We start from the raw sequence: 144,179 nt of genomic DNA on the forward strand, positions 1-144,179 counted from the left end.
CTTGTGTTGCACTGTAAATAAGTACACGTGTTTAAGTCCTCGTGCTCGTCTATCTGCATTACCGTCAAGCTATATGGTGATCACCGTCAGTTTCGCTCTCTCATGCGTGTGGCATATCGGGCGTCTGTTTTAAAAAGAACATATCAGATTACATCGTTCTGCAAGTCTTGCTATGCTGCAGTCGAGTAACTAAATTGTATGGATAAATGGGAACTGAAGTTCCAGAGTGCGTTTGTGTGTGTCGGTCACTGCCGTGGATGCTGATATTGTTGATGAGACAACTGCACGTCGACATGTTCTATTCGCTCAGAGGATTAGTTAGGCATTTTTAGGGCTCTCTGGCTGCTCGAACCGAGCAAGAAGTATTAGGAAGTCACTGCAGAATGTAGATCAACAATCAGTAACTTCCACCGTAAAAGCTACGATATGCCACTGGTGTTGTTTCGTGACCCACACGGCATGGCAGATGGAGCTTATGGGATCATCGACATATGCTGCTGCACATTTAAAATATCCCCTATTGCTGGAGGGAGTCGTTCGTAAGACTGTTGATACAAAGTTTTTGTGCAATTTAGACTACCATTGCAGGTATATAATTCGACGCAGCATGAGTAGGACATAATTACACGGATAAAATCCAGGGATAAATATCCGAGGTCACTCGCTTGCCTGGCATTTAATGCATCACTCTAAATATTCGACCTCCTAGGTAAGCCGTGTCAGTCCTCTATACATAAGCCGTAGTGCACACATCCTGTCCTACGACATTAGGAAGGTTTAGAATACTGTTTCCAAGCGCTGCGGGCGTTGCAGGCGCCATAAGAGCTTTATAATAGCGTTTGCCCTGATGCGAACCGCAACGCACGATCGCAGCGACACTATAGCCTTGAAACCAGCGCTTTTGGGCCACATGCGGGACGCCATCACCGCCCGTAGCTTTGAAACCAGCGCTTGTGGGCCACGTGCGGGTGGCCATCACCGCATGCAATTTCGAATTTTCTGCGTGCGGTCCGTGAGCGCGAACGCCGACTCGCGTTACGACGCATGCGCAGTGGCAGCGACCGCACCGCAAGCGCTCGCAGTGCGCTACTCTTAAACTTTCTAGTATTGTAATTACTTATAAAAGGTTCTGGTTCACGTGGGTGAAGGCTGTTCGCAGCAAATTTTTCATTCTCGTAATTCTGTGATGAGACGACAGGAAAACGTTCCCGATATACAAACAGCACAAGTATTTCCGTACTCACGCTAGTATTCTTGAGGAAGAACGCCCACGTCCGTTTGACCCACCAGGCCTCTAGTGCACAAATGAAGGCAAGTCGAAACCTGGAAGCTTTTATAGCACGTCAAGTCTGAGCTATCGGGGTTAATCAAAGATAGCATGACTGAAAGAGCACATCTGAGCCAGTTTGTGTACATCGACGTAGGTATGTGTAGGGTGTAATATACCAAAACGCTTAGAGACACGCGTCTAAAGTGTATTTTTCTCTGCTTTGCTGATTTCGTAATCACTGTCTACGAATGTGGATACGACGCGGGAACTTTGTTGTTACTGTAGCTTGTATACCAAACTTAACCGATGAAATTCGAGGTAGATACCCGTACTACAGAGCACTAACTTTCAGAATGGAACACTCTCTTGTGTGCGTATGCTTCTTGTGTTCCACAGGGTCGTTTCGTTGCAAAAACTACGGGTAAGTTTCACCAACAAGCTCAGTCTTGGAACTTAGCGAGGTTCTCTTTTGGCTGCTGATAATGTTGACCTTTAGCACCTCTTAAAGGTGGTGCTGCGTGCAGTGTATGAATTGAAGCTTTACTAGATACACGTTATAAGAAAAAGAAAAGCTCTGTATTTGCTTCATTTTGTGCTGAACAGTCTAACCCAAATCTGAAAGAACTACATAAGGGTTCTTGACCGACAGACGTGGACAATGCAAGAGATGTTTAGAGGTCAGCCGGGACGACTCAGAAGGTTAGCTGTGGGAAGAGAGTGGGTTGCCGGCGTTCTGCCGGGAGTCACAAAATATTGCCCCGCGTATCGCCGGTTTTCAAGCCCTTATGTAAGGTGTGCCAAAACCAACATGGAGTGCTCTAAACATCGCGGAGAAACTGAAACGCCATGTCGACTGCCATGACGTCACTGGCAGTCTCGCTGGCCGTAGTGTGGCATATTGCTATCACAGCCGTTTGGGATTGATACTCATAGTAAACGTTTTCAACTCGTACTGAATGATTTTTGTATTTAAGCGTTTGTCACGGGGCAGTGACGTGGACAAAGGGAGCAGACTCGTTGATCAGATGAAACTGTTTATTCAGTCAAACTTGTGCCCAGAAAACTGAACGTCAAACTTCAACTACGCACGAGCACTGATAGCGGTGACCAGAGCGTCGGCCGGTGATAAACTGTCAAGCGACAAAGCGCCACGGCATTTATACATGTGTCGTCGGATATTCTAGCCTTATCGCTGGTCTTCACGCAATCTCTAGAAGAATCTCTAGTGTTCGTGTCTAGCGGGCAATAGTAACAGAACAATCTACAATAATTGCGGATATTCTCCAACAATGACGCGCAGTTTGCGTTGAGCATTTCTAACCGAGGCATTGTGGACGAAACCAAACCAAAGTGAAAATAAAAAACGTGCGTGGCGTTGCCCCCCTTTGAAAAAGCATCATCCCGATGTTTACATCAGATTATGTACTCTAAGTATAACAACAATAAGTACAGTGCAATAATAAACGAGTTCAAGCAATGAAGCAGAATAACAGAAAAATATCAACAAATTACAGAGTCCTTGAGTTGATGAAGGCGCATGAAATGGCTGGAGGCGTATGACATGAACAACTTCAGGTAGTTCACAGCACTATTCAGAGTTGGTGATGCCGTCGGAGACAACCTCATTGTCCGAGACGTGGAACTACCCTGTACTGCCCGAAGTATTCTAGCAGAAGGTTTTCACTGAGTTCAAGTCGATGTATCGGCGTCCATAGCGAAAGATTGCAACGGCGGCTGTCGACCGTCTGTTGGTTCTTAATGCGGAGACGGGTGAGTTGTGCGTCTCCGGCGCACTCAGGGTAGACAGTAACGTCGAAGTTTTCTTCATCAGCAACGTTGAGCAGCATGGCGTTGAGCGTCGTAAACGGGTTCCTTCCGTAGATCAACTTGTATGGCGACAACTTCGTCGTCTCCTGCAGCGCCGTGTTGTATGCGAAGGTCACGTGCAGAAAGATGGCGTCTCACGTCTAGTGTTCGACGTCAACGTACGTGACCAAAATGTCGGCAATTGTCTAATTTAGCAGGTTGTTAAGGCCGCCGGTCTGTGGATAGTACGCTGTCATCCATCGGTCGGTTTTCTGGCTGTATGCTAAGATAACCTAACTTATTACCGCAGTGAGGGCTGTACCTCTGTCGGTAAACAGGACCTCTGGGGCCCCATAAGGCAGGATGATGTTTTCGATGAATAAATTTGCTACCTCTGCGACGCGGCCTTTGGGCAGAACCATTGACTGCTTAAGGCGTTTTGCTGGCCGCGATGTATCCACGTCGAGCTTGCGTTGAGTTGCAGCAGGTTTGTAAGGCTTCATCGAGTCATCGTCCGCGGCGGTTTTTCGGTGGTTCGCTGTGCAGCAACAACACCTCGATCAATTGCTGCCCTTAACTTTCCTGATACGGGCTAGGCGACCGGCTATGGTTTGGGCCGATGTACTGCCGACGGTGCCACAAAATGTCACAGGTGGGTGAGGGTGAAGAGATTCTCGGGATCTTCTCTGCACTCCGCCCTAATAGTCGGTGACGTCACATGGTCTTTCAGCCCGCTTTGAACACGCCGCGTCGATTGCACAACTAGGTAGTCTTATCTGGTGACACTGGCAGCAGTGGTACGAGTGCCCGGCTTCACTACAGTGGTAATGCAGTGGGCGGTGGTGTGGGGTTACGCCAGACACCAGTCTCCTTAGAAGCGTAGTGCTGGGCGGCAGGTGGGCGGTATGGCGTCGGTGGTGGCGGCTGTGGTGTGTGGTGGTAGAACAGTGGTGGGGCAGTGGCCTGACGCGGGCGTGGACGAACGTTCCGGCACACTGCAGTGGCGTAACTCTTAGCTTCCGCTTCGTGCTGCGGTACTTCAGGGATTCCAACTGACTGCCGCATTTCTTCGTGGACAATTGAGGCTGCTTCGAATGCAACAGCTTGCATGGCTCCTCCCGTAAGATCACTTGCTGGTCCCGTGCACGTCGTTGGTGCTAAAAGCTATGGCCCAGTTGAATGACTTGCGGAAGCTGTACTGCGTTGTCCGCATCTCAAGCACCTTTGGCGTAGTCGTGGCCTCGGTAAGAATTGTATTGGCAGTTTTAGGCGGGTTCCGGACAAGCCCCACAAACAGGTCTTGCTTAACCCCTACCTAGCATAAGGAACAGAAACTTCTTCTCGACCTTGTTAGGCCCGGCGTGACAATAAAGCTGGCTAATATCTTCGACGAAGATATTCACGCTTTCGTAAGAAAATTCCACCTGTGTCTCCAGCAAGGTGGCGGCCCTTTCCTTGCAGACGGTGCTCGTGATTGTGCTAAGTAACGTAGTTCGAAAAAGATCCCAGGTTCTTAGCGTAAAATCGCAGTTGCATATCCACGCCTTCGCAACGTGTTCCAGGTAGAAGTAGACGGGGTATAGTTTTTCTTCATTGTCGCAACTGCAGGTCAAGCTTATTCATTATTATTTTATGTAAAAAAGACGGGTTACCTAATACATACAGAATCAGGAAGTCCAAAGTACAGGACTGTCAGGGGGAGCTTCTTTAATTAGTGGCGTACAATGAAATGTAACATCAATAAAAAGTGCAAAATGTAACAAACACGATCAAACTGATCTAGACATAAAATGTATTTACCATAACAATTATATACAATTTTTAAAATACCAATACAGAACGGTGAAATGACATTGAAAATAAATTTATTACAGATGAACGAAAGCTTACAATCACAATAGGTTTTGATGTTGTGTTGAAAACATTGCAGCACGTGACCTAATGATGATGTTGGTGCTTTGTGGCGCAATGGTCATTTGATGACCAAAGAGCGCCAGTTCATAAGGCAATAAACGTGAACAATGATTGTGATTAGCGTCTGTATAAGGTCCTTAAAATGCCTCATCCTAAGGCGGGTAAAAACATAGAAGTAATAAAATCATGAGCATGCCGTGAAAAGTGTGTGGTGCTAATAAATGACAAAAGTTTGTGATAATAAAAACCATGGTGGGCACGTATGGCATGAGCACTAGTGCCTCGATCGTTCCCAACCTTGCGTCCAAGGGCCGTGATACAAGTGCTTTGTTGAGTGCAGCCACCACAGCGGAGACATCTCTGGAGATGTCGTGCTACGGAATGCCCGGGTATAAGATATGGAAAGTACGAATTTCTTTTAAAGCCAACAACAATAATTTATGACTAAAAAGTGGTTCCCTACCGACGAGCATTGCAGGATGTATTGGTATCTGTTGTCGGTAGGGCAATGGAAAGTGTTGTCTTCGTAGCTTGTCTAATTCTTTGCTGTATATCAGAATGTGAAGTACGGTGAGTGATTTTCCACATCTGTCACACAAAGCTAGATCACCCCAGATAAAAGAAATGAATGTGTTGTGTGTGTATGGCCTTTTCTTAACCTTGTAAGAATTAATTCAGTGCGGCGTGATTTTGATACTGGCGGCCAATGACCAAGTTGCGGCATGATGACATGCAATTTATTCCCTGCGTCTGTGTCCCATGTGCTCTGCCAATAACCCCTGAGCTTTTGCTTTAGAACAGCTTTCAAGTCGAATGCAAGAATTGGTACCGAAGTGTTGATAGCGGTTTTGTTGGCGAATCTAGCTAGCTGGTCTTCCAGAAGATTGCCTTGTATTTCGCGGTGTCCTGGCACCCAGCCGTCTTTGACATGCTGCTTGAATGAGTATACTGTGCATAAAAGCGAATAAAGCGAGACAAGGACCGATTTTTTGTGCTTCTAAATTGTTTTCAGAGCTTTTTCTACGCTTAGGAAATATGTATATATTATTGCCTTCTGTAGTTTTATTTGTTTAATGTGTTTAACAGCCGCAAGTATCGCGAAAGCTTCGCCAGTAAAAATGATTGTATTAGAGTGCACAATGCCGGCTTCCGAAAAGGATGGACCGACGGCTACGTACGAGACAGAAGTGTTAGACTTAAAAGCATCCGTAAAGAACTCAGCACATGTGTATTTATGTTGTAGTTCAAGAAAGTATGTCTGGATGTGTGCAATTGGTGCATGCTTCGTAACCTCTAAGAAAGACACGTCGCAATCTATCACCTGCTACTGCCATGGTGGCAGGCATACTACGGGAGCCACCAAATCGTGTTCGAGTGGCACACCGGTTTCCTTCGCTAGGCCTCTTACACGGAGTGAGTAGGGCTGTCTCATGGAAGGCCGTTTATCAAACACAGCAAGGCTTGACATGTCATTATTTGTGGAATGTGATGGGTGATCTTTTTCTGCGTTTACATTAAAATATTATTTAAAAGACATGTAACATCTCTGTAGGAGGAGCGACCATTTGTTCGAATCCACGTACAGGCTCTCTACGGGGCTTGTGTGACTAGCCCCCGTAGAGAGGCGGATGCCTAGATGTTGAACAGGGTCAAGCATTTTGAGGGCAGTAGGTCGCGCAGACTGATATGCTATTGCCCCATAGTCTAGGTGGGTATGTACGAGGCTTTTATAAAAATTCATTAAAAACTTCTTGTCGCTTTCTCACGTAGTGCGTGACAACACTTTTAGAATGTTCATAGATTTTATGCACTTCTTTTTTATATTTTTCATGTGTGGTATGAAAGAGGTACGGGGCTCACGGGAGCGGCCGTGTCAGCAGCACGTGTAAGTGAGCTCTGCACATACCTGCCTATAACTTTAGCAATTTTAGTTCTAGGAGGGTCACAGTGGTGTCTATTTGTTCGTGAAGATACAAGGAGTTGAACTGCTACAATTACTGCTATTACGAACGAAAATTTCAAATTTTAGGAACGGAAAACAGTGTGAATTTGTGAAAACAACAACAGTCGGACCACGTGCTTTTTACGATCACTTGTAGCTTCGTTAATCTTCTTCCGGGAAACTTCTTATAAAGTTGAAAGTCCTTAGGGTAGACCTGACGCTACTGAAGTTTGATCAGGCTTGGTTTAATAGTTCCAGAGTTTTTCCGCAATCAAAATAAGCGTAATCACTAAAAAGAATAAATGTGTTACATCACCTCGCAAACGCATTTAAATTTTGTCCGCTTAATATAATAATAAACCGCGCCCCATAGGCTACCAGGAGGCCCCATTCCGTACACTCTAGGCCCTTAATTGAGGTGGTAATCAGCAAAAAGCTCATTTCAATAAAACAAAATTTCAAAAAAAGCTACAAACGCCACCAAAAAATAGCTAATATCTGCTTTTAGAACACAACAGTCCGGTTTTTTCCGTGTAAAAATAATTTTGATAGCTTAAGGTAACCAGAAGATACAGAGTTAGAAAGAATATAACGAAAACCGCTAATAAACGTGTGGCGCCCGCGTCTTCCCTCGCTCAGAGGAGGAGGGTGGCTCACTGCTCGGGAGAAAGGTACGCCCGTCAGATCAGTCTTGAACCACGTGTTTTTTTTTCTTTTTTTTCCTTACGATCGCTTTTAACTTTGCTAATAACCTACCGGGAAACTTCTAACTCATACAGTGCAAAGCCCTAATTGTAGACTTGTCGCCGTTCAGGTTTCATCAGGACAGGAGTAATAGTACAGGAACTATTTCGTGACCAAAATTAAGCCTAATCACTAAAAGATTAATTTGGTAACACCACCTCAAAAACGAATATAGATTTTGTCCGCTTAATATATTAATAAACAGCACCCCATAGGCTAATCGGAGGCCCAACTCTGTACTCTCTAGACACTTAATTAAGGGGGTAATCAGCAGAAATCTCATTTCATTAAAACATTTTTATAAAAATAACAACAAACTTGACTGATACACCACTGAAACCTACATTTAGAGCATAACAATCCGGGTGCGGCGATGGCGTAGTGGTTAGAGCATCCGCCTCGCATGCAAGAGGTCCGTGGTTCAAAACCCGGGCCGCGCAGTTCCCAACCGGAAAAAAAATCCGCGTGTTGATGGAACTGCATTAAGAGGCCTGGGGTGCGGCCTCACCGGTAACCACCACCGGGAACGCACTTCCTCACCAGAGAAGAATTGGCCACCCATGTGCAGTATCTGGCCACCATCTCCAACATGCATACGTCAAATAACTCACGGCCCTCAGTTCCCAGCAGCTGCAAAGCAACTGACCATGGCAGCGGTCAGATCTGCAACACAGCAGAGCGTGCTGAGAATCTCTGGACTACAGGCCGCCTTTGAAACCTGAACTTGACAACGTTTAACGCTAGAACCTTATCTAGTGAGGGAAGTCTAGCTTTACTATTCGTGGAGCTAGAGGGTGTTAAATGGGATATAATAGGGCTCAGTGAGGTTATGAGGACAGATGAGGCCTATACTGTGCTACAGAATGGGCACGTCCTTTGCTATCGGGGCTTGGCAGACAGAAGAGAACTGGGAGTGGGGTTCCTGATTCACAGAAACATAGCTGGCAACATAGAGGAATACTATAGCATAAATGAAAGGGTGGTAGGTATTGTAATTAAACTGAATAAAAGATACAAGGTGAAGGTAGTACAGGCTTACGCGCCTACATACAGCCATGATGACGCTTCAGTTGAAAGCTTCTATGAAGACGTGGAATCGGCAATGAGTAAGGTAAAAACACAGTATACTATAGTGATGGGCGACATTAATGCGAAGGTAGTGAAGAAGCAGGCTGCAGACCAGGCAGTAGGAGATTATGGCATCGGCACTAGAAAAGCCAGAGGAGAGCTACTAATAAAATTCGCAGAACGCAATAATTTGTGGATTTTGAATACTTTCTACCGAAAACGAGAAAACCGCAAGTGGACATGGAGGAGCCCTAATGGCGAAAATAAGAACGAAATAGAGTTTATAATGACTGCACACCCAGGAATTGTGTAGGATGTGGAAGTGGTTGGCAAGGTACGATGCAGTGACCATAGAATGGTACGGTCTTGAATTCGCCTAGACTTGAAGAAGCAACGACAGAAACTTATACGCAAGAAGCCAATCATTGAGCTATCACTGAGAGGGAAAGTACAGGAATTCAGAGTGTCGCTGTAGAACAGGTACTCGGCTCTTAGTGAGGAACCAACCTTAGCGTAGATACAAGAATGATATTCTAACGAGTATCATTACGGAGTGTGCAGTGGAAGTTGGAGGCAGGGTAGTTAGACAGGACACTGGCAAGCTTTCCCAGGAAACGAAGAACCTAATTAAGAAGCGTCAAAGCATGAAAGTGTCAAGTACAACAGACAAAATAGTACTGGCAGAGCTTTCAAATTGAAATAATAGGCGTGAAGTATGCGATGTAAGAAGGTATAACATGGAGAGAATTGAACACGCTCTGAAAAACGGAGGAAGCGTCAAAGCAGTGAAAAGGAAACTTAGGATAGGCAAAAGTTGGATGTATGCACTAAGGGACAAAGAAGGCAAAATATTTACCAATATGGATAGGATAGTTAAAATAGCGGAGGAGTTTTACAGAGATCTCTACAGTAGCCGAGACAACCACGGCCTTATTACTGGAAGAACTAGAAGTAACCCAAAAGACACCCCACCAGTAAGAATAGAAGAAGTCAGAAAAGCTTTGGAGAGCATGCAAGGAGGCAAAGCGGCTGGTGAGGGTCACTTAACATCGGATCTGCTGAAAGATGGAGGACAGATTCTGTTAGAAAGACTAGCCACCCTGTTTACGAGGTGTCTCCTGACGGGAAGGGTACCAGAGTCTTGGAAGAGCGCTAACATCATCTTAATACATAAGAAAGGAGATGACAAGGACTTGAAGAATTACAGGCCGATCAGCTTGCTCTCTGTAGTATAAAAGCTCAATTACAAAGGTAATTGCTAACAGAGTAAAGAAAACATTGGAATTCAATCAACCAAAGGAACAAGCAGAACTTCAAACAGGCTACTCAACAATTGACCACATTCATACTATCAATCAGGTAATCGAGAAATGCTCAGAGTATAACCAACCACTATACATAGCCTTCATAGATTACGAGAAGGCGTTTGATTCAGTAGAAATATCAGCCGTCATGCAGACACTGCGGAATCAGAGCGTAGATGAAGTTTATATAAACATTCTGGAAGAAATCTACAGGGGATCAACTGCTACCATAGTGTTTCATAAAGAAATGATGATGATATATTTTTTTTTTGGCGCAAGGGCCATTTGATGGCCAAAGAGCGCCAGTCATGGGTCAAGGAATGTGGACAATGATTGTGATTAGCGGCTGAATAAGGGCCATAAAATTCCTCGCAGTAAGACGTGTAAAAACATACAAGTAATAAAATCATGACCATGCCGTGAAAGGTGTGTGTGATGTGAATGGGTGACAAAAGTTGGTGATAATGAAAAACGATGGTGGACATGTATGGCATTAGCACAAGTACCCCACACGTTAGTAACCTTGCGTCCAAGGGCCGTGAGGCAAGTGCTTTCCTGTGTAGCCACCGCAGCAAAAACCTCTCTGGAGAGGTTGTGCTACGGAATGCCCGGGTATATGATATGAAAATTATGAATTTCTTTTAAAAACGCTATTAATGATTTATTACTAAAAAGCGGTTCCCTGCCAACGAACATTGCAGGGTGTAGAGGTATAGGTTGTCGGTAGGATAATAGAAAGTGTTGTCTTCTTAGAGTGTCTAACTGTTTACATTGAATTAAAACGTGAAGAACTGTTAATGCCTCACTACATTTATCAAACAATGGTGGATCACCACCGGACAAAAGATGTGTGTGTGTCGTGTATGTGTGTCCTATCCTGAGTCTTGTTAGTGTTACCTCTATTAGACGTGATTTTGATACTGGTGGCCAATGGCCAAGGTGTGACTTGATAACGCGTAGTTTGTTTTGTGTGTGTGTATCCCACTTGCTCTGCCAGTAGTCCCTGAGGCTTCGTTTGAGAGAAGGCTTGAGATCAAGGGCCGGGATTGATATGGATGTAATTGCGGTGCTCTCATGGACGGATGCAGCGAGCTGATCCGCCCTCACGTTGCCTTGAATCTCACGGTGCCCTGGCACCCAGCACACTACAACATGTTGTTTGAGTGTGTACAGTGTGTACAAAATGGAGTAAAGTGAGACAAAAACCGGGTATTTTTGTTTTTTAGGACTGTGCAGAGCCGTTACCACACTGAAAGAGTCTGTATAAATTACACATTTTGGTATTTGTAATTGTTTGATGTGTTTAGCTGCCACAAGTATCGCGTAAGCTTCCGCTGTGAAGGTACTTGTGCGTGGAAGTAGAGGGCCAGCATCCGAAAAGGATGGGCCGACATCAGCGTAGGACACAGAGGAGTTAGTCTTGGAGGCATCTGTGAAGAACTCAGGACGTGTGTATTTGTGTTGAAGTTCCAAAAAGTATGTTCGGATATGGGCAATAGGTGCATGTTTTGTAACTTCTAGGAAAGACACATCGCAGTCTATAGTCTGCCACTGCCACGGTGGCGGGTATGCTACAGGAGCCATTAAACTGTGTTCAAGTGACACTTCAGTTTCTTGAGCTAGACAGTTCAGGCGAACTGAGAAGGGCTGCCTCCTCGAAGGCCTGTTTTGAAACAGAGTTGAGCTCGACAAATCATTAATTGTAGAGTATGAGGGGTGCTTCTTGTCTGCTTTCACCTTAAGGAAATAAACAAAGGACATGTAAGTTCTCTGCAGATGAAGCGACCACTCATTTGACTCAAAATAAAGGCTGTCTACGGGGCTGGTGCGGAAAGCACCCGTAGAAAGGGGGATGCCCAAATGGTGCACGGGGTCCAGCATCTTCAAGGCACTTTGAGTAGCAGACTGATAGACAACGGCCCCATAATCTAAGCGGGTGCGAATGAGGCTTCTATAGAGGTTCATGAGGCATTGCCTATCACTACCCCACGAAGTACGTGACAACACTTTTATAACAATCATGGCTTTTAAACATTTTGTTTTTAAATACTTGATGTACGGTACGAAGGTCAACTTGTTGTCCAAGATCGAGCCTAAGAATTTATGTTCGCCTTTGACGGACAGACGTTGCCCGTTCAGTCGAATGTCAGGTTCCGAGTGCATGCCTCTCTTTCGAGAGAACAAGACACACGTGCTTTCTTGTGGGTCAAGTCGAAATCCATTTTCATCTGCCCATTTGGAGACCTTATTTAAACCCAGCTGAACCTGCCGCTCACACATGGCCAAGTTGCATGACTTGAAGCCAAGCTGAACGTCGTCGACATATGTACAATAGAACATATTGCGGGGAATGGACAAGTGCAAAGAATTCATTTTGATGAGAAAAAGTGTGCAGCTAAGTACACCACCTTGTGGCACGCCTGTTTCCAGGGCAAATGTGTGGGAAAGAACCGTGCCCACTCGGACACGGAATGTCCGGTTTGACAGGTAGCTTTCGATTATGTGAAACATTCTTCCGCACACACCAAGGTGGGACAGGTCTCTTAGATTTCCGAAATGCCATGTTGTATCATAAGCCTTTTCGATATCGAGGAACACAGAAAGAAAATTTTGTTTATGGACGAAGGCGTCTCTAATCTGTGCCTCGATACGAACAAGGTGGTCTGTGGTGGATCTACTTTCTCGAAAACCGCACTGAAATGGGTCGAGCAAATTGTTTGTTTCAAGGATATGTACAAGTCGGCAGTTTATCATTTTTTCGAAGACTTTGCACAAGCAGCTTGTAAGTGCAATAGGTCTATAGCTTGAAGCTAAAGAAGGGTCCTTACCCTCTTTCAAAATGGGAATAATAATAGCCTCTTTCCAGGAGATAGGGATAGTGCCAGAGAACCAAATAGCATTGTATAAACAAAGTAAAGTTTTTTGTGTTTCGGCTGGTAGGTTTTTAACAATTCATACACCGCACGGTCAGAACCTGGGGCAGAAGTACTGCAGGAGTTTAGAGATGTTCGGAGCTCAGCTATACTGAAAGCTTGGTTATACGCCTCGTAGCTAGTGGATTTGTGTTCGAGTTTCTGCTTTTCTATTCTTGTTCTGTATTTTTGGAAAGTGTCGGTATAGTGGGACGAGCTGGATATCCGTTCAAAGTGTGCACCGAGGAAGTTTGCCTGATCTTCCAAGGTATCACCCTGAGTGTTTACGAGTGCAAGTGTGTGTACTGGTTTTTCTGCTATCCTACGGACCATGTTCCAGACTTTAGCCTCCTGTGTGTATGAATTGATCTCTGACAAAAACTTCTGCCAGCTTTCTCTTCTGGCCTGCCGACGCGTTCTCCTGCCTTGAGACTTTATTTTTTTAAAGCTCTCAAGGTTTTCCGCTGTCGGCGAGCTTCGCAGTAACCTCCATGCCCTGTTCTGTTTCTTTCGCGCATTAGGACACTCTGTGTTCCACCATGGGATGTGTCGCTTGCCGGGCTGTCGAGATGTTTGTGGGATGCATTTGGCTGCTGCGTTAATAAGGAGTGCTGTAAAGTACTGCACAGCTTCATCTATGCTTAGCCCACATATGTCAGTCCAACGTAACTGAGCATTGTTATGAAACTGTTCCCAGTCGGCTTTGTGTATAAGCCATTTGGGAACTCGTGGAGGACACTCGTATGATGTTTGTGTACTCAAAACAACAGGAAAATGGTCACTTCCGTAGGGATTATTTAGAACTTTCCATTGGAGTAATGGTACAAGTGAAGGAGATGCGATGCTGAGATCTATGGAAGAGTAGGTTTTGTTGGCAAGGTTATAATATGTTGCCTCCTTCCTATTCAACAGACAGGCACCGGAGGAAAAAAGGAACTGTTCAATGAGACGACCTCGTGCATCGCAGCGAGAATCACCCCATATACTGCTATGAGCATTCAGGTAACCAAGGACCAGATAAAGTTCGGGTAGTTAATCTATTAAAGACTCCAATTGTAGTTTTCCAAGACGGTGGTGTGGTGGTATGTACAGAGAGCAGATGATGACGAGCTAGATGAAAAGAACTGCTCGAACAGCCACTGCCTCTAGTGTTGTTTGCAGTGGTAAATGTGTGCATGCTACTTTTTGATTAACAATAATGGCTACACCACCGGATGATGCCGCAGCATCATCTCTGTCCTTTCGGAAGAGAACATACCGACGCAAAAAATTCGTGTTTTTAGATATTTAATGAGTTTCCTGTACACACAGCACTTTCGGCGAATGTTTGCAAAAAAGCTCTTGAACATCATCGAGGTTTCTAAGAAGTCCTCTGACGTTCCTATGTATTATTTGTGTTGCCATATTGGAGGTAACGTAGTGCTGTGTGTAAGGAAAAATGGGTGTGCCTGGTTCTTAAGCTAAGCGTTAAGACTCAAAGGACAGGGCCGTCGCCGGGCCCCGTTATTGGCTTTTTATTTCTTTTGGCGCGCTCCAGGGAGCTACGCCGATCTTTCTGCACCAGGGGTACCGTGGTGCCCATTGCCTCCTCAGAGGCACTGCGTGCCCGCGTTTGCGAGCTGATGTTTTGGGCTTGGGACCTCGCCTGGTGAGACGAGGCCTTCATATCGGCTGACCTTGGGGTCTCCTTCACCTCGAGGGGCGAAACCTTCGGTTCTCTTGGGCTAGAGGTCGAAGGAACCTCCTTTGGTGCTGGGATACCCTGGCCGCTGCAAGAGCTTGCAGCGGCCATGGTTGTCGCCATGGGGAAGAGTGGCAGGGCAGCCTTGGCTGTACCCGCCGTGGGTGGGGGCATTGGCGACCGCCTGGGCACACTGTGCCTGGCATGGGCAGTTGCCGCAAGCCGTTGTAGTGCTGCCCCCTGTTGCACTACATCGGCGAATGATGGTTTGTTTGTGAAAAGACCAGATACTTGTTGACGGGCTTCTCGGAAAGTAATGTTTTGTGTGATTTTGATTGTAACAATTTTTTCCTTTTTCCATGTTGGACAGGTTCAGGTATGCGGGATGGGCACCATCGCAGTTTGCGCAGTGGGCCCCATCCTCCACCTTACACTCGTCCGTAGCGTGTCCTGTGGTGGCACACTTTCCACAAGTGAGTTGGCCGCGGCAACTCTGAGAGCCGTGACCAAAACGCTGGCATTTGAAGCAACGTCGTGGGTGGGGGATGTAGGGTCTCACATTCAACTTCAAGTATCCTGTTTCGAGATGTTCAGGCAGGGTACTGGAGCAAAATGTCACATTTATGTGTTTTGTTGGGATTTCCTTTTTATCACGCCTAATTTTGATTCTTTGTACTTGTGTCACCTACTGGTCCTTTCAGCCCTCGAGGAGCTCTCCTTCAGCCAGGTCAAGTAAGTCTTGATCAGATACAACGCCTCGGGAAGTGTTGAGTGAGCGGTGTGGTGTAATTGAGATAGGTATGTTTCCAAACGATTCTGGTTTTGAGAGGTTTTCATACTGGCTCTGAATTTTACCTCGAAGAGGAGATCCCCACTGGCCATTTTTGTAGCCTGGTAACCTGGTCCGAGTGTAGTGGTGAGGTATTTGGAAAGAACGAAAGGCAAAATAGTTCTGGCGTTCTTTTCAGCGGTTTCACAATGGATTACATGGTAGCGGGGAAAGGTTTCTTTCGGTTTGCTGAAATAACTGCAAAAGTCTTCGGTGCGCCCTCTCTTCGAGAGAGGACGATCGTGCAATGAAGGGAGAGAAGAAAAAGCCTTAAACTAAATATGAGTTCGGCAGCCATGCCAGCCGCCCACCATGGAGCCCAACACAGGGACATGACAAGACCTAAATTTATATGACGCATGTCAACGTTAGCTGTACACAGCCGCTATAACCAAATATATTGTGCCCAAGACAGAGCACATACACAAGGTTAACCCTTGCCGCCAGGAAAAATCGGAAGTAAATGGAAGAGAGAAGACAGGATAGATTTAAAGACGAGAAACGACTAAGATGTAGAAAGAGAGAGAAATAGGAAAAGGCGACTGCCGATTTTTCCTGGGTGGGTCAGCCCAGAGGTGCCGTCTACGTGAAGCCGGGGGCAAAGGGATGTGTTGCCTTTGCGGGGGGGCCTTAAAGGTCTAATCACCCAGCGTCAGCTCAACCCCCAGGATCCCCTTTTCCCCGGACACAGCAAAGCCACGCACGGCTAGGCGTGGGAAGGAGTAGAAACTCCCCCGTTAGCTCGGGTCCGTGGTGTCGCTACACACCAAACGCCTACTTGCGCAGGCGCCCCTGCGGGGCTTCATAAAGAAAGCAACAGAATACCAATCAAGAAGGGTGTAAGGCAGGGGGACACAATCTCCCCAATGCTATTTACCGCGTGCTTACAGGAGGTTTTCAGAAGCCTAGAATGGGAACAGTTAGAGATGAGAGTTAATGGAGAATGTCTTAGTAACCTGCGCTTCGCCGATGACATTGCATTCCTGAGTTACTCAGGGGACGAATTGCAACTCATGATTACGGAGTTAGACAAGGAGAGCAGAAAGGTGGGTCCTAAAATTATTCACAGAAAACGAGAGTAATGTACAACAACCTCGGAAAGGAGCAGCGCTTCGAGATAGGTAATAGTGCACTTGAAGTTGTAAAAGACTATGTCTACTCAGGGCAGGTAATAACCGCAGAGCCTAACCACGAGATTGAAGTAACTAGAAGAATAAGATTGGGGTGGAATTCATTCGGCAAGCACTCTCAAATTATGATAGGTAGATTGCCACTATCCCTCAAGAGGAAGGTATATAACAGCTGTATCTTGCCGGTACTTAGCTACGGAGCAGAAACCTGGAGACTTACAAAGAGGATTCAGCTTAAATGGAGGACGACGCAGCGAGCAATGGAAAGAAAAATGGTAGGTGTAACCTTAAGAGTCAAGAAGAGAGCAGGGGACAAACGGGACAAACGGGGATTAAGGATATCATAGTTGAAATAAAGAAGAGGAAATGGACATGGGCCGGGCATGTAGCGCATAGACAGGATAACCGCTGGTCATTAAGGGTAACTAACTGGATTCCCAAAGAAGGGAAGCGGGTTAGGGGGAGACAGAAGGTTAGGTGGGCAGACGAGAATAAGAAGTTTGCGGGTATAAATTGGCAGCAGCAAGCACATGACCGGGTTAACTGGCGGAATGTGCGAAAGGCCTTTGTCCTGCAGTGGACGTAGTCAGGCTGCTGCTGCTGATGATGATGATGATGATGATGATGAAAGTTAGCTTGGTGTACAAGGTTAGGCCTAAGAATTTGTGTTCAATATTCACAGAAACACGTTGCCCATGCAGCTGAATATCGGGTTCCGAGTGAATGCCTCTCTTTTTGGAGAACGAAACGCACGTGCTTTTCTGTGCATTCAGACGGAACCCATTTTCTTCAGCTCAATTGGAGACTGTTCAAACCAAGCTGAACCTGGCGCTCACACACGGCCAGATTGCAAAATCTAAAGGCAAGCTGGACGCCTTGGACATATGTACAATAAAACATATTGCGAGGAATGGAAGGCGCAAAGAATTCATTTTGATGAGAAAAAGTGTGCAGCAAAGTACACCACATTGCAGCACGCCTGTTTCCTGGACAAATGTTTAGGAAAGAACGCTGCCCACTCGAATACAAAATGTCCGGTTTGACAGGTAACTTTCGATGATGTTAAACATTCTTCCGCGCAAGCAATGGCCTCTCAGTACTCCAAAGCGCCATGTTGTATCGTAAGCCTTTTCGATATCGAGGAACACATAGAGAAAATATTGTTTATGGACAAAAATGTCTCTTATCTGTGCCTCGATACGAACAAGGTAGCCTGTGGTGGATCTACCCTCTCCAAACCCGTACAAAAATGGGTCAAGTAAGTTGTTTGTTTCAAGCAAATGTACAAGTCGGCAGTTTATCACTTTTTCGAAGACTTTGCACAAGCAGCTTCTAAGTGAAGTAGGCCTATAACTCGAAACTGAAGAAAGGTTCTTGCCCTCTTTCGAAATGAAAATAATAATACCCTCTTTCGAAAAACTACAAATAGCACCAGAAAACCAGAAAGCACTGTGCAAACAAAGTAAGGTTTTTTGTGTTTCGATTGGTAGGTTATTCAACATTTCGTAAACCACACAGTCAGAACCTGGGGCAGAATTGCTGCGCAAGTTTAAATATGTTTGAAGCTCAGCTAAGCTGAAAGCTTGGTTGTACGCCTCGTATGTAGTACACTTGTGTTTGAGTTTTTGCTTTTTTATTTTTGTTCTGTATTTCTTGTACAGTATAGTGTATAGTATTCTTGTTAAGTATAGTGTGACGAGCTGGACAGCCGTTCAAAGTGTGCACTGAGGAATTTCGCATGATCTTCCAAGGTGTCACCCTGTGTGTTTACGATTGAGACTGTGTGTGCTTGTCTTACTGCTACCCTACCAACCATGTTACAGAGTTTAGCCTTTGTGTGTATGAATTAATCCCTGACAAAAACGTCTTCAGGCTTTTCTGCTGGCCTCCCGACGCATCCTCCGGCCTTGAGACTTAATATTTTTAATGTTGTCAAGATTTTCTGCTGTTGGTGAGTTCCGAAGCAACCTCCATGCCTTGTTCTGCTCCTTTCATGCAGTTCGACACTCAGTGTTCCACCATGTTACACGTCGCTTGCCAGGCATTCCAGATGTTTGAGGTATGCACTTGGCAGCTGCATCCGTAAGAAAAGCTGTGAAGTAATGCACAGCTTCGTCTGTGTTCAACTACATATGTCTGTCCAATTTAAAGAAGTAGTGTTGTGGAATTGTTCCCTGTCTCCTTTGTTTATCAGCCATTTGGGAACTTGTAGAAGACAATCATATGTTGTTTGTGAACTCAACACTACAGGAAAGTGTTCACTTCCTATTGAATTATTTATGATTTTCCATTTCAGTAGGGGTAGGAGTGAAGGTGATACGATGCTGAGGTCTATAGATGAGTAAGTTTTGTTTGCGGCGTTATAGTATGTTGGCTCTTTCCTATTCAACAAACAGGCACCGGAAGAGAAGAGAAATTGTTCAATGAGACGACCTCGTGCATCACAGCGAGAATCGCCCCACAGTCTAATATGTGCATTTAGGTCCCCAAGAAGCAAATAAGGTTCAGGCAGTTCGCCTATTAAGGACTGGCATTCACGTCTTTCAAGATGATGGTGCGGAGGTACGTCAAAGAGCAGATAGTGACGAGTTTGTTTAAAACTACCGCTCGAACAGCCACCACTTCAAAGGTTGGCTTGAGTGGTAAATGTGTACACGCTACTCCTTGAACAATCATAATGGCTATACGCCATCGGAAGATACCACAGCATCATCTCGGTGCTTTCGGTATATGACGTAAGCACGTAAAAATTTGCATTTTGAGTACAGGTTTGTTTTCTGTACACACAGCACTTTATGTGAGCGTTTGTATAAGAGCTCTTGGACGTCGTCGCGGTTTCAAGCAGTCCTCGGACGTTCCAATGTATAATTAGTGTTTCCATATTTGAAATAAAGCAGTGCTGTGTGTACATTAATGGAGTGAGTTGTTCAAGCTGAATGTTCGAGCTCAAGTGGCAGGGCTATCATCAGGCCCTGTTATGAGCTTTTAGTTCTCTTGGCGCGCTCCGGAGAGTTGCACAGCTCTTACGGCACCAGCGGTGCCCCCGTATCCATTGCCTCCTCGGGGGCACTGGAGGCCCACACATGCGAGGTGGTTGTTCGAAGTTTGGGCCTCGCCTGGCGAGGTGAGGCCTTGACATCCGAGGACCCTGGAGTCTCTGGTTTCTGTTCAATAATAGGGGGAGTAGACTCAACTACTGCCGCCTTGGGGGCAGGCGCCACAGCCAATGGCTCGCTCTTTGCAGGCCGTAGGAGTGGTGAGGACTGATGCGACGCTGCCCCTGGCGTGCCGCACCAGCATATGTAGGGCCATAAAATGGCGAGACCCTCCTTCTTGCATCTTCAAATGTAATGTTTTGTTTTAGCTTTAATGGGATGATCTCTTTTCTTTTTTCCAGAAAGAACAGGAACGTGAGTATGCGGCATTATTACCGCCACAGCTCACACAGTGTGCCCCGCCGCAGTGGTCTAATGGCTAAGGTACTCGACTGCTGACCCGCAGGTCGCGGGTTCGATACCTGGCTGCGGCGACTGCATTCCCGATGGAGGCGGAAATGTTGTAGGCCCGTGTGCTCAGATTTGAGTGCACTTTATAGAACCCCAGGACGGTCGAAATTTCCGGAGTCCTCCACTGTGACGTCTCTTATAATCATATAGTGGTTTTGAGGCGTTACACCCCACATATCAATCATCAATCAGTTCACGCAGTGTGCAGGTGCTTTGCAGTTGTCAGACGCATGACACACGACTCCACACAGAGCCCAAGTGTTCTGGCCACGACAGCTTTGCGAGCCGTGGCCATATCTCTGTCATTAAAAGCAATGGCGGGGGTTGGGAATATATGGCCTCACGAATGTATTTGTATACCCAGTTTGAATGGTTTCCGACAAATCGCGCGAAGCAAAGGTCAGTATTAGGTGTTGTTACGACCGTCATAATAATTGAAGGTTTTCGACTTCTGCGAACGAGACAAAAATAATTCGACGCATTCTAAGGAAGGGTGTGCCGTCAAGACGGGTTGATTTCCTCTCGGCAAAACCTGAACGAGGGGTTCGGGACTGGTTCGTGCAAAAGAAACGCACAAGCCAAGAGAGGCCATTGTGAGCTTGACTCAAAAATGGGTATTGTGTTTGCTGCGAGCAAGGCTTTCAAGGCAGACAAGGAGGCAGCTGGGCCATTTTCAAGGTCACCGAGTATCTCGAAGTGTCAGAACCAGCAAAATATTTGCAGTTCAGTCAGAAAGCTAAAGCCAAACTGGTTGTGGCTGCATCTTACGAGGAGAAGTGGAGCCTTGGATATTCGCAACTAATTCCCTGCTTCTAGCAAACAACGAGGAATGGAATGTGGGGTTGAGGGGAAGGAAAAGGCACTATCTGCTGCAGCACTTGCGGGAACCCGCCTAGACGACGAGGGATTAGTCGACCACTCCTTCTTCCCCCCCTTTCTCCATAGGATCGGCTGAATGGGGTGGCATATTTTGACGATATGCTGGCCCACCACTACATTGTCCTACCCAAACAGTCAGGCAAGTTTGACACGTGTACTGGTAGCCAGTTTTTCAAACCTCACCCAGCTGCCAGAAGAATCTTGGAAACCAAAATCATCAGACGTGGCAGAAACTTGGTGACGTGTGCGAAAACGTCAGTGCAGTACTTTGGTGACCTTATTTGGGCATCGCGGGCACTGTGCCCTCTCCGCATGCATTGTGTGGTGTCTTTCCTCTCTTTCGTGGGTGGAGCACCTAGACCATGGAGTGCAACATTGGCGGTAGCCGCGGACAATGTGCACAGGGTTGGCAACGAGGTGCTATATAAGCCGAAGACTTTCGTGGATTTCAAGTTCTACCGTTCAACAGTTCTCATGTACAGTTCTTGACTTCTACTTGATCACTTGATCACCTCTTTTCTAATTCTCAGTTACTAACCATGTAAATAAATTGTTGTTTTTACGAGCGCCTCATCTGACTTGTTCGACGATGGGTCCTAGGACGGGGGCCCGCTTCCAAACTGAGACCCGCGGGACACAAAGTCGCAACAGTGTTTGGTTGGTGTTTCCTTTTTATCTCTTCTTATCTTATTACGATGTACGTTTGTCACGTTCTGGTTCTTCCATCTTTGCAGAAGTTCAGCTTCGGTCAGGTCAAGCAAATATGCGTCCGATACTACCCCGCGAGCAGAGTTCATGGAGCTGTGCGGCGTAATGCTGATAGGTGTGTCGCCAAAAGTTGTGAGAGTGTTCAGCTTTTTTAATTGGTCTTTGTCACGTATCTCAAAGAGTATATCTCTACTGGCGCTTTTGTTAACCTTGTACCCGGCACTGAGAGTTTCGGTTAAGCACTTAGCCACTACGAAGGGGTATACAGTTCTGGCTTGCTTGTTAGTTTTCTCGCAGTGTATAACGTGGAATCGACGAAAGATTTCTCTTGGCCGGTTTAAAAAATTGATATCTTCGGTGCGTACCCGCTTTGACGAGGCATGATCACTAAGCAAAGGGAATGCTTTATGCATGCTAATTGTATGCTGTTCAGCAGCGTTGGCGGCCATCCACCACGGAGCGCTACGAGGGGACACTGCAAGTTTGCGGATGCTGAAAGCTTGCAGACGTCAGCCTTACAACACTGCTATAACCCAATGCGCCTAGGCCAAGGTAGGCTATTTGCACAGGGTTAACCCTTCCCGCAGAGAAAATTGGAAATAAACGTAAGGAAGAAGTAGGCAGAAAAGCTAAAAAGTAAGACGAAGATGTGGGGAGAGAGAGATAGGAAAAGGCGACTGCCGATTTCACCTGGGAGGTCAGCGCAGGGGTGCCGTCTACGTGAAGGTGGGGCCAAAGGGGTGTGTTACCTCTGCTGGGGGGAGGGGAAACCAATGGAATGTACATAAGAAGAAAGAAAAGTGGATGAAAAAATTTACCAGCTGTGAGCAGGAATCGAACCCACGACCTTCGAATAACGCGTTCGATGCTCTAACCACTGAGCTATCACAGCGGCCGTCCCTCCATCCACTTTTTGGGGTTTATACGTGAATTTAGAAGTAGGAGTGACAGTCAGCGCCATCTATAAGCCAAACAACGAGTGTGAAAACACTCTTATTCACATGTTTGGCGTCACGTAGCACATGAACTTATTATGAGCGGGCAGCTGATTAATTGTCCCTCTTATACAACCTAAACACACCAAGTCTGCCAGTACGAGACCCTCGTTCAATGAAATAAGGGAGAGAAGTGTATACCTAAGGGCTCGTATTTCCGTGTTTTAACACAATATTAATGAGATATACCAGACAGTAATGCCAAGGAATGTACAGGGGAAGTTATTAGAACCAATGGAATGTAAATAGAAAGAAAGAAAAGTGGATGAAAAAATTACCAGCTGTGAGCAGGAATCGAACCCACGACCTTTGAATAACGCATTCGATGCTCTAACCACTGAGCAATCACAGCGGCCGGCCCTCCATCCAGTTTTTGGGGTTTATACGGGAATTTAGAAGTAGGAGTGACAGTCAGTGCCATCTATAAGCCAAACAATGAGTGTGAAAACACTCTTATTCGCATGTTTGGCGTCACGTAGCACGTGAACTTATGAGCGGGCAGCTGATTATTTGTCCCTCTTATACAACCTACACACACCAAGTCTGCCAGTACGAGACCCTCGTTCAATGAAATAAGGGAGAGAAGTGTATACCTAAGGGCTCGTATTTCCGTGTTTTAACACAATATTAATGAGATATAACAGGCAGTAAACCAAGGAATGTACAGGGGAAGCTATTAGAACCAATGGACTGTAAATAAGAAGAAAGAAAAGTGGATGAAAAAATTACCAGCTGTGAGCAGGAATCGAACCCACGACCTTTGAATAACGCGTTCGAAGCTCTAACCACTGAGCTATCACAGCGGCCGTCCCTCCATCCACTTTTTGGGGTTTATACGTGAATTGAGAAGTAGGAGTGAATGTCAGCGCCATCAATAAGCCAAACAACGAGTGCGAAAACACTCTTATTCGCATGTTTGGCGTCACGTAGCACGTGAACTTATTATGAGCGGGCCGCTGATTAATTGTCCCTCTTATACAACATAAACACACCAAGTCTGCCAGTACGAGACCCTCGTTCAATGAAATAAGGGAGAGAAGTGTATACCTAAGGGCTCGTATTTTCGTGTTTAACACAATATTATTGAGATATAACAGACAGTAATGCCAAGGAATGTACAGGGGAAGTTATTAGAACCAATGGAATGTAAATAAGAAGAAAGAAAAGTGGATGAAAAAATTACCAGCTTTGAGCAGGAATCAAACCCACGACCTTCCAATAACGCGTTCGATGCTCTAACCACTGAGCTAACACAGCGGCCGTCTCTCCATCCACTTTTTGGGGTTTATACGTGAATTTAGAAGTAGGAGTGACAGTCAGCGCCATCTATAAGCCAAACAACGAGTGTGAAAACACTCTTATTCGCATGTTTGGCGTCACGTAGCACGTCAACTTATTATGAGCGGGCAGCTGATTAATTGTCCCTCTTATAAAACCTAAACACACCAAGTCTGCAAGTACGAGACCCTCTTTCAATGAAATAAGGGAGAGAAGTGTATACCTAAGGGCTCGTATTTCCGTGTTTTAACACAATATTAATGAGATATAGCAGACAGTAATGCCAAGGAATGTACAGGGGAAGTTATTAGAACCAATGGAATGTAAATAAGAAGAAAGAAAAGTGGATGAAAAAATTTACCAGCTGTGAGCAGGAATCGAACCCACGACGCCAAACTTGCGAATAAGAGTGTTTTTATAGTGCTTCAATAGTAACATTGCTTCCGATTTACGTGTGTTCGTTTGACAGCTACGAAGTCATCGGACTGGTAGATACCGGCGCAGATTATTCAGTGATGAATAGCGGACTTTATAAAATTCTAAAGAAAGTGCTGACTCATTGGAAGGGACCAGAAGTTCGCACAGCAGGAGGGCACCTCATCGACCCTACTGGAATATGCACAGCAAGAATCGAAATACGGGGTTTCACGTACGTCACCAGTTTTATTGTGCTGCCAGAATGCTCTAGAGACTTGATTATTGGCATGAATTTCTTACGAGCTAATGGCGCTGTAATTAACTTGTGAGAATCTTCCGTCTCATTCTCAACTAGGCACGCGATTGCTACCTTTGAAACGGAAGGAAACGTATATGACCTTTGTATTGCAGATGATGGCGTCATGGTGCCGCCAAGATCGAGCATATCTGTCGCAGTAAACAACAAAGCATTCAGTGAATTCGAAGAATTTGCTGCCAACAACACTGCCTTACTACTCCAAAAAGGGATCTGCATGGTACGAGGCCTTGTTAAGTTACGTGACAGATGTGCAAATGTTCTACTCACAAACTTTGGAAATCAGGTGTAACACGTTGCAAAAGGTACCGTCATCGCCAGTCTGAATGATTTCGTCCAGGTTACGGAGCTGCGCACTTTCGAAACCAATGAGTCTGATTTCGAAGACGTGGAGTCTGTCCTTGCAGCCATCGACATCGAGCCAGGCCTGCTACCAAGCGAAAAAGAGCAAATAGAGGGTCTTTTCAAGGAATTCGCCGAATGTTTCTCGTTGTCATCTAAGGTTCGACGCACTCCTATCGCCAAACATCGCATCATTGTTGACGAGTCAGTGAGGCCAATACACCAGCATCCCTACCGAGTGTCACCAAGAGAAAGAGAAGCTTTTGGTAATCAGGTTAAAGAAATGCTCAAAGACGATGTAGTCCAGCCTTCATCAAGTCCATGGGCATCACCTGTTGCTCTTGTGAAGAAAAAAGACCAAACCTTACGTTTCTGCGTTGATTATTGGAAGCTGAATGCCGTCAGCAAACGGGATGTTTATCTTCTGCCAAGAATTGATGACACTCTGGATACGCTGCGAAATGCCAGGTATTTTTCCTCATTGGATCTTAAAAGGGGGTATTGGCAGATAGAAGTCGACGAAAGAAATCACGAAAAGACAGCGTTTGTGACACCGGACGGTTTATACGAGTTCAAGGTACTCCCTTTCGGCCTTTGTACAGCACCCGCCACATTCCAACGGATGATGGACACAGTGCTTTGTGGCCTTAAATGGCAGTCATGCCTGGTTTATCTCGATGATGTTGTAGTTTTCTCTGCTACCTTTGAGCAACATTTGGAAAAACTCCGGGCCGTGCTCACTGCGATCAAATCAGCGGACTTGATGATAAAACCCCAGAAATGTCATTTCGACTTCCGTGAGCTCCTTTTTCTCGGCCATCTCAGCAGTGCAGAAGGCGTCCGCCCGGACCCTGCAAAAACTGAGGCTGTAGCAAGATTTCCGATGCCGACAGACAAAAAGGCTGTTAGGCGATTTTTAGGTCTCTGCGCCTATTATCGACGCTTTGTTGAACATTTTTCAGGAATTGCTGAACCACTGACACGGCTGACGAAAGAGGCAATGCCTTTCGTATTGCTTGCCGAACAAGAGTATGCCTTCAATGAACTATGAAAGTGCCTTCAAAGCCATCCTCTTCTGGCGCATTTTGACGACGAAGCGAAAACCGATATCCACACAGATGCAAGCAATTTAGGTCTTGGGGCCGTGCTCATCCAATGACAAAACGGACAAGAACGACTCATTGCGTATGCCAGTCGCACTCTTTCGAAAGCTGAGGTGAACTACTCAGTGACCAAGAAAGAATGCCTTGCCGTGGTATGGGCTATCAGCAAGTTTCGACCATATTTATATGGTAGGCCTTTTCGAGTTATAAGCGACCATCATTCGCTATCCTGGCTGGCTAATCTCAAGGACCCATGTGGACGGCTTGCACTATGGAGCTTGCGATCACTGGAGTATGTTATCACGCTTGTGTACAAGTCAGGTCACAAGCACAGTGATGCGGACTGCTGGTCACGTGCTCCGATTTAACCTGCCGCTTCTGCTTCCACCGAGGATGGTGAAGAGTTTATTTTCTTGGGAGCTGTGACACCATCAGAGATTGCACATCAGCAGCGATCCGACCCTGAGATACTCCTCTTGATCAAGTACCTACAAGGACAGTCTGTCGATGTTCCACGACCTTTTGTCCACGGCTTGTCAGCGTTCGTCCTACGAAACAACATCCTGTATAAAAGGAACTTTGACAACAATACAGCGACATTTCTGCTTGTCGTCCCTTCACCTCTGCGACCAGATATTTTGGAGGCTTGCCACGACGATCCATCAGCTGGACACTTAGGAGTGAGCAGAACGTTAGCACGCATTCGCACTAAATACTATTGGCCGAAGTTGCTTAGCTCTGCACGAGACTATGTGAGAACCTGCCGGGACTGCCAAAGACGTAAAACGCCACCGCTAAAACCAGCAGGTCTCCTTCAACCGATAGAACCACCAGAAGCCCCATTCACACAATAGGGAATGGACTTACTGGGCCCATTTCCTACTTCGTCATCGGGAAAACAGTGGATATTAGTTGCGACCGACTATTTAACCAGATATGACGAGACAGCAACTCTTGTTAAAGCGTCAGCCGTTGAAGTAGCCGAATTATTTGTCTCCAATGGCGCACTGCGGCACGGAGCTCCAAAAGCGTTGATCATGGACCGAGGGACTGCATTTACGGCCGACCTGATGAAATGTATTATGAAATTGACGCACACCAATCATAGCAAAACGACGGCATATCATCCTCAAGCAAATGGTCTTACGAAACGACTGAACAGAACGCTGGCTGATATGTTGTCAATGTACGTTGATATAGAACACCGTACTTGGGATAAAATATTACCCTATGCAACATTCGCCTATAACACTACGATGCAAGAGACAACACGGATGACACCATTCCAACTTGTTTTTGGCCGGACGGTAACGAAACCTTGAGATGCAATGTTACCTATTGACGAGACGCCCGAGAATTACTATGACGTTCACGACTACATACAAAGAGCAGAAGAAGCCAGACAGCTGGCACGATATCGCATTCTCCAGCAGCAGAAAACCGACACGCATCGATACAATCTGTGAAGAAGAGACGTCCAGTACGCACCAGGAGAAGGAGTATGAGTGTGGATTCCCGTACGAATACGTGGCCTGTCAGAAAAACTGCTTCGCCGCTATTTCGGTCCATACAGAGTGCTCCGCCGCGTCGGCTCGCTCAACTACGAAGTTATGCCAGAGGGACAGGATATTTCATCCCGACGGCGGCATCGCACGGAAACTGTGCATGTCGTCAGGATGAAACCATATCACGACAAGCAATGAAACGATGAAGGTACAACGTTCATTGACGTTAACGACATCCCCGACGAGGGTTTGCGAATGACTGGCTTGCAACCAAATTGACACAAGCATCGAGACGATGCACTCTGGAAAGGCGGCAATGACACAATGTGACTTTAAATTACGCGAGCTAGCAAATACTTGTGCCTTCTAGATGATTTGCGACGCACGAGCCTGCGGGACGCAGCTGCGCGCGAACCGTGTTGGAAAAAAGTAGAACGTAGAAGAAGAGGCAGAAGTGAATCCTCGAGACTATCTAGCTGTGTAATTATTCTCGGGCACAAGTTCGCCCTACCTACGTTAGCCTATTAAAAGAGTTCATTGAAGAGTGCGTTACAATATTCTTGTTTATCAATCAGTGACGACTATTTCAAGCAGGTGCATGAAAAAAGAAAGCAGCTACAGGAGTATGCCAAATAAAAAAAGCAAATGGTCAAACTGAAACTTTCTTTTGAATAGCTTGTGATTGACGGCAGAGCTTCCACTTGAGGTAGTGATGCGCAGGATGTGGCAAAAGTAAGACATTCGTGGCGCGATAACAACGAAGTGAGACGAAAGCCCAAAGGTGCCCACGATATCGCCTTTCTGATGATGAGTTGCCGCAGTGTTAAGAATAACGCTGATGATCTGGATAGCTATATCAATTAGTGAACGCTGACATAGTCATTCGGTCAGAATCTTTACTTGACGAAGCAGTTTGGAGCTCTGAATTGTTTCCTTGCAGTTTTCAAACATATCGGAAAGACCGGTCAACGCATGGTAGTGTTGTTTTCTTGTCGAAGATTCTTGTGAAGGATTCTTTGATGACCGAAGAAATCTTTGTTGATAACAACGAAACTGAATTTTTTTGTTGCCGCGCAGTGCAAAATGATCGTTCCAGTTTTATTGTTAGTGCTTTTTATCGGCCTGCTGTTTTTGAACCAAATGTTATGTGTCGGCTGAGAAAAATTGCCTGCACGCTTTCTAAAGAGTGTGTCGTTTTCGCTGGTGACTTTAATTTGTCTGATGCTAAGTGGTATAACGGTAACTGTGTCTTAATATTTATAGCAGTGACCTATTCTGAATTGAAAACATTGACTGACGTGCTCGGCCTTGTGCAGTATGTCTCAAGTTCTACGCGAGGTGACAACATTCTGGATTTTCGTTTTATATTTCCTGATATCATTGATGCGACACGCGTTATTCCTGGTATAAGTGATCACAACGCTCTTTGCAAAGCTAACAAGATCTCGTGAAATGCAAAGAAATGTGAATCTGGGAGAACCTTCTTTTATAGTAAAGCAAACTATGGGCAAATATCAGTGAGACTTGAGCATCAATTTCTGTCTTTTGAATGCAGCGCTGACGAAGCTACTGTTGAGCAGCTATGGCAAGTGTTTAGGGAACGCATCACTGGGCTCATTCAGTACCACGTCCCGAGCGTCTCAAGCAATAAACTGAGCAAAATAAAGAAACCTTGGTGTAATGAACATCTTATTATTCTTATCAAAAAGCGCAAGGGAGCCTTTTGCCAATATTGGTAAAATGAAGCCCCCGAAAATTTTTTATGAAGAGATCTTACATAACTTCCCAAAATAAACTGAAAGAAGCCAAAAATATAACTTAAGAGTTCGGCCACTTACTTTCCTAATGAGAAGACGTTTTGGAAGTAGATGAGACGATGTGGTAATCAGAAGGTTAGCACAGCAAATCTACGTTACGATGGTGAGATTGTAACTGAGGTTACAGATAAAGCCACATTTTTTAACGACTTTTTAAATCGGTTTTCCGCCTTCCTATACAAGTGATTGTCGCGAATAAGAAAGAACAAAGTTTGCCTATGGGTGAGATAGAACTTTCATTCAATGGCATAGTGAAGTTGTTACAACCCATTGACGAAAGTAAAGCAACAGGCCCAGATGGCATATCACCAAGAGTTTTAAAACACTGCTTTGAGGCAGTAGCTTGTTGTCTATGTTATCTATAAAAAAGCACTCGATAAAGGCAAGCTTCCTGATGACTAGAAAATAGCTAATATTGTGCCCATTTTTCAAAGTGGTTTTAAATCAGATGTATCAAATTACAGACCACTTTGTCTGACGCCAATTTGTTGTAAAGTACACGAACATGTTCTTTTTCCGCTTTAATGAATCACCTCACTTCAATTAATTTTCAATGCTAAACAACACGGAATCAGACAAAAATGTTCATGTACATCCTAAATTGTGAATTCTATCATGATATAGCATCAGCTTCAGATTATCGAGGACAGATTAATTGTTTATTTTTGGATTTCAAAAAGACGTACGATACGGTATCCCACTCGATTCTGATTGAAAAACTGCAGAAGTTGAAAATTCATCAAACCATTTGTTGATGAATTGTGGATTGTTTACCTTCAAGAAAACAGAAGGTTGTTCTAGGTGTATCATGTTCTTGTTTAGTTTTGGTGACATCAAGGGTACCTCAGGGTTTCGTGCTTGGCCCACTTCTCTTTGTTGTCTTTATTAATGACATCTCGGATACAATTAGGTGTCATATTAAAATGTTTGCTGACGACTGTGTGTTGTATACTGAGCTAACCGACCAAACAGATTCCACCCAGCTTCAGTATGACCTCAATCACGCGGAGGTATGGTGAAAAAATAATGATAGGGTACTAAATAACAATGATGCGTTCACGTCAGTTACACGAAGAGAGTCGATTGGTTTACAAATCAGTACATCTTAAGCAATAAAGTTTTTAGGAAAGAACAAAAATACAAGTACTTGAGTGTCACAATTTCTGAGGGTAGGGGATGGTCTGAACGCATCGCCAGTGTTCTCAGCAGAGCTGGAAAAGCCCTAAGCTTTTTACAAAGAAATCTTGAATGTGTAACCAAAGAGAATAAACAGGCCGCATATTACGCCTATGTCAGAGCAATACTGAATTACGCCTGTCCTGTGTCGGGTCTGCTTCACAAAGTACAGATTCATGCACTAAAGCACATTTAGCCGGGAGCAGCAAGATTTTCCTGGGAAAATATGACCGAACTGAAAGCTCTAAATGTATGAAAAGAGAGCTTCACTTGCAATTCTTACAACGTCGAAGACGTAAGCTAAGATTGAAAATATTTTATTCAATCTATAACAAGATAAGAGGCATTAGTCGTTCCTAATATTTGAAACCAACGCATTATCATTCCTCTCGTCATTATCACAAATTTAAATACGGCCTTATAATCCCTGAACAGATCTTTTTAAGGATTTTTTTCCGGAAGCCATTGTCGGAAGGATTAAGTTACCAGATGATTTACTTGGCCGCAAGACTGCAGATTCATTTTATTAGGCACTGTGGCCCCGGCAATAGTGCCTAAGATGGCGCTGCGGATAATCTTCCAAATAAATAGTAGCAGCAACGGCTCTTACCGCAAGTGATAAGGCAGATTCAGCATTACGCAAAAATAAATATTCGCCAGCACGCCCGGTGTAAGAAATGCGAAAGCATACGCCAGAATAAAAAACATTGTCATCGGCACAGCCATGTATGAAGTCAGTGCATACATGGCCGCTCCTAACAAACATCCAAGGGTTTAAGTAAAGTCATCGGCCCTGAACCGAGTCTTGATCAGCTTCAAGATATTATAATACAATCAAGAAACTAGAAGTATTGGACGTCAGAAGAACAAAATCTGCGAGTTTGGTCATTGCTCTCCTCGGTGGGCTTAAAGTGTCAGATTATCTCCACTGTGGTCTCAGTCTGATCAAATGCTCGCTATACTGCAGGCAGGCGAATTTGAGCTATGCATGCGGGAGACTGTATCACACAGCAGACGTATGCCCCACACCTGGAAATGGCATATGCAAAATCTGCGGCACAGGGAACCCAGATGACACACAGATGTGTACACCCGAATTCTTGTTGTGCGGAGGGCCCCACCCGACTGCTGACAGAGCCTACAGAAGCCGATTTTGTGTTTCTTGTGTTTTCAGACAAAGAAGGAGCCTAGGAAGAACTCAGAACCACTCAAGCCCAGCGGCAGATTCCCCAGCACGAAAATCAGCCTTCAGCAGAAAGTTGAGATCAAGAAGTCGCACACCACAACAAGCCCATAAGACACACAGCCGCAAAGCTGAATGACGACACTTGAGCGGTGGAGAGAAGACCCTGTGCAAAGTCTCAATCTGAGAAGCGGCTCTCATCGAAAGAAGTTCTATGTCTTAGATCGAAGTCCTGATCGAGGTTGAAAGGTGCATTGGTACACATCCAGCCTCCACACCCTGGACTCTCCTGGGCAGGCAGGGTCTGTGGAAAGAATATCCAGACTGATGGAGCTAAACAGCAGCACGGAGGCATAACCCAATGTTCAAGAAAGATGGAGCTGGGGGATTTTCACGTGAGTACGGGGTACGTGAGCACGTCCTAGAGCATAATTATGAGATAGAAAGGCTTGAAAGTGAGTATGCAGAGCTAAGGGCAATGAATCAAACTTTGCTAAAAAATTACCCGAAATGTGGAAGCTGCTTAGTAAGAAAAAGCTATCAGAAAGCATCGATAAGAAAATATCTTTTCTTGCACCTGCAGGAAAAGCAGATATTTCAGCAAATTGCTGGGCAGTAGAAGGTAGACAAAAAAGCAGTGAATCAAAGGTAGAGGAATTGAAACTATCGTCGTCAACTTTCTCAGAAAGCAAGAAAACAATTATGAACAGCACAAAACTCACCAGTACTATAGTACAAATTCAAGCAACACCTAATTGCCCTAAGAAGGGCCTCTGAGCCTTCGGGAAAAAATCAAGGCCCTAGAAATAATTACCATGGAAGCAGATACTCGAGAGCAATGGGGGCACCCCCTATTTAGACCAGCAATTCTCATCCCTGAAGCAGCGGACACGAGTACCCATTATGGCTCACAATGTAAAGAGTTCAAAATCTGGCAAAGGAATTGTCAGAGCTAAAATAACAAAACAAGTCCCTCTCAAGCAATACTTACGCACATCAGTTGACCAGCCAGACATAATAGCACTGCAAGAAACCGGCAAAGCGTACTTTACATTCGCAGACTTCAAGGAAATATTGTCTCAATCAAGTCGCAGGAGTATAAGATCTAGAACTGAGCATGATCTAGAACTGAGCACAAAAAACTTGGAGCACCTCTTCGTAGAGGTGCTTCCCGTACAATAAAATCACTAAACACTTCTATCTCAGCAGGAAAGTTTATCCACACCTTTACGCAAACCTAAACGGAGCACAAGCCATAACCCTTAAACAAATACAAACAAAATTGTACTAGTCACCGATCAACTCAGACAGTGGTATGGAGGGGAAGAATTAGAAATTACACGCGAAGTCTGCAAGAAAAATGCATGCACATTACATCATACTCTAAGGGACTGCGGTTCATTGGGGCCGGTATTACGCGTGAACGCTTTGAAAGGCTCCTCAGATCACCAGCTTAAGAAAATCAAATATGGTTGTCCACTACCACCATGACAGGGCCAGGAGGCTAGATTTTCTTGTTCCGTTATGCGAATAGTCAGGCTGGCGCATTTATGTCATGCACGAGATAAAACTATAATTTTTAAAAAAGAAGAAGAACACTTACACAAGTTATGTTAAACTTGACATTGAGCTTTTATTGCGCAGCCAAGCTCCGCTCTTGCTGACCCGAACAAGTAGAGTGGCGAGTTGGTTCGGTTCAAAATCAGGCTGCACCGCTTTTGAATGGTGGAGCGCCCTGAATAATATTATTAAAATAACAGTGTATGCTGAGTGTGGTGTCTGTAATTGTGTTGCTTTCTCCTCAATGTCGATCGATACTGTGTAAAACTTGAATACTTCTGTGCGTTGTACTTTTAGTAAGAGTTGCTTTTCGTTTGCATTACGATTTGTAAGGTCTGTATGTTGTAGCTTTGTTTAAACCTGTCAGATGCATTGTCTGTTTTGATTTCACTGTGCAGTGCTTGTGTCTTTGAACAATGTGTGAAGAGTATTTCAGTACTCCACCCTGTATTGGCGTTTGGCTAACTGTGTAGTGCTTGTGTTTTTAAACAATGTGTGAAGAGTATTTCAGTACTCCATCCTGTATCGGCCTTTGGCTAACACTAGCAATAAAAAATAAAAATGAAAAAAAATTGAGTGCCCTTATGAAGTCTTTCAATTGGACACCAACGCGCATACAAGGAGCTGCTCTTGTCTGCTTTGTTTGCTCTTAGTCGGCTTTCCTAAGTCTGTTGCACGCATGCGACACGGATGCGATAATTTTCGGTGGAATTTCAGATGCCACAAAACTGAGCCTCTACTCTGAATAAAAGAGTTATAGTGACAGCATAATATCTGTAGCTTGAAGTGCCAAAGTTACCACGCCAGCATGAACCACGCCTTAATTGAGAGCTTCAGAAGTTCAGGCCGTTTGGGTTCTTTTAGCGCGAGCCTAAGTGAATGTGGACAGATATATAGCATTTCGCTTCCGTTGGAATATGTTCGCCACTGTCGAGATTTAACCCACAGCTTTCGGGTCTGTCTTGAGCACCGCAGGAACTGCTACCCTGTGATGGCTGCAACGGCAACATACTATTCTCCTCCCACACGCCCAGGCAGACGGATAGACAGACATCAAAGACTGTGAAATTGATTCTAGAGAGCAGGCTATGTGAAGTGCACACACAGAGAATTTTTTTATCCTGTCAAAAAAGAAAGCAAGCTATTTTTTGGTCGTTTGCAAAATTTTCAGTTTCAGTGCATGTTATCTTGTTTCAAATGTGCTGAACACAACCAAATACTTGACCCGAGTAACACTGGCTACATTCTCAGGGTTCACACGTAGAGGAGAAACACTGGCATAACCATTGATCTTGGACATCGAGTCAAACGTGATAACTCATTGAAGCTGGTATGTGGTGATTGTGACTGAGTAGCTACAGCACAAAAGAGCCGTAATGATTCTAGGTGTGTTCAATATTCAAAGATAATCAGATATATAATATGATGGAACAAAAAATATCCATGCATAATTCAACTTGCATGAGCGAGTTCACTCCGCTCTTGTCGCCGTCTGTAGTACAAGACAGTTAAGAATACAAAAATACCACCAACGCAGCCATGTATTCCTGCTTGCAGCTGGTAGAGTCCATTGTAGCTGCCCTTCGTATCACGAAAATACCCTAGGAAGAAAGTGAACACATAATAATTATTTTTCGCAATAATTTACGCGTAGCAGCCATAATTTTGAGCTTTATTCTGATACCTGTCGCCTCGTTGAGAAAACTGACGACATAAAATTGCAATTCATTTCCTTTACCGCGAGTATAATCAACCTATTATTTTTATTCATTTGGCTACAAGAATAGGTCGCGGGTTACCTTTCTTATGCAATGCACACTTCCTGCTTTAGTCGGCAACAGTACATTACAACAACCCGAGTTTGATTTGCCTCTTTTGCGATTGGTTTTCAGTAGAAATGTTGATGAGAGTGCTAGAAGTACTCTTGGCTGTGGAACACCGGTCAATAGCATATAAAAAGGTTATTAAATTATCCATTCGGCAATAGCGCCAAATTATGTAGAGGCCGCAGATGAGTAGCTTCCAAACGACAAGTCCCGTTGCCGAAACAGTGACTCCATTGTGCATTCCCTGTTTAACTATTTCGCATCGCTTCATGCTTGCATCTTTCACTGGGATCGCTTGAGCAGCAGATATACATATTTTCCATTCAAAACCACGTGGGTACTTTATGCAAGTCCTCGATGTTCGCCTAAATATTCAGGGCTTTTACACGGGATGTCGCGCTCACATGGTATTCGTAGTCTTCATGGGTAATGTTTGCTGGCAAATGCATGCGTCAACAAACGACACGAAATGTGTTATAGGGACACCTTGACTGCCCTACACATAGTCAAGTCGACCGCTGTTCTCCTTCGGAAATCGGGGCATTTTTCAGGTCCTTCATATTTATATTGGTGAGATGCTGGGCATTTTGCCTCCGACTCGGCCTGAATGTTCCTCGAAAAAAATAGATAACTTATTTCATTCTCTAACAGACCAACTTTGCTACAAGGACTGAATTTTAGTCAATCGCAGTGCAGTTACTCCATGGCGAAACACACACGTAATCTATACCAGCTTATGATCATTAGGAGCTCAAGGAGTGCAAGAAGTGAACTCTCGAACCGAATCGAACACGAATACAAACTTACTTAGAACTGAACTAATTCTGTGTGCTTCACTTTGCTTACGAAGTATCCGATTACTATAGCGCCTGCGGAAAACAGATTGGCAATAATTTCATGGCCCTCCGCGTTTGCTGATTTGCAATGCGAAAAATATAGTGAATAAAATATCACAAAAACCACAACAGTTCTTGAACATTCTTACAATTTGAGACTACGTAGCGTCGAATTAGACGTTTCGCGCGGTCATTTAAACGTATTCTGCAGGGTTCGTCGTTAAAGGGGTTTATAACCATTAAAATATTTACTAGTCATTTTGGTATGTCATTTGCCAATAATGGTTTTAATGTTCTGTAGTCGCAAGTAATTCCTACTTGCACAATTTTTGCTTGCGAAAACTTGTATTCATTATTTGCTTTTTCTGAACGTTTTACACTAGAAATTTGCAAAGGAATTAAAATATTAGTCCTTCCTCAATGTTTTGCTATAAAAAAATAAAGTTTAATAAATTGTAACTACTTTACAGCTTAATGAAATAGACGAGCTCTAAGCGAATTACCTTGTAGTACACCTGTCTCTTTCGAATAGCTTTCAGACATTTCAGATCACTTGCTCTATTGCGCATCCTATTTGTCGCAAATGATAAGGAACATGGGCAATGAACATCACCCTTACTTCTAAGCGATATAAATATATTTCATATTGGTCTACCAAGCGAAGGTTTTCGTTCACCAAACACCAAACTACATTTTCGTTTACCGGAAGCCACTGATGATCCTTGATGATGATGTGTGGTGTTTGATGGCGCAAGAGCCATTTGATAGCCAAAAAGCACCAGGTCAGTGGACAAGCGATGCGAACAATGATGGTGATAGGTGGCTCTAAAAGGGCTTTAAAATTTCTCACGCTAACATGGGTGAAAAAATAGAATTAAAACGATGACATTGACGTGAATCACGTGCAGTAATAGTAAATGGCAAAGCGTCGTGATGGTAAGACAATGACGGAGATGTAGCCACCACGGCAGTGAATTCTCTTCAGACATCGTGCTACGGAGCGCCAGGGTATATGACGTCAAAAAGTACGTACATCTGTTAAAAATGTTGAAAAAGGAGTTTTCCACCGATCAAAATTGTGCAGAGGTATCTGTTGTTGGTAAGACAATAAAAAGTGCTTTTTACTGAGATAATCTAAATAACTGCAGTGGACGAGGATGTAAAGATTCGTTAGTGACTCTCTACATCTCTCACACAATAGTTCATCGCCACTAGACAAAAGGTATGAATGTGTTGAGCGTGTGCGTCCTATCTGTAGTCTTGCAAGTGTGACTTGTGTGTAGCGGGCTCTGGATACTGTTGGCCAATTTCCAATTCTCGGTTTGATAACATGTAGTTTGTTCTCTGTTTGCCTATCCCATAGGCGCTGCCAGCATGCCCTGAGCTCCCGTCATTGAAAAGGTTTCAGACCAAGTGCAGGGACAGCTACAGTTGTATTGGCAGCAGCGTTTTCTTCAGCAGATGCGGCTAGCTGATCCGCCAACACGTTTCCAGCGATTTCGCGGTGCCCTGGCACCCAGCAGACTACAACAAGTCATTTAAGAGCATATATTGTGCGTAACAAGAAGTACAAAGACACAGGACCGGATTTTTATGCTTTCGCAGAGTTTTCAGAGCCGTTACTACGCTCAGCGAATCTGTGTATATTACCCCGCGTTGTAGCTGCAGTTTTTAATATGCTCGACGGCCACAGATACCGCGTGAACATCAGCTGTGAAGACGCTTGTTTCGAAACGCAGAATACCGAAGTTGAAGAAAAATGGGCCAACAGCTGCATAGAACACATGAGTGTGAGACTGAAGCATCTGTGAAAAATTCTGGGCAAGTGTACTCGTGTTGGAGCTCGAGGAAGTGCGTGTGGATATGTGCGGTGGGTGCGTCTTTAGCGACTTGCACGAACGGTAGATCGCAGTCTATAACTTTCCACTTCCTTGGTGGCAGATATACTGCTGGAGCCATGAAACGTTGTTATAAAAGTGGCACAGCTGTTTCTTCAGCGAGCCTCCTTACAAAAAATGAGTAGGGCTGTCTCAGCGAAGGACTGTTATTGTACAATTTCACAGAGCATTAATTGTGGAGTGCGCGGGATGTTCCTCGTCAGCGGTAGCCTTGAGACAGTATATATGTAAGAGACAAGTAACATCGCTGCACATGGAGCGACCATTCATTGTATTCTACGTACAGACTCTCTTTAGGGCTAGTTTGAAAAGCAACCGTAGAGAGACGAATGCCTAGATGGTCGACAAGGTCGAGAGTCTTTATGGCTGATGGTGTCGCAGACTGATAGATTATAGCATTGTAATCTAGACCGTACGAGGCTTTTGTATACATTCATTAGACATTTCATGTCACTACTCAGTCTAGTTCGGGACAACTCTTTCAAAACATTCATGGTTTTCATGCACCTGTTCTTTAAACACTTAATATATGGTAAGTTTTACATCCAATATTACCCAAAAACTTATGCTCAAGCATCACAGACAGATGTTGACCATGCAGGTCAATCTTTGGATTGGGTTGAACGCCCCTCTTTCGGCAGAACAAGATAGAGGTACTCTTTTGCGCGTTCAGTCTAAAACAATTCCTTTCTGCCTACGCAGAGACCTTGTTCAAACCCAATTGAACCTGACGTTCACAAACTGAGAGGTTACAGGACTTAAAACTGACCTGCACGTCGCCAACATATGTACAGTAAAACATAATTTGTGGGATAACGAAGTGCAAGGAGTTCATTTTGACTCTAATGGTGTACAAATTATTACCCCTCCTTGCGGCACTCCTGTTTCTTGAAACAAGACAACACAGTGCCCACTCGAACATGGAATGTCCAATGAGACAGGTAGGTTTTGATTATTGCCAACATTCTGTGCCGCACACCTAGGCGTGACAGGTCTCGAAATATGCCAATAAGCCACGTAGTGTCATATGACTGCTCTCTATCAATGAACACTGACAGAAAGAATTGTTTATGAATGAAAGCATCATTAATTTATGCCTAGATACAGACAAGGTGGTCAGCAGTACATTAGCCTCTCGAAACGTGCACTGGCATGGGTCAGGCAGACTATTTGTTTCAAGGAAATGCATCAGTGATTTGTTCACCATTTTCTAGAAAACCTTGCAAAGGCAACTCGTCAATGATATGAGCCCATAGCTAGATGCTGAAGGTGGGACCTGGTGCTGTTTAGGAATCAGAATAATGATTGCTTGTTTCCAGGTGGAAGGGATCTCACCGGAAAAGCAAACGGCATTATACAATAAGGAAGAGCTTTTTTGGGTTTCGGTAAGCAGACGCTTGAGCATTTCGTATTATCTACAATGGGAGCCTTTGGCGATTCTGTTACAGCAGTTTAGCGATGCTTGTAACTAAGTTGAAACGAAAGGTTCATTGTGTGCTTTATTTTTCGCGGATTTGCGTTCTGTGTTTTGTTTTTTATTCTTGCTTTGTATCGTTGGAACGCTGGACTCGAATGAGTTGAGCTGGAGGCCTGTTAGAAGTGTGCACCGAGTGAGTTCACTTGATTTTCCAAACCATTGTCTTATGTGCTTATTAGAGGAATAGGATCTGGTTCTCGTCCTACTACCCTAGTGACCATGCTCCGGACTCTTGCTTCATATGTATACGAGTTGATTCGAGACAAAAACCTCTGACAACTCTCCCTCCTAACATTTCAAGGCATTCTTCTGCATTGAGATTTGATGTCTTTAAAATATACCAGGTTTTAGACTGTACGTGAGCCTCGAAGCAAACTTCATGCTTTGTTTTTTGTTTGTGAGCATTGCGGTATTCACTGTTTCACCAGGGGACTCGTCGTTTTCCACCTAGTCCAGATGTTTGCGGAATTAGTTTAGCTGTAGCTTCAACAAGAAAAGCAGTAAAGTATTGTACAGCTGCATCTACGCTAAAACCGCATAAGCTAGCACCCTTTAAAACTCATCCCCATTAGATTTTTATATCAGCCATTTGGGATCTTGGAGAGGACACTCATTCGGTACTGCTGAGCTCAGAAGTAAAGTATGTGCTCTCTTCGAGAAGGATTAATAATGACTTTCCAGTGAAGTAGAGGAAAAAAACGGAGATACAATGCTCAGGTCAATTGATTAATAGGTATTGTTAGCGAGGCTATATTATGTTGCTTTTTTATATTAAGGAGACACGCGCCTGAGGAGAAGAGAAACTGTTCAATCAGACGAAAGTGCTAGTCACCCCTCAGACTGCTATGTGCGTTAAAATCTCCAAGAAGGAGACACAGTTCTGGAAGTTCATCAATTAACGCCAGGAATGTTTATTTACTAAGTTGGTACTGAGGAAGAATACAACGACAGCAAATTGTGACCTGTTCAAGATAATGGCTCGGACGGCTATTGCCTCAAGAGATGTCTGAAGTGGTGAATATGTAGAGGCAGTTTCTGGATCCACAACAATGGCAACACCACTGGAGAACGCCACTGCATCATTGCGATCTTTTTGAAACATAACGTAATAGCGTAAAAAGTTTCTGTGTTTCGGTTTCAACTGTGTCTCTTGTACACACAGCACTTTTGGTGTATGTTTGTGAAAGTTCTAGAATATCGTCGAAGGTTTTCAGCAGTCCTCTGTCAATCCGCTAGTGTATTTGTGTCATTTTTATTGTGTGCGGTGCTGTCTGTACAAAAGTGTTTCCCTAGGTTACAGGGTCCTTAAGGGGCGCTCTAATGCGCAGCCTTTATTATTAGTGCGCTCCAAAGAGCTGCGCCTTTCCTTCGGCATCTCGGGCACGGGAGGAGTGGGACTTATGTACACGGCCTCTTGTGATGTGGCAGATGGTGCCTGCTCGACAGACACATTCATGGTGCTTTCGGGCCTCACTGTGCTTCCACTGGCCCGGGTTCCGGCAGACTGGGTAGTCTGCTGGCCCTGTTTGTCAGGTGGTGGAGCAGTACTGGCTGCTCCAGCCGGGGGCGCTTGTGGCGCGCCCGTAGTCTCAATCTGTGTAACTTTGCAGGCACGGAAAGATGTGGCGCGGCGCCCCGGCGTGTCACATCGGCGAAGGAGGGACTAAACTGATGACTGGATAACTGTTTACATGCTTCTTGAGAGTACAGATAAAACTTCACTTTAATTTGAAGGGTTTCTTTTTCTTTCTTGCAGATGGGGCACGACCTCGAGTAGGCAACATGGTCTGCTTTAGAGTTCACACAGCATGTTGTTGTTAATGTAAACGTATCTGATGCGGGCTCGTTAGATGCACATTTTGTGCAAGTATTGCGCCCTCTGCAGATTTGTTACCTTTGTCCAAGGTACTGACACTTGAAACATCCACGAGGGTTTAGCACATAGGGCCTGACAAGGAGCTTGCAGCAGCCAGCTTCCATTGAATCAGGTAAGTCACTGGTACCAATGGTGATGATAATTTGTTTTGTGTTTCGTTTTTGTCTCGTCATGTAATTATTATTTAGACCTCGATTACATAATGGTCTTCCCAGCCTTCCAATAATTCACTTTCGGACAGTCCAAGCAGGTCGTCATCAGAGACTCTACCTTGCACTGTATTCATTGACCTGTGTGGGCCCACTGAAACTGGGACATCCCGAAACGCTACCAGTTTAGGTAAGTTGTCGTATTGGAGCTTGTCTCGAACATCCGAAAAAATTCGCTGCTTCCCAACTTGCATACCCAATATCCGGGGCTGATTGCGTCGGTGAGTGTTTTCTAGACAAAAAAAAAGGTGAGATGGCTGGAACTGCTTTGTTCCCTTCCTGGCTATGAACGACATGAAACTTGGGGAAAGACTGCTTTTCGTTTCGAAAAAGGAATGGTTCTTTGGTGCGCCACCTTTTCGGGCGGCGATCAGGGAGACGGGGAAAAGTTGGCCATACAGATTGTGAACAGCTCGGCGGTGATGGTGGCCACCCATCACGGAGCCCAACAAGGGGACGGTACAAGGTTGAATAGTTAACACTTGGAGACGCCAGCCATACAACGCCACTATAACCAAATTTAACTACCCAAAGTTGAATAAATACACAGGGTTAACCCTCGCTGCCAGCAAATTCGGAAGTAAACAAAAGAGAAGACGACAGGACAGATAAAAAGTGAGAGCTAAGGACGAAGATGTAGTGATAGAGATATGGGAAAAGGCGACTGCCGATTTCCACTGAGTAGGTATGCCCAGGAGTGGCATCTACGTGAAGTTGGGGCCAAAGGGGTGTGTTGCCTAGACCGGGACCCTTTAAGATCTAAGCAGCAAGCGTCAACTCCACCCCAGAATCATCTTTTCCCCGGACACGGCTTAGCCACGCATGGATAGGCGTGGTGGGGGGGAGTCGAAACCCCTCCAATAGCTCGGGCCCGTGGTGTCGCTACACACAAATTGCCTGCTTATGCAGACACCCCTGCGGAAACTGAGGAACCTTCGAGATTTCGTAGGTGTATGTTGAAATAGACAGCAGCCACTATAGTGTCCACTGCGACAAACGTTACAAGCTTTAGATCAAGTCTGAGGCAGAATATTTCGACTGCTTTAGCAACAAGGCACGACAGATGAGCGGCGTGAGCTGTAAGATATCATGGCGCACAAGCACACATGCAGTGATCGCCACAAAAATTTGGCAACGCCACTGCCTCCCTATCACTGTCGGCTCATCATAATTATACAAAATGACAAATACGAAGTATTGTAACTTACTTCTAAGGAAGTCGTGGCGCCCGCCGGAAAGAAAGACGAAGGGTGTTGCGAGGGAGGGGGCAGATTTGAGGTGGCACCCCGCTTTCTTGAAGAAGTCACGTGGAATTCTTTCAGAAATTTGCTATTGCTTTGAATAGCCTGCATTCCATGTAATGTGTGGAGCTTTGCAGTCACCACACACTAATAAGTGTCGGATTTTCTTCTTTCTGAAGCCACCATGATGAATTGTTCCTAAGAAATTCAATACTAAAGCGAAGTTGGTCAGCCAAAACAACTTTTAATATGTCTCGGACACTTTTTTTTTACTCGCACTGCCCCTGTCATGCTCAAGTTTGGTCAAACTCCATCACAATTCACTTTTAGCTTTCGGTCCTCAATTTATGCGTCATCTAACACCGTTGACACTGTTGTCAGAAAACGCGGGGCTTTATAAAGGGCCCAGTATTGCTCTGGTAAGGATAGTCTATGACGCACCTTGAATACGGTTTCGAAGCTTGATAAGCATAGGAGCGGGAATGTACGATAGGGCGAGAGCACAGAAATATAGTAAACACGCTTCTTGCATATATTCAGTCAATAGGTCCACAAAGCAGGTTTCTTAATTTTTTCCCAGGGTGCCTACTAATACCAGTAGTGTTCGGGTGTGTGTGTGTGCGTGTGTGTACGTGAGAGAGAAACAAAACGAATATCATTGGTGTATGTGTTCACCACATGCACCGCATAGTGCTGAAATCATTCTTGTACATCGAGTGCGTCTGTATTTTTATCCTCATACCAAACGTTATCTTTATTACTATAACTGTGACAGCAATTTCTCTGCTGAATATTACTCCCAATTCGTGCAGTTTCGATTTTATTAAATTCTCCTCGAGATTAGTGCTCACCTGTTATGGCGGGGCTGCACAACAGTAGAGGCAGCAGTATTACACCGGCAGAACCCCATGCTCCTGCGACGGCATCAATGCCGAAGTAGTCGGCAATTACGACGGGCTTCAGACTCATGAGGCATCCCAACAGCATCGTGGAGCAAGCGCACACTAGGATGTATGATGGGAATGAACACGTGACTGGTGCTACAAGGAACGTCCCACCAAGTAAGAAGAAGTTCGCCGACACCAGCGTCGTCCGGCTCACCAGTCCGCTGTCGGCGACGAAAGGAAGTGCTATGCGTCCGTTATTTCTGCAGGAGCGCAGTAAGAAACTGAAAGGTCTGCATGACGGCGAGCTGACCCCTTGTCAAGAGCGTAATCTACGATTGTTGCGGGAAATACGGCCACAGTGTAGTCTATCGCAACAACAGCGAGCACAACTGCGTAGAACCTTGGCTTTGCTAAAAGTTGCATCATCTGCTGCAACATGGTAAAACTCGTTGAGGATTCTAAATGCCATTTTTCCTTCAAACGAGCTGTGTGCAGCTCAACGGCGTTATAATCAGCCGTCTTCTCCGCACACGTGTTTGGGTATTTTGGAAATAGATGTGCTGTGCTTTCGTTTCTTAGCACAGAGTTCGATGTTTGTAGAGAGACTGTTGTTCGTGATTCTTCCGTCTCAGACTGTAGTGCAGTTGCGACCAAAACAGCTAGTCTTTCGTTGTTAGATGCGCTAGCACGCGCAGTAGCGATATCCATCCTACTGCTGTGAAGGTCTTCCAGCTTGTTTACTTGCATTGACACAGGAATCGAAGGCAATGTCATGCTATCATGAAGGTTCTGCAGGGATAATTGGTCAAATTCACGTGGCTTCCACTTTACTGCTAAGCTGTTTGAACTTGGTCTCTTTTCAGTGACAGGTGTTGTACTAGAATGCCATCTCTTTCGCTTACATGTCCACCATGGCGGCTCTTTCAGGAGTAGTGACAACGCTGTGACGTTCATGGTAAGGGCAGCGCAGATGAGCAGAGCTCCTCTAAAGCCGTAAGCATCTTTGAGAGACGTGAGTATAACAGGATACAGCAGGGAGGACAGTGAATATCCAGCGAACTTCATGCCGCTGGCTATGCCTCGGTACTTGTCGAAGTACATCATCACCAAGACGATCAGCGTTAGGCACACCACACCAACGCCAGTGCCTGCGTAAAGTGGAAAAAATGTACCACATCTATTTATTGCTCCTGAAACAAAACCTGTTGAGGATCCAAAACTATGGTAGTTCAAAAAATTTCTGTTGTAATTTTGCTTTCTTTAATTAATTATCTTCAACCACGAAGTTAACTGCCCAATGCTTACCTTTTGGTGCATTCGCTGAAATTCTAATAAACAATGCATTCCTTTCTTTCGCAAAAATGTTTCAGATTTCCGGTTGCATTCTGTAGCTTGTTACTTGACATCATACACAAAATTTACATCTTCTATGGTGAATACGCAAATGTGACAGCGTTATATTAGGAGATATCATTTATTACTGCTGCTGCTTGCTTGCCAAAGTAACACTGCGTCATGCAGGGGTTCAACTTTTTATTAAGTGCACTACAGTAACTACTAAGAAGTCTTTGGAAGAGACAGTAATTACCTCGCCATTTCATAACTTCAATACCACTTACTTTTGAATACAGCAACCAACACAGGATTAGAAAACATGCACACAGAAAAGATGCAAACCAAGCGGTGTCCTACACCTCATGCAGTACAGTGTGAATACAGCGCCTGTGTGATAATTTTGATATGTGCGTGTTTTGTACCCTTCTCATTGCTGCAATGAAAAATCGTGGCTCACCGAGTAGCCTAGCAGTATATATTGTACCGTACAATCAAGAAAAATTGCATGTCAATTAGTCTACCTCGTTTGTTCTGTGTGTTATTCACACACGGAGCAATCTCCCTTCTTTCCGTAGTTTACGGTCCAGCGTTACTGAAATTGGAACTGAGATAGTTTGCTTCTTATGCAATATGTGATCACAGAATTGCTGAAAAAGAAACTGATCATGGAACATAAAGAAGAAATATGCACAAGTACTGTTGGCACCCATAATTCACAACGTTTATACTTCAGAAATTTAACACTAGTACATACATGCATTCGAAAAAAAACGTCTAACATTCATGTCACATTCCTAAAGGAGGAAGTATCTAGCAATAAACAAAACAGAGCTTTCTTACTAAATCTCTCCATTCTTAGTGCTCCTTGCGTTTAAAAATATTCAGCCTTCATCTTTAAGGATTTTCTAATGTTCTGTCCACCAGCACAGAATAGAAAAAAAGGAAGTGTGTTTGGTCGACAGTGAACTTAGTTGAACCACTTCGTACTTCATATCGATGATGTGGATATACTTTTAAAACACGGACAGACAAGAGACAGAACCCACACAACACATCTTATAACTGTGCATTGGAAAGCTGTGCGCTAAAGCAGCACATTGATAATTTCAAGAACAAGTTGCAGCAGGCATCTCGCAAAGTACTCGCGTGCAGCAAATTTTGATCAGCGCACGAATATTCATTCTTCGAGGCTCATATTAGGGGCAAAATTTATTTTGAAGGGTGCGCACTCACGTGTTCGTACAGCTTCACTGATGTTGTCTAAAAAAAAGGTACATTTTCTGAGTGCCACTAACTTAGCATGCACATGCCCTGTACGGAGGTGATAACTACAGGCATATTGAGGCCATATATAAGGAGCTTGTATTTGCGATGCTCCTTTATTTTCCCACTAAACAACTTCAAAGTTGCACTGTTGGTGTCCCTTGCCTTCTCTGTGCGCGTCTACAAAGCACATCCACCCTGTCACCTAGTTCGCGTTTCTTCCCTAACAGCTGTATATATATATATATATATATATATATATATATATATATATATATATATATATATATATATATATATATATATATATATATATATATATATATATATATATATATATATATATTTATATATATATATATATATATATATTTATATATATATATATATATATATATATATATATATATATATATATATATAATAAGGGAAAGAAGTGTGTATCTAAGGGCTCGTTTTTCCGTGTTTTGACACAATAGTAATGAGATCTACCAGACAGTAATGCCAAGGAATGTACAGGAGAAGTTATTAGAACCAATAGAGTGCAAATAAGAAGAAAGAAAAGTGGGTGAAAAATAACCAGCCGTGAGCAGGAATTGAACCTACGACCTTCGAATAGTGCGTTCGAGACGATTGAACGCGTTATTCCCAAGACGAGACGTCCACCATTACGCCAACGTCTTCACGTACGCAACACCGCATCTATACAGACCAAGCACCACCAATACGCCAGAAGCCCTATCGTATATCGCCTTCTGAAAGGAGAGTCATCGCTGAGCAAGTTGAAGACATGCTAAAGAAGGGCGTCATACAAGAATCGTGTCGTCCATGGGCAAATCCTGTCATTCTAGTCAGGAAAAAGGATAATTCAAGGATATTCTGCGTAGACTATCGTCGCCTAAATGCCATCACAGAAAAGACGTCTACCCTTTGCCACGTATAGATGACGCCGTGGACTGCCTGCATTCTGCCTCCTATTTTTCTTCTGTTGACTTGCGTTCTGGGTATTGGCAAATTCCTAAGCATCCCTCAGATAAAAAGAAGATGGCCTTCGTAACACCAGATGGTCTCTTTGAGTTTAACGTTATGCCCTTTGGTTTGTGCAATGCTCCAGCGACATTCGATATATATATATATATATATATATATATATATATATATATATATATATATCATTCATTAACTGGCGGGCTGTGCTTTCACTGCTGTTGGCCAACACCTTAATGTCTTGGGCTTGCGGTGTGCACATGAGCGTTTTGGGGCGCGCTGGCAAATGTGCGTAGGTGAACGTGCCAACTGCGTGAACGGCCATGCAAGGAAACATGACGTGTCAGTTGGGAATAACGGGATCGTGATTTGTCTACAAGCGTGTAGTTGTTTTTCTTCGCTGGTTGGGTGAACAGTCACTCCGTCCAGCTGTTTTTTAAAGAAGCTGTCAGCGACGAGATCTACTTTTGCTTTGCAAAAAAAAGTAAAACCGTAATATAATCGTATTTGTACACTCCACCAAATCCTGAGGTGGGTGCAACACGGAAGAACTTTCGAACAATGACAGGACCTCATGACATATTTAGATCGTGTAATTGTGTTCTAGCTGCATACATATTTTATTCATTCTCAGAGATCAACAAAGTGGTTATACTGATATTAAGTATGGATGAACGAACACCTTCAATTTCTCACCGTGAATCAGGCCGACAGTTAGCGTCATCCACGTCATGTTTGGTGCAAACGTGGCACCTAGTAGTCCTGCCCAGAGGAAGACGCTGCCGACTATCCCCATCTGGAAGACGGACACGTGCCCTTGACCTAGTGACACAAGAATGCCTGCAGCGTATACACAAAGAAAACAGTATGTCATGTACTTAAAACATGCTTATGTGTCTATCTGAGCTTGTTTTATTAAGACGTCTAGCTCTGACTGACAACTGTTACGAGAAGGTGGAGTGTCAGTCTATTGAATGTTCTTTTGTTTTCTGGAATTTTCAAGCTTGAAATGTAATCTACATTACTTCCACACTGTCAATTATTATATTTAATGAAATATTAGACATTGATAAGTTTATTGGAGTTAGACAAGTTTTACTTGCGATGCGTCTATTAAGTAATAATATTTCAATCTACAAGCACAGAAATTATGAGCCAGCTTTGTGATGGCTTCGGCGGAAGCTCATCACCCTGCACGCAAAGCCTAACATAGGAAACCAAGTGTATGTATTGCAGAATTTAGAGGCTTAGAAATTGCCTTTACTTGATAGTTTATATGTATGCAGATAGCTAGACTGCAGTCGGGGTTGTGGGCACTCAACTTCACGAGGTTGTCCTTGCTGTTCGGCTTTTGCCTGCCTTTCGCTTTCCTACTTCCTCTATTTATGTGAAAGTGACAGTGCCTTGTTAAACCAAGACCGCTATTTTCGCTTCATTATTTACCTTTCCCTGGCGAACGGGCATATGTTATTGAAATTTTCTTCTCAATTTGATTTTGAAAATAATAATAGAGAAGGACAATAACGTGAGGTACAGATCATCTTGCATCATATTTTCTTTCGCCTTTAGCAAGCGACCTGGTAGTGCCATATTCTTGAAAACCAACATGTCCCCGCTTCTGAAAACATAAACACAACTTGTTTCTATTTAGTACACCTACGGTAACGATTAAAGCTAGCGCGAGACGTAGTCAACTGAAACGGTGTGGCGTAACGTGTCAACAGTATTACGAACCGGCCAAGTGCCCTACGATCGACAAGACGCTGGCGGGCCAGGACGCTGACTCTCGGTTGACGTCAAATTCCTCCAGGAAAGACAAGTACATGAATCCTGAGTTTGTCATCATCACAACGGTGAAGAAAGCTGCCACGCAGGATGTGCCAGCAACGCTCCAACACCGGTCCATTTGCGGTACTTGTGACGCCATGACCTGCGTATGTTGAACCCAAATATGCCGAAAATGTTGGGCGAAGCAGGAGTCTTTGACGGAAGGTATAAAATGTGATCTTAAGGGCTCCAGAAATTTCGACCACCTGGGCTTCTCTGACGTGTACCTTAGTGTAAGTGTACGGCAGCATTTTCACCTCGGTCGAAATTGCGGCGGCTGCGGTCCGGGTTCCATCGGTTGACCTGGAGGCAATGCTGCCAACACTAGGGAAATTCCCCTATATATAACGGATTTTGGTTGTACTTGGGGAAAATGGTAATTTGGCAACATCTATGAAAGTTTTTGACGTATGCATGTGGGAGGTAGTGGCCAGATACTGCACCAAGTGGCCAATCCTTCTCAGGTAAGGGAGTGCGTTCCCGGCCGTGGTTACCGAGGAGGCCGTACACCAGGCCTCGTAATGCAGTTCCACCACCACGCGGATTTTTTTTATCCGGTTGGGAACTGCGCGGCACCGGGGTTTGAACCACGAATCAGGCGGATGCTCTAACTACTATGCCATCGCTGCTTTCCAAAGGAAGAAGCAGGATTTTGAACAGGCTACTCAACAATCAACCACATTCATACTATCACTCAGGAAATAGAGACAGGCTCAGAATATAACCAACCATTATACATAGCCTTCATAAATTACGAGAAGGCGTTTGATTCAGTAGAAATATCAGCCGTCGTGCAGACACTGCGGAATGAGAGCGTCGATGAAGTATATATAAACATCCTGGAAAAAATCTACAGGGAATCAACTGCTACTATAGTGCTTCATAAAGAAAGCAACGGAATACCAATCAAGAAGGGTGTAAGGCAGGGGGACACAATCTCCCCAATGCTATTTACCGCGTGCTTACAGGAGGTTTTCAGAAGCCTAGATAGGGAACAGTTAGGGATAAGAGTTAATGGAGAGTACCTTAGTAACCTGCGCTTCGCCGATGATATTGCGTTGCTGGGTAACTCAGGGGACTAATTGCAACTCATGATTACGCAGTTAGACAAGGAGAGCAGAAAGGTGGGTCTTAAAATGAATCTGCAGAAAACGAAAATAATGTACAACAACCTCGAAAAAGAGCAGCGCCTCGAGATAGGTAATAGTGCACTTCAAGTTGTCAAAGACTATGTCTACTTAGGGCAGGTAATAACCGCGGAGCCGAACCACGAGATTGAAGTAACTAGAAGAATAAGAATGGGGTGGAGCACATTTGGCAAGCACTCTCAAATTATGACAGGTAGATTGCCACAATTCCTCAAGAGGAAGGTATATAACAGCTGTATCTTGCCGGTACTTAGCTACGGAGCAGAAACCTGGAGGATTACAAAGAGGGTCCAGCTTAAATTGAGGATGACGCAGCAAGCAATGAAAAAAAATGGTAGGTGTAACCTTAAGAGACAAGAAGAGAGCAGAGTGGATTAGGGAACAAACGGGGGTTAAGGATATCATAGATGAAATCAAGAAAAAGAAATGAACATGGGCCGGGCATGTAGCGCGTCGACAGGATACCCGCTGGTAATAAGGGTAACTAACTGGAATCCAAGAGAAGGCAAGCGGGTTAGGGGGAGACAGAAGGTTAGGTGGGCAGATGAGATAAAGAAGTTCGCTGGTATAAATTGGCAGCAGCAAGCGTAGGACCGAGTTAACTGGCGGAACATGGGAGAGGCCTTTGTCCTGCAGTGGACGTAGTCAGGCTTATGATGATGATGATGATGATGATGATGATGTTGATGATGATGGAAGTTTTTTGCGTCCACGTGAATCAAGCCTATCGACGGAGGGACCTCCTGCCTACAACCTTTTTTTTGTTCTTTCTTCCACCTTTTCTCTTTTACAACCCCTCAACACTCACCCAAAAGCGCTGTGCCATGCCCAGTAGCGGTTCTGAGGTGTGCAAGGAAGCGATAGGGAAGGTCTCCATCCACAATGCTGTGTCAGCGCTCTCCTCTTTTTCGCTTCATTGCGGTTCCTACTGTGCCGTCGGTGTTTGACGTCGATTGCCTTAAACCCGGGTAGAACCAAACAAAATGTGCTCTCTCTCGAGCCTGCCGAATATATGTTTTCCTTTACACCAGTCTTCCATTTTCCCGCCTTTCACCCGTGGCGTTATTTCTTTGGTTTATCGTTGTCCTTTATCGGTTTTCCTCCTTTGCGAAGGCTGTCTCGTTGCTAGCGAGCTGACTCTAAAGCCATGTGGCCCCACCAAGGCTACCAAGGTTTCTGTGAAAAGCGCGGCCAGAGCAGTAGGCAGCATGTATGCGGTTATTTGCAGAGATGCGAAAAAAAAACGTTGAAAAAAAGTGGCTTGTGGAAGACTGCAAGGGTATATTTGAAACAAATATATGGCAGTCAACATTTCTAATAAACATATCTTTTGGTAGCCATTCAGCAGGTTGCGAGCAATGAACTGCCACATCCTGCAAGTTATGCTTTCGTGGTTAAACTATTTGTCGGCACAATGCCCTGTATCAGATATCATGACAAAGCTTGAAAGTACGTTTTTCAAGACATCGTTTATAAGTTAAGTAAGCGTGCATCACTTCATGTTTTATATGAGCACCACCAAGCATTTCCTGCAGTAGAGTTGCAAAATAACAGAATTGCAAAATAATATCAGACAGTGCAAAATAACAGAAGTGATAAATTTTTCAAAGCTTGCTTGCCAGAATATTTCATGTACTACGCTCGGTATGCTCATTCTGGTTATATTATATTGATATTATCATTATTATTATCATAATTATTATTATTAGTTTGTAACTTGCGTGCTATTACAAGTGCACTATATCGAAGTGTAAGATTTCCGAGTCTAGCATTGAACAGCTAGCAGTGTTCCTAAACATTATTTCGATGATTTATTCCTTCTTCGCCCTTAATACAATGCTTCTGTCTTGGTGGTGATGATGATGCTGATGATGATGATGGTAGAATTTAGTGGCGCAAGGGCAACTCAGGGTAAAGAGCACTAAACACAGGGTTTTTCGTCGGTTCACTTATAGAAAAAAGATCTACTCTGGGTGGCAAGAATAAAAGAGTGGTGCATAGTGAATAATCGTAAGTTTAATGACTATAGGTGATGAATTAAAAGCGGTCTAAACCTATGGGTTTTACAAAGTCACGCAGCGTCGGCAAAGATCCTTGTCGGGACATGGAGTGCATGCTGCATAACATTTGGTAGAGAAGTCTCACCGGTTCTCTCAGGACTGAGAGAGGACTGAGATTAGTGAGAATATGTAATGAAATGCAGGAATTTAACATAAGCTAAGAACTTTAAAACTACTTTTGTGGGAAACATAGGATCGTCAAAAAAAAGTAAGGGGCGAGGCTGTATGTCGCATTTGTAAAGCTTTGGGAACTGACGCAGTCTTTGTGGTTCAAGGTACGGGCACATAATTAAAGCGTGAACGACAGATAGCACATCACCACAATTTTCACAAAGCGGTGCTGAAGAGTTGCTTAAAAGGTGCGAGTGTGATGCATGTGTATGACCGATCTTGAGTCCGCACAGTGCAACCTCTTAATATCTGTTACGTTTTTCAAGAGCATATCTACCTATTATTGGCTTTACTGTGTGCAATTTGTTTTTAATTGCTGCGTTCCATTCCTCTTGCCATTGCCTACGCATTTGGTTTCTGGTTAGCGGCGTCAGTTCCTCATACGGGACGACGACTACGTCTACTGTTGGGCAGAATACAGAGGACTTAGCAAGTCGATACGCTGCCTCATTGCCAGTTATGTTGCAGTGTCCCGGAAGCCAGCCTATCGTGATTTTGAGCTTGGATCTGTAGGCTGACATGAGGCAGTTTAGAAGGCTATTAGTCGCTGCATTTCATGGGTATTTGCGAAAGACAACGCAGTCACTGCACTGAGGGAATCTGTGTATATGATGGAGGCTTGTTCTTTCTTCTTTAAGATGTGCCTTATAGCCAGCAGTATGCAATAGCACTCAGCAGTAAATATGCTAGTATGTTCATTCATTGTGGCAGATTCAGAGTAGGCTGAGTCATATGCAGTACATGCGACGGCCGAGGACTCTGAAGCATCCGTGTACTACTCAGCACACCTGTATTTTGCCTGCAAGTACATAAAACGCTTATCGATTGCGACTGGGAGGCCGTGCTTTCTACCTCTAGGAATGACAAGTCACAATTGATAGCCTGCATTTCCCATGGTGCAACAGTGTCCTTGTTGAAGATTGGAGACGGGTATATGCAGATTTTCAAAGTACGAGGCCACTTTTGTGGGATGGTTTAGCGTAGCTGATGGTCACCTCAAAAACAGGTGGGTGTTTGATGTAGCCTGCAATTGCTCGTGAGATGGGTCGTCGACAAGGGAAAGCACCTTGGTTGCATATTTGATGCTTGAGAACAGCCGTCGTTGTTTTAATGACCACCGATCTGTCTCAACATAGAGGCTAGCTGTTGGGCTGGTTCGGAAGGCAACACTAGCCAGACGAAGCCCATAGTGATTAACTGGGTCAATCATTTTAAGTGTGGATCTCCACGGTGATTTGTATACAACCCAGCCATAATCAATACGTGAGAGCTCTACACTACTGAGAAGGTTTAGTACACGGTCACGATCTGTACCCAACGACTGATGTGAGAGAATTTTGAGGAAGTTCAAGAATTTCAAGCATTCCAATCGCAGCGGCTCGATGTGTGGGACAAAGCTGAGATTTTCATTCATTACAACACCTAAAAATTTATGATCCTTCTTAGTGGTATTGGTGTGTCCATTCATTGAAATGTTGAGGAATGGCCTTATGCGACGTAGTTTCGAAAAGAGTAGGCAAACAGTCTTGTCACAGTTAAACTTGAAACCATTTTTGTCTGCCCAGCTTGAAAGCCTATTTACTGCCAACTGAATCTGACGTTCGCAGATTGCTAGGTTGCAGGATTTGAAGCTGATCTGAATGTCAATCAGATATAAAGAGTCGGAGCTTGTTTCAGACAGTATAGTGTTTACGGAGCTCATTTTTACGATGAATAAAGTGCAACTAAGAACGCCACCTTGGGGGACACCATTTTCCTGCGGAAACTGCTATGAAAGGGCATTTCCAACACGAACCACGAACGTACGTTCAGATAGGTAGCTTTCAATTGTATTCAGCATGTTCCCTGACACTCCAAAAGATTGCCAGTCACGGAGAATGCCAAAACGCCATGTCGTGTCATAAGCATTCTCTAAGTCGAAAAATACATAAAGGCAGTGTTGTTTGTGAATGAAGGCATCCCTGAAGTAGGATTCGAATGCAACCAGTTGGTCAGTTGTCGAACGTTGTGAGTTGAATCCAGCTTGACGACCGTCAAGGAGGCCATTATATTCAAGGTAATAAATGAGGCGGCGGTTTACCATTTTTTAAAATACCTTGCACAAGCAGCTAGTCAGGGTGATAGGCCTATAACTAGCAACAAATTGGCTTCTTTTCCTTGTTTGAGGATGGGTTTGTTGACTGCCTCTTTCCAGGCCATGGGTAGGCGCCCAGAGGACCTTACGCTGTTGAACAATAACAGAATGGCATCAAGCGTGTGTTCGTGTAAGTGTTTCAGCATGCCATATGTAATCTTGTCTGGGCCTGCTGCTGAGTTACCACATGTCAGCACTGCCTTCAATTCGTCTATGGTAAACAAAGTGTTGTAGCCTCCAGGAGATGGCCTTCTATCGCGCATAGGCCTACGTTCCTCAGCAAGCTTGTGTCGTTTAAAGGAGTCTGTGTAATGCGCTGGGCTGAAAATGTACTCAAAATGTTGGTCTATTGCATCTGCCTTGTTTTCCAGCGTATCATCAGCAGTACTGACGAGAGAGCCGGATGAGTGTTGTGCCCTTGAAGTGCTCTTACCCTGTTGTGCACCCTATGCGTATGAGTGTAGGAGTTGACTGACGAGAGAAAGCACTGCTAGGTCTCCCGCTTTGATTTTCGTCGGATACGCCTACTACTCTCTTTTGCACGCTTGAAGTTCATCAAGTTGTCAGCTGTAGCGTACCTGCGTAATATCGACCAAGCTTTGTTTTGGTGCTCCCGAACGTTTTTGCTCTTTGCGTTCCACCAGGCCCATCGTTTGTTTTGCGTCTTATCAGTTGTCTGTGGGGTCGATTGCTCAGCGGCCTCAATGATATGTAGTACGACCAATGCTTCACAGTCATTATTGCCTAGCTTTTTATCAGATGAACGCGCCAGTTCTGTAAGTTCTCGGAATTTTATCCAGCCAGCATCCCGTTCTATAAAGCTGAATATATTTGTAGTCGTCTTACATGTACTTCGTGTGCGTTTTAGACAGACAGTGAAATGATCACTTCCGTAGAGGTTATGAATTACCGCCCACTCTGTGATTGCCATGAGTGAAAGAGAGCAGATAGCAGGATCTATGGCTGTGTATAAGTTGTGTGCTGCGTTAAAGAATGTTGGCTCTTTTTTGTTAAATATACAGGAGCCGGAAAACAAGAGGAAGTTATCGATTAGGGAGCCTCGAGAATCTGTTCTTCTGCATCCCCGTAGGGGGTTGTGCGCATTAAAATCTCCTACCAGGAGGAATGGAGGCGGGAGCTAGTGGACGAGAAATTCAGTCTTTACTGGACAGGTGGTTGTCTAGAGAGATATATAATGAGCAGACAGTTGTCACTCGTACAAAGATAAGGGTTCGTATTGCCACTGTCTCCAAGTCGGTAACCAGAGGGAGGATTTGAGTTTGGAGCGCTTTCTGCACCATAATAGCAAGACCACCGGATGAAGGGGCAGTGTCATGCCTGTCCTTTCGGTATACCACATATCTTTTTAGAAAGTTGGTGTGTGTTGAGTTCAGGTGGGTCTCCTACAGGCAAAGCATGTTAGGTTGGAGCTGCGCAAATATTTCTTAAATGTCATCCAGGTTCTTCAGTAGACCTCGGCAATTCCAGTATATGATACTGTCGGCAGCCATTTTTGAGAATGAAGAAATGAAGGAGGTTATTCAGACCTCGCCACATTTGTCACGCGTGGGGGTGTTTCCATTTGTCACGCCACATTTGTCACGCCTCGGGGTGTTTCTCCCCTCTGAGGCGTTCTATTGGGCTCCGCTTCAGTAGGAGGGATTCCGTGAGCATCGGAGAGGCTGAGGACGCCGGTGTCACATTCACTGCCCCCCTGTGAACACTCGGAGGCTGATGGGGGTTTCTCAAGAGGAACAGGTGCCCTCTCATTTGTCTTTGTCGTCCCCAAGGTCTCATGGAGGTTGACCTGCGGGGTTTGGATTGCCTGTGTTGTCCCTGAGGTCTGATGTAGGTTCTGAGGTGGTCTATGAGGTGATGGAAATATGGTAGATTTGCACTCTAGCTGTTTCCAGAAGAAAGTGCGGACCTCGTGAAAATACTCCAGCAGCACGTGATAATGATTTAATCAATGATTTCACATGACATGACCATGTCATAGGAGCGGAAGAAGTTACACATGGAACTTCGTGTTTCCCCACTTCTTCTACGGGTTTTCCCTCAAGTGTTAACAATTGGTAAAGGTTAGTTTCTGTGCCCCTGAATCTGAAAAAGACAGCTTTCGTTTTTTCTATTTATTCTCAGGTCATTAGTAGTAGACCAGCGCAGTACATCTGATAATACACTTTGGACTTCGACAATAATATCAAGTGAATTTTTTCTCGAAACAAAAAGACTGGTGTCAGCCGCGTACAGTAGAAATTCCGCATCGGTGTTTATGTCGACAATAGTATTTATGTATATATTTAAGAGCATTGGCCCTAGGAAGTTTCCTTGAGGCACACCGCAAGAAATGATTTCATAGAAAGAAAAACAGTTAGCAATTGAAACACACCGTTTTTTTCTAGGAAAAATATGAACAAAAAGAGAATTAGGTACACCGCGTACCCCACAGGCGTCTAACTTGCACAGTAAAGTGTGATGATCAAGGGTATTGAATGCCTTGCTATAGTCAATGAAGACACCCAGCGTAAGCTTTTTTTCTTCGACGTTTTTGATTATCGATTCTTTTTTGGGTTAACAACGCAGTCTGTGTGGATTTGCTAGGCTGAAAACCATGCTGATTTTTTAAAAGTATGTTGTGCTTGTTAGGAAAACTACTCAGGCGGCAGATAATTATTTTCTCTAATGCCTTCAAAAATACAGGAATAATTGAAAATGGTCGGTAATTATTGGCATCATTAACATCTCCATTTTTATAGATGACGGATACTTTTGTAATTTTCATGAGATTCGGGAAGTTTCCAGACTGGAGAACTAGATTAAACACGTAGGCTAAACAAGGAGCAAGGAGGTCAATTACGTGCTTAATTGTTTCGACCTGAAATCTGTCGACATCAATAGCTTTGCTGTTTTTAAAGATAAGAGTGCGCGCACTATTTCTGCTTCATCTGTGGGTGCAAAAAACATTGTGTCACAATTGTGGTAAGAAATGTGAGTATGGGCAGTACTTCCCAGTGGTTGTACTGCAATCGCAAAGTGCTCACTGAAATGCTTGACTAAAGGTACACCGGTTCGGTTATACCCGTTTACAGTTATTTCCGTTAAAGTAGTCTGAACAGCATTGCGATTTAGGCCTTATTGATCGCTTTCCAAACCTGGTTAGGCCGCCGTTGACAGATATAAGAAAACACGTGGTCATAGTAAGAGGTATTTGCCTCCTTTATTGATGCAGTTAGTTTCTTTCTTGATCATTTTGAGGTGTCCTCGCCCTACCCAAGGTTTTCTTATTTTTTGTTAAGCTTAGCGTTTATGTAAGGAAAACATGTATTTTAATGGTTCCTGAATATAGACACGAACTCACGAGAACTCTCATTTGGCTCCATCTGAACATAAACAGGAGACCAATGTTCTCTCAGAATCAGCCTAGGGAATGAATTATTATTTTTGGTTGGACATACATCTGCACTTAATATTGCCATTGCAAGTCATTTCCTGTGCAGCAGTTCTGGTAAATGCAATGAAAAAAGGACAATGGTCACTCACCCCTGCGGATATCGTGCCAGCTGCGCGTACAGCAGTATGTATGCTAACAATGAACAAGTCTGGGACTGACGTGCAAGTCATTGTCACACGTTTCGGTGTAGTAATGACACTATTATAACCCCAAGCGGACAATTTGTTAATGAACTCCCGGGAAGTCACTTTATCTTTCATGAGGTTTAAGTTAAGATCACCGCTTATTAAAAATGTCGTACTGATTAAACTAAGAATATTCTAAGATTTCCTCAAGAAATTCCAAAAATGTGCTGAGGTGACGAGACGTTGGGCGGTAAGACGCCACGTACAGATTGTTCTTATTCTTTATACAAGTCACTTCATAATCAGGTGTATTACACGTAAATCCCGGAATTATGTCACGAATTGCCACTCCGCCCCCTCGGCCCCCTTACGCGAATTGCCACTCCGCCCCCTCGGCGTACTTCGATTGCTGCAGTAGTGATTATAGTTAATGAGATTAGGCATTTCACTTTCTTCATGAAATCATGTTTCAGTCAGCATAATCACATCGAAAAGAAAGTTGAATTCACTAAAAAATGAGCTTAAATCATCTACCTTAGGGGCCCTGGAGCGCGTTGAGGTGAATAGCAGTGAACATGCACTGCGACTGCACCGGAAGTTCACAGACTGACCACAGATATCAAAAGCTACAAGGTCAAAATGAACTAAGGAGGGCACCATTTATGTTAACTATTATCATTAAAAGAGTACTATGAATTTCAACAGTTTTTGTATTGTTGCTACGAAAAAAGTTGAGGTGCCAAAAAATTACATTTGTAGTGCAGTTAATATATTTCTTAATACCGCTTCCTAAAATAATTGTTTGGTTTTGACATTTAGGTGGTGGTATTATAGTGACACATAAACAGCGTGGCATATATCTAAGTAACACGGGGATAATAACAAGCACTGAGTAGATTGCTGTATGTTATTAGTACATGTTGCATTTAAACAGTGAAAGGTGAATAATGTGAAGGTGCTCCAAGAGTCATTTTGGTTGCACACATACACAGATTTTGCAAATAAAGTGATCTGTTCTATCTCCATGTAATAAGCTCTGTAACGGGGGTTGTTTTCCGGATGCTGGCAATTTAACAAAGCTTTAGAAACCATGCATGTATGCTGCCATACAATGAAATAGCACTGCAAGAAGCATGACATCATACTTTCCATAATGCGGCGAAGCTTCAATAAGCTGCGTGAGCCAAGATGACTTTAGTATTTTGTTTGGCAAAGGCCTAGCGTACTCGCCAAGGCAAGAAAAATTTCGAAATGAAACTAAATTTTTTTATACTTGTTTGCTGATTAGATTGGTAATTTTTAATGTTAACCCTAAATGCAAAGCAAAATAAAGTGCATTGACACCATTGTTCGGAAAGCTAATAATAAGTTAACCGACTCATGAGTTAACTCACTGAAAATGATTGATCCACAAGTCTGAAAGCGACCGGTTGCGTAATGTTTTGCTGAGTTTTATTACAAGTGAGTCAGGTTGAGGAAAACATTAAAAAGTTTGAGTTCGAGTGCGCTTGGTTGAAGAAAACCATTAGTACAAAGCCCAAGAAAAAAACACATATCTAGAGTCCACCAGAACACATCCAACCAGAACACACCACACCAATGTGGTCTTTCCACCAGAACACATCCCACCAGAACACACGAGAGTGTTTCAGTGTTCCCACCAGAAAACAGCACACCAAGAGTGGCGTGTAAACGACAACACATCAGTGTGTTCTCATGTATCCACCAGATCACACTAGTACACAGCAGAGACACACTGGTGGGATTTTCAACTGGAAATTGTCGAGGTTTCTCAGCAGTCCTCTGACGTTCCACTGTAGCATTTGTGTCATTTTATTGTGTGGTGCTGTGTGTACAAAAGTGTTGCCTTAGGTTACAGGCTCTCTTGGAGGCCCTGAACTTTAGGGGGGTTTTTGGCGTTCTCCGAAGAGTGGCGCCTACCCTGCGGCACCCTAGAAGCCGGAGGAGTGGGAGTTGTGTTCATCACCTCCTGCGAGGTGGCAGATGGTGCCTGCCCAGCAGGCACCTTCGCAGTGGTTTCGGGTCTAACTGCATTTGCAGTGGCCCGGGGTCCAGCATTCATGGCAGTCTGCTAGCCCTGTTTGTCAGGTGGCGGAGCAGTACAGGCTGCTTCAACCAGCGGCGCTAATGGCGCGACAGTGTTAACACTGTGGGTGACGCGGCCACAATACGTGTGGCGCGACACCCCAGCGCATCACATTGGCAAATGAGGGAGTGGACTGGGGATCGCAAACCGTTTGCATGCCTCTTGAGAAGATATATTGAATTTAACTGTAAGCTCGAGGATTTGTTTTTCTTTGTTCCGGGATGGGCACAATCGCTAGTAGGCGGCACGTTTCCTTAGCAGTTCGCACAGTGGACTGCTGCAGTACCTTCTTCCGATATCTGTTCGTCGGAGCTACAATGCGCGAAAGTTGTGCGCCGTCTGCAGCTTTGCGATATGTGTCCAAAGCGCTAACATTTGAAACACCTGTGAGCGTTTGGTATGTAAGGCTTGACTGGAAGCCTGCAGTAGCCGGGTTCAATTGAATCGGGTATGTCGCTGGTAGCAAGGGCGAGAATTGTGTGTTTTGTTAATGTTTCTTTTTTGTCTTGTCGTATGAATATTATTCGGACCTTTACTATATTCTGGTATTGCCAGCCTTCCAATAATTAACATTCAGATGGAGGAGGTCAGCATTCGACACAACACCACGCAAGGTATTCCTAGACCTGTGCGGGCATACTGGGACTGGGACGTCTCCAAATGCTACAAGTTCTGATATGCTTCATATTGCCACGTTTCATTTCCCAAGTTTTTGTTATCATTCCAAAACACCACACGATTCTCAGCGCAAACCGCGCCTGCAGTTTTCTAGAAGGTTCCGGACTGTAGAAGATCATTTCGGTAAGATCACGCCCACTGTGCGAACGGTGCAGATTGTTCTGGAACCTACGCCACCGCCAGCGATAACGCTAGAACATTGGAGGGCAAGAGTATAAATGTCGACGCGCTTCGCCGCCTGTCAGTTGTTGATCGACGGCCGACGCTGCGTTCGCCGCTATCAGTCCGAGACTGCTATCTGTGCAAGACTTCTGCTGTAATTAGACTTTCCCTTTACCGGGCACAGGTTCGCCCAAATAAACAGTTAAATTACAACTCGAAGTTTCCTGTCTTCGGCCACGTCACGATCTCGTGACATCTGGTGGAGGTGCTGCTTCGTTCATGTACCGGACGCCCCCGTAGCGGAGAAGACACCGATGCCAACAAAGAGCAGCGAACAAGCCGCTGACAGCGAGGTCTCCCACCGCAGTACGGCCTTCTACAAGACAAAACGCGGAAGACCAAGACCATGACCTCGACTGCAGCGACAATAACAACCGGAGCGTCCCAGCCCGCGATCGTCATTCATCAACCCAGGGAACCACCAACGTTCTATGGCTCATCGTTTGAAGACCCGGAAACCTGGCTAGAAACATACGACCGCGTGGCCGCCCTCAACCACTGAGACAACGAAGAAAAGCTCCGTCGTGTGTACTTCTACCTGGAAGACACCGCAAAGACCTGGCTAGAGAATCGGGAGTCCACGCTCCGAACGTGGGATGTCTTCTGCGGCGCATTTCTGCAAACGTTCGCGAGCGTCGCTCGCAAAGAGAGGGCCGCTGCTCTACTCGAGACCCGGGTTCAGCTACCAAACGAAAAGGTTGGAATTTTCACGGAGGAGATGACCCGCCTATTCCGTCACGCTGACCCAGACATGCCTGAGGAAAAGAAAGTTCGTTTCCTCATGCGAGGGGTCAAACAGGAGCTCTTCGCAGGACTAATGAGGAATCCACCGAACACCGTCCAAGAATTTGTATCCGAGGCGACCACCATCGAAAAAACCCTGGACATGCGAACCAGACAGTATAATCGTCGCCTGTCTCCAGAATGCGCTGCTGCTCGAGCCAGTGACTCCGACGACCTGCGTGAAACGATCCGAGCGATCGTGCGGGAAGAGCTGCGCAAACTGTTGCCTTCGGCGCAGCCTCAAGTGGATTCGATCACGGACATTGTGTGAGAAGAAGTCCGGCAATCGCTTCAAATTCCCCACGCACCGCTGCCCGAGCCGGAAGCTATGAGCCACGCCGCTGCACTGCGCCACAACGCTCCTCCCCGTCCACGCCAAAACGCCGCCCCATCACACTTCCGTCGACAGACGCCACCGCCGCCACCACCCCCACCGACGTCATACCGTACGCCAGCAGCCCAGCGCAGTGCACCGAGGAAGAGTGACGTCTGGTGCACCTCTGACCATCGCCCACTCTGCTACCACTGCGGCGAGTCCGGACACACATACCGCCGTTGCCAGTACCGACAGATGGGACTGCGTGGCTTCGCCGTCAATGCACCGCGTCCACAGCCAGGAGAACGACCACGTGACATCGCCGACTACCTGACAGGAACTCGACGGACACCACGAAGCCCTTCGCGTTCGCCGTCGCCCACCGCCACACGTCACCGCACCACCGGCAGTATTCTGGCCCAACGCGGGGCCGGTCTCCTAGCCCGTATCCGGGAAACTAAGGGCAGCAACCAGTGGAGGTGCGGTTGCTGTGCGACGAACTACCCAAGATCCTCCGACGACGACGACACCGCGACGGAGCTTTCCGAACACAATGCCAACCAGGCAAAGCCCTGGCGGCGAAAGCTCACTTACCGGAGGTGGCCTGACGATGCAACATGGAAGCAGTGGAACAAGCCGACGCAGCCGTGACCCGACGCCACGCCCTAACTGTAATGCGAGACGGTGAACTAGCGACATCGACGTTCTAATCGACGGCCACAGTGTGACCGCTCTCGTAGATACTGGAGCCGACTATTCTGTCGTCAGTGGGTTGTTCGCTGCGAAGTTAAAGAAAGTTAGGACAGCTTGGAAAGGCCCTGAAATCCGCACAGCCGGAGGCCGTCTCGTAACGCCTGCAGGAATCTGCACAGCGAGAGTCACCATTAACGGCCGTATTTATCCTACAGACATCGTACTCCTACAGCGTTGCTTAAGAGATGTCATCCTTGGCATGGAATTCTTATGCCTCTATGGTGCTGTCATCAACCTAAAAACAAAGCCGATAACGTTATCCACAGAAGAAGCACTACCGCCGCGCACGCCGTCAGAACACCATGCCTTGAATGTGCTGGAAGAACAAGTCACCATTCCGCCTCACTCAAGCGTCCTTATTTCAGTCGGCGCTCCTAAATCACCTGGCTTGGAAGGCGTCGTTGAAGGCAGTCAGCATCTGTTGGTCACCCGAAATATTTGCGTCGCAAGAGGAATTGCAGAGCTGCGGGGAGGCAAAGCAACGGTTATGCTCACGAATTTCAGCAATGAGTAGAAACATGTGAACAAAGGAACAACGGTCGCATACATCGAAGAAATTGTCGAAGCCACCAGTGCTTTCGCCCTCGCCGATTCTGCGGAACCTGCTCAGACGAACCAAGCCCCTCCCATAGCTTTCGACGCCAATCCCAGACTTCCGAACGATAAGCAAGAACAGCTCAAGGCCCTGCTCCTGCAATACGTGATTGCTTTTCGTCGTCATCGAAAATTCGGCAGACCCCAATCACGAAACATCGCATCATAACCGAAGAAAAAGCCAGACCACTCCGTCTGAGTCCGTACAAGGTTTCGACGCGAGAACGTGAGGCCATGAAGAGACAAGTTGATGAAATACTGCGGGATGACATTATCCAGCCGTCCAAGAGTCCATGGGCATCCCCCGTGGTGTTAGTGAAGAAAAAAGATGGGACCCTACGTTTCTGCGTCGATTATCGCCGCCTGAACAAAATCACAAGAAAGGACGTGTATCTTCTCCCACGAATAGACGACGCACTTGATCGGCTCCATAACGCCAAGCACTTTTCGTCAATGGACCTCAAGACTTGATATTGGCAAATCGAAGTCGACGAAAGAGACCGAGAGAAGACGGCGTTTATAACACCGGACGGCCTCTTCGAGTTTAAGGTGATGTCCTTCGGCCTTTGCTCAGCGCCTGCAACTTTTCAACGCGTTATGGATACAGTACTGGCAGGATTGAAGTGGCAGACTTGCCTTGTTTACTTGGACGACGTCGTCGTGTTTTTCTCGAGTTTCGACGAGCATCTTCGGCGCCTTGAAGCTGTACTTCAAGCCATCAATACTTCGGGACTCACACTGAAGCCAGAAAAGTGCAGATTTGCGTATGAGGAGCTCTTGTTTCTGGGGCACGTTATCAGCAAGTCTGGAGTTGGTCCCGATCCACGGAAAACAGCCGCCATCGCCAACTTCCCGTCGCCTACTGACAAGAAAGCCGTGCGCCGATTTCTGGGCCTGTGTGCCTATTATAGGCGGTTCGTGAAAAACTTCGCCCGCATCGCCGATCCTCTCACTAACCTTACCAAGGCCGACGTGGAGTTTAAGTGGGAAACGCCCTAGGAACACGTTTTATAGGAGCTTAAACATCACCTCCAGACGCCTCCGTTACTTGCCCATTTCGATAAATTCGCCGAGACAGAAATACATACTGACGCAATCAGCGTAGGTCTTGGCGCCGTTCTTGTGCAGAGGACTGACGGACTTGAAAGGGTTATTAGTTACGCCAGCCGATCGCTATCCAAAGCAGAAGCAAATTACTCCACAACAGAAAAGGAGTGCCTCGCCATCATCTGGGCTACGTCGAAATTTCGCCCCTACCTCTACGGCAGACCCTTCAAAGTTGTGAGCGACCACCACGCATTGTGTTGGCTAGCCACCTTGAGGGACCCTTCAGGTCGCCTCGCACGATGGAGCCTGAGACTTCAAGAATAAGACATTACTGTCATTTACAAGTCCGGCAAAAAACACTCCGACGCCGACTGTCTCTCTCGTGCGCCTGTCGACCAACCGCTACCCGACGACCCGGATAACGACTACTTCTTAGGAACGATAACTACCAACGACTTCGCTGAACGACAGAGGGCCGACCCGGAACTTAAAACTCTAATAGAATACCTCGAAGGCAGGACCACCGAAGTCCCGAAGGTATTCAAGCACGCACTTGCGTCGTTCTTTCTACGAAACGGTCTTCTACAAAAGAAAAACTTTTCACCGCTTCGAGCTAAGTACCTCCCTGTGGTGCCTTCAGCTCTGCGACCAGAACTCCTGCAGGCCCTGCACGACGATCCGACGGCCAGGCACCTCGGTGTTTCTCGCTCGCTCGCGAGGATACAAGAAAGGTACTACTGGCCACGTCTTACCACCGACATCACTCATTATGTGAGAACATGCCGGGACTGTCAGCGACGCAAGACACCACCGACAAGGCCAGCGGGACTTCTGCAGCCAATTGATCCACCTTGGCGACCTTTCCAGCAGATTGGTATGGACCTACTTGGGCCATTCCCGATGTCGGTTTTCGGAAACAAGTGAATCGTGGTAGCTACCGACCACCTCACCCGCTACGCCGAGACAAAAGCCTTGACAAAAGGCAGTGCATCTGAGGTAGCTAAGTTCTTCGTCGAAAATATCGTCCTACGTCACGGCGCCCCGGAGGTCCTTATCGCCGACAGAGGAACGGCATTCACTGCCGACTTAACTCAAGCGATCTTGGCATACAGCCAAACAAACCACCGCCGGACGACAGCGTACCACCCACAGACCAACGGCCTCACCGAGCGGCTTAACAAGACGAACGCCGACACGCTGTCAATGTACGTCGATGTCGAACACAAGACGTGGGACGCCATTTTTCCGTATGTGACCTTCGCATACAACACGGCGGTGCAGGAGACGACACAGATATCTCCATACAAATTGGTCTACGGAAGGAGCCCGGCAACGACGCTCGATGCCATGTTACCGAACGTCACCGACGAAGAAAACCTCGATGTGAGCGAGTACCTTCAACGCGCCGAAGAAGCCCGACAACTTGTGCGTCTCCGTATCAAGAATCAACAAACTACCGACAGCCACCGTTACAACCTTCGACGACGCTTCGTGGAGTACCAGCCCGGTGAACGTGTTTGGGTGTGGACGCCGATACGCCGACGTGGACTAAGTGAAAAGCTTCTGCGACGGTACTTCGTACCGTACAGGGTGGTTCGATGTCTCGGCCCACTTGATTACGAGGTTGTCCCCGACGGCATCACGAACTCTCAACGACGCCGATCGCGACCTGAAGTCGTCCATGCCGCGCGCCTCAAGCCGTTTCATGCGCGTTAACAAACTGAACCAGTTTTTTTTTTGTATTATTGTTGTATCGTAATTTATTCATTGTACTTTCTTGCATTACTATTGTACTTTCATCTTTAGTTAAAGCATCGGGACGATGCCTTTTTTGAGAGGGGGGCAATGCCACGTTCCATTTCCCAAGTTTTCTAGAAGGTTCCGGACTGTAGTAGATTATTTCGATAAGATCACGCCCACTGTGCGAATGGTACAGATTGTTCTGGAACCTACGCCACCGCCAGCGATAACGCTAGAACATTCAACGGCAAGAGTATAAATGCCGCCTGTCAGTTGTTGATCGAAGGCCGACGCTGCGTTCGCCGCTATCAGTCCGAGACTGCTATCTGTGCAAGACTGCTGCTGTAATTAGACTTTCCCTTTACCGGGCACAGGTTCGCCCAAATAAACAGTTAAATTACAACACGAAGTTTCCTGTCTTCGGCCACGTCACGACCTTGTGACATTATTGTAGCTTGTTGCGTACATCCAAAAGGAGGTCGCCGGTCCCCAACTTGGTTACATTGTAACACACACACACACTAACACACACACACACACACACACACACACATATATATATATATATATATATATATGTGTGTGTGTGTGTGTGTGTGTGTATGTGTGTGTGTGTGTGTGTGTGTGTGTTTATACAACTGTTTATTCTGCCGACGTTTCGACGGGAGCCCGGTCTTTTTCAAGGCATAATATTATTTACACATGTTCGGAGTCTTCTTATAGCCGGTCCAGACAGGAGGGAAGGGGTCAAAAGAAAAGTAAAAAGAGAAACAGAGAAACGGGAGGAGAAACGTTAAATAAATATAGGAAATCTAGAAGGGGAAGCAAGACCGACACGGTGTAACTAGAAAGAGCAGCATCTCAACTTAGTAGGGCAGAGGTAGATGAGCAATGCCATCATTGTCAACAATCCCTCCCCCGCACCCACTCTTCCCCATGTGGGCAGTGTCCCGCCGTTCTTGTATTTCACCTTTCCGTGTAATCCGCTGGCGGCTCGTTCCTCTTTGAAGTTTAAGACAAGTTAATGGGGAGAGCTTAAAGGCTCCGAGTGCGTGCTGGTGGCGTCGGGAGGAAAAAAAAAGTCGGTGATTGAGGTGCCGCCATCTATATTCATTATATGCAATAAGTCTTTCTTAGTGAAGGAACAGAATGTGCGTTAAAAATTAAAGAAGAAAAAACTGAAAAGAAAAGGGGGGGGGGACTGTATGACATTCGGGACAGTCACCACACAGTTGCGGCTCACTGGGAAGACATGCACGCATGTATGAAAGATTTAACAAAACCACCTAGCGGTCAGCTCCTTGTCAGTGAAGGAACGGATTGTACGTTAAAAATTAAAGAAGAAAAATTAAAGAAAAGAAAAAGGGAGGAAGGGGGACTGTACGACAACCGGGACCACTTATCTGTGCGTTCCGGCTGTGCTTGATGAAACAAACCATTTCTATGTTGTCAGATGCATAGGCTAAAAGCTTTGTTAGCGGGTAATAGTATTGTCGTAATGAGACCTGACTGATGAGAGGGAAGCGTTTGCGTCTTTTAGCGGTCGTTATGCTGGCAGAGTGCCTGGGCGTTGATTTATTCCGTATTTTATCGTGGTAAATTTGTAGATATAATAAGATTCCCGTTGTTCCCGTTCTCTGATTGTTCAAAAGTTGTTTTTTAATAGTGTAACCCTGATGTCATCAAAGCGGTGGTGTTTTAATGTGCTGTGTTGTGAAAGCGGAAGGCCTGGCTGGGAACGTACATGTGCTCAATGGTTGTTGAATCTATTTCTCAACGGAGTGTCTGTCTGGCCCACGTATTGCATGTTACATACGCCACATTCCAGGAGGTATATAACGTTATCTGAGTCACAGTCTAGTGCACCTCTTATCCTGTGCTTCTAAATGCGAGTGCGTGCTTTTCGTCACTGTTGTTGTCTGCATGTGTTTGCATAACTTGCACCTTCTTTTTCCTCGAGGGTGACACGCAATTTGAGAATTCACGCCTATTTTTGAATTTAATAAATAATCCTTTATATTTTTCGGCCGTGTTAACCACACAAGAAGGACAAGTGAAAATTTTGGATAAACGCACGCTCTGTTCCAATATAATAATGTGTTTTCTTAGGACCTTGTTTATATATGTGTGGTATAACCTTACTCAACCTTGGGTAGTTATATTCGGTTAGAGCGGTAATGCATGGCTGGCGTCTCCAAGTGTTTACCATACAACCTTGTAGCGGCCACTTGTTGGGCTCGGTGGTGGGTAGCCAAAATCACCGCCGATTATTACATTTCCCGTATGACACACTTTTTCCCGCGCTCCCTGATCGCCATCCAAAATGTTGGCGCACCAAAAAAAGCTTCGCATGCTCGAAACCAAAGCAGTCGTCCCCAAAGTACCATGTCCTGCACGTCCAAAAAGAAAACGAAACAGCTATATCAATCTCACCTTTCCTTGTTCCGAAAACGTTCACAGAAGCCATTGCCCCAGGCTACAATGTAACCAAGTTGGGGACCGGCGACCTCGTTTTGGATGTACGCAACAAGCTACAATATGTAGCACATCAGAACTTGTAGCATTTAGAAACGTCCCAGTCCCAGTATGCCCGCACAGGTCTTCGAATACCTTGCGTGGTGTGGTGTCTAATGCTGACCTCCTCCATCTGAATGTTAATTATTAGAAGGCTGGCAATACCAGAATATAGTAAAGGTCTGAATAATATTCATACGACAAGACAAAAAAGAAACAATAACAAAACACACAATTCTCGCCCTTGCTACCAGCGACATACCCGATTCAATTGAACCCGGCTACTGCAGGCTTCGAGTCAAGCCTTACATACCAAACGCTCACAGGCGTTTCAAATGTTAGCGCATTGGACACATATCGCAAAGCTGCAGACGGCGCACAACGTTCGCGCATTGTAGCTCCGACGAACAGGTATCGGAAGAAGGTACTGCAGCAGTCCACTGTGCGAACTGCTAAAGAAACGTGCCGCCTACTAGCGATCGTGCCCATCCCGGAACAAAGAAAAACAAATCCTCGAGCTTACAGGTAAATTCAATATATCTTCTCAAGAGGCATGCAAACGGTTTGCAATCCCCAGTCCACTCCCTCATTTTCCACTGTGATGCGCTGGGGCGTCGCGCCACACGTTTCGTGGCCGCGTCACCCACAGTGTTAACACTGTCGCGCCATTAGCGCCGCTGGGTGGATGGGCACGAGTGTCGATGCGATGCGTAACAACGGACGTGCGACCGAGAGAACTTCGCCCGAAATCGAAAGAAGAACGATATTCTTGCAACAGGTCCAGAAGTTGGGAACGCTGTACGGCCGTAAGGTTGTCAGCGATGGAGGGGCCAAATACATCAGCAGATGACGAATCAGAAGTGGAAACAGCATTGATGGTACACAACCTGGGACCGCGCGTGTCATCGGGTACGTCCAGGACTTGTGCGTCGTCGACAGGTTCCACTCTGCTGAGACATTCCCCTCGAAGCAAGGTAACAACGTACGGGGACGGGTTGGTTACAAAAATAGCAGTAACCACACACAAAGCAGATGGGCCGGTTGTCGGGTGTGCGCCATCTGTTCACCGGGGTAGGTCTCACCCACGTCGCAAGGGCTGATGGACGGAACGGTGGCTGCATGGTGGACTGAAGCTGAGGTTGAGGGGTTACGTCAACATACGTAGCGGGAACACCCGCTGCAAAGGACGGAGGTCGAGAGGCAGCTTCGGCGTAAGTCAGAGGGGCGGTTGCTGGAACGACTTGGGGCGGCCTGGCGACCACTTGCGCGTAACTCAGGGGCGCAGGAGCCGGAGGCTGTGGGGGGTGGTACGCAGGCATTACCTCCGCTATTTCCTGTTCAATCGCTCGACGGATGGGAGGGAGAAGGGTAGTAGGCGATTGTTGAACAGTCGGTTGGTGGGCGAAGGGCAGGAGCGAGAACTGACGTGCGATTTCCTCACGGATGAAGGACTTTAGTTCTGCCATCAACGCCACTTGGTCACAACTGGCCTCCAAGCCAGCAAGCGTTGCAGCTCGTGGTGGGGAGCGTCGGGTCATCGAACGCTGCCGGCGGAGCTCCTCGTAGCTCTGGCACAGTGTGATGACCTCAGCCACTGTGCCGGGGTTTTTGGCGAGCAGCATCGTGAAGGCATCATCGTCAATGCCTTTCATGATGTTCCGGATCTTTTCAGACTCGGACATGGTGGGATTAGATTTGTTGGATAGGTCCAGGACGTCTTCGATATAGCTCGTGAATGACTCACCAGCCTCCTGAGCACGTTCACGCAAGCGCTGCTCGGCTTGCAGCTTGCGAACAGCAGGGCGGCCGAAGACGTTGATGATTGCGGTCTTGAAATCGGACCAGGTGGCAAAATCAGACGCGTGGTTGTTATACCACAAACTGGCAACACCCGTAAGGTAGAATACCAAGTTGGTCAGCTTACCGTCCTCGTCCCATTTGTTGGGGACGCTCACGCGCTCGTAAATAGCGAGCCAGTCCTCCACGTCAGTGCCATCAGCGCCAGTGAAGATGGGTGGATCGCGGATTCTGGGGACACCGGGACAAGGGGGTGGCATTGGAGGAGGCGTTTGCTGAGAAGCGTCGTGGTACATAGTAGATGGCAGGGTACGTGATCGTAGCTCCAAAGGCATAGACAGGGATCGCAGCACTCTCCACCAAATTGTTAAGGCGTTTACTAGCCGGCAACGAGCGAGAATATGTAAAGGCGACAGTCACAGCCAAGCACGGGCTCCCAGCGCGAGCGGCGTCCTTGTTGGGTAGCCCCACTAGAAGGTACTCAAGAGTTCGACCCATTTCAGCGTTCGGAGGCTTCGCTACAATATATATATATATATATATATATATCTATATATATATATATATATATATATATATATGTGTGTGTGTGTGTGTGTGTGTGTGTGTGTGTGTGGCGCCACATAAATAGTTGAGAATAAAACATTCCAAATCCAGCCATGGTAGATTCTTCTTACCAGCGACCTTTCGCTTCTATTCGCGCTGCATTAATCAACTAGGTTACGCCACTCACGCTGTTCATGACACTAGCGGCGCTTTTTGTATACAAAGCATATACCACTCGCTTACTGTCAAAGGACTTAAAACAAGCATTCTTGAACAGAGCATGCAATTGGTCTGGTCAAGCCTTTGTGCCTTCCCTAGATACTAACTTGTCCGATGACTTCATCACAGGAGGGTGGGTTCACTGAAGCACTTATAGTTGCATGAAGGGGCTTGTCGTCTCGGGTTCCACTTTCACGTTGAAGTGATATTTTTACTGCGAGGCATAAAAAAAGAACCCTCACATTACAGCATAAACGTATAGCAGAGAACTCTGAAGTAACAGAAAAATGGCTCCATCAAGTCGAGGACTATTCGGGAAGTTGCCGGTCCTGACGCGCCTGTGATTGCAGTTCTCATCGAAATGCGCACCACAAATATCAATCACTTTATGCGTACAATCTCAACTGCCTACTCCGGATGAGTTGTGATGAGCCCAACTTGGGGACGCTACAAGGTTGAATAGTAAACACTTGGAGACACCAGCCATACATCGCTGCTATAACCTGTGATTATCCTAGGTTGGATAGGTACAGCAGGTTAACCCTCGCCGTCAGGAAGTTTGGAAGTAAACGGAAGAGAGAAGATTACAGGTCAGATAAAAATTGGAGATAAAGTCGAAGATTAGGAGGAGAGAGAGGAAAAGGCGACTGCCGATTTCCACTGGGTCGGTCAGCCCAGGGGTGCCGTCTACGTGAAGCCAGGGCAGAAGGGGTGTGTTGCCTCTGCCGGGGGGGGGGGGGGGGGCCTTAAAGGTTTTAGCACCGCCCAGCGTCAGCTCAACCTCCAAGATCCCCTTTTTCCCGGACACCGAAAAGCCATGCACTGCTGGGCGTGGGAGGGGAGTCAAAACCCCCGTTAGCTCGGGCCCGTGGTGTCGCTACACACCAAACCTCTGCATATGCAGACGCCCCTGCAGGGAGTTGTGAAGAGGCTCGCGCCGCTGAGACATCGCTTGTCTGCAATTTCAGAACAGTGCACATCTCACAAAAATCCTTGCGGACTGATGTCGAGAACCTCTTACTGTACAACTTCCGTGTGATGTGCCTACAGTATGTAGGCATGTCGCGAGGAAGTTGTGCAGGCATATCGCATGAAAGCACGCGATGTGCCTACAGCATGTATGCACATCGTTGAACTTGAGAGTTGAACTTTAGTGTATACTTCGACGTGAAAAGCAGTGGCTCATCACGTTTCTCGTTGCCAAACTGAGACTTTGCCTCATGTCGAATGTATCGCAGTCAAATATTCTCAACAACACCTGTTCAGATACTGTTGTTACTGCATTACTGTCAATTGAATCACAATCGACCATGTTTGCTACATTTCGTATGGTTCCTAAATCTCTTAGCTTTTTCGCTAGGACCATGAAATCAAGCGCACGGAATGGCTTTATGATCTCCCATATTAGAGTACCTCATACTCTAAATTGTTATCAACTCTTTTTAAACACAGCTTTACGGGATATTATCCCGCCTAAGGCAAACATGTGTTGCACTGCTCGTTGAGCTAGGCTAAGAAGCGGCTCAGACCAAACTTCTTCCTGCTTTTACACACGTAGTTCTCCCACGCGATACCATCCGGTAACCTAACAGCCCGATGTGTTGCGATGCAACGATGGTTCCACCTTGTACTAAAACATTTTTTTAAACAACGTGCTATCGAACTAAAGATAGAAGCTTTTCCTTCTGCTTTAACATCCTTTCAGCACTCCTAATAAAGGCTCGTTTCTTTGAAAGGCATAAAGAAATCGCACCAAAGAGTTTCTACCAGCACTGTTGGGAGAAACATTTCGAGAGAGTTTTGATTTCACTCGACGAAAATTGATATGAGATACTGCACAGCATTCCTCGAGAGAGCACATTACTGTAACACCCGTACCTCGGAATGTCCTCCCTGAGTACAGTGTAGGCAGACGATGCGCTAGGGCTAATGCGCTCCACAAGGGTGCCCACACAGAAGCCCGGCGTTGCTGCTTCGTTGACGCTGCACGTCACCCTAACAGAAAAGGATTCGTTGCAGTCAACGTTCATCAAGAGAGCAATGTTACAAACTTCTAGACGACGTTGATTACACGGCTGTGGTTCCCGAACAGGTTGAAATAGCATTGGCCCTGCTTCACGACAGCACAACAACAGTATTCAGTGACTCGATATAAGTAGCCTAAGCATTCGGTGAGGGCACCACTTGGGAATTAGCCTTGCGGATCCTCTAAAATAAGGAAGCACATCAAAAGACAATCCTCTGCTCCCCCTTCATACGGGGCTGACAGAGGGCGCTCCGCCAACGAACATGCCATCTTCAACGTCTTTGAGTGACGTGATTGTAATTTTCTAGTGCGCTCACACATCGGGGTTCCGTCTTCAAGCGCGAGCCACCGCCACCTTGCGCGTATCATGCTTTTAATTGGCAAACCATGAATGATCCGCTGGCCACATTCATTCGTCGTCTGTCTGTCTGTATGTCCTTCCGTCTGGCTGTCTCTGTGTTTGACGCATGGACGGACGGATGAATGCATGGACGGACACGCATGCACGAACGCAGGAATGGACGCACGAACGGACGGGCGCATGAACGAACGCCGGGACGGAATCAAGAACGAACAAACGGACGGTAGCGCGGACAGACTGACAGACGCTTCACCCCACACATGATCATTCTCCATGGATATGCTGCGATTTTTTTAATTTGTCATACTACAAGTAATGTCCTCTAGTATCGTACCATTTGCACTTTTCAGCGTATATGCACTTCGTTATATGTAGAAGTACCAACCACCCTCTACGGTCGGTTCAAGAACTAATGAGAGGTGGCTACAAATCATTACGTCGGGACGCTCAGCCCATGCTTTTACAAGATTCGCTCCTAAAAGCCAGAAAGAACTATTTCGCTGGGGTTTTTCAATTTTCTGACCTATGACAGATCTCAGCCAGCAAGAGTTTCGCCGATCATTAGCCACCTAGTTCCTGTCGGAAAAGGAAACAGCGCTGCGGTAACATGTGTGGGGAACCCGAGACAACCTGAAGCTGCCTGAAGATTACAAAAAAGAACGCTGGTACAAGCAAGCGTAAACATAGACAAACGCTACCTTCATGGCAGCAAACGAAACAAAGCACCGCGTGCGCGTTGACTTTTTTTCTGCATTTTATGATTGTTACTGCGCGGCAAAGTTTGCCGAAGAGCTGATAAAATATCCTCGAGCGTACGCATTAGGGTACGACTTCGTACGCTCTCACGATCACTCACCACTCGACACATCCGCGAACGAAACATCCAGCTGGCGCATGCCGCCTCAAGAATGATACAAGGTGAGCTGCTGCGCCGGTGAAGGCTTAACAAGTTCATGTCTTCTTAGTGCGTTACAGTACTACACAACGCGACGCCAAATCACGGGAAAGTGATAATGTTCCAAAAGAACTTGAGGGTGCATACCTGCTCGGCTATCGCGTAGTATACGTCGCAACCATGCGTTGACCACTTGCGTTTTTTCTAAAGTTCAGACATGCGTAAGTATTGGTACGATGAGTACGCGTTGTATCTAAAACGAACTTATGCATGACGCGTTTTCGACTCATTTTGGGTCTTGCCTGGGCATCGTATCAGTGCTAAGTGACACTTACGAAGTCTCATGAGCCTTTTATTTTAACCACTAGCTTATAACCGTACATAATGCACAGCTATATTGCTAAGAGGAAAAAACACAAAGCCGACTATAAAGTAAGCAACGAAAGGACGTATACCGTTCCTAATTCACCTTCGTTTTTTTTCTTCGCGTCATAAGTACGACACCACATATGCTGGTCGATAGATTGAAGGACGCTCGCGCGTGGTTCGGCACCAGCGAGCATCACACACTTAAAAATAACTGTCGCGATCTATATTATCCAGCCAGGGCATTCTATAACCCCCGAACACCGAGTAGTCAAGTTCTAAGAGGTTCACGCACGTAAACCTACGACAGAGCGAGCTAGGTGGACCACCATTGTCTTCGCTAAGCACACAGGAAGCAGGCACAACACCACAAATGACTGCTACCAGCAATACCTCGAAATTTGTCTCCATGCATGCGTGCAAACGTGTATGTACATAACCTTTGAAGCATGCGCATGACGCAGTTTGCTGGCAACAAGTCGCCGCATTGTTCACAGAAGGAAGCTTCACGGTAAACATAACAAAGGCAATGAAAAGTAATACAAAATTGCGCATGGTTTTCGTTGGCCTTTTGTCGAGAACTGTTGGCAATCAACACTACAGCCACTCCCTAACCAGGCTTCTCGTCATCTCTGAACGCCAAAGTGCCTTGCTGCGACCATTTTTGTTAGACTGCCTTGCGGGACGGGGCAAAGCGAAAGAACTGGGACTTGCAAGCACGGTGGCGCCAAGGCATCTTCTCTATCAGCACAGCCGTATATTTGTCTGTAACCTAGGACATACCAGCAGCTATATAATCATAAGATCAGGGCACCTGTCATAGTGCCGCTGTGTGTAATCCAACTTTTATTATGTTTTAATTTCTAAGCTTAATCTTGTCTTCGTAAATCTGTGCTTTGCGCATCGCTATTCGTTAGAACTATTTATGGTATGAATAAAATAATTTCCCTGATTGCTTGTGCAAAACACTTACGGTGATGATGACCTCTCTGCAGAATAAGCGTTATTGACACATGGAACAAGCTTGAAAGCCAAAAGGCATTTATGCAAACATTTCTGTTGACGGAGTGGGAGAGACCTTGGCCGGATAAGAGCGGATACACGTGCTGCAGTGAAACAGCACAAGTGTTCGCACTGGTTGGCTGACGGGAACTTTCACGAGATAACCATGACGTTTCTTTTTTTAACACCAGGCGCGAAAATCCTTTGAAGCTTAAAACACAAGTACAGACGGAAACGCGCGTGTTGCCACGACGTTGCACATCCATCGCTGATCAAAATCGTTGTGCAGCAGATATTCCAGATGTTGCTGGTGCTCCTACAGCAGCTCCGTAATTGCGATTCATGTTCTTGGGTTAGTTCAAATATTATTTTAGGTTTTGCGCATAAAAAACTTCGAAGAGTGGATAAAGAATCGGAAACACGAGTTGCAAAAGTGGAATTGTGGGACGTGCATCAAATTTTTTTTCCATCCGCTAACACGCAAGCTTCTATCAGCCACTCGTGGCTTCAATGCCGACCACGACAGCCCCACCTCGATAAATACCAAGTGCTAGAGACTCATGTACTGTTTGATGGCAGAGCTGCTAAAGGACACGGCAAGGTGTAAATTTCTGAAGTCTTTCACCACGGCGTGCCTCGAAATCATATCGTAAGTACACCATTTATAATAATAATAATAATAATAATAATAATAATAATAATAATAATAATAATAATAATAATAATAATAATAATAATAATAATAATAATAATAATAAAAATAATAATAGTATTATTAATAAAAGTAATAATAATTATAATAAAAAATATTATTATTAAGAATGTTAATAATCGTTTAGTTAACGTGGCCAAGAACAACCGCAAGGTCTTTGTGCAGGCGCACGCAAAAATAAAACAATAACAATAAACAATACAATGCAGACAGTCTTCAGAAATATCAAGCGAAAAAAGGCGTAGACATAGGGAAATGGATAAAAAAGTGGAGGAGTAAATAAGACAAGACAAGAAATACTGAAGGGGAACGAAAAATTAGATTGCACATATACAACTATATGTGCAAGACCGAGAAGGGAAGATATTGTACCTTGTATCATACCAGGTCAAGACAGTGCGAAGTTCAGATAAAAACAATGACTGTGGACCATGGAAAACGTCAAGATCATGAAAATTAACAATATAGAGACTTTGTATCCTGTAAACTGTATAGTGTTGGAAGAAGCAGGCGGCTACATGAAACGGTCTATTCTCCCTTGTTAACTTACGCGGAATTCGAAAGTTAACACAATTGAGAAGTACAGGACGGGATATAATACCATGGACTAGGTTGTAAATAAATAACAGGTCAGAACGATTTCGTCGGCAGTGAAGTGATGGCAATGATAATAATTCAGCAGTATTTGAACGAGATCCAGAGTGATTTCTAGCAAACCAATGATTATATATGCTGAGGAACTTTTTTTGGACTCGTTCAATGGTGTTACTGCTGGATTGAGCAATGCCATTCCATACCACGGAGGCTTACTCAAGTTGTGGAAAACATATTGCGGTGTACAATTTGTGGAGGGCTATAGGAGAAAAGAATTCTCGAGATATTCTGCAAACACATCCGAGAGTACGAAGGCGCCGCATAGCAGCCCGCTTAACGTGAGCAGACAAGTTTAAGGTTCTATCAACAACAACACCAAGATCACTGATCTAATAAACCTTGCATACTGACACAGAATTGACAGAGTATTTAAATGACACGCTAGATGTTTTGCGAGTGATAGACATGAATTTTGTCTTTGAGGTATTCAGAAAAAGGTTATTCGGAAAAAGAACACATATCTGACTGCACTAAGCGACAGTCTTTAACTGAACGAATTTTCCTAAATATCTTGATATCATTGGCATACAAGAGGAAAGAAGAATAGCGAATGGCGAAAGAAACATCATTAGCGTAAATAAAAAATAGGAGTGGGCCTACTACCGACCCCTGAGGGACCCCACTAATCATTCTATGCAAAGAAGAGGTTTGGCCATTTATGGCAACATAACAAGATATATTAAGCAGATAGCTGTGCTGGAGATTCTGAACCGACAAGTCAACATCAAACTGCGGAAGTTTAACCATAATCAGTGACTGGCTGACTACGTCAAAAGCCTTGCTCAGGTCACAGTATATTACGTCAACTTGTCCTCTCGAGAAATAGGTGTGGAGATCTGCGTCATGAAACTAGCAAGATTTGTGGTAGTTGAGCGACCAGCAAGAAAATCATGTTGATAAGGAATCAATGAGTTTCACACCAAAGACAGTATGTTGTGAAGAGCCAGCTCAAAAATCTTTGATGTGGCACATAGTAGAGAAATCGGGCGATAATTTGAAACATTTGTTTCAGAGTCCGACCTAAATACTGACAAAACACGAGCAGTTTTCCACATGCTAGGAAATGTGTAAGCGTCCAGGCAGTTATTAAATATCGTTGTCAGTACAGGGGAAAATATACTATTATAAGCTTTTAATATGGCGGATGGGATGCCATCTGGGCTACATGATCAGGATTGTTTTAAGCGCTTAATGCATTCGCCGATAAGATTTTCATCCAGCGACAAAGCACTGGATGAGCTAACTGCCTTGGGCTGTTGTACGATATCAGTGCTAGAGTCTGAGGCCTTATAAACGAATGAAAAATGTGTGGCAAAACAGTCAGCGATGGCATGCACATCTACCCAATTTGAGTCCAGCAGTCTGAAGGACTATACGCTTTTGCTAGACCGTTTACGCACATACTTCAAAAACTCAGCTGGCCTGTCAGAGGCGCTTTTTTCTAAGAAGCCAATATACGAACTATGATCGCGCTTATGTTGGCGTTTAGAGAGAGTTCGAAAAACGCTGAACTCTTCCTTCCATTCGCTGGATGGAGAACATTAAGATTTCCTGTGTGCGCGATCTTTATGCTTCAGTGCACTGATAAGTTCAGATGAGAACCAGTTGGGATATTTACGTTGTTTAGGTGTATATTGGGGAATAAAATTACGCATGCTGCTCAGTGAGGCTCCGTAAACCGATGAACCTGATCATCAACATTAGGTTTGTCAGTAAGCTGTGGTCACTCAAACTGTAGGCAAGTAATGATACAGGCCCGTGTAATCACGTCGCTTGAAAGCGAATCTTGGAGATTTCTTTACGTAACTGCTGTAGCTCTTTGTTTCGGCTGATGCAGATAATCTTACGTTAAGTGGTGGGTGAAATTTGTCGGAACGTACAAAGAAGATGATTGATTGATTGATATGTGGGGTTTAACGTCCCAAAACCACTATATGATTATGAGAGACGCCGTAGTGGAGGGCTCCGGAAATTTAGACCACCTGGGGTTCTTTAACGTGCGCCCAAATCTGAGCACACGGGCCTACAACATTTCCGCCTCCATCAGAAATGCAGCCGCCGCAGCCGGGATTCGAACCCGCGCCCTGCGGGTCAGCAGCTGAGTACCTTAGCCACTAGACCACCGCGGCGGGGCACGTACAAAGAAGATGTCGTAGTGAGAAACTTCAAGGGGTTGATAGTTCGACGCACGCAGGTCTAAGACGTTGCCATTGGAATTAACGACTTAGTTATGTTGCAGTAGGGTATGGAACGCCAGGAAGTCAAGAAGCAGGCTGCACTTTTTCTATAAAAGATGACCGTAATGAGAAAAGGTGATTGTTCTCCGGTCCATTCCAGATGTGAAATCCCCAAGAACAATAATCTGTGCCCACTATGAGAAAATATCACAAGTTCTATAGAAGACACGATATAATGAAACGAGGCAGGCGAAATGCTGGCCAGTAAATAGAAACATCCAATGAACAATTTGTCACGGCGCTCAAAGTTGATTTTAAGCCAGATCTATTCTTCTATATATTCTAGATCTTTCTGTCTAACGGATTTCATTGAATTGTCAATGGCAATCAGCACGCCACCGCCTTTTTGTTTGGTTTCGCTGAAATCTCTGTTACTGCGGAAGGTGGGGTAGGTCGGGGGAAAAAGGTCAGATGAGGGAATTTCAGTGCCTAGCCAGGTTTCAGAAACAGCGATAATAAGAAAAGAAGACAAAAGAAAATTAGAGAAAACCTTGAGTGTCTTGATACGCAGACCCCGAGCATTTTGGTAAAAGATGTCTACGTTACACGGCACTTTCGATTCCAGTCACAAACTCAGAGGAATGAAGCATGTCATCGCGCAGCTCCCCACGAAATGGCTTGAAGAGGCATCTGAGGGGCCACATCGAAGGGTCATTCAGGCGTTGTAGTGTTTGCTCGCCGACTTCGATGTAGAATGAAGAATATGACTGGAATTTTGTTTGAAGTCGCCGGCAGGAGATAGTAGACAAATCCAGTGAAGCATCATGTTTTTTTTTTTTTGATGCCAGCAGCAGTGGTGTCCGGGCTCAGCTTTGTAACAAAACTGGCCTTTGGCCGTCGTGGCTGTTGTGGCTGTTGAGCTATGGATATTGAGCTACGGTTGTGGCCGTTGAGCTACGTTGAGCTACGGCGCGTTTCTTCTTTCTTTCACCCTCAGTAACCGCCGCAGAAGAGGCTGTCGCTGGCATCACACTGACACGCTCGGACGTATCTGTGTCAGCTTGAGGCGAATAGGAGGATGAAAGAATTTTGAAGAGAGGTTGTGCAAAGTACGCAGGTTGCTTGGAGGTCACAAATCGGTCAACGTTCACAACCTCTGGGGGGATCACAGGTGCCGTCACTGCCACGGCAGCCGTGCGGCGCATCAGCTCCTCACGCAGGAAGCGAACCTCTGCACGAAGGGAGGCGACCACGCCGGCTTGTTGTTCAACACCGCATGTTGTTCAACAACAAGCCCGCAATAATAATAATAATAATAATAATAATAATAATAATAATAATAATAATAATAATAATAATAATAATAATAATAATTTAATAATATCATTGTGTAGGGCGTCCTCCAGGTAGTTTGTATGACTACAACAGAAGTTTCTTCAGAACCTGAGATGGAATCAGAGTTGGCTGCTATTAAAGATAGCCTTGCTTCTTTGTTGACCCTACATGGCAAAGTTGACCTACTGCTTCTCCTAAAAGCTGAATTCACGAAAATACCCATGTCAGTGAAGGATCTGGAAGAAACAGTTTCTTTCATGTCAAAGCAGTATGATTTCGTCATGCAGCAGCTATCAGCCAGCAAAGAAAGGGAAGCTGCACATGAGGCGCAAATTGCTGACCTGAAAAGTGAACTGAAAACGCAAGCAGAAATGATTCAACAACTTCAACAGAATCTAAATGAAAGTGAGCAATATAGCAGAAAGGCCAACATGGAAATTGAAGGACTACCAGTCATACATAACGAAAACCTGAAAGCAGTCTCGCCGGACATAGCCAGAAAACTCGAGCTATCAGACTTTGTTAGCTCTGATATTGAGGCCGTTCATCGCTTGCCAAGTCCAACCCGATGGTACTTGTGCGCTTTTCGTCGGTGGCTGCAAGACAACGATGGTTTGATGCTAGGGGGAGACTAAAACGTTTGCACCAAAATGGGCAGTGTCCGAAGCTGTTTTTCAATGATAACCTGACAAGGCTCAACCGTAATCTGTTCTGTCGAGTGAGAACGGCAGCACGAGAAAAATGCTACAAATTTTATGTGTGAAGGGAGGCAAAATTTTTGTGAAGAAAGACGGAGATGCGCCTCTGATCCGAGTGAAAAACTTGTTGGACACTGCTAAAATCTCATAAACTTCATGGCAATGAACTTTTATACCACACCAAATTTCCCTGAGTTTGGCAACAACGAAGAACATGAGTTTACAGTGATTAGCGTAAATATTAGAAGCCTTCGAATGTACTGGGATGAATTTAAAACGGTACCGGAATCGCTCAAGGATTGTGTGGACGTGGTTGTTTTAGTAGAATCAAATGTATCAGTGGATGTCACAATTATGTTTGTCTCGAATGGTTACAGGGCCTATTTTATGTCAAGGGAAAACAAATGTGGTGGTGGCATAACGCTATTTGTTTGCACGAAATATTGTACCACTACAGTGAACATCACTTTTAGCCATGCTGAATGCCTTCAAGTGAAAATAACGCTAGCAAGCACGAACTTACTTTGGCTAGCCATTTATCGTCCTCCTAAAAATAATTTCTCACGATTCATGAGCGGGCTAGATGAAGTCCTAGACGGCCAAGCAACAGTGGATCAAATTTGCGTTGTAGGATATATAAACATAAATACATTGAACTATACCACTGTCAGTGCATCTAATTACCTTTCAGTTTTAGCAGAATACGGCTTTCAGTCGACCATAACATCCTCAACACGCGAAGAATGCATACAGACCAGACTTGTGTGTTCCTGTGTAGACCACATTGCAATGCGAGCACGAAATGATTCATTAAGGTCTTGCGTGATTGAGAAAAAATTAGCTGACCATTATTTTATGGCCTGTCGCCTATGTGGACAACTGCCGCTGCCGAGCGATGAGAATACAGAGGGAAAAAATAATAGTAATGAACGGAAAATAGAGTTATTTATTAGCAGAGTTTTCGATCAGTTCATAGCACAGTTTGACTGGATGCAGTTAACTGTGGGATCGAACTATTCCACAGTCTACGAAAAATTTTGCGAGCAGCTACTAAAACTTCAACGTTCAAGTACATAGGTAAAAACCAAAAGAAACATAGAAAAAATTATTCGTGGTTCACTGTAGGTATTATGAGCGCTATTTTTCATAGAGACTGGCTATGGAAAGGTAGCTGACGGGCACAGAAAAATCAGGATTTAAAAATTCAATACAAGATTGCAAAAAATAGGGTTGTCACTCTTTTAAGGTTAGCGAAAAAGCGGTATTTTTTGGAACGATTCACCCAAGCATACAAAAATCCGGCATAGACATGGGCTTTGATAGATAATCTACAAGGCAAAAAGAACACGCCCACTGACGTACTCAAACCGTTTTCCGAGAAACCAGAGATAGTGGTTGATAAGTTCAACCACTTCTTCACGCGTTTTTTCAAGAAAGTCCATGCGCATAAACGCACGTGCACGCTTAAATAGTCTGTTCCTGCATCTGCTTATTTGCCCACGCTCTCAAAGGAAGATCTCAGGAGAATAATTTTCAGTTTTCGTCCAAATACACAACCAGGAATGGATGGGGTAGCTGTGGCAACGCTTGGACGGAACTTTGAAGCAAGCATTATCTGGTATACTTCTTTTTATGGTAAATGGATTTTTTACCGATGCATCGATTCCCGAGAAATTAAAAACGGCAATAGTTAAGCCATTGTTTAAAGCAGAAAAAAAGATAATATAGAAATATAAAGACCAATTTCTATCTTGCCTATACATTCCTAGATACTAGAAACATTTAGGGGCGAAGCTCCTTATGGCGTGGCTTGTGCGTCCCTCGTAGTACGTAACCACCAGTGGCACATACCCGAAATAGCGGTCCTTATGATTTTGACCTCGAAGGTGGTTCCGGTGCGAGATTTCTTCTGTGCGTTATTGAAAAACAAAAGATAGTGCTCAATGCACATGTTAATGGCTGCTAAGAGGGAATGAGAGACAGGAGCATTCGGCCTTTAGGTAATGCGCACGCTGCAATCCCCATTAGCAGCTATTTGCTTCAATATATGACATCCTTCCTACAGACGTTCTCGCTACTAACACCCCGGTAATTTGGTTTCATTGCTAATCGCAGTACTATAACATTATTAGAAGAGTTTAGTTATGAAATATATTCGGCTTTAGACAAGAACTTGTTCTGTTGTGTTCTGTTTTTAGACTTGGCAAAAGCGTTTCAAACAGTGAACTATACCATTTTGTTAGAAGAGCTATTTCGTTTGGTCTTTAGGGGGCCTTCTTGTGATGTGCTCTATATTTACTTTCCAGACAGGTCACAGGTCGTTAGGGGATTTAGGGAGGTAATTAGCAAGAGAAAATATATTAATACTGGTGTGCCACTAAGATCCGTGTTTTCACCACAGCTATTTTATTTATTTATGAATGACTTCCCCCTGGGAATTCGTAAAGCCAATGTGTACCAGTATGCAGATGATACGGTGCTATTAACACGTCACATATGTTATAAAGGGGCAAATAATGCTCTTCAGAGTGCAATTCATAATGCTATGATATGGTTTGAAGAAAACTCTGTAATTGTAAACGAAAAGAAAACGAAACTTATCTGCTTTCGAAGCCCTCTGAAAACAAAAAAATGAATATACCAAGTTTTCTTCACACTGAGTATTGCAATCTATGCAAATGTTCTGCGATAGAAAATGTCGAAACATTCAGATAACTAGGCGTAATTTTTCATAGTGGTATGTCTTGGCAACATCACATGGCATTTATTTGTTCCAAACTGAGAAGTGTGGCCTGTCTGCTTTTCAATATAAAAAACTTGGTGCCTCTAACAGTGAAAAAAAATGAAAGTTCATTCGTTGGCATATAGTGCAGTGAGATATAGGATACCAGTTTTTGCATTTTGCTCAGAACGCTGGAAAACACGCATTGATAGTTTAGTGCGAAAAAGTTTAAAAACTGTAGCTTACGGTAGTAAGATTGATGCCAGTACTATTTTTCAGAATTTGGGCTTTTGTGTATTCGAGGATTTGTTTATTAAGACAGTTGTTCTAAGATACAACAGGTGTTATGACTTGAATGTTCCATATGTAACGCGTTGACCCCTGAGAGAAAAAAAAGCGTTTTATAGTACCCTGAATATGGTACCCTGAAGCATGTAGAAGTGTATATATTCTAAAAGATTTCAATCCACTACCTGAAGAAGTTTTTCAGCGAGTTCGAAAAAGCAATATAAAGAAATCGCTCCCTGAGCTGTAAAATCACATGGTCTACTTGTATGTCACGTATGCTCTAGGTCCCTCCTTTGTTTCACTTTTTTATTTACTGCCTGTAAAAAAGTAATGATGTCAATCATTTGTCTGTTCGTTAGTGAAGAAGCAACAATCGTTTTTGTTACTTGTATCCACATCGCTGTAACCGGCTCTGTCGAGCCTAGTCGTACAAGTCCTGAGGAGTTAGACAGGCCCGTTTCCTTGTATTTCCTATGGGTGGGGACAATGAGGTATTATTATTATTATTATTAATATAATTACTAATATTATTATATCATTATTATTGCTAATAATAATATTATTATAACAGTTCTGCCTGCTTCAACACTACAGAGTGGATACTTGAAGGTTGATGCACGAATACAAGCGGGACGAAGAGAAGACTTTAGCCCCAGCGCTTTGTGCACGAATCTATGCAAAAAAGTAGTGTAATAATTGAGGTGAAGAAAACTATCAAACTAGGTGATTTATGTGTCAGCACGGCTACCATTTCATTATCGCCAAAGGAGTAACGCTACCTAAACGAGTGTGCATTGAGGCACAGTGACGGTGCGCGTAGCGTATATATATATATATATATATATATATATATATATATATATATATATATATATATATATATATATATATATTTGCTCTTTCAAAATAAAAATTTGTTGGAACTGGCACTCCATGTGTGTGTATGGTCACTCTTCTTCCGTGTCGTATTCACGCATTAAACTTCAACTATGTTAAACCAACAAGCCCAGTATTATGTATAGATAGTTTTGATTATGATGATCATGAGGATGAGTGGTTTTTAATGGCGCAAGGACCAATTGATAGCCAAAGAGCGCCATTTCGATAGTCTAGAGATATGAACAATGATATGATGCGTGGCTGTAAAGGGGCCTTAAAATTCCTTGCGCCAACGCGGGTAAAAACATTGAAGTAATAAAATCCTGACAGTGGCGTGATATATGTGCAGTGAAAGTGGATGGAAAATTGTCATGATAATAAAACCATGTGAAGACGTAGTCCCCGAAGCCATGGCCACGGTACAGAGGTCATGCTATGAATCACCTCGAAATATGGGGTGAAAGCTATGAACATCTTTTACAAACGTGAAAAGAAATTGCAGTTTAAAAAGCGAATCCCTACCGATGAGCATCCCAGGGTGTAGTGGGAGCTGCTGCCGGTAGGGCAGTTAAAAGTTCTTTTATCTTAGAGCATCCAGCTCATTGCACTGGACGAGATTGAGGAGAACCGTAAGTGGTTCTCCACATCTCTCACACAATGGTGGATTGCCGGTGGACCGCAGGTGAGAATATGTAGAGTGTGTATGTCTCGTTCTAAGCCTTGTTATTGTTATTTCTGTGTGCCGTGATTTTGATAGTTGCGGCCAATTACCTAGTTGCGGCTTGATAGCATGGAGTTTATTGCCTGTGTGTATATCCCACCTGCTCTGCCACTACCCCCTAAGGCTTCGTTTTACAAACGGTTTCAAGTCAAGTGCGAGAATCACTATTGATCTACTGGCAGCAAATGTTTTAACGCATCACTTAGCTGCAACCACCCTCTGGTGGTTGCAGCTAAGTGATGCGTTAAAAGATTTGCTTGTATTTCACGGTGCCCTGGCACCCAGCAGACTATGACATGTGCATTGAGTGCGTACACTGTGCACCGAATTGAGTAAAGGGAGATAAGCATCGGGTTTGTTTGCTTTTTGAGTATTTTAAGGGCTTTTACAACACTCAGGAAATCTGTGTAGATTACTGCACTTTGTAATTTTAGTTGCTTTATGTGATTAACAGCTACCAGTATAGCACAAGCATCTGCTTTGAAAATGATTGTGTTCGGGTGCAGAATAGCAGCATCTAAAAAAGATGGACTGACTGCTAGGAGACAAAAAGGCTGTTTTTGAGGCATCAGTATAGAATTCTGGGTATGAGTATTTTTGCTGCAGTTCTGCACTCTAAAAAAATATCGAGTAAAAAGAGTGTCTTTTTGACCCACAGCAATTATCGCCATCAGGCTTGCATGCGCTTGCTTTCTTGAAAACTCGGCGCTGGCCACTTTCCTATTGTTAATGCAATGTAACCCTGATAATGGGTATGTCGATCGTGACCGGAATGTACCGGGCGCGGGGCGATAGCGCAAAGATGGAACGCAATATAGATGACGATTATTGTTGTGGGACAAAAAAACTTCCTTTTTACTCGCTCTTTTTTAGAGTGTAGGAAATGTGTATTGATATGTGAATTTGGCGCGTGCTTGGTGACTTTTATAAAAAACATATCGCAGCCTAACAGCTGCCACTGCCAAGGCGAGATATATACAGCGGGAGCAGCCAAACCGTGTTCGAAAAGTGGCACGCCCGTCTCTTCGGCGTGAGTCTTTACATGAAGTGCGTGGGGCTTTCTTATGGCAGGGCGGTTGTTAAACAGAACAGAACTGGACAAGTCATTGATGGTGGAGTGTACGGGGTGTTCTTTGTTGGCAATCACCTTGTGGAAGTAGCCAAATGATTGGTAGGATCGTTGAAAATGAAGAGATTATTCGTTCGTTGATGATGATGATGGTATATAGTGTTTCTTGGCGCAAGGGCCACGTTATGGAAAAAGAGCGCCAATACATGCGACAAAAGATTTGGGCTATGAGTATGATGAGTGGCTGTAAAAGGGCCTAATATTCCTCACTCTAAAGGCGGGTAAACATATAGGGAATAAAATTGTGAGAGTGAAAACTAGTGGCCGATGGTTCTGATGATAACCTATATAGAGATTATAGAGCACGAATGTCTCTTCGGCGTCCTTGTCTCCAAGAGCCGCGAAACACGCGCTTTGTAATGTATGTACGGCAGCAACAACTTCTTGTGAGAGGTTGTTCTACAGATGACAAGGGTAGATCACGTGGAAGTTGCGAACATCTTTTAAAAAGGCAAATAATGAATGATGTTTGAAAAGTGGATCTCTACCGAGGAACATCGCCGGGTGAAGAGGCATTTGTTCTCGGTAGGATGTTGGAAAATGCTTTTTTCGTATAGGAGCTAACTCACTGCACTGTATCAAAATATGTAGGAAACTAAGGGGTTCGCCGCATTTCTCAAACATTGGTGGATCACTACCGGTGAGAAGATGTGAGTGTGTACTATATGTGTGTCCGATACATACCCGACAGAGTGCTACTTCTGTGCGGCGTGTTTGTGATGTTGGTGGCCAGTCACCAAGGTAAGGCTTGATTAAATGCAATTTATTATGTACTTGTCCGTCCCATGTACGCTGCCAATCATCCCTCAGCTTTTTTTTTCAAAAAGGGTTTCAAGTCCATTACGGGGACAGCTACAGGTGATTGCGGAGTGTTCGCATGGATTGATGTTGAGAGCTTATCTGCAAGTACGTTTCTCTCGATTTCACGGTGTCTTGGTACCCAACATACTACTACAAGCTGCTTCGATGCGTAAATGGCACAAAGGAGAGAGTATAGCGAAGCAATGACAAGATTTTTGTACTTTCTGATGGCTTTTAAAGATTTTAACAACGCTTAATGAATCCGTGTATATGACTGCATTACTTATTTTCGTTTCTTTGATGTGTTTTGCTGCCGCCAGTATTGCACAAGCTTCAGCTGTAAAAATGCTTGTGTGATGGTGGAGAATACCGACATCCGATAAAGATGGGCCCACCCGCTGCATAGGATACGCCCGCGCGGGTTTTTGATGCATCAGTGAAAAATTCAGGATAGGTATATTTGTGTGCCAATTCCCAGAAGTACATCTGAATGTGTAGGGGTGGGGCATGCTTTGTCACAATCTTGAAAGATGTGCCACAATTTATAACCTGCCAGTGCCATGGCGGGGCGCATGTATTAGAATCCATTACGCGGTGTTTGAGCAATGCGACGCCTGTGCTCAAAGCTAGTGCTCGAACACGCAGCGAGAAGGGTTGTTTCAATGTGGGTCGGTTTTGAAAGAGCTGGGAGCTGGATGTGTCGTTTACAGCAGGGTATGTAGGGTCGTCGGTCTTAGCGGTTATCTTCAAAAAATATGCAAAAGACAGGTACAATCTTTGTATATGTAGCGACCATTCATCTGAGCCTGCGTAGAGGCTTTCCGCGGGGCTTGTACGAAAAGCTCCCGCAGAAAGGCGAATGCCTAGATGGTGGACAGAGTCCAGCATTTTCAACGCCGTTGGTGGTGCGGACTGGTACACTATAGCCCCATAGTCTAGACGTGTGCGAATAAGGCTTTTGTAAAGGCTCATCAGACATTTTCTGTCGCTGCCCCAACTTGTGCGGGACAGCACTTTTAGGATGTTCATTGTTTTCACGCATTTCTCCTTAATGTACTAATGCGTGGTATAAACGTGAGCTTCGTGTTTAGAATTATGCCAAAAATTTTTGTTCACCCTTGACAGCTACGCGCTCACCCTGCAACTCTATATGAGAATCAGGGTAGAGTCCTCTCTCCCTAGAAAACAGAACACAGGAGCTCTTTAGTAGATTCAGACTGAAACCGTTCTCATCTGCCCATTTACACACCTTGTTAACACAGAGCTGAACCTGTCGCTCGCATGCCGAGAGATTACAGGATTCAAAACCTATGTGTAAGTCATCAACGTATGCTGAATAAAAGATGTTATGTGGGTTGCACGATCACAGGGAGTTCATTTTTACTACAAAGAGAGTGCAACTGAGGACACCGCCCTGCGGTACTCCCGTTTCTTGCACGAACGGTCGTGACAACGCATTGCCCACTCGAACACGAAATGTACGATTGGACAGATAATTTTCGATTACACTTAGCATAGTACCTCGAATACCTAAATGTATGAGGTCTCTCAATATTCCCAAACGCCACGTTGTATCGTATGCCTTGTCTATGTCAAGGAAGAGAGATAGGAAAAACTGTTTATGAATTAAAGCTTCGCGTATTTGCGCCTCTATGCAGATGAGATGGTCTATGGTGGACCAACCCTCTCTGAATCCGCACTGATATAGGTCGAGGAGTTTGTTTGATTCCAAAAAAATACAATAATCGGCAGTTTAGCATCTTTTCAAATAATTTGCAGAGGCAGCTAGTCAGAGCAATAGGCCTGTAACTCGATACGGAAGATGGATCTTTGCCCTTTTTAAGAGTAGGTATTACTATGGCCTCTTTCAACGCAGAGCAAACTCACCAGAAGCCCATATGGAGTTATACAGACAGAGGAGAGTTTTTTGTGTTTCTTGAGATAAGTGTTTAAGCATCTGATATAAAACACGTCCAGAGCCTGGAGCTGATTTGTTGCAGCAGTTTAGCTCTGCCTGCAACTCAGCCAAGTTGAAAGGTCTGTCGTATGGCTCATTTTTTCCACACTTATGTTCAAGTGTTTGCCTTTCTACTTTCACTTTGTATCGTTTGAACGTATCAGAATAATGCGATGAGCTGGACACGTGTTCAAAGTATGCTCTCAGAGAGTCTGCTTGATCCTCAAGGCTGTTACCCTCTGTGTCTACTAAAGGAAGTGAGTGTGTCTATAGACCTCCTATCCTATTCACTCTGTTCCAGACCTTAACTTCATCAGTATAGGAATTAATGCCTGACAAAAACTTCTACCAGCTTTCTCTCCTAGCCTGTCGACGCGTCCTTCGCCCTTGAGGCGTTACTTGTTTGAAATTGATCAGATTGTCTGCAGTTGGGCAGTCACGCAATAGACACCACGCTTTATTCTGCTTTTTGCGGGCATTCCTGCAGTCATCGTTCCACTACGGGACTCGACGTCTGCAGGGACCACAACTTGTCTGGGGGATACATTTTGAAGCAGCGTCAATAATTAAAGCAGTGAAATACGTAGTGGCCGAGTCGATTCCTAGAGAGGAAAGCTCGGCCCACGATATAGTACTAAGACTCTGGTACTTCTCCCAATCTAATCTGTCTACCTTCCAAGTTAGAGCCTGAGGTAGAAATTCATTTTCTTTTGGCGTCTTCAGTAATATGGGAAAGTGATCACTCCCATAGGGGTTTTTAATAACATCCCAATTAAAATCAGGTAAAAGTGTAGGAGAAACAATCCTAAGATCAATGCACGAATACGTTTTGTTTGCCAGGCTAAAATGTTGGTTCTTTCTTATTTAAAGTGCATGCATCTGTGGAAAGAATAAAGTTCTCAATCAAGCAGCCTCGCGCATCACTCCTCGAGTCACCCCCCCCCCCAAAGGGCTGTGGGCATTAAAATCGCCAAGGGCGATATATGGTTTAGGTAGTTGATCTATAAAAGATTGAAATTCTTGTTTCTGCAGCTGATATTGAGGAGAAATGTGCACTGAGCAAATGGTAACAAGTTTCCCTAAGACAACGGCACGAACGGCCACTGCTTCGAGGGCCGTTTGTATCTGCAAATCTTGACACGCTATGCATTTGTCTAACATAATAGCAACGTCACCTGATGATGCGATTACATCATTTCGATCTTTGCGGAAGATCATGTGGTCTCTAAGGAAATTCGTATGTTTTGGTTTCAAGTGTGTTTCTTGTACACACAGCGCTTCTAGCAAGTGTTTGTGTAAAAGTTCTTGGACATCGTCAAGGTTTTTAAGAAGTCCTCTGACGTTCCATTGAATAATTTGTGTTTTCATATTGGGTGTAAAGTAGTGATGTCTGTACAGATTGGGGGTGACTTACTTTATAGAGCCTTTAGGGGGCCCTGTAATTGGTGTTGTTTTCTTCTTGGACCAGTCAAGGAGCTCTCGCCGCTGTTTTGGCGTAGTCGGCGCCAGTGGGTCAGTGGTGTCCATTGCCTCTGGAGAGGCGCTAGACAGTTGTGTACGTGGGGTAGGCTTTGTCTTTGCAGACAAAGCCCTCGCCCCCCCCCCCCCGGGCCAGAGGTCAAAGTGACCTCTATAGTTTGAGTGTTGCCCTGGCTGCTGCCAGGGTTCACAGGGGCCTTTGGTAAGGTCGTGTTCAAAGAGGGCGGAGCAGCCAGGGCTGGTCCTCCCGTGTGGTCTGCTGGCGGTTGCCTCGGCACGCCAGGCGTTGTCCGGGGCTTCGCCGAAAACCGTAGTGGTGCTGACCCCCCTTTCACCACTTCGGCGAATGACTTCTGTAGAAAAGTGTCTGATGCGCGCTGTCGGGCTTCCCTGAAACTCACATTTTCTTGAAATTTAATTGTGAGAATTTCTTTTTCTCTTTTCCAGGCTGAGAATGAGCGAGAATAAGCGGGATGGTCACCATCACAGTTCGCGCAATGAGCCTCAGCCTAAGACTTACAGTCTACAGAAGAGTGCCCTGTGGTGGCACACCTTGCGCACATGAGCTGCCCTCGACAGCTTTGGGAAGCATGGCCCAATAGTTGGCACTTGAAACAACGTCTCGGGTTTGGTATATATGGTCGAACACGGAGCATGAGATAGCCTGTAGCGACTGTTTTTGGGAGTTTGTTTGTTCCAAACATCAGTACGATGTGTTTTGCGGGGAGTTCTGCATCATTTTGCCTAATTTTAATGCGCTGCACGTGTATGACATTCTCGTCTTTCCAGCCGTCCAAAAGTTCTTGGTCGGTAAGGTCTACAAGTGGTTCGTCTGATACGACACCTTTGACTGTGTTCAATGTGCGGTGAGTGGTAATGGTGAGAGGTTTGTCCCCAAAGGCAACAAGGTTGCTTACTTTCTGATACTGGATTTTGTCTTTGACTTCTATAAGCAGTTCACCACTGGCCATCTTGGTGGATTTGTAGCCAGTGCCGATGATATCAGTGAGGCATCTGGAAACTAGAAATGGTGATATTTTTGTTGCTTTTTTTCCTGTGGTTTCGCAATGTATGCCATGATATTTTGGGAACAAGTCTTGATTCTTCATTACACACGGTGATAATGATGATGATGATGACCGGTGTCTTGTAGCACAAGGACCCAATGAAAACTGTGAGGCTGCTTCGGTGCGCCCCCTTTTCTGGGTGCGATCACTTAGAAAGGGGTTTGGTGCTCCCGTGGAAGAAAGCGTTTGTTCGGCAACGGCGCCTACCACCCACCACGGAGCCCAACTAGGGGACGTAATAGAGCATGTGAACACGTCTGCGCAACGCCAGCAGTTCGCCATCACTGTAACCTAATATGATTTATCCCAGGTTGGATAAGCACACAAGGTCAACCCTTGCCGCCAGAAAATTTGGAAGTAGATGAAAAAGAGAAGATGACAAGAAAGATAAAAAAGGGAGATAAACACGAAAATGTAGGGAGAGAGATAGGAAAAGGCGACTGCCGATTTCCTCTGGGTGGGGCAGCCCAGGGGTGCCGTGTACGTGAAGCCGGGGACAAAGGGGTGTGTTGCCTCTGCCGGGTCCAATCACCCAGCGTCACCCAAAGGTACGATCACCCAGCATCAGCTCAACCCCCAGGATCCTCTTTTCCCCGCACATGGCAAAGCCACGCATGGCTTGGCGTGGGAGGGAGTCAAAACTCCCCCGTTAGCTCGGGCCCGGGGTGTCGCTACACACCAAAAGCCTACTTGCGCAGGCGCCCCTGCGGGGAGATCATTCGTTCGAGTTAACGAGCAAGCTTTCCACGGGGCTTGTGCGAAAAGCACCCGTGGAAAGAGAATGCCTACGTGAAGAACAGAGTCGAGCATCTTTAAGGTCGATGGTCACAGACTGATAGGTTATGACCCTGTAGTCTAGGCGTGTCCATATCAGGCTTCTATACGAATTGATCAAACACTTTTTGTCACTACCCCAAGTAGAGCGTGATAAGACTTTTAAAATGGCCATCGTTTTTAAACACTTGCTTTTTAGATCCTTTATGTGCGATCTAAAGGTTAGTTTGGTGTCCAATATTAGGCCTAAGAATTTGTGTTAACTGTAATATGAAATCCGCTGGCCATGTAGTTCAATTTGAGGTTTGGAATTAATGCCTCTCTTTCTAGAGAATAAGACGCATGCGGTTTTTTGTGGATTCGGCCGTAACCCATTTTCACCTGCGCATTTTAAAATGCTGTTCAAACTCAGCTGCACCTGCCGCTTGCACTTTGCCAGGTTACAAGACCTAAAGCCGAACTGGAGATCATCTACATAAGTGCAGTAATTTATACTCCTAGGAAAGGGAAGGCGCAATGAATTTATGTTCAATCAGTTTAATCAATCAATCAGTTTATTATCACGTCATAAAAGGATGTTACAGGGAGTAAAATATACAGAAGAGGGTCCCAAAGTACAAGACTGCAACGGGACCCTCTTATGTTGATAATAAATAGAGTACAGCTCAGTACACCACCCTGTGGCACTCCTGTTTCCTGAACAAATGTTCGGGAGAAAACTGTGGCTACTCGAACACGGAACGCCTGATTGCGGAGATAACTTTCAATTGTACTCAGCATTCTACCCCGTATACCTACATCTGAGTGGTCTCGAAGTATACCAAAGCGCCATGTTGTGTCATAGGCCTTTTCTATATCTAGCAAGACAGAGAGAAGGAATTTTTTGTGCATAAAAGCGTCTCGGATCTATGCTTCAATACGTACCAGGTGGTCAATGGTGGATCTACCTTCTCGAAAATCGCACTGGTACGGGTCAAGTAGACTGTTTGTTTCAAGGAAGTGTGGAAGTCATTTTTATCATCTTTTCAAAGAGTTTACAAAGGCAACTGGTTAATGTGATGGGCCTGTAACTCATAGGAGAGCACAGATCTTTACCCTGTTTTATTATGGGAGTGACGATGGCCTCTTTTCAAGAGGGAGGGATGACGCCAGAAAACCAGACAGCATTGTACAAGGAAAGTAACATTGTTTTTTTTTTTAGTTTATAGAGGCAGGTTTTTCAACATTTCACAGAGAACGCGGTCAGATCCCGGGGAGGAATCGCTGCAGCAATTAAGAGATTTCTGTAACTCAGCCAAGCAGAATAGCTGAATATATGCCTCATATTTAGTGCATTTTGTGTCCACTTTAGCGCAGACACATGAAGACACCGAAGAAAGGGACACAAAACGGACACTGCGCTTGTTCATGTGTCTAATTGATCCGTGTCCTCATGTGTCAGCACTAAAGCTTCAATATTCATATTGCCATATTCAAATTTGCCATATTTACTATATACTAATTTTAAAAGAAGTATGCTCTACAACCCACAAAAGTGCTAAGAAGGTGTGATATTGAGACGCGTGCAGAGCAGTGCATATGCGTGCAGAATACTGATGCACCACGTGTATTCAACAAAAAATAGCTACCTAGCGCACACCTAGGAATGTTGCATACAGCTCACGCCTAATAACGTTGTGACCTATATTGGTAGGGTCCAAATGTCGTCGCACATGGCTGTATGCAGCCAGCGGTCATAACTGGTGTTTGGCAATCCTCCATTAGGAGACCCAACAACGGCTGATGAGGAGCTGTAAGCGTGAACTGTCGGAAAAGTATATAGCTGCAGAATCACGTGAAGCCATTAAGATAACCAATGTCTCACGTTCAGACTCTGAATATCTTGTTTCTGCGGAATTGATGATGATGATGTTTGATGTTTTGTGCCACAGAGAACATTTTATGGTGAAAAGCACCAGTTCATGTTAGTAGAGAAAGGGGCGACGATAGTGATAAGCGGCTCTATGGGGGCCATAAAATTGCTCGCACTAAGGCCGGTAAAACATAGAATAAAAGCATGACCATGCCGTGAAAAGCGTGTGGTGTTAATGAATGATGATGATGATGTGTGGTGCTTTATGGCGCAAGAACTAATTGATGACCAAAGAGCGCCATTTCAGTCAGTAGAGTTATGAACAATGGTGCGTGGCTGTATAGGGGGCCTTAAAATTCCTCGCGCTTACTCGGGTAAGAACATGAGTATTAAAATCATGACCATGGCGTGAATTATCTGCAGTGAGAGTAAATGTCGAAATATTATGATAACAAGAGCATAGCGGAAATTTAGTCACCACAGCCACGATCATGGTACAGAGGTCGTGCTACGGATCACCTCGATATATATGGGGTGAAAGCTTTGAACATGTTTTAAAAACGTGAAAAGTGCTTGCATATTAAAAAGCGGATCCTTACCGTTGAGCATCCCAGGGTAAAGTGGGAGCTGCTGTCAGCAGGGCAGTAAAAAGTGCTTTTTTCTTAGAGCATCTATCTCATTACACTGGACGAGGATGTGGAGAACTGTAAGTGGTTCTCCACATTTCGCACACAATGGTGGATCACCGGCAGACAAAATATCTGAATGTGTAGAGTATGTATATCCTGTTCTTAGTCTTGTAGGTGTTACTTCTGTGTGTCGTGATTTTGATAGTGGCGGCCAATGACCAAGTTGTGGCTTAATAATATGTAGTTTATTACTTGTGTGTCTATCCCATGTGCTTTGCCAATAACCTCCGAGCTTTTTTTAGAAAAAGGTTTAATGTCAAGTGCAACGATTTGTGTTGATGAATTAGCTCAATCGTTGCTGGCAGAGTCAGCCAGCTGGGCTACCAAAACGTTTGCCTGTATCTCACGGTTCCCCGGCACCCAGCAGCCTGAAACATGCTGTTTGGATGAGTAAACTGTGCATAAAAGTGAATAAAAAAATTCAAGAACAACGATTTTGTGTTCTTTAAGTGTTTTCAAGGCTTTGACTACACCGAGAAAATCCGTGTAAAATACCACTTTTTGCCGTTTTGTATGTGCAATGTGTTAGCAGCTGCAAGTATTGCATCGATTCTCCTGTGAAAATGCTTGCATCAGGATGGAGAACGCCAGTATCTGAGAAGGATGGGTTGATGGCTGCGTACGTCGAAACAAAAGTGCTGGAGTTTCAGACATTTGTAAAAAACTCAGGGTCTTTGTGTTTTTTTTGTTCTAGGAAGTATGCGCCGATATGCACAATGGTTGCTTGCTTTGTAATCTCTAAAAACGACTCGTCACAATCTCTCAATTGCCACCGCCATCATGGCAGATATGCTGCGGGAGCCATCAAATGATATTCGAGTGACACACTGGTTTCCTTAGAAAGGGCTCGCATACGAAAAGAGTAGTGTTGTCGGCTTCTGTACAAGTTCATGACACCTATTGTCGCTCCCCTACGTAGTGCCAGACAGCACTTTTAGAACATTCATGGGTCTGATGCACTTGTTTTTTAGATACTTATAGCGTGGCATGAAGGTTAACTTGGTGTCCAGAATTAGGCCTAAGAATATGTATTCGACTTTAACAGACAGGCGTTGACCATGCAATTGACTGTCAGGGTCACGGTGAGTGCCCCTTTCTCTAAAGAACAAGAAAAACGTGCTTTTTTGGTGTTTATATTGTGATCCATTTCCCTCAGCCCATTTCGAGACCTTGTTCAAGCAAAGCTTAACTTACCGCTAATAAATTGCCAGTTTACAAGATTTAAATTCAAGCTGCACGTCATCAAAATATGTACAAAAAACATATTTCTTGGGATAGAAAGACGCACGATGATGATGTTTCATGTTCATGGCCAATTCATGGCCAAAGAGTACGATTTAATTTCATCAGAAATATGGGCAATGATTGTGATAAGCAGCTGTATAAGGGCCATAAAATTCCTTGTGCTAAGGCGGGTAAAAACATAGAAGTAATAAAATTATTAACATGCCCTGAAAGGTGTGTGGTGTTAGTGGATGATAGAAGTGTGTGATAAGAAAAACGGTGGTGCACATGTATGGCATTAGCACAAGTGTCTCACTTGTTCACACCCTTGCGTCCAAGGCTCGTGAGGCAAGTGCTTTGTAGAGTGTAGTCACCGCAGCGGAGACCTCTCTGAAGAGTTCGTGCTTAGGAATGGCCAGGTATATGATATCAAAAGTGTGAACCTCTAATAAAAAAGTACAAATGATTTATGACTAAAAAGTGGTTCCCTACCAACGACCATTGCAGGATGGAGTGGTATCTGTTGTCGGTAAAGTAACGAAAAGAGTTGTCTTCTCGGCGTGTTTAATTGTTTACGCTGGATTAGAATGTGAAGTACCGTGAGTGCTTCCCCACATCTATCACACAAAGGTGGACCGCTCCTAGACAAACGAAGTGAAAGGGTTGTGTGTGTATGGCCTATTCCTAAACTTGTAAGGATTACTTCTGTGTGGCGTGATTTGATACTGGGGGCCAATGACCAAGTTCTGGCTTGATGACCTGCAATTTATTGGCTGTGTGTGTGTGTCTCATGTGCTCTGCCAATAGCCGCTGAGCCTTTGTTTCAGAAAATGATTCAAGGCGAGTGCAGGAACTGGTATCAATGTATTGAAAGCACTTTTGTTGGCGGATCCAGCTAGCTGGCCCAACTAAACGTTGTCTTGAATTTCGTGGTGTCCTGGCACCCAGAAAACCATACCATACTGCTTAGATGAGTAGACTGTGCATAAGAGCGAATAAAGCGAGACAAGGACAGAATTTTTGTGCTTTTTAAAAGTTTTCAGAATTTTTACAACGCTTAGGGAGTCTGTATATATTATTGCCTTCAGTATTTTTATTTGTTTAATGTGTTTGATGGCCGCAAATGTCGCCTAAGCTTCGCTGGTGAAAATACTTGAATCAAAGTGCATAACGCCGGCTTTCAAAAAAGATGGGCCGACGGCTGTGTACGAGACAGAAGTGTCGGACATTGAAGCATCCGTAAAGAACTCAGGACATGTGTATTTATGTTGTAGTTCAAGGAAGTATGTCTGGTTATGTGCAATTGGTGCATGCTTCGTAACCTCCAAGAAAGACACGTCACAATCTATCGCTTGCCACTCCCACGCTGTGCAGGCATACGGCGAGAGCCATCAAGCGGTGTACACCGGTTTTCTTCGAGAGCACACCGGTTTTCTTCACTAGGCCACTCACACGGAGTGAGTATGGCTGTCTCATAGAAGGCCGTTTGTCAAACACACCAACGCCTGACATGTCATAATTGGTGGAATGTGATGGGTGATTGTTGTCTGCGTATAGATTAGGATAATATTTAAAAGACGTGCAACATTTCTGTAGGTGGAGCGACCATTCGTTCGATTCCACGTAGAAGCTTTGCACGGGACTAGTGCGAAAAGCACCCGTAAAGAGGCGGATGCCTAGGTTATGAACAGGATCAAGCATCTTAAGGGCAGTAGGTGTCGCAGGCTGATATGCTATTGCCCCATAGTCTAGGGGAGTACGTATGGAGCTTTTATACAATTTCAATAAAACTTCTTGTCACTTCCCCTTGTAGTGCATGACAGCACTTTTAGAACATTTATGGCTTTGATGCACTTGTTTTTAAATACTTGATGTGTGGTATGAAGCTGAGCTTAGTGTTCAACAATAGGCCTGATAATTTGTGTTCAGTATTAACAGCAAGACGTTGCCCATGCAGTTGAATATCAGGTTCGGAATGAAGGCCTTGCTACCTGGAAAACAAGACACACGTGCTTTTCTGTACACTCAGCCGGAATCCGTTTTCTTCTGTCCAAATGGGAACTTTGTTCAGACAGAGCTTAACCTGCCGCTCTCACATGGCCAGACTACAAGACTGAAATACAAACTTGACGTCGTCGACATATGTGGAGTAAAAGATATTTCGAGAGATAGACAAACGCAAAGAATACATTTTCACAATAAAAAGAGCACAACTAAGAACACCATCTGTCGGTACTCCTGTTTCTTGGACAAAAGTTCGGGAAAGAACGCTGTCCACTCTGACACGAAATGTAGGATTGGAGAAGTAGCTTTTGATAATAGTGAGAATCCTTCCACTCACACTGAAATGGGAGAGGTCTTTTAGTCTTCCGAATCTCCATGTCATATCCTACTATTTTTCAATAGCAAGAAGCACACAAAGAAATTATTGTATATGAACGAAGGCATCTCGGATCTGCGCGTCGATACGTACCAGGTGGTCAGTGGCGGATCTACGCTCTCAAAACCCGCATAGGAATGGGTTGAGCAGAGTGTTTGCTTCAAGGTGATGTACAAATCGGCGATTTATCACTTTTTAAAAAGTTTACACAAGCGCCAAATTGAATATGTAACATCTAATGCAAACCGCATGCTAGGCTACTTGAAAAGAAATTTCTCGCTGTCCCCGTCTTCCTTAAAAAAGCAGCTATATATAACCTACGTATGCCCTAGGCTTTAGTATGCTTCCTCAGTTTGGGACCCTGGCTATGTAACACTATCTAATAAAATTGAAGCTGTGCAAACCGCTCCGCAAGCTTTATACTTTTTAACTATCACCGCACTTCCAGTGTTACTAACATGAAATCCAGCCTTGACCTTGCTATTCTTGCTACTCGCCGGAAACTTGCTCGCCTTTGTGTGCTGCATAAAGCGTATTACCATAACCCCATACTTGAATCACGTTGGCTAAACCCTCTTTTTTTCCTATCTGAACGCCTCGACCATCATTACAAGGTTCATATTCCGCGCCAAAACACCGTAACATACTCCCATTCTTTTTTACCAAAAACTTGCCATGATTGGAACAACCTGCCTGCGTCACTAGTCACGATTACTAACCATGAACGCTTTCGTACGGCACTCGAAAATTTTATGCATTGATGTGCTCACGCATTTTTTTTCCTGGTTTTGTTTGCTGCTGTTCGGTTACCGTTCACTTGTGTATCGCAGATACGTTGTGCCATGTTGTAATTTTTTTTCAGTATTTTCTTTGTGTGTTAGATCGTCATTACGGTATTTTTTTTTGTCGCGGTGCTTCCTTGTTTGATTTTGATTTTTTATATTGTGTAAGCGTTATCATTTACACGTTGTCATCGAGTGTTGTACGCATGTACTGAATGTGATTTGTTTTTCACGTTTCAATTGTATTTTTTGTCTTCTAAACCCACTCCCCTCTATAATGCCGTATGCCCTGAGGGTACAATAAATAAAAAAAATAAAAAAACTTGTAAGTGGGATTGGCCTGTAACTACTAACTGAAGATGGAGCCTTGCTTTGCTTTAGGATCGGAATAATATATCGCACAGCTGTTTCATTATTTCCTGCTTTATTTGGTTCTAACCTGGAGCTGATTATTGCAGACATATAGCGATGCTTGTAACTCGGCCAAACGGAAACAGTCATTGTACGACTCATGTTTGGAGGATTTTTGCTGTAGTTTCTTTTTTTTTCAATTTTTGTTTTGTGTCGTTGAAGAGCTCCGGTGTAATGCGACGAGCTGGACACCTCTTTGAAGTAGGCACCGAGGAAGTTCGCCTGGTCTTCGAAGACGTCTTCTTGTGTGTCTACGATAAGTAGTGAAGATGTGTTTCGCCCCACAAACTTGCAAATCATGTTCCATACTTTAGTTTCTGGTGTATATTAGGTGGTACCTAATATACACCAGAAAAGTGGCATAAAAACTTATGCCACTTTTCTCTCCTAGCCTGCCAGCGCGTTCTCCTTTCTTGGGACTTAATTTTCTTTAAGCTATCGAGATTCTCTGCTGTCAGCGAGTCCCGTTACAACCTCCACGCTTTGTTTTGTGTTTGCGTGCATTGCGACATTGAATGTTTCACCATGGGACATGTCGCTTGCCACAGCCTAGACGTGTGCGGGATGCATTTCATCACAGCTTCTGTAAGAAAACCTGAAAAGTATTCTACAGCTGTATCTTTGTTTAAAGCAGATAGGTAAGTCCAACCTAAATCTGTATTGTGCGAGAACTGTTCCCAATCAGCTTAGTCAGAGGCCCATTTGGGGACCTGTGGGATATTCATTTAATATGGGTGTGCTGAGCAATACCGGAAAGTGTTCACTTCCGTATGAAATATTGATGACATTCCATGTCAGAAAAGGAAGGAGGGATGAAGAGACAATACTAATGTCTATTGACGAGTACGTATTGTTGGCGAGGCAGTAGTAGGTGGGCTCTTTCCGATTCAGAAGACACGCGCCAGAAGTAAAAAAGAACCGTTCAATCAGGCGACCTCGAGCAGTCCAGCGAGTCCCTCTATAGATTTCTATGTGCATAGAAATCTCCAAAGAGAACATAAGGTTTTGTAAGTTCATGTATTAGGGACTGGAAGTCACGTTTTTCAAGATGGTAGTGTGGAGGTATGTAGACAGAGCAGATGGTGACGAGTTTGTTCAGAAGAACTACACTGACAGCCACTGCTATGAGAAATGTTTCGAGTGGTAGATGAGTTCATACAATCCCTTTATTGACTATAAAGCCCAAATCACCTGACGACGCGACGGCTTGATTTCTTTATTTATTTATTTATTGTACCCTCAGGGCCCGAGGGTACAATAAATATTCCTGTCTTTTGAAAAATGGTATACTGGCATAAAAAATTGGTGATCTTGGGTTTTATGTGTGTTTCCTGTACACACGACACTTCTGGTGACTGTTTACATAAAAGGTCTTCAACATCGTCGAGGTTTCTCAGGAGTCCTCTAAAGTTCCACTGTCGAATTTGTTTCTCTAGTTTCAATGTAGGTAAGCGTTGTGTGTACAGAAATGTTGCCTTAGGTTACAGAACCTGTTGGGGGTTCTGTAAAGCTGGGTTTCCATTTCTTGTTTCGCTTCAAAGAGCGGCTTCTTTCTTTCGGCGTCTGGGGCGCTGGAGGAGTATGGCTTGTGTCCATCACCTCTTCTGAGGTGGCAGATGGTGCCTGTTTCGCAGGCACGTTCATGGCACTTTCGGACCTGACTGCACATTCAGTGGTCAGGGGTACGCCACCTTGTGGCACGCGTGTTTCTTCGACAGATGATTGAGAAAGAACGCTGCCGACTCGAACACTGAATGACCGGTTTATCAAGTAACTATCGATAATAGTGAAGATTCTTCCACACACGCCAAGGTTGGACAGGTCTCTCAATATTACAGAGCACCATCTTTGATCATATGCCTTATATCGAGGAACACAAAAAGGGAGTACTGATGGTGGCTTGATACGAACAAGGTGGTCTGTGGCGGATCTACCCTTTCGAAACCCGCACTGAAACAGGTCGACCAAATTGTTCCTTTCAAGAAAATGTACACGTCGACAGTTTATAATTTTTCGAAAAGTTTGCACAAGAAGCTTGAAAGTGCAATATGCGTATACCTCGAAACTGAAGAATAGTTCTTGCCACGTTTCAAGACGATATGAACAATAGCGCCTGTCCAGGAAGTAGCAACAGCGCAAAAGAACCAGATAGCATTGTACAAGCAAAGTAAGGTATTTTGTGTTTCCTTTGGTAGGTCTATAACATTTCACACACAACTCGGTCAGAACATTGGGCAGAACTACTGCAGGAGTTTACTGGTGCTTGGAGCTCAGCCAAGCTGAAAGCTTGGTTATAAGCCTCGTATTTAGTACGTTTGTGTTCGAGTTCCTGCTTTCATATTCTTGTTCTCTATTGTTGGAAAGCATCAGTGCAGTGTGACGAGCAGGACAGCCGTTCGAAGTGTGCACCGCGAAAGTTTGCGTGATCTTCCAAGGTGTCACTCTGTGTGTTTCAAAGTGGCAGTGAGTGTACTTGTTTTCCTGCTACCCAACCAACCATAATCCAGACTGTAGCCTGCTGTCGATATGAAATTATTCCGGATAAAAACTTCTGCCAGCTGTCTTTTCGGGCCTGCTGACGCGTTCGCCTGCCTTGAGACTTTATTTTCCTAAAGCTGTCAAGATTTTCGGCTGTCGTTGAGCTCCGAAGCAACCTCCATGCTTTGTATTGCTCTTTGCGCGCGTTTCGGCATTCAGAATTCTACCACAGCACACGTCGTTTTTCAGGGTGTCTGTTTGTTTTTGGTATGCATTTTGCCACAGCATCAATCAAGAACGCTATGAAGTAGTTGGCAGCAGCATCAACGCTCAAAGTACATGTATGATTCCAACCTGAACGAGCAATGGTAAAAAACTGTTACTAGTTGGATCTGTTTATGAGCTGTTTGGGAACCCGTGGTGGACAATGAGTTGCTATTGTTGTGCTCAAAACTACGGGGAAGTGGTCACTTCCACAGGGAATACTGATGACTTTCCAGTGGAATAGAGGCACAAGGGACGGAGGTACTATGCTTAGGTCTATGAAGGAGTAGATATTATTAGCTAGATTTTAATAAGTTGGGTCTTTCCTATTCAGAAGGCACATTCTCGACGAGAGAAGGAACTGTTCAATCAGTTGACCTTGCGCGTCGCAACGAGAATCACCCTATAGCCTGCTAAGCGCATTCAAGTCTCCAAGGAGAACATAAGGCTTCGGAAGTTCATATATTAAGGGCCAGAAGTCACGTTATTGTAGGTGATAGCTCGGAGGTACGTAAAGAGTACAATTTGTGATCAGTTTATTGAAAACACAGCTCGAACAGCCACTGCCTCATGAGATGATTGGAGTTCATTCAGAGTGTGCGCATGGAATTCTTTGATTCACTTTAATGGCAGCACCTCCAGATAATATCACGACATCATTATGGTCCTTAAGAAAGATTGCGTATTTACGCAGGAAGTTGGTGTGTTTTGGATTTTGGTTCGTTTCTTGTACACACAACCCTTTTGGTGAGTGTTCGTGTAAATGTTCTTGGATACGCCGCTCTTTCGGCACAAGGGTGCCGACCGATCCATTGCCTCCTTGGCGGCACTGGATGCCCGCACGTGCGAGCTGGTAGTTGGAATTTCGGGCCTCGCCTGGTGAGCTGAGGCCTTCAGACCTGGGGTCTCTGCGGTCTCGATCTCCGTTCGTGAGTAGGCGGAGTAGGCTGAACTATTGCCGCCATGGGGACAGGTGCCACAACCGCCAGCTCACTAGACGCGGGCCGAAGGAGTGACGGGGGATGGTGCGACGCTGCCCCTTCCTCGCCGCATCAGCGTAGGTTGGGCCATATATTGGCAAAATTCTTCTTATATTTATTTATTTACATTTCACCTACATCGCCGCAAACAATTTCATAGGGGAGGTACACATATTAGTTTGACTACATAGTTTTCAATCGAAGCAATAGATACAACAAATACAACAGCACTCAAAATATTTTAAGGAAAGAAAAAAAAGACTCGAATATTGGTAAGTGAAAACAATGTCACAGTCATGCATTTGTGAAAACCCACACGCTTTAAGACAACAAACCATTCTTAGTGGCAGTGATATTGTAAGCGTTGTTACAAGGAAGACAAACAGGATTCATTACCATTTTCATTGACGAGATCGTCTGGTAGACGCTTCCATTCCTGTATTGTTTTTAAGAAAAAAGAACTACCAAAAGAGTGGGTTGGTTATGTAGTGGTATTCTAATTTTTTTGTGAATGGTCTTGACGATTAGAGACGTGCGCTGGTGCGAACAGATAATCAAGAGGGTTAATGACATTTTAATTATAACATATACAATGAAGATATTTAAGCCTCAGTTTCTGCCTCCTTACCATCAGTGTCCCCCTTTTCAATGCTTGTTTCATTTTTGTGATGCTTGCAAAGGAATTATAAATGTTGCTAACAAATCTGGCTGCTTGGTTTTGAAGTTTTTTCAGTGCATAGATCAAGTATTGCTGATGGAGATCCCAGATTACGCAAGCATAATCTAGAATAGGTCTTACATACATGAGATAAAGGGTTTGTTTACGGTCTGTGAAGCTTGCCTGAAATTTCTGCGTATGAAGTATAGCATCCGGCCTGCCTTGGTCACAGTTATGTCAATGTGTTTATTCCACTTGAAATGGTCGAAAAAATAGACTCCCAGATACTTATAATAGGATTGACTGCTAATTATTGCATTATTTATTTCTTATGTTGTGTCTAGTTTACTAATCCGGTTGGTGAATGATACGCGGAAACATTTACGGATGTTTAGACTCATTTTCCATTTTTGGCACCACGTTGATATTTGGTACAGATTATGCTGCAGAATTGCAGCATCCTTGAGCGATTCAATCACTCTGTACACTACACAATCATCTGCGAATATTTTAATGGGAGTGGCAATACCATCAACTATGCTACTAACATAAATCAGGAAAAACAAAGGTCCTAACACGCTCCCCTGTGGTACACCGGACGTAACGGTTACCGCAGATGAATTTGAGCCGTTAAGTACTACGTTTTGCTGTCGATCGTTTAGATAGTTCTTTACCCAATTGATAACTTTAAGGTTTATGTTTGCAGAGAGCATTGCAAACTCTAACAGATTGTGTGGGACGATATCAAAGGCTTTCCCGAAGTCATCGAACACTGCATCTACTTGAGTGCCACTGTCTATAAATTGTGCGATGTAATGCTGAAATTCGACTAGTTGAGTTACGCATGAGCGTCTATTTCTGAAACCATGCTGAGATGGAGTGAGGAAGTTTATTGACTCTAGGTATTTAACTGTTTCACTGTATATGATGTGCTCAATTAACTTACAGCAATTTGATGTTAGCGAGATAGGCCTGTAATTTTTGACGAGCTTTTTATCACCTGATTTATGAACAGGGATAACGTTTGCAACTTTCCAGTTATGTGGGACAATTGCAGTATTTAGTGTAACTTCTTATATAACGCATAAGTACTTTGCAATGACGCCATGACAGTTTTTAAGAACAAATGGTGATAGACCATATGGTCAGACTGCTTTAGTTGTATCTATCTGCCGTAACAAAGAATCAACACCAGTAATGTCAACCTACACGTCTTTCATGGAAGGCCACGTGACTGGAAGCACCCCCACATCGCCAGGTGTGCTTTGAGTAAAAACTGAGTGGAAATAGTTGTTAAAAGCTTCAGCTTTTTCTTCATCAGTGCACAAAGTATCACCCTCCATGGTCAGGGCAAGAATACTCATGTCGTCTTTTCATGTTTGTTTCACATACTTGCAGAACTCTTTCTGGTTTTGCTTTAACCTATCGCCTAATTGGGCAAAAAAGTATCCTTCATTGTTTTTATTGCCGATTTCAGTGTCAGGTTTGCATGACTAAGCTCTTGTTCATTAGACGCGGTACTCCTATCGCGAGATTTTCTGTATGAACTTCATGGTTTCCTAATTACCCTGCGAATGTCTTTATTAAACCAAGGTTTTTGTTTTACTTTCTTCTTTAGTATTCTGTTTGGTACATGAGCTTCAACTGCGTTAAGTAGCTTTTCACAAAAATAAAACTACATAGCTAAAGAGCAACGACTTTCTGCCAAAAGCAAGATTGTTGGGTAATACGACCATAACTCTGCAGAAACAGAATCTTAGTCACCTTGTTCATACAGGAAAATTTGTCGGGGTATTGCCAGTGCTACTTGGCAGTATTTTATCTTTAAATCTGCCACAATGGCCTTATTGTCACTTATACCAGGAATCACTGACAAAGTGGAAACAATATTTGTGTAATTACATAACATTAAATCCAAAATGGCATCATGTCTCGTTGCAACATTCACATGTTGACAAAAACCAAACACTTTCAAGAATTCTCCGAACAAAGTATACACTGACTACCTGTTTTGTGCACCACTGGTTAACCAGTCCAAATCTGGTAGATGAAATCTCCACTCAGGAGTACACTGTCTGGAATTAATTGCACCATTTCAGAAAGCAGTGTCATAGGAGTATCAGCACTGTCTGGTGGTCAATAAAAACAACAAAACATGACAGTATTTCTCTTCTGTTAAAAAACGCGGCACCAAACTGCTTCGGCAGAATTGTGGAAAGAAGTTTCCTCGCTAGTCCACTCGTTCAATACAAGAGCCCCGCCGTGGTGGTCTAGTGACTAAGGTACTCGGCTGCTGACCCGCAGGGCGCGGGTTCGAATCCAGGCTGCGGCGGCTGCATTTCCGATGGAGGCGGAAATGTTGTAGGCCCGTGTGCTCAGATTTTGGTGCACGTTAAAGAACCCCAGGTGGTCTAAATTTCCGGAGCCCTCCACTACGGCGTCTCTCATAATCATATAGTGGTTTTGGGACGTTAAACCCCACATATCAATATATCAATCGTTCAATACAAGAACAAATACGCCCCCATAATGGCGATTTCTATCTTTCCTATAAGCAATGAAGCCGTGTGGGAAGACCTCAGTATCACACTCTAAAAAAAGAGTGAGTAAAAAGGGTGTCTTTTTGTCCCACAACAATCATCGTCATCTATATTGCGTTCCATTCTTGCGCTATCACCCCGCGCCCGGTACATTCCGGTCACAATCGCCATGCCCATTTGCAGGGTTACATTGCATTCTTGATAGGAAAGTGGCCAGCGCCGACTTTTAAAGAAAGGAAGCGCACACAAGCCTGATGACGATTATTGTTGTGGGACAAAGAGACACCCTTTTTACTCGATATTTTTTTTAGAGTGCAGGTATCGCACTGTCCAGCCAAGATTCTGTACCCATAATATTTTTGCTTGATAGTCGCCGCAAAGGACGCAAAGACGTTACCATTATTATTATTACTTCGACAGTTCACAAGAAGCAGTGGTATGCGTCTCGCGCGTGTTTGAAGTATCGATTCTCCCAGTTCAGCGATGACTGACGTCACGTCAGTCGGCTTCTTGAGATTGCGCATGCGCATGGAGTTGGATGGGTTGGTTCATTTCACTGTCCCACACGAACGTCTTTCCGTTGATAATAAGCTTATCATAGTTAAGACGCACTCGGCATCCCTTGCTATCTCTCTTTTCCCTGGCATAAGTCCAAAGAAACTCTCGTTTTTCGCGAACAGCATGACTGAAGTCTTTGAATACACTAGAAGATGTGTTCTTAAATTTGTAAGCATTACGCATGACACTTTCCCTAGCTTTCCACCCCGAGAATGTTGCCACGATAGGCCTTATGCGCCCCTCTGTAAAGGCCCTCAGCCGGTGAGCTCTTTCTATCGGAATGATATTAAGCTTGTGCACGTTACTGCAAATCTCTTCACCAGGCGATCAGGTTTTCGCCCATGTTTATTTGCGCTCATTGTCTGGCACACCCAAGAAAACTAAGTTTAACCGGCGGCTCCTGTTTTCGAGATCGTCAATCTTAGCCGCTATCTTTCTTTCAGATATTTCAACAATCTTAATGCGCTGCTCGATTACATTTGATTTTGCTATCACGCTGTCTATTTTTCGTTGCAGGTCGGCTTGCTTTGCCACTATTTCTGCAAATTTAATAAGCATGGTTTTCTGACTACTTTGTACATCCAAAAGGATCTTCTCAATGTTAGCCATCTGCTCTTTTTCGGTTGAGTTCATAGGGCCTGGGTTTAGCTCTACATCCCCTGAGAGTAGCAATAGAGCCTCCCCCAACAAAGAACAATCATTGCAAATTAGCACCCAAACAGAGTCAACCAAGAATTTGCAAAAAGTGTCAATGAACAAGCACAACTTCTGTCTATCAATGGGGCACGACACTCTAACAAGCATCACGTTACTCGTGCGATAACATTTCGTCTAATTCGAATAACAAACCTGATACACGAAGCATTGTAAGTTCGTGCTCCGTAGAAGAGTGCTGCACCCCAGTCGACGGCGGCCGAGATGCACCCTTTTATCGGCCTCGTAAGCCGGATCCGCAAGCGCTCCTCGCCACGCAGTCATGTGGCCTGTCCGCAGTTCAAGCAAGGCATCAGGCGTGTCAGCTCGCATCAGTGAATGGCAAGGAGGGGCGCACTGCACATGCACCGTAGCTGCCATCCAGGGCTGTGGGGTACATTCAGCAGCCGAGCCGCCGATGAACACCGCAGCCACGAGGATACCGGGCACCACCTGAAACATGAAGCAACGTAAGTTCGTGCCCGGAAGAAGAGTGCCGCACCCCAGTCGATGGCGGCCGAGATGCTCCTTTTTATCGGCCTCGTAAGGCGGATCCGGAAGCGCTTCCGGCCGCGCGGTCATGTGGCCTGTCCACAGTCAAGCAAGGTATCAGGCGTGTCAGCTCGCATCAGTGGATGGCGAGGAGGGGCGCACTGCACATGCGCTGTAGCTGCCATCCGGGGCTGTGTGGTAGACTCAACAGCCGCACCGTCGATGAACGCCGCAGCCACAAGGATACCGGGCAGCACCTCATACATAAAGCAACGTAAGTTCATGCCTAGAAGAAAAGTGCCGCACTTCCCCCTCACTTTCAACGCAACGATCTCTTTTTTTTCAGAATAAACAGCACCATGAGTAGGCAGCATGATTTTTGTCACAGTTCACACAATGCGCTGGTTGTTTGCAGGATTCTGACTTGTGGCAAGAAGCTCCACATTGGGCAGAGGTTTTCCGACCACGACAGCCTTGTGAGCCGTGGTCCTATTTCTGACACTGGAAGCAACGACTAGGGTAAGATTTCTATGGACGAACAAGAAGTTTTGTGTACCCAGTATACGAGCGTCTCTGGAAGAGCACTGGAGTCAAACGTAATGATGATGTGTTTAGTTGGAGTATCTTTGCCATCTCGCTTCGGAATTATTCTTTTGACATTGACTACATACTCATCTTTCCATCTGTCAAGAAGTTCTGCATCTGTCAAGTCAGCTAGATCATCCTCCGATACAACTCCTCGGACAGTGTTCATGAACAGTGTGCTGATACAGTGATAGGAACATCACTAAAAGTCTCTAAGTGTGATAGTCTTTCATATTGTTCTTTGTCTCGGATTCAATATTGCCGCAAACCATGCATTGGGTTTGTTTATTTGTGTTTTGCTTTTTCGGCCTGGCTGCGCAAGCCTCTGCTATCACCGTTTTAACAGCGTTTCGAACAAACCCTATCACAGCATTTTGAACAAACGCTATCAAACAGCGCTTCGAGCGTTCGGAACAAACAGCGTTTCAAACAAACGCTATCACAGCGTTTCGAACAAACGCTATCGAACAGCGCTTCGAGCGTTCCGAAAAAACAGCGTTTCAAACAAACGCTATCACAGCGTTCTCGATACAATTCGACTATTCGAGAAACGCTCTCGCCGCGGGATATAAATTTCCGCACAGCCGATGCCGCGACATTCGATCGCCGACGCTCACTAGCATGCACGTCGCTTTGCCGACCGCTGCTTCGCCACCTGTGTATTCTTTCAGTTGTTAGGGGAGCACAAGCTCGCTCCAATAAACTTGTTTTCCTTATAGACAACTGCGTCGTCCTTTGCTGCGTGACATCTGGTGGAGGTGCGGGGTACATGAACCCTAAGCCATTGCCAAGCCGACAAGCAAGCCCAATACGACAAGCACGCCCAACTCGTGTCAGCCGCCGACAGCAAGGTCTTCAGCCAGAGTTTGGACTGCTCCCGGATAAAATAGGAAAGAAGACGTAAAAACCACGATGATCAACGCAGGCACCATGACCAGCGCTACCAACCCTCCCGTCGATCTTCAACAACCTCGTGAGCCCCCATCATTCCAAGGATCTCCTGGTGAAGACCCGGAAGAGTGGCTGGAGAAGCTAGAGCGCATCCGCATCTTTAACAGGTGGGATGAAGAAGAAACTTTTTGTCATGTCTTCTTCTATATGGAGGATGCAGCTCGAACGTGGTTTGAGAACCATGAAGGCTTCCTAACCGACTGGACTGTCTTTAAGAGCGAATTCCTCAAAACATTCGCTACGGTTGTGCGGAAAGAACGAGCCGCCCTTTTCTTGGAGACGCGAATGCAACACCCTAACGAAGGTGTTGTACTGTTCGCTGAGGAGATGAAGATGCTGTTCCGGAGAGCTGACCCCGAAATGGCAGAAGAGAAGAAGGTGCGCTTTCTGATGCGGGGAGTTAAACAAGAGCTCTTCGCTGGACTCATCCGCAACCCCCCTAAGACCGTCGCTGAGTTCATCACCGAGGCTTCGATGATCGAGAGGACCTTGGATATGCGTTCGCGGCAATACGACAGAACACTCAACACCCTTTCGGTGAACCTGGTAAACGCCCCTGGATTGGCGACGGAAGACTTGCGGGAGACCATCCGCGCCGTCGTTCGCGAGGAACTGAGGAAATTGTTCGCAGCAACGCCGCTGCCCCAAGTCGCCTCCCTCACTGACGTCATCCGGGAGGAGGTTCAGCAAGCACTGGGGAATTTTACGCCGTCGGAAGCATCTTACGAACCACAAGCGATGACTTACTCCGCTGCTGCTCGTCGACCCCGACCCGTCCCAACCCGTAATCAAGAGGCCCCGCCGTACCGCCGCCCAATGTCGCCCGCCCGACCCTCTGTAACCCGAAACCAGGAGCCCAGGAAGACCTAGGTGTGGCGAACGCCAGATAATCGTCCGCTGTGCTACCACTGCGGAGAGGCCGACCACGTCTACCGCCGCTGCCCGTACAAGAGGCTGGATTTGCGTGGGTTCTCCGTCGACGCAACCCGCCCGCGAGCCGGCCAGCGCCCGTTTAAGATCGAAGAATACCTGTCGAACACCAGCCGTGGACCATCCCGTTTCAACCGTTCGCCATCGCCCTACCCGTACCAATCCCCCAACCATCGCAGCAATGCTGACTTCGCCCGTGGAAGGTCCCCCAGCCCACGAGGGGGAAACTAAAAGCAGCAACTTCTGGAGGTGAAGTTGCACAACGGCGAGAAAATGAAAACCCTCCAACGACACAAGACCGTGATTCACGACATGCCCTCATCCCGACTACCCGACGACACCCTGACGAGACCCCCGAAAACGACGACAGCTACGCTGCGCGACGCGTACCCGAAAAGACGAAGCCTGCCGCTGAGAAGACAACGATGACGACGCACAGTGCCCGACCATCAACACGCGCAAGCCGCAATACGACGCCCCGACGCACGCGAAATTCGAGGAAAGCGGCATCCGACGTCCAGTTGTCCATCGACGGCCTTGACGTAGTCGCCCTCATCGACACGGGAGCCCCCTACTCGGTCATGAGCGGGTCATTCGCGTCCAAGCTAAAGAAAGTTACGACCAGATGGGACGGTCCCCACATACGCACAGCAGGAGGCCACCTCGTGACCCCAAGTGGAATGTGCACATCACGCGTCACCATAGACGGCACTACGTACCCTGCGGAGTTCGTCATTTTGCCTAACTGCTCCCATGACGTAATTCTCGGAATGGACTTTTTGACGGACAATGGCGCAATAATTGATCTGCAGACCAGGTCGATAACGTTTTCTTCCGATCACTCCACGACGCCGCAGCCGAACCTCGGACACCGTGCTGGTGTAAGAATTGCCGACGATCCCGTCACACTGCCACCCCGCGCAAGCTTGATGATCGCCGTCTATTGTGAAGGTGCTGCTCCTGACGTCGACGCTATCGTGGAGACTGACCAAAGGTTGCTTCTAGACCGCGGTGTGTCTGTCGCAAGAGGCATTGCGCGGTTTAAGCAACGCAGATCCCACGTTTTGGACACCAATTTCACCGAGGAGTACCAGCAACTAAACAAGGGCACTGCAATTGCGTTCCTCAAAGAAACACAAAAAGCGAGTCAAGTGATTGCGGTCGCCACCTTTGAACGCGCACGCGCAGATGCTTCCAGGCTGCCACATCCTTTCCTTTTGAACCCGGCGCTGTCGCAAAAAAATCGGGACAGATTACTGGAGTTGCCCCGTCGCTACAGCGAGTGTTTTTCCTCGAACTCGAAGTTACGGCAGACACCTTTGGCGAAGCACCGGATCATAACCGAAGATGGAGCCCGACCTACCAGACAGTCACCGTACCGCGTTTCTTCACACGAGCGCGAAGCCATCCGGACTCAAGTAGATGACATGCTCAGCGACGACATAATACAGCCATCGAAAAGTCCGTGGGCTGCGCCGGTTGTACTCGTGAAGAAAAAAGATGGCACTTTAAGATTCTGCGTTGACTACCGCAGACTAAACAAAATCACCAAAAAGGACGTGTACCCCCTGCCACGAATCGACGACGCCCTCGACCACCTCTGCCACGCCAAGTATTTCTCATCCATGGATCTGAAGACCGGCTACTGGCAAATTGAAGTGGAAGAGAGACCGAGAGAAGACTGCATTTATAACCCCGGACGGTCTATACGAGTTCAAGGTGATGCCGTTTGGGCTGTGCACGGCGCCCGCAACGTTTCAGAGAGTCATGGACACTGTGCCAGCAGGCCTGAAGTGGCACACTTGCCTCGTGTACCTCGACGACGTTGTCGTATTCGTCCGGACTTTCGACGAACCCCTCACAAGGTTGGAATCTGTACTCGAGGCCATTCGTACGTCGGGGTTAACGCTGAAGCCTGAGAAGTGCCGTTTCGCGTGCGAGGAACTCAAGTTCTTGGGTCACGTCGTGAACGCCGCGGGAGTCCTACCTGACCCGGCAAAAACATCAGCCATTGCGAACTTCCCAAGGCCGAAAGATAAGAAGGGTGTGCAAAGGTTTCTCGGACTGTGCACATACTACCGGCGCTTCGTCGCAAACTTCGCACGCATTGCAGAGCCAATCACGCGCCTGACGAAAGAAAGCACCCCTTTCAGCTGGGAAAACGACCAAGAAAAGGCATTCTGCGAGCTGCAACAACGCCTGCAAAACCCGCCCGCGCTCGCTCATTTCGACGAAAACGCCGAAACGGAAATGCACACGGACGCCAGTGATATCGTTTTGGGTGCCGTCCTTGTCCAAAAGCAAAGCGGTTACGAAAAGGTAATCGCCTATGCAAGCCGTGGTCTGTCGAAGGAGGAGAGAACTTACTCTGCCTGCGAGAAAGAGTGCCTGGCGATCATATGGGCCATTTCAAAATTTCGCCCATACGTCTATGGTAGACCGGTTAAGGTTGTGACAGACCATCATGCGCTGTGTTGGCTTGCCGATTCGAAGGACCCCTCTGGCTGTCTTGGGCGGTGGAGCTTGCGCCTGCAAGAGTTCGACGTTACAAAATTCTACAAATCCGGCAGGAAACACTCCGACGCCGACTGCCTGTCCCGCGCCCCCGTCGACCCACCACCACAGGACTCCGATGAAGACAGCGCGTTCTTCGGAGTCGTGACAAAGAGCGACCTAGCCGCCCAGCAGCGTGCCGACCCTCAACTCCGCACCATGATCGACTACCTCGAAGGACGCAACGTCGCCGTGCCTAGGGCGTTCAAGCGCAACTTACCAGCGTTCAGCCTCAAAAACTCCATCCTAGTGAAGAAGAATTTCAACCCCGGAACGAGAACTAATTATCTACTTGTCATCCCCGCAGACCTTCGTGACGAACTTTTGGAAGCGTGCCACGACGACCCGTCTTCCGGACATCTCAGAACAGCTCGCACGATTACAAAAATTAAGGCGAAATACTTCTGGCCCCGCCTACATCCGATGTCACCCACTACGTCCAGAGCTGCCGTGACTACCAGCGACGAAAAACACCACCGACGAGACCCACCGGACTTCTGCAGCCGATCGCCGTCCCAACGAAGCCCTTCCAACAGATCGGAATGGACCTTCTGGGCCCGTTCCCTACATCCCGATTCACGAACAAATGGATTGTCGTAGCAACAGACTACATGACGCGCTACGTAGAGACCACCGCTCTTCCGAGGGTAACTTCACAAGAAGTTGCAAAGTTCTTTATTAACCAAGTTGTGCTGCGACATGGAGCCCCTTAGGTCCTAATCACAGGCCGCGGAACGACCTTCACTGCGGAGCTCATGCAAGGAATCTTACGCTACAGCAACACAGATCACCGAAGAACGACGGCGTACCACCCCCAAACGAACGGACTAAATGAACGGCTGAATAAGACAATCGCGGATATGCTGTCTATGTACGTCGACGTTGAACATAAGACGTGGGACGAAGTCCTCCCATACGTCACGTTTGCGTACAACACGGCTATCTAAGAAACCACGCAGATGACACCGCTCGAGCTCGTCTACGGAAGACGGCCGACTACGATGCTCGACGCCATGCTTCCGCACGTAGAATACGACGACCTCAACGCCGACGTCCAAGGATACCTCCAACGTGCGGAGGAGGCCCACCAGCTCGCTCGAGTTCGTATAACAGACCAGCAATTGGTGGATGCCGGACGCTACAATCTCCGACGCCGAGACGCCGAGTACCATCCTGGAGATCGTGTGCGGGTTTGAACTCCCATTCGACGACGTGGACTCAGTGAGAAACTTCTATGACGCTATTTCGGACCCTACCGGATTCTACGAAGTGTTGGCGAAGTAACGTACGAAGTGATCCCCGATGGTGACTCCCGTACATCACGACGACGCACGCGGCCCGAAGTCGTCCATGTGGTTCGCTTAAAACCTTTCTACGGACGATGACGAACTTTTTTTTAATTTGTTTGGACTGTCCCTTATGTTAGCATCGGGTCGATGCACTCTTAGAGGGGGGGGGGGGTAATGCCGCGAACCATGCATTGGGTTTGTTTATTTGTGTTGTGCTTTTTGGGCCTGGCTGCGCCGGCCTGTGCTATCACCGTTTTCACAGCGTTTCGAACAAACGCTATCACAGCGTTTCGAACAAACGCTATCGAACAGCGCTTCGAGCGTTCGGAACAAACAGCGTTTCAAACAAACGCTATCACAGCGTTTCGAACAAACGCTATCGAACAGCGCTTCGAGCGTTCCGAACAAACAGCGTTTCAAACAAACGCTATCAGAGCATTCTCGATACAATTCGACTATTCGAGAAACGCTCGCGCCGAGGGATATAAATTCCCGCACAGCCGATGCCACGACATTCGATCGCCGACGCTCACTAGCGTGCACGTCGCTTTGCCGACCGCTGCTTCGCCGCCTGTGTATTCCTTCAAATGTTAGGGGAGCACAAGCTCGCTCCAATAAATTTGTTTTCCTTATAGACAACTGCGTCGTTCTTTGCTGCGTGACAATATGTAGGTCTGCACTAGCCAATATAGTAGCTCCGTAACCTGTTCCACGTGCCTTTATCAAACACCTTGAAACTAGAAACGGGGGGAGGTTTCCGACTGCCTTTGTAAGTGTGTCACTATGAATGACAAGTTAGCGTGGAAAGTTTTCCTTGTTGATTTGAAAAGGTTGAAAGTTTGCTTGTGTGTTTACGCTCTTCAGGGAGTGATCTATTGAAAGTTCTAAGTTTTTGCCATAAAATATAGATTAAGTTTGGTAGAAATTGCAGCCCCCCACCACTGAGCCCAATGAGGGGACGCTGCAAGACACAAAAAAATGGCTTGCATACGCCAGCTCTACACCACCACTATAACCGATGTGACGCAACCAAAGGTGGGGTGAACACACCAGTTTAACCCCTGCCGCCAGGAAAATCGGAAGTAAATAGAAGAGAGAAGTAGACAGGACAGATTAAAAGTGAGAGATAAAGACGAAGGTGTAGGGGGAGAAAGATATAAAAAATGACAGTGGCTTAGCTCAGCTATGCCAAGATATACGTAGCGTAAACAAAGGTTCACTTGATTATTCTTAGCTTCTCAGACATCATGCTTACAGCTGTTCTAATTACACACAGTACACGTATTATGTGGCGCATGTATATTTATTTTACCGGGCAACTACTTCGAGATCCGATGAGTTAAGCTTCTCCACTCTACTGCACCGTTGAGCACATTTGCACTCTCCTCCTCCATGGCTATACCACAGTGGTAAACGCCAGACAGAGGCGCTCTCAAGCAGCTGCAGCACAGTGTCAGATAGCGACTGCCCAGAAGAGGAGCACGCGTAGGCGTCCATATGTCTACCAAGGCTATGACGGCACTCCTCTGGAAAGAGCACACCAGCGGCGGCGAGTCGCGCGCGGCCGCGGCCGAGTGCGAGGGAGGTCCGGCTCCGGTGCGTGACATTACTGATCGTCTGCGCAGCGCATCGAATTGCGCGCACACCGGCGGCGAGCCACGCGCGGCGGTGGCGGAGTATCATTGCGCATGCGCAGACCAGTGCCACGCGAAATTGGCTCAGCGAGGCCATTGTAGCTAACGCTACAAAAGGCGACTGCCAATTTCTACTGGGTGGGTAAGCCCAAGGGTACCGTCTACGTGAAGCCGGGGCCAGGGGGATTTGTTGCCTCTTCTGGGGGCCTCGAAGGTCCCAGCACCTAATGTGTGCTCAACTTCCAGGATCTCCTTTTCCCGGGACACCGCTCAGCCTCGCACAGCCAGGCGTGGAAAGGAGTCGAACCCTCCCCCCCTCCGCCCGCGTTAGCTTGGATCCGTGGTGTCGCTACACACCAAACGCCTGCTTACGCAGACGCCCTTTCGTGGCGCTATTATGAAAGTGTACAGAAACTCGCTGCCGTGTGTCCACTTGAGTGAGAAAAATAAAAGCATGTGCGCCTCACTTAAACTCACGATCTACCACACGTAAGTAAAGAGAGACAGTTGAACGTTCACAAGATTGCTGTGTCATACTTTTCGGTAATGTGTTCCCGAGGGCTCTTCTGCAGTAACTCAATTCCTTTTATGGCGTCAATGCGATGTTTTATATGCTTCACCGGCAAGCTTTCATGTCTTGTGGCGTTTCCGGAGGCAGCTGCCAGCGTGTACACCAGTGTTGCCAGTACTCGTCTTCGGTCGGCGCTCAAGGCCGCTGCAACGGTTGTCTCTTTCGTGATTCTATTACTTCCTACTAGAAGGAGCGCCGCCACGCATGACGTTGCTGTGTTTTTGATGGCCCGCGCGCTGGCCTCCTCGCAACTACGTCCACTTTGTTGTAGTCACTTCGTAGGCATGGCAGCACGCGACAATTTCCTTAGTTCAGTGTTACGCACGGGTACCGGTATTCTCCCCAGATCCTCACCTTCCTGCTCACAGCCATGTTGAATAACACCTTCTAGCTCCACGTCTGCCGTTTATGAGCGTTAGGCATTTGACTCACGGTAGCGACCAGTACAGCATAAATGGGCAGGCGACTAGCACGCCCATCAATTTAGTCATGAATGTGCAGTGAGAGCCGTGGAATGTGCCCGACAACGCTGGTTTCAGAGTACACATCATGCGCCTGTTTTATTAACAAGCCTTCTTGCAGAAATAGTCTCTCAAAGTAACGCCCCATGGCTAAGAGTAAGCTCCTCTAACTTCAGTCACTTTGTGGATATGGCAGTGATCTTTTTCATTTGAAGCAGCCCTTCGCGCAATGCAAGCACTTTTTACGTCTCTGTGCTTATTTATTTATATAAAAATCTTGCTGCCTACGTCTCAGTGGTCTCATCATCAGCCCCTTAACAAAGCGTACATCAAAATTAGTACTGGAAGGTAATATGGTTTGACGAACAGGGGGCTCTGGTCTTGACATGATTAATGTCACATTCTCGTCGCATACGTCCTCTAATATTTTTTCAAAAAAACAGTCACCCGGAGTAGGTATGTGCCACTGGTATGTGCCACAACTGATAGACATTTTGTATGTACCCAGGAACGGCGAGAACACTCATGAGTAATTTTAGCACTGCAGCATTAGCAATAAGCACGCATATGCAGCGTTGGCGATAAGAGTGTAAAGAATGAGTGTCAGTGTCCCAGCACGAATGGAACCCCAGCATGCTGCGTGAGAATCTGTTATTCTCAGACTGACCCACGACCGGTCTCGGAAATACTTTGCAGATACAGCCTAATGTTTGTGAAATTCTTTTTATGGTCGCAGAACTGTTTATCAAGTTGCATAAACGTTAAGTATGTACTCCCGTGGTACAGTGGTCGTGTTGGGTTAACATCAGTTGTAGTTAGGTGCCATCCGCTGAGGTTGATTTCTGTAGCGAAGCTGAGGGCTACCATCCTCGTGAGCTACAGCGCGAACATCAGCACTTCATATCAGCATACCGCTTCTGGGTCTACTACTATTATATTTGCTTTTTGGTATTGCTACGAAACTAGAAACAACTGGTAACATAAAACGTATGCGTCGGTTCTATGTATGTGTGTGCGTGGGTTTCTCGATTATTTGAGGGCTACTTGATAACGTATCAATCAATAAAACGAATAAAACAAATTCATTTTGCACAGCACGCTACGCACGACATCATTCCCAAGGTACGTAGGATTTGCCGAATTTTTTTGTGTTTCTTTAACGCCTGACTAAAGTGCATTTTAATTTTTTCCTACATAAACTTGTCAGACTCTACGCTCAAGTGCGTTTCGGCTTGCACTTAGACAAGTCTCCGGCGCTTGCCACACAGCTTTGTAGGAAGGCCTTTTAGACTTGATGGACGGTGCAGTCAAGCCAGCTTGCTGTAATGCAATTTTAAATTCGGCAACGGTGTCGCCTTCAGCGTCGTTGGTAGTGGGTTGGAAGTCGCCTTATTCTGGTGGTCCGTGAGGGAAATTGTGAAGTTGCAAGTGAAATAAATAATAAAAGATATGGACTCGAATGAATAATTTAACTCCACCATTTAAGTGGCAAGAAGGTGTTCTTCCTTTCATTCACACTTATGCTTCAATTACAGTGAAATAACTTTCTCAGCTTGTAAATACCGTGAAAGTATCTCTAATGCATCACCAAGCACAGGCTACCTGTATACATGTTTCACAATGCAACAGGACATCAGGCCAGAAAGACGCCTGGTTGAAAGTAGGGAATTCAGAATTTTTCTCACGACTTCAACTTTATCCTGCTTGTTGACAGTCCCACTTGCGTTACACCCACTTCCACTAGCGTATTAGACCTGATCTAGATCCATCCCTCACTCATATACCGGGGTGAGCGACCATTGTACATAATTAACGTCGGAAGAAAAGCACGAGTTTCCGTCAAGAAAACAACGAAAATATGCAAGGCTATAGCAAAGCGGACATTGATGGAATGAATACATAGTTACAATCTTTTGTTGACCCATTTATTGTTGGTTTGAAGCAGCGATAAGTTGAGCGGAAACGGTTACAATAAAGAACAAACTACTAGCGCTAATTGACTGATTAGTACCTAACAGTAGACACTAATTTATTACTCGTTCTTAGTGCTTAAATAACACGTTGAAACGTATGTACAATAAAAAGAAGCTGTGGTTCTGGCGCGCGATATCAACAGTCAGAACAAACCATTCGTCTTCCTATCAGACATTTACGAGAGAATTCTGTATTGCACATTAGAAATAAAAAAAGCATTTTTCAATGAAACTCTTTGTTCGCTGCTTAGCTGCAATCCACCGAAGTTTTGGAACGTCAATAGCGGTGCTAAAACGCTACATAGCCAAATAATTCGGTCTCATGGGTCAGTAGCTCTTAGCGAGTGCTGCAATGCTTTGAGTAATGTTTTCCTGCCCACTTACATGACAGTATTCCCACCTTGTTGCCACATTTGATCGATTGATATATGGGGTTCAACGTCCCAAAACCACCATAAGATTATGAGAGACGCCGTACAAGAGGGCTCCGGAAATTTTGACGACCTAGGGTTCTTTAAAGTGCACTCAAATCTGAGCACATGGGTCTACAACATTTCCGCCTCCATCAGAATTGCAGCCGCTGCAGCCGGAATTCGATTCCTCGAGCTGGGGGTCAGCAGCGGAGTACCTTATCCACTAGACCACCACAGCGGGGCTTGTGGCCACATTTACCAAGCACTGATTCCTCGCCAATAAACCCTATTACCATTGATGCAGTTGGTGTAATTCTATGTGCTGTGTTATGCTTTTCCGTGTAGGGAAACACGTAAATGCAGTATTTTTTGTGGATAAAAGCCTCGCGGATACCGCTTCAATGCAAACGAGATGGTCCGTAGTGAACAGGCCCTCCCTAAAACCGCACTAATAAGAGTGAAGCAGCTTCTTAGTTTCTAGAATATGCAGAAGTCTTTGTTCAATTGTTTCCTCGAATACCTTGCACAGGCCGCTCGTTAGGTCTATTGGATGGTAGCTTGTAACTAAAGAGGTGCCTTTGATTTTCAATAATTTAGGGATAACAATGGCGTCCCTCCTCATGAAGGGCAGGTGCCCGGCCGGCTGGATAGTGTTCTACAGTGCAAGTAAAGCTATTTCTTTGTCGTGGTGAAAGTGGTTGAGCGTATGTCAAAAAAAGGGCGCTCAAGAAGGCGCACGCCTCCGAATTCCAGTGCGGAGACAATACCAAACGTTGCTTAGACGTGCCAGAAGTCAGAGTAAAAAATAGGCTCCGTATCTGCATCTAATCTGCAAATGTCGTCGAAAGACGATAGTCTTGCGTGTGGAGAGACTGAACAAAACATTTATTTGATGTTCTGCGCAAGAAAATCGGTGAATGGTATTCCGGAAGCGCTGCGTTAGAGTGCCTCAAGCGTGCAGCGGAGGCATACGATCGCATCAAGTCACGTCACACGTGAGACATTAGCGCCATCTGGCTGTTTATTTTGAAAAACAAAGCGCATGACCGTTCGCGCTCGTCTCAGAGGTGATAAGGTGTAGAACGGGAGGTGACGGGTAGGTGCCACCACCATCTCGTCTTAACAAAGCGTTGGAAACACTCCCCGTTTCGTGCAAACGTTGCATGGTAAGCGCAGCGTGATAAGTGCTACGGTCCTTAAAATTACTTATGTATGCATTTTATAATAAGAGATACATATGCAGAATATATGCGTGTTGTTATGGTGCCTCAGACATGCGCAATAATTGTTTTTTATTGACAATTGCACAAGCATGAACGCTCAACTTGAGCAACATTGGTCGTCACTGCGAATGGGGTCTGCCGTTTCGAGTACCCAATGCTGGTAAAAGTGGACAAACAGACAAATGTACCGACAGACAGACAGCCCAAAACTTTGCGTTGAAGTTCCCCAAGAAAGAATATCGTCTTTAAAAAAGAAACGAGGATCAAGAAGACGCCGCACGCACGCCTTATCTTTCTCGCTTGAAGGCGCCGCCACCAGCTGACGAACCTGCTCGCATCTAACGCCAAGCGAGTTCCATAGGCAGTAACTGCCTGGTTGCAACACCTGTGGCCAATAGTTCGATAAAAGTCTCGCCCCTGCCCGATCTTTGGCTGTGCTGTGCACCAATGAAGCTTCTGATACCCAGGGTGAATGTAAATAAGCGAGCAGCGGATGGTGGTGAGCTGGAGTAGAAGAGAGTTTTGCTGCCTTCGGGTGAAGGCTTGTGTCGTCACCGACAGAGCAGGAGACGTAAACACATTCGCACCAGCGTACGTAGAGCGGGAGATGAAGAGAGTCTGCCACCTTTGGGCGAAGTGCTGGTTTTCTAGTGACCTAGCGGGTAAGATGAAGAGGTTTTGATCTGCGGATGAAGGCTTGTAATAAAGATTACAAGCAGAGGAAAAGCGTGTGTTTACTGTCAGTCAGCGAAGAAGCATTCTGCAGTCGCAGCGCGTGAGGAGCCGACGTACTACCACCGAAGAAGTTTCCTTACTGGATTGCTGACATTTGACGACGTGAGGTACCCGGAAGAGAAACATCTGGAGTGACGGAATGAATAACATCACTGGACTTTGAGTGAGTGGTTCCTTGAAGAGAATCATTGAAACTTAGCTCCAGGAAACAATTTGGACAGAATAAGTTTGACGAACTTTTTTAGTTTTTAAATTGTTCTGTTTAGTGCACGAGATTGTACTGTAGCACGTGTTGTTGTTTATGCCCATTGTGCTCAGTATATTGACACGTTTCTCACGACAAACTTGATATAAAGGCCTCGTTGAGTCGACTAGCCAAGCAGCAGCTTAGATAGGTCGTCTTCGTCCTTTTTCACTCATGGATCTCACCCAAGCAGACCATGTGGCAATAGTCCTACCCTTTGAAAGCATCGACTCGATGCTCGTAAAGAGAGAAAAAATTTGAAGGTATACACACGCAGATATAGAGAACCAAGAGAGGAAGAGTGCCAATACTCGCAGCGCAAATAAGGAAGTTTTGTCACTACTTGCGCCAAGCGCAAAAGAAAAGACATTGTAAACAGGAGAACACAAACAGCAGCAGCAATGCGATGTTACGGCCTGTCGTAACATGGGAAACCACGAGGGCTACTGTGCAAAGTAGGTTTTCAGTCGAACGACCTGCACGGTTTCGTGCCGAAGCTATCGACGAGAAGACGCTGCGCCGTCCAGAAATACCTCGTAGGTAAAATCTGTGACACGTCTAGGAACGTGGTATGGTTCAAAATAATGGCTTAGCAGTTTTTCGGATAAGCCTGCTCGCCGGTCAGGAATCCAAACTCACACTCGGTTCCCAGGGTGGTAGGTAACGTTACGATGGCGGAGGTTGTAACGCCGTGGGTCTGCATTTTCTTAGTGACTGCCCAGGCACACCGGCGTTGGACCAATCTTGGATCCGTATCGGCTAACGTCGGCTGCAATATTGGCCCAAGGTCGGCATCTTGACCAAGTGCAACTTCTTCCGATGTAGGACCGATGTCCAAGCCAACCTGAAGCCGACATTCTGCCGTTGCATTAGCCAGTATCCAGCGGACGCCGGCCCACTCTACACATGCCAATGATTGCCCGTCCTTTCACCGACGTAGTTGCCAACATACATCCAGCATAGGACCATTCTCGGGCCATTTTGTCGCCAATAAAATGCCGGTATTACGCCAGCATTCGCTTTACAACGAATACTGGCTAACATTGACTTGCCAATATTCAACCATTATTAATATGGGCTTTTGACTACGGGCATTACTCAGCCGGTAGACTTTACATTACACCCCCAGAACTTCCCCTAGCAGCTTATAGCAGCCCCGTAGGAGCTTCGCGGTTTAGTATACTTCAAGGCGACTGACCACTAGATGGCTAGTGTAGAAACACTACACTATTCCACTAAATTACCCTTTTTGCCATTTTTCTTTCATTGACCATTACTCTCCCCACATGTAGAGCATAAGTCTGCACAAGTCTAGTAACTGTCTAGTTTTCTCCACACATTCCTCCTCAGTTTTGCGAGAAATGGTAACATAGGCTGTTCCATCAAGTATTAGCTCAAGAAAACATTAACTGAAAAAACTGCTCGGTGCAAATGTTCCGCACACAAGCAATCTATAAATGAGAATACCAGAACACAATTTTTGTAACAATATTTCTAAATATACCAAGTCAAACTATTCACTTTTTAGTTCAGTTTTTCAAGTTACTGCTGTGCAGTAATGCAGCCCAAAATATAGCGGGCGAGTTCAGCAAGGCTCTATGGGCATAGAGCTGGTCAGGACAGCAGCGGCGGGGCCATGACTCAGAGGCTGCAGCAGGAGATGAGGCAATGACTGTGGGCTGCCCAGGGTCCTGGAAGCAGCCATTGGGCAGGAAACCAACCATCACAGGCTGTCGCAGGTCCGTGCTCTGATGGGAGAGCAGCGACTGGGCTTCAAGTCTATGAACACATCTGTGAAGTGCCTTTCCTAACCTCCATCTAGGCCAACAAACTTCAACAGCGATGTCTTGCTGAATCACTGAGCTTTTTCAGACACCTGCATACGTGAATAGAAACAAACACTTCAAATTAAGTTCTAAGCACTGAAGTATAACATATATGCAAGCTAAAAATAAAAAAACAATGACAGCAGACGTTATGTGTTACTATCAAGATCAAATGCCATGTGGCCGTTATAAAAAGAAATGAAGAAATATTTCAACAGTCATGGTGCAAAAAAATTCAGCCACAGACAGAAATATTTAGGAATAGGTTTCAATGAAAGTTGATTAAATCAACCTTGTTTGACTAATTTACAAATAAACACAACGTCTTTCATGATTTCTAAACATGACATACAGGGTTGCAAGCCAGGTGAACTAGTCTACAGCTACAGCCTAAGGCTGTATAAATTTATAACAGGACAACAAGACACATGACCGCACGAATTTTCAACACTGGAATATTCTTGGGCACACGTCAGGTAATACTACATGAGAAGATGACTGACCACCAGATAGACAACACAAGATGAAAAAATATATGCAAACCCAATTTCAGCACTGACAATTGTGGATTATTGCAAGGCTCCTGTATTAATTTTAAAATGGTATCTCCAAATTCTATGAAATATGTACTGATGTGCTTTTCTATGTTGTTTTTTTCACTATAAATAAACCTCTGAAATTTGACGTGATTTTTGTGACTTGCATTGATCAGAAGTCTTAGTTTTATGGGAGACCAGGACTGGATAGGTGGCTCGCCAAAAAACAGCACGTGGAATAAAGTCGCGACACAACTAAGCCGTTCGCGCCCAGACAATCGGCTGTAGGGAGAGCACGCACTTGTGGCGCTGCAGTGCTTCATTTTAGAACGAACGGCTCTAAAAGCCATTGCGCCAGTAATACTGCACTGAGGTTAAAAAAAACAACTGTCTGAAGGCTACTCTCGCATAAATAGCACTTGAAAACGGAGAGAAGACCCGCAAAACGAACTGCATCTATACATGTGGCATCGAAGAGACAGTGTTGTGCAGTGATGGCAACTCCCTCGTGATCATTTTCTGGTGGGAAATTTTGGGTATGGTAGTACCGGCTTAAATGCCCATGCGCCGACGATACTACACTGTGCCCTTCTGTAGTAAAAAAACCGAATGAGTAGTAACTGCGGCATCTTTTTTTTTCTGGAGGCATATGTACGCCCCGTCTGCAGTATGTATGTACGTAGACGTTGATCAAGCAAACACTGTGACAGCATAGCAAGGGTGGTGTCGCGGTTTTCTGCTTGATAGCGCGGGATGGATCTCCGGCTACAATGGCTGCATTTAGAAGGGGACAAAATAATAAAAAGAACACCCGTGAACCAAAAGATATGTGCGAATCGCAGAACCACAAGCGGTCACAATCTTGGTAGGCACACTACAGCGTACCTTAGAAAGATATCTTGTTGGCACATTAAAGCCTAGCAATTATTGATGTTGAACAAACATGTTCATTTTAGGCCAACGCAGGCAAGTGTAAAAAACTAAAACTGTGTGTTAGGGGAACAAAACAATAAGTAAACATCGAAGACGTTTGATACTTCTCTAGCAACTCATCAATTCTGATGTTACTTAGCCAGGGCAGCAAGTGAGAAAAACGCTTACCGAGTTTGCTGGCTCTACAAAGCTAAGCTTTGAGTTGTCCGCTCCTTTGTTCGTAACAAGAACCCCGTTTTTTGCACAAATTAGGTTATACAGAGGCACTTCTGCATCAAGTTTTCACCGCGAGAGTATCTTTTATAACAGCCCAGAGGCGTATGAACGTGGCCCTGCACAAGTGTTGAGGTCAACGCAGCTTTTCTTTACAAGGAAATATTTATATATATAAAAAAACTACCTGCCTATCGTTTCGTTCACTACACGCAGTGGCATCGAATAGCAGTTTGGTGGCAATGACAAATGGACGGACGCATGAAAACTTTGTTATTATTGAAGTTCACTACTCAACGCTCAGCGGACCAGATAAAAAAAGTTTACAATGCCGTTTGTTGCATAATATTCTCGTTTAAGTTCTTGCAAAACACCATTTAAACTCGACTGTTTGGCCCTGGTTTCCACTGGTGGCTGTCTTCACTACCGAATAAATATAGCAGACACGTGCCATCCGGTTTAGAAACAAGCCCAACAGCACTAGAAAGGAGAGCGAGAGCAGAATTTCGCTAGGCGGACCGCTTGGACGCAACGCTGCCTCCTGTTTCTTTGTTGTCCCTTTCCTCTATACGCCGTCCTCTTTACATACTGTTGCACTTGAATACGCAGCAGTACCGCCAGCGCCTTTTGTTTTCTTTGATAGAAAAATATTTCCTTAGTGTGTAGGGAACGTTTAAGAAGGAGGATATAGCAGAGAGATAGGACAGAGCGCACACTTACAGCTAATTTTATTGCACAGATGGCGGGAATATATATACGGTCAAGAGGCCGGGGAGATCACGCACAGAAGCAAGGACAAATGATGGCGCATGCGCGAGACCACCTTATTCCAGTTTTAAAATGACAACTTAACTGAAAAGATACCTGTATTCAATATTCGACAGATTGACAGGTATTTTTTCAGTTAAATTGTCATTTTAAGGAATAGGGTGGTCTGGCGCATGCGCCATCATTCGCCCTTTATTCTGTGCGTGATCTTCTCGCCCTCTTGGCCGTATATACATTTCCGCCATCTGTACAATAAAATTGGTTGCAATTGTGCGCTCTGTCCTACCTCTCGGCTCTACCATCCCTCTCAAACATTTTCTGCGCATTAAGAAGTATATTTCTCTAAAAAATGCAATAACAACCTGCCCAAGTAGCCACTCCTTTGGTTTTGTTACAGTCATGCGCGCACGCACCATCTTTACCAGCCGCCACTCTCGTGTGCGAGAGCAGCTGAGCAGTGCACGCTCACTGCCAGGGTGGCCATGGAAACTCCAGCGCTGGTTCCCTATACTAGCAACGTTGAAGATTCGATGGTGCGGATTCCGGAGGAAAAAACCTTGGGGAAGGATAACTTCGACATAGCAAACTTTGAACGACCACTTTACCTGGGATGAGCGACAGAACTCAAACTTAATAGGCACATCATCAGCACTATGAGGAATACCTTGAAGAACTGAACATGGCCGGACTGTGAAAACACAAATTTGCACTCAATTGAATCCATTAGAAAAACAACGTATCTTTAGGGTAAAACATCTTGATTGAGGAGGCACATCTATGAAAAAATTTTCATACAACTGTGAGGTTGCTAGAACAGAATAAACTTTCGAATGCATAGCTTTGTGCTAGTCCTTTTTTCCCAATCATATTCAAACAAAAACAATGTTGTCACAAAGCTGCCCCACGCGATGTAAAGTCATTTGCCCCACCTCAACTCCCCACCTCAATAGAGCCATGTGTATTGAAAATGCGGATCAGTAGAACACTCCGTAGTGCGAGTGAAGGTTTTATAAATGTTCTGCCATTATTCATTTGCCTTTATATTGATAATTCTCTAGCAAGGGAAAAACATGAAAAATCTGTCACAAAGTAACTACATTTCATAATAGTACAGGTCTTCGACATCTAAGCTAAATACACTGCATGTCTTCGGATCATTCTGCCGCAGAAATATCACGACGGCCCCTCAATCGGGCAGAAAAAAGGGATCATAATAACGCTACGCCATGCCCCCCCCCCCCCAAAAAAAAACAACTCATGACTGCTGTTAAGTTGCTAGAACACGAGGTCAACGACAAGGTCAACCTAAATGAAGTGATAGGAATAAAATGTCAGTGAACCTCTGATGTTCTACTTGATTGAAATCAAATATTGCTGCAAAGCAGTGTTTGCAGTGACTCATGTTGCACCAGCAGTTGGCAATATTTTCTTAAAGGTTCACTAAAGAGAACCAATGTCTCAGTTTAGGCTGACATGCTGCATACGAGACCTCTCATGCCACAAGCTCATTATCAGCGGAAAAAATTAGGGTTGAAGTTTATTTTCAATTTCGTGATGCTCAAATTTTGAAATTGCATTGTATTTTTCCAACATTGGCTGGATGAATATTTCTGAAACTTTCTATCTTAGGTCCATCACACCGACAGATCACAGTGTACCTAATTTTGATGAATTATATTTACGTAAGACCCAATACACGCGTGTGAATTTCATGATGTTGCGTGGTTTCATGTGAAAAGATCAAAGCAGCATCTCCACCCACATTTTCTTCTCGGATGTTTTCTCACTTACCAAGCATCGTTTCATGGTACAAGTGGCATTTCTGGATTGAGAAATTGTACTTGACTAATACATGAAAAACTGATTTGGTTTTAGTGTCTTTTAAAAGGGTACCGAGACAATTTTGAGACATCGCGAGAGGGACATTTTTAGTTTCCTCTTTACAAAAAGTAGTATTACCACTTAGCACAATATAGTCAGCCAGCATGCATAACATAGTTACTCTGATTTTAAAGATTTCGTTGCATAGTATTGGCAAGCAATGAAGTGGACATTATCGTGATGAGTCAACATGGTTCCCCCGTAGTTTTCAAAACGGAGTTTCCATGCAGCCTAAATCACAGGAATCACTGTCACGGTCAATAGGGACAACGCACTCATCGTTTATATGTACCACGAGCAGATCGCTTATCTGCCATTAGTACGTAGCGAATTTCCAAGTTCCTGCAACGTCACACTGCCTTGTAATGTTACAGAGAAGCCACTCAGTTGATACTGAAACTGAAAGTGTCTTTTAAAGGTAGAGGTATTAAAATATATGCGATGCTTTCCCGGGACATACAGAACTCTCTTCTTGAACCCAATCGTTTTCTATAAAACAACAATTCCTAAATATTGAAAATTCGTCTCAGTACTCCTTTAGGTGATGCCAAAAAGATGAATCGGGACTAATATTTGATGGTTTGGCAGTATGTATTTCCGTACATGCATGATTACCTGATCAATTACTTTTGAAGGAAACAATATTATCGAATGGATGGTAGATCTCAGCCGGTCTATAGGTGCTCGCTCGCTCCGTGCTTTTATGGCCTAGGCAACCGCCGCGAGTAAAATATAGTTGTTTTTATACAGTGTCAGCCAACTCCGCATGAGGGCGTCGAGAGCCAACTCTTCAGAACGCCTTTTGCCGCATACGCATTGCATTGAAAATCGGCTGTACCCGGCCACTTTCTCTAACAATGACTTTTCCATTTGTAGGAAGCAGTGAGAGTAGCAGAGGTGTGTGTGGGCACAGCCTGCATTTTTTGGCACTCATGCATTGGGTAAGGAATATGCACACGCAACAACACAAAGATCTTTTTTTCAAGGGTCGAACACAATCTATTCGCTGAATTCAAAAATTCTTGGTGCTCGTGTGGTTGTATTCATCATTTAGGTGCACGTTAAAGAACTCCACATGCTGAAAATTCCCAAAGTCTTCTACTATGGCGTCCTTCATAAACATATCAGTGAAATAACTTCCTCGAACAAAAAGCTTTGACAACCACAGTTGATTGTTGAGCCATACATTGAAGATTCACTGCTACTGGCCTGTCCAGAAAATGTGGACAAGAGTCACGCGGAAGGGTCGGCACTGTTTGCATCTAAAAAGTTTCTCCGGATTCTTCTAGTTTTTGCATAAATATGTTAATGGATCAAAATGACATGCCATCTGGCTTTGTTTACACGCCCACACAAAAGCCATTGTTTCTAGTTAGAACATTGTTTCTGGCCGACATTTGCCGACATTGTTCCTGGTTAGAAACAATGTCGCTACTTCAGCGAAAAGCATCGCGACAAAGTTTTGCCAACAGTGCTTTTTTTTCTTCAGGTGCAATGAAAATACATTTGTACTAATGACAACATTTTCTGATTCTTTAAAATGGTATCGTTCACTTGCGTCTTTGGTGAGCCTTATTGCATAAGAAAAGGTTTCACAATTTTTCATCAGCACTGAAGATTGCATCTGTGATTGTGTGGGCTTAGGGTTGTTTTTTTTCTTTACTACAACGACTTTCCAAAACTATCACTACAAGCTCTTTTATGTTTCTAACTTTTGTGTTTTCATTTTGAACAATTATTATTTTCATTGACATTCTCAATACTATTGCTATTACTCCTGCTATTGCGATCACTATTCACACCTACTTGTGGAACTTAGTGACCATCCCTATTAAAATTCTACTTTCACCTTTTTGAAGTACTTATTTCAATAAGCACAAAATGTGATACCTTGAACAAAAAATGTGCAAAATTTATCATTTTCAAGGGCACTGGCAGCCGGCATGTGGATTCGAAGTAAACGTCCCCAAAACTATTTTTCTCAGAAAATAAATTGCGCTGTCTGTCATTTCGTCGGCCAGCTAGTGACGGATCATGTGGCCGAGCCTTCTGAACGCGACGAACAATGGTACATACGTGCAGCATAGAATATTTATCAATTTACTCTTTTCTTGAAGTATCAGAAAGAGTTGTCATATATGCATCCTACCATGTTTCTATTGCATCGGTACTACCAGGAAGTGCAACAGTAGAAATGAACCTGAGCATTACTTGAGTGCGCTAGCCTTTTTTTCCGATGGACGGTGGTGAGTTAGTTTGGAACGAGATTGTGGCGATAGGTAGAAGCACAGCCTCCTTTCTGTACACAGGCCGTAAAAAAAGCGAGCATTCACCTACAGACCGGCTGCAGGTAGATATATTCGGGACAATAAAGAGAAACAATGACTTGACTTAGATTAACAAACTGTGTTCTGTGAACTCTAATGCAACAAGTTTCACTGTAATTATTTCATTAATAAGGAATAAAAATCAAGGTCAAAATTTCAATGTTAAATTTTGTGCTTAAGCAATTGCCAGAGGTGCAACAGCCGAACAAATATTTTGAGCAATTTTTGAAGCAGCGAAACGTTACTTTTGGAGCTCTAAAACTCAAATTTGGAGTAGGTCCCAAGCAAAAAAACATTTGTTTTTTTACCATGAAAAACCGAATTTTGGGCAGCTTGAGAAAGAAGGCTTAGATTTAAAAATACATATATGTGCAAGCCATTTAACGTTCCCTAAATCATGCACAGTGGATATTACCACTGCTATTTCAACAAAATAGTATTTTCTTTAATTACCCCACTTAGCAAACAATGACGAGGTCTACATTAGAAGTCACCACCAGGCCTGCAAAATTGTTTGAGAATTCAAATGTGGATTTCCCACAATGGTGACCATGAGATTCGTAAAACTGGGGAAGAAAACTGACTTTTTACAGCTGCAGAGATGTCATATTGAACTCCAAATAATTTTGCCAGTAACTCTTTAGACATCAGCGAGCATATTAGTACTCACAAATATGTGGCATATACATACATCAGTCATTGAACAAACTGTGCAGTGTCTAGAGACTACAACAATAAGCTCCTTCTAAATAATAAATTGCTTTTTCGCAGGCCACCCATGTGCTATGGCGAAGGTGGCTTAAGCGGTGTTTCTGCTTAGGTTAGAAAAAGAACAAGAAATTTTCGAACGGCACCCCCCCTCCATTTTTTTCTTTCATGAAGAGATTAAGTTTAGGGCACGACTTTTTGGCTTGCTTGCAAGGTGCATATGACCAGATAAAGTAATATTGGCAAGCACCAGTTGGCCTCGCAAAGGCACTAGATATCTATCGCATGTGGCGTTGCTATGGCAAGTGACGTGGTCACGGCATGAACTAAAGCTGGTAGTGTACAAGCTCGATGCGCTGAGAGTTTGTACACTTCCAGCTTTAGTTCCTAATGGATCTTAACATGCCATGGCCACACTTGCTGACTAGAAAGTTCATATTTCCTACAAAGTGTTGCTGGCTACGGCAACACATCTTTTGTGTTGCAGTTGCGTCGTCCCACCGGTAAATATATCTGCTGCGGTCAGAAGACCAACAGGTACGCGGTGTTGTTACTTCATCTGGTCGGCCGAATTTCGCGAGTGTCTTGAGCTAATGAACAGCTATCTTACACTGCAGTTTATGGTTAGGGTCTGCCCGCATAGATTGATGATGCAAACTACAGGTGGCTAAAGTGGTCTCCATTTCTCGCCTAAATTAGGGCAAATGAGAAAATTTTGAAGCTGGTCGGGCATTATGGCGCAGCGTGGCCCAAATTCGGCAAATTTCGTTGTTTTGGTACAGCTCGGCGCACAAATGACGAATTTTATCAAATTGGCGCAATCAGCACAGCTGTTGCACCCCTGTGTTTGAGCATCACGTAGCGAATTTCAAAATGCCTTTTTCGTATTTTCATCACGTTGGCTCAATGAAATTTTCCAACCACCGTATGCGAGGTCTAGCACCCACTGAACACAATGTACTTCATTTTTAGACATCAGTGACATTAAGTGACGTAGAAGCTATGTGGGACTCCTCCAGTAGATGCCTTCAATATTTCGTTCGTCACTGTGGTGGGCACGGTAATCTCAGTGAAATCTCCACCCAAACTTTCTTCTTGCATGTTTGTTTTCTCCGTTGCCGAGCAACATGTCGCGCAAGAGAGGTGTTTTTGGGATAGTGAAACTACAGTTACTAATATGCAAAAAATTGTTTTGCTCTTTAGTGTCCCTTTAAAGAGAATGAAAGCGTACTTCACTTTATGAGAGAACTGCTGCAGGAATTAAACCTTCAGTCTTTAGGCCTAAGGCTAACGCCTTACTCAAACTGGGGTGAGATGGCTGAAACCAAATTTAGAGCAGTTTTTGGAGCAGCGAAAATTAAATTTTGGAGCAGTTAGCCGCCTTTACTAAGTTGTCCTGGGAGCTTAAAAATACCCATGTTTAGCATTGTGGGGGCACCAGTGCATATTTTATTTGGCTTATAAACACATTTCAATGAAACATATTTTGAAGGAGGTTTTTGAACAGATTATCACTAGGTATGAACTGCACTACTTCTTTACATAACACACACGTGACCTATCTAGCCCCAGTAACACGTGAAATAATATCTAAAAAAGGTTTTGTGGAAAGCTAGGTTCCGTGGAAACGTTAACAAAAAAAAACACAGCACACTCAAAACGAATATAACAAATTGTGATTGCACACGAATCTGAGTGACGTAACAGTGGTCGTTCACTTAAAAAAAGGGTGACATGGTAGCGTCAAGAGCTTTTAACCAACAAAAGCATGCTGCACTACCGTTCGCGGCGACCTCATGCAGGACCACGTTCAAGTGTGCAACGTGAGAGCAAAGAAATCTCGCCGCATAGACTATCCCGTAAAGCACGTGCATAAGCACTAAGTGATAAGCGAGTGATACTGATACCGCCTCTCCACATGAGCAACCACGCAGTATTATTAGAGCACAAGTTGGCAGTTTAATATTTTTTCAATATCTATAGGTCATCACCGTCGATGAAAAACTCCAAATAATACATCGACTCGCGATTGCTGCCCGCGCCGCTCCGTGACTCACGTAAAGTGCTCGCGCAACGTAGGGAAAAAAATCCGTGTCCACGCAAACAAACTGCTGATCGTAGAGAGGCAGGTTTTATTGCAAAAAAAGAAGAAAAGAAAGAAAACGAAGTCACACTGCCGCTGAGCGAAACACTGATTGAGATAAGCCAAAAGCTCGTGAAGCCCAGGGCCGGCACGCATGCAGTGACACCTCTTTAAGTGCTTGTTGCGAGTTTGAATTAAAAAACAGGGCAGTGACAAATCGACATTATTGAAAACTGTGCCAAGTGATTGCCGATGCGTAACGAATCACGAATAAAGCACCAAGGTGCCCGTTATATTGTTTACAATGGTTTGAACACTCGTTTTGTCACGGCGGCTTCGCATGTAACCAACTGTTGCTCTCCACCTGCAGACACTGAGGTGCGGCTTTCACTTGCGAAGGCTTTTTTAAATGCAAAATGCAATGAGAACTAGCCTGTCTCAAATAAATTAGTAGCCAATGAGTGTAAACCAGCAATAGGTTGCATGCATTCCACCGATCATGGAACCCATTTTGAGAACCCATGTGCACGTGCCAGAGCATCTGGGAGACGCGTCGGATGCAGAAAAAAAATGACTCAACGTTTACAGCTACTCGCTCACAGCAAACACGTACTCGTAGGTGACCGGGTGCAGCAGCGTCAACATGAAAGCCACAGTGACTAGAAGAATGCGCTATGCACGACGGAGAACCGGAGAGTCAACCCCGCTATGCTTGCCACCCAACTTGGTTGTTTTCACTAGCCGACAGTGTCACTAGAACGCACAGCCTATCTAGTAGAAGCAGCATGCTCGATGCACGGCAGCACATTTTTGTGGTGTCACGCATATTTGCTATAGTTTAAACATTATGGTGGCACCATGGGAGCCTTTGTCACCAAAAAGACAACACTTGTTAGACTTGTTAGCAAGATGGCACACAATTAAAAGTATCGCATCCAGATATGATGCGGCAGTGGTATGTACGGCTCTCAAGAAGCTGAGCAGCACTTGCACACTACTTAAGCTCGGCGCCAAAGGCAAAACCAAAAATAAAGGTGAATGTGGTCAGAAACACCGAAGCTCCTCCATTCCTTGTGTTGCAGGAGTAGTGTTTAAGATTCCTCAGTCATGCGCCAACAGTTATATTGGTCCGACTGGTAGGTGCATGTTAGATTACGGAGGCCCCAGAAGAAATGCGAAAAGAATATCCGAATACGAACTTGTTTGCTTATTGAACACAGTGTCACTGAAAGCCACTGTTTAACAACATTAGCGGTGCAACAGCCGAAATACAACTTGGAGCGATTTCAGGAGCAGCAAAATATTACTTTTGTAGCCCTAAATTTTAAATTTCTAGCAGGTTACAGGGAAACAAATACGCAATTTTCATCACTAGATACCAAATTTTGAGCAGTATAAAAAAGAAAGCTTACATTTAGAAACAAAATATGTATAAACCACTCGACATCACCTAAATTGTGCAGTGTAAACATGAGCACTGCTATTTCAATGAAAGTGGTATGTTGAACCACTCGACTGAACCAACATTGATAAAGTTATTATTAGCATTTGCTGTGCCTGTAAATCATTTGACAGAGTCTAAGAATTTAAATTTGGATCTGCCAAGCTCGCGACCATGAAATTTGGGAGATTTCTGAAACAGAAAAGTACAGGTGGTGCAAAAAAAAACTGGTGCACAATTTCATTTGTTCTTTTAAAAAAAAGCAGAAATGTCATACACTGCTCCAAAGTATTTCGAGTAACATATTTACACATCAGTGATTACACTGATACTCAGAATTAGGCAGCGTACAAACGCATGAGTAAGTGAACATTATGTGTAGTGTCCCGTGACTAAAAATAAGAGCCCCTTCCAAATCTCAATACGCTTTTTTGCAAAGCATTAGTGTATTTTGGCAAAGGTGGCTTATTCAGGATTCCTTTCACGGGTTAGAATCTCAAACCAAGAAATTTTCTAATTTATTTATTTATTTATTAGAATACCCTCAGGGCCCGTAGGGCATTACAGAGGGGTGGGTACAACATATATAACACACAAGAAAAAAAGACAAAATAAAGTAACAAGTATCAGATGCGCAAATCACTACACATCCCCTTCCCCAACTTCCCACCTTGTTATTTTTCCACCGTGGGGTTAGGTATCGCTTCGGCTCTCCTTTGTAGGCGTGTTCAACCAGGTAATGTAACAACAGCGTGCACTGGTTGACCTGGCGACAGTACCGCAGATGTCTATCGCTAGGACCGTGGCTGGGACGACGCAAATTCAAGACAAAGAAAGGGGGGAGGGGGGGGCTCAGAGCTTTCAATGAAATAGGGAGTGTTCAGTTTTTCGTAAGTTTTATTCACAAACTGTACGATATTTCACGGCAGCTCTTAGATGATGAATCAGTTTTCGAAGCTTACGAAGTTTTTGCCTGTAGATCAACACAGCATTGAGAGGAAGTGACAGTGGCTATGGGCCTATCCTACAGACGTAATCTATAAGCAAAGAACCCTTTGAGCGGAGGTCGCAGATGGCAGAGGCGTTGCCAGAATTTTTTTTTTTTTCGGAGCGGGCGCCACCTTGATTAAAATGGGTCCCAGCTAGGCAAGCAGATGTGGTAGACCGTTATTTTCTGCGCCCCTATATCCAAGGAAAATATTGGGGGAAGGAGACACAGGCCTGGTGTGCCACCCCCTGGCTACGCTACTGGTGGATGGAAACCAATGTGGTCGAGTTCACACATAGGAAGGGATAGCCGGGGAGGAGTGTGGGAGTGGCACAGGCTGCTGTTAGGTAACATTGGCGAGAGAAGTAGCTCTATCTGTAGCGGCACATTCATGATGTAAGAAAGAAGGTTTCGTCCAACGTACTGGCTGAACACACAGAAGCAACTGACAATGAAATAGACTGGAATAAGGAAAAATTATCAAAAGAAAGCTTGATGTACCCAGCCTCAACAGAGTCGGCCAGTGCACTTGAATTGAAAGTAAGTATCAGGTGCTTAGTCTGAACTTCTTTGCCATCACGCTTCATCCTAATTTGTTTCACGTTGATGGCATTCTGTTCGCTAAAACCCTCCAGGAGTTCAGCCTCGTCAGCCCTAACAGGTCATCATCTGAAACAACGCCCTGGGTGGTGTTCATGGTTCGGTGTTGGTTTACTATATTTTGGTATCTCCAAATTTCACTAGATTAGGCAGTCTCTCATAATGTTTCTGGTCGCGGAGCTCCGACAGGAGGTCACCACTTGCAATTCTCATTGCTTTATATCCTGGGCCGAAGATTTCCGTCAAAGACTGTGAAACTAGAAAAGGTGAAAGTGTTCGCACTGATTTGCCGGGTTTGTCCGCGTGGATAACGTGAAATCGGGGAAAAAATACTTTCTGGTGACAAAAAAACTGGAAGACTTCATCGGTGCACCCTCTTTTCTGAGGGCGATCAGGGAGTGGGGGAAGGAACTAGCCATGTGTAAATGTTTACTTTCGGCAGCGGTGCCAGCCACCCACCATGGAGTCCTACAAGGAGACGCTGCAGGTTCTGTAAGTACAGGCCCCACATACGCCAGCTCTACGCCACCGCTATAATGAATATGGTGTATCCAAGGTAGGATAGCCACACAGGATTAACCCTTGCCGCCAGGAAACACGGAAGTCAATAGAAGTGAGTAGAGGACAAGAAAGATTTAAAGTAAGAGAAAAGACGAAGATGTGAGGTGGAGACAGGAAAAGGCGACTGCCGATTGCCCCCGGGCGGGTCAATCCGGGTGTGCCGTCTACGTGAACCTGGGGCCAAAGGGGTGTGTTGCCGCCACTGGGGGCCTTAAAGGTCCAATCACCCAGCATTGGCTCAACCCCCAGGATCCCCTTTTCCCCGGACACGGCAAAGTCACGCACGGCTAGGCGTGGAAGGGAGTTGAACCCCCCCCCCCCCCCGTTTGCTCGGGTCCGTGGTGCCGCTACACACCAAACGCCTACTTGCGCAGGCGGGCGCCCCTGCGGGGGCGTACTACTTTTTACGACTGTGCTTAGCTTGCGTTGCGTGTCACACGGACACCTACCACAGCAGCGGGAATAAGACGGTCGCGATCCGCGCATCGCAATTTCCGACTTTCAGGCCGTGATTTAGCTAACTTCTTCGCTAAACGTTTGCGTAATTCTGCGCCAGACACAACCTGAGGGGCCTGATCACGATCATAAGACACCGTTACAAAGAATCAGCTAGAAAATTTAGGCTATCCTCGCAAATCGCGAAAACCAGCATCAGCTGATCCGATTGCAGCATATATTTTATTTAATCATGCCGGAGTTCCGGACGGTATGCAGCTGCAGTAGTCTTGAACTCGACATGCGTGAATAGCCACGGTTGTACGTGCGAGAATGACGCGTAAATACCAAGCGAGAATGACAACCGTTAAGAGGCGAAGAAGCGCACAATTTTTGTCCTAATTAAATTAGTGGTAGTATAAGGTGCTAGGCGTGGCCACAAGGTTGGGTTGAAGCTATACAATTCAATGCAATAATACTGGTTGAACCACACCGTGGGTTCGACGCTTCAGCCAGAAATAAACTCTGGCTACGTCCTTGAAAACGTGACCCAGCATGGCCACATGTGTGTATATGTTTAATCTCAGATATACTTAGATCTGATTGTGACATACAACAGACCGTGTGAACACAATACGGCAGCTCGTAAAATACAATAACTAAGCGTATACAGGTGCATGTTTATTAGTAAGAAATGTGCTAAGCCATAACAGTCCACCTACGCCTGTCCGCTATTAACTTAGTCCTAACAACATTACCTGTGTACACTCTGGAAAAGTACCAGAATATGCTACCAGCAAGCATATAAGCAAAACATCGCAAAATAACGAGAACTATGGAAGAGTGTCCACAACACGAGCGCTGATTTTCAACATTTTTGACAGCTTAACCGCTACGGAAAGCTCTGCATCGGTGTGAAGCGATCGGTTAGATTATTACTTGTGTTTTAAGGCATAGCAACTGTACCTGCTTCTTTTCGTTGCAATGATATTATTGTACACAACATTATCACTCTTTCATAGATTAAGCCGTGGAGCCACAACAGTAGGGGGTGGTTCTTTAGGAAAGAGCTCTAGTCTCAGGGCTCTGATGACGGAGAAACAAAGAATTAATTTGGCATATGATAACTCAACCATGAAATAGATGTACTACATATATTATATTTTAAGTACTATTTCGATTGGGCTGATTCGATCAGCCTCATACAATGCAGTCATCCCCGGTCCCCTATTTTTTGGCAGGTGACTTCGATCACCCAGGCATAAACTGGCGGAAGTATGCATCCGAAGGCAGCGCAGGAAGGTCTGACCGTCAGGAATTTCTTGATGTACTAGCCCTGTTCAATTTGACACAAATGGTTGTACTGCCGACTTGCGGTGATGCTATTTTAGACCTTGTATTGACTACCGAGCCCGATCATGTACTAGTGAATGTCTTAGGCAATATCAGTGATCACAATGTGCTTCATTGTGAATATACTTTAGAGAACAAAAACCAGAAAAGCCAAAGAAAACAATCTACAACTACACGCGTGGTAATGTTGATATGATTTTAAATCAACTGTCGTCTTTTTTTTCGGAATTTTCGCGCACTTTGTCGCTGAGCACAACTAATGAGAACTGGCATCTCATACAGACGCAGCTAAATGAATTAAAGAAAAGTATATCCCTAAAATTGAAGTGACAACGTCAACCCAGAGCGCCTGGTTTACCTTCATTTCAAACGCAGCATAAATAAAAAAAACGACTTTACTCGAAATCCAAACAGTCCGGATGCGCTAGTGATTGGGAGCGTTACCGTGAACAATCCAAGCAATGTAAGACAAAAATCAAAGCAGCCAAAGACAAATTGTTCAACAATAATTTAACAGCGCTCTTAAGGGAAAACACAAAAAATTTTGGAAGGTAATTAACCGTAAACCATCTTCGTCATCACAAGTGTCTATCTCCAAGGATGGTGTACTTCTTTCCTCATCATGTGTTGCAAAGGAGCTAAATAATTTTTTGGTTCAGTATTCACAGAAGAAAATCCCATTCCGTCTGACCTTAAGTTCACTACTTAAGATTCGGTCATGAACGATTTAATTATTTCACACCAAGGTATTGAACGAGCTATTGAAGGGCTCTCAAACAATTAGGCACCCGGTCCGGACGGCATCTGCACTAAAATGCTAAAACTAACAAAGCCTGTTATTTCTCACATTCTAGCTTCTTGTTTTAAGCAATTTATTGATAGTGGTAGCGTACCAGACGCCCGGAAAATTGCCCACATCACTCCTATCTTTAAATCAGGTGACCCCTCTACGCTCAATAACTGTAGACCAATTTCACTAACGAGCATATCATGTAAAATTTTAGAGCACATTATATCATCTGAAGTTATGACATATCTAACCACGAGCGAGTTCTTCTTACCAAGTAAGCATGGTTTCCAGCGTGGCCTTTTATGCGAAACTCTATTATTCGAACTACTAACCAATATTCACGAAGCGATACATAGTAAAACAGACGTCAATGCTCTCTTTATATATTTCGCCAAAGCCTTCGACAAGGTCCCCCATAACCACCTAAATATGAAACTAAGCACCCTCGACCTCAACCCGAGTATCTGTAAATGGGTTTCTAATTTCCTTTTTGATCGCTATCAGTCTGTTTTTGTTAATAATACCTTGTCTCCAGTAGTAAAGGTAAAATCAGGTGTTCCGCAAGGTACCGTGCTAGGGTCAATCCTCTTCCTAATTTACGTTAATGACATAAGTAACCAATTGTCATCCCCAATCAGACTTTTTGCAGACGATTGTGCATTGTACAGACCAATTACTAGTCATATTGATGCGATTGCGCTGCAGTCTGAAATTAAACAAATCACCCGATGGTGCTGCCAATGGCAAATGGAAATTATTGTTTCAAGAACAAAGAATATTCAATTTACAAAAACTACGAAACATGAGCTGCATTCTTACATGAGCGTACCGCCCATCGGCGTTATCGCCCGCAAACGTCGGGGCACTGTACACATATCCGGGCCGTGGGGCCACGGCTGGGCTAGACGACGACGCGCGAATGCGCCTACCCGCGGCTTCTCGCCGACAGATGAAGGGAGGCTGTGCGGGTGGGAAGATGATGCCGAAGGGAGGAGTGGGATCGAGCGTTGCGGGCAGTTAAGAGGTTGAAGCGAGCTAGATGACATGTGGCGAGTCGACAGGCAAGGAGACAGTGAAGTCAAGTGCACGCACTGCGATGAAAGGCGTAGCCTACTTGGCAGCACCCTATTGGGGAGAGACAGGGTTACACAAGCTAGTCAAAAGGAGCTTCGCGTGTAGAATGAATGAAATCACGGACACTCTGGCGAAGGCCGCTCTCAGTAGTCCGGTACTTTTGATTATTCACACAACAGCACTTATAATACATGACAAATTTCGAAGGCGTGCCATATTTAGATACTCTGGTAAACAAATTATGACTAAACTAGAATATTATTCACACCTCTTGTTTGCTTGGCGCAGGAAGTTCTGGTCAACACGCAAAAAAAGTTATTTTTACGAAATTACTTTTTAATGATCCTAAACTAAATTGCTACAAGCTAAGAGCTGGTCTGGCTTCTTTCCCTCCTTGCCTGTATTGTAACAAGGATGAAACTATCAAGCATTTTTTTCTTTCGTGTAGTTGCTTCAAGTAACTGGCGAAAAACATTCTTGATGTGGGTTTTAATCAATTGAGATAGGATTTTATTATTTCTAACATGCGTTTCCTTCAAGCCTTCTCAATAGGTCATTGTCATAGGGATGCCCCGCCGCGGTGGTCTAGTGGCTAAGGTACTCGGCTGCTGACCCGCAGGTCGCGGGTTCAAATCCCTGCTGCGGCGGCTGCATTTCCGATGGAGGCAGAAATGTTGTAGGCCCGTGTGCTCAGATTTGGATGCACGTTAAAGAACCCCAGGTGGTCGAAATTTCCGGAGCCCTCCACTACGGCGTCTCTCATAATTATATGGTGGTTTTGGGACGTTAAACCCCACATATCAATCAATCAATTGTCATAGGGATATTTGTTCTTCTGTAGCAGGATTCCTAACTAAATAAAGATGTTTTTCATTGCGGATCTTCCAATTCGTGCAAATTTACTTTTTCTGACCGTTTTATATTTCAATAAGTTTAAAAGTAATATATGAAGCCCTCTATGTATTTACTCTTTTTTTAGCCAATCAAATGACATACAATCAAATATGCCGGGACGAAGCCCTTGCTATGAGTGAACAAAGGAACTCTTTTGTTCAATGTGCCCATTTCCTCATTAGGCACAATCAATTTAACGAAACTGATATATAGTCCAACAAAACCATGGCCCGTCACTTTTCTTTAACTATAGTATTATAATTATGCCACAAATAGAGTCGAAAAAAGTGCGCGAAAAAGCCCCATTTCATAGTGTAACATATACTGCCATTTTCTCTGAAGTGTTTGAGATCCCTTGTAGTTCTCCACTGCAAGGATAGGCTCGCCTACAAAATACCTGCGAAAGCGAGAATCTCAGAGATTTTTTAATCTAAAATTAGTATTTTTTACTGCAGTATATACTCCAGCAGCTGGAAGTAGTTTACTGGGACGGATTCCTACTATCATCTCAGATATGATCAACAACATCGTGACAGTCGTCGACGCTGCAATCAAGGAAATCGGAGGCCAGTTTGGCCTCGGACCACCCGTTCGTGCTCTGACACCACTTGAGGTGGTTCCTGCGTAACCTCGAGTTCAGAAATTAAATGCCTATATTCCGCTGTCTTTAGTCCATGAAACAGACGACACAGAAACCGGTGTATTAGTCGTTTAGCCAAACCTTCCTTCACTGAGTGCGTCGTCTGTTGCTGTAAAGCTCACCTTATTGCTCATGCGGCTATTGTCGCTAAAGCCTTCCCGACACGACCGTCATTGCCTAGATGACGCACAACTTCATCTAGCTCTTCTTGATCTGATATCTAGCAGTGAGAATTGAGCCAGCTGAAGGGATTCTTTTCTTCAATACAGCGTGATAATAAAAAAGAGAAGTAGAATTGAATGGAAATCCTTTTTTTTTTGTTCTGCAACCCCAAGTGGGTGGTGTATTGGAAGCGTCGGCCACCATTGACAAAGTGATCGAGTAGCCAACGCAATAACAAAATTGCTTTTTCTAAATTTACGCCTGCTTATATACTTACGCGACACCAGAGCCACTAGTGGCAGTGATTGCGTAACCAAAACTCAATATGCAACGTATTCGCCTCCTTACAAAAACAGCTACCTGGAATCAAAATATACTAAATTAACATATACAATTTTATATAGAATAACAACAACGCGTTTGTGTTGTGCTCTTAGTTAAACTCAAATATGCAGAAAGAGAATATAATATTTGAAACTTAGATACGCTACACTTGCGAGAAGTATTTCAAGAGTAATGTCTTAGAGTGCCGAAGTCTCACACAACGGAAAAGTGTCTCCTACCCAAGTCTTGCCAAATTGGAGTCGCACAGAAGTCTTCCAGCAGGGTACATTGTCCCTCAAGAGCACAATATCGCAGCTCACAATTGTTTACCATAGAGGTCTGAGAGAGGCATATTTCTTGGTGGCTGTAGCCTACGTGGCAGGCTCGCTGTTTTAGAATACCATCAGGTGAAGGCATTTAGATCGTGCGCACTCCAAGTGACGGGTGGGCTGAGCGACTGCTCTTTTCGCAGCAGAAGTATCGGCGTTTGCTGCATCTGTAGAAGCCAAAGAAGGACTGGTGGGCGCCTCTGGAATAAGTTCTGCTCTTACAAACACAGCCCTGTTTCGTCAACTGTACCA

At 45.0% G+C, this 144,179-nt stretch overlaps 1 protein-coding gene across 2 annotated transcripts; it reads right to left on the reverse strand.

Annotated features, from left to right (window-relative positions):
- Window positions 1–33,605: 33,605 nt before the first annotated feature.
- LOC142804169 (uncharacterized) lies at window positions 33,606–109,798 on the reverse strand. 2 transcript variants are annotated; one of them, XR_012894486.1, is made up of 5 exons: window positions 109,164–109,798; window positions 48,955–49,150; window positions 47,917–48,060; window positions 43,600–44,783; window positions 33,606–34,986 (listed from the first exon to the last, which is right to left on the reverse strand). XR_012894486.1 is itself a non-coding variant. In XM_075890813.1 (4 exons), the coding sequence occupies exons 1-4, from the start codon at window positions 109,587–109,589 to the stop codon at window positions 43,879–43,881; spliced, it is 1,671 nt and encodes a 556-aa protein (XP_075746928.1). In that variant the 5' UTR covers window positions 109,590–109,798; the 3' UTR covers window positions 42,973–43,878. The 2 variants fall into 2 exon arrangements, 1 of the variants encoding a protein (XP_075746928.1); XM_075890813.1 differs by lacking the exon at window positions 33,606–34,986 and having other exon boundaries at window positions 42,973–44,783.
- Between the last annotated feature and the right edge of the window lie 34,381 nt (window positions 109,799–144,179).

This window comes from Rhipicephalus microplus, chromosome 3, assembly GCF_043290135.1.
Source record: "Rhipicephalus microplus isolate Deutch F79 chromosome 3, USDA_Rmic, whole genome shotgun sequence".
Taxonomy (NCBI): domain Eukaryota; kingdom Metazoa; phylum Arthropoda; class Arachnida; order Ixodida; family Ixodidae; genus Rhipicephalus; species Rhipicephalus microplus.

Excerpts from the sequence above, each read along its gene's own strand:
- LOC142804169 (XM_075890813.1), bottom strand. The coding sequence starts at position 109,589 with ATGACCGCGCGGCCGGAAGCGCTTCCGGATCCGCCTTACGAGGCCGAT. Across the intron at positions 48,061-48,954 it reads GATCGTAGGGCACTTGGCCG|GCATTCTTGTGTCACTAGGT; the intron begins GTTCGTAATACT and ends TATACGCTGCAG. Across the intron at positions 44,784-47,916 it reads AACTGTCGGCCTGATTCACG|GCACTGGCGTTGGTGTGGTG; the intron begins GTGAGAAATTGA and ends CACTTTACGCAG.